This window comes from Ostrea edulis, chromosome 2, assembly GCF_947568905.1.
Source record: "Ostrea edulis chromosome 2, xbOstEdul1.1, whole genome shotgun sequence".
Lineage (NCBI taxonomy): Eukaryota > Metazoa > Mollusca > Bivalvia > Ostreida > Ostreidae > Ostrea > Ostrea edulis.
Genome location: NC_079165.1, coordinates 105,560,338 through 105,704,516, shown reverse-complemented (window position 1 = coordinate 105,704,516; position 144,179 = coordinate 105,560,338). Strand labels below are relative to the sequence as shown.

General features: G+C 34.5%; 3 protein-coding genes across 31 annotated transcripts; 1 reads left to right on the top strand and 2 right to left on the bottom strand.

The window, feature by feature from the left end:
- Positions 1 to 4,171: 4,171 nt before the first annotated feature.
- On the bottom strand, positions 4,172 to 48,778 carry LOC125681099 (adenylate cyclase type 9-like). 2 transcript variants are annotated; one of them, XM_048921024.2, is made up of 7 exons: positions 46,527 to 48,778; positions 29,966 to 30,049; positions 29,098 to 29,240; positions 25,934 to 25,975; positions 25,015 to 25,093; positions 17,097 to 17,222; positions 4,172 to 9,374 (listed from the first exon to the last, which is right to left on the bottom strand). In XM_048921024.2, exons 1-7 carry the CDS (start codon positions 47,998 to 48,000, stop codon positions 7,732 to 7,734), a joined length of 3,591 nt encoding a protein of 1,196 aa, XP_048776981.2. In that variant the 5' UTR covers positions 48,001 to 48,778; the 3' UTR covers positions 4,172 to 7,731. The 2 variants fall into 2 exon arrangements, with proteins under 2 accessions (XP_048776981.2, XP_048776982.2); XM_048921025.2 differs by lacking the exon at positions 17,097 to 17,222.
- A 2,524-nt stretch (positions 48,779 to 51,302) lies between these two features.
- Positions 51,303 to 99,286, bottom strand: LOC125681098 (C-Jun-amino-terminal kinase-interacting protein 3-like). Of its 27 annotated transcripts, none has more exons than XM_048921023.2 (36): positions 98,796 to 99,286; positions 98,378 to 98,498; positions 95,931 to 96,001; positions 95,638 to 95,726; positions 94,648 to 94,752; positions 93,760 to 94,031; positions 92,481 to 92,912; positions 92,324 to 92,350; positions 89,554 to 89,656; positions 89,070 to 89,149; positions 88,695 to 88,730; positions 87,530 to 87,568; positions 87,203 to 87,220; positions 87,011 to 87,068; positions 86,746 to 86,802; positions 84,502 to 84,652; positions 84,045 to 84,244; positions 79,547 to 79,738; positions 78,192 to 78,254; positions 77,648 to 77,686; positions 76,784 to 76,837; positions 74,842 to 75,064; positions 73,513 to 73,671; positions 72,923 to 73,100; positions 72,527 to 72,733; positions 72,236 to 72,295; positions 70,680 to 70,757; positions 70,063 to 70,303; positions 68,918 to 68,998; positions 68,676 to 68,743; positions 67,069 to 67,220; positions 64,615 to 64,786; positions 62,704 to 62,817; positions 57,544 to 57,729; positions 53,709 to 53,852; positions 51,303 to 53,148 (listed from the first exon to the last, which is right to left on the bottom strand). In XM_048921023.2, exons 1-36 carry the CDS (start codon positions 99,096 to 99,098, stop codon positions 53,045 to 53,047), a joined length of 4,677 nt encoding a protein of 1,558 aa, XP_048776980.2. In that variant the 5' UTR covers positions 99,099 to 99,286; the 3' UTR covers positions 51,303 to 53,044. The 27 variants fall into 27 exon arrangements, 25 of the variants coding, with proteins under 25 accessions (XP_048776980.2, XP_056011884.1, XP_056011892.1 ...); XM_056155909.1 differs by having other exon boundaries at positions 89,554 to 89,626; XM_056155917.1 differs by lacking the exon at positions 70,680 to 70,757.
- LOC125681100 (uncharacterized) lies at positions 99,279 to 130,616 on the top strand. 2 transcript variants are annotated; one of them, XM_048921026.2, is made up of 19 exons: positions 99,279 to 99,464; positions 104,529 to 104,629; positions 106,048 to 106,117; positions 106,571 to 106,701; positions 106,988 to 107,076; positions 107,411 to 107,510; positions 107,749 to 107,792; positions 112,422 to 112,499; positions 118,253 to 118,449; positions 118,583 to 118,647; positions 118,820 to 118,926; positions 119,230 to 119,335; positions 119,433 to 119,532; positions 119,932 to 119,971; positions 124,547 to 124,598; positions 125,988 to 126,183; positions 126,381 to 126,507; positions 128,754 to 128,844; positions 129,066 to 130,616. In XM_048921026.2, the coding sequence occupies exons 1-19, from the start codon at positions 99,299 to 99,301 to the stop codon at positions 129,153 to 129,155; spliced, it is 1,950 nt and encodes a 649-aa protein (XP_048776983.2). In that variant the 5' UTR covers positions 99,279 to 99,298; the 3' UTR covers positions 129,156 to 130,616. The 2 variants fall into 2 exon arrangements, with proteins under 2 accessions (XP_048776983.2, XP_048776985.2); XM_048921028.2 differs by lacking the exon at positions 129,066 to 130,616 and having other exon boundaries at positions 99,299 to 99,464; positions 127,034 to 128,844.
- Positions 130,617 to 144,179: the final 13,563 nt, after the last annotated feature.

Genomic DNA, 144,179 nt, shown 5'->3' with positions numbered 1-144,179 from the left:
ATAGGTTGTATTTGCAAACTAGATCGTTATTTGCGAAATGTTGATTTTAAACGCGACTGTTGGAACCCCTGCACCATCAACTTGTTTATCAGTAGCCTGTTTCGATTAAAAACTGACCATACGCAGAACAAGCGCTTGCGTATCGAATCAGTTTGGAGATGTAAACACTGTATGCAGGTGATAATGGAATATTGCTACATAAAAATGGTAAGTTGACGATGGAGAAGTTGAAATCATCCCGTTTGTCATAAAGTTTAGTTGTTAGTTTGCCTTTAATATCTACTTTCAATAAAATATCAAAGTATAAAGCAGAAGTGGACGACTCTGTGGTGTCTTTTATTTCGGGTTCACTGGGATACATTGAATCGACATATGTTGTTAATAGATAATACATCGTCGATATATCTACATGACGAATTAAAGGCCACAGCAAGAGATTTTTTCTTCGTATACACACATTTCAATGATAAACTAAAAACGCAACTTTATGATAAATGGGATAACGTCAGCTTCTCCATTGTCAACTTCCCACATTTATGTCCCAATAAACCACTATCACCTGCATATGGTGTTTATGTCGCTCAACTGATCCAATACGTGAGAACATGTTCTACATAAGATCAATTTTTAAACCGAAACGGGCTACTGACGAATAAATTGATGTTTCAGAGATTTCAACATTCTCGTTTAAAGTCAGCATATGTTCGTTATAATGATCATATTTGTAAAGACAACCTGTCATTAAGTAGAACACTGTCTGACATGTTTCATACCCATTGTTCGCCGTTCTTTAGATACTATTGTGGACTATAGAATACTCTGTTTACCTGATCAAGATAGGGGTCTCCCGGCGGATATGACTGGTCAACATGGGATGTTTCTAGGGGCTCATGTTTGCCCTACTCTCAAATTTGTATTCTTTTAAAGAATTTGTGAGATTGATCACTGTTCATTATATTCACCTTTTTCACTCTTCTTTTAAAGTAAAGGGCAGTTCTTGCAGTATTGCCTCTGTTGTCTCACTTTGTATTAAAAGCATTTGCAAGAGGAAGAATTATGAAATTATATGCAATTTAAAGTGCCAAGAAAAACATACAATGTCTCCTTCTACAGTGCTGCAAATCCCTGGATGCTGGTCTTAAGGGATTCCAAGGATTTTCTAGCAGCTGGTTTCATATCCTGATGGTGGATGGAAAGATTGCCTCCTCGTAGACTGTGATGTTGCAGAATGTGATCCTGTATTGTGTCCTCTCATGGCTGCTCTTACATGTATTTGGCAACATCAAGGAGGCAGTTCGACGGCAATTAGGGAGTTAATAACATGGTATATCACAGTGGCCTTGGCCCCGATTCATTATTGGCTGGTAGAAAATGGTGATGGTTCAGTACGGAAGGCAGTCACCATCAAATAGTCTGGCCCTGGAGTAGACTGGTGGCTAGATCAGGAAGAGAGTAGTGGACTAATGACCATTCCTTGGGGGTGAGGACTATTTCTTGGAGCACTCGAAATGTGACAGGTGTGGTTGATGAAACATGGGCCTCTACCAGTACTTGTGTTTGCCCAGACAGGAAACACCAGATTCAGTTGAGCAGGCAGTCTAGTACACTATAATGATGAAGTTTGGTGAACATATGGAACTGTGAAATGCTTGTTGATGCACATAGCTAGGTCCTGGAGTATTGACTGTTATAATTTCAGATCACTTCTTCCTAAACCTGGTTGTCAGTTAGGATGTTGTGCTGCTGAATGAAATCATAAGATGGCTGTGGATGAAGTGCTCTACCACTTTACAACAAAGGTAAAGGACACTGGTTGATAAATTGAATTATAGCTTTCTTTTGTCATTCGTCTTGAATATCGGTGAGACATGGTAGACTTCAGTCCTTTGGTGTTTGACTTGGTCGATGGATGCCTGGAAGATCCTTGCGAGTGCTGTTATACCGAAACAAACCATCTCTTTCAGGAAGTTGATGGAGATCTCGTACAGACCAGCTGCCTTGTTGGGGTTGGGGCCTGAGAAGCATTTCAGTACACTCTGATGTCTGATGCCGTTGACATGCTGCTGGTGCCTATATCTAGGATATCTGATGTATCCTCTGAGGTGTATACTGACAACTTGACAAGAACCGTTGCTTCAGTAGAGAGGCTTTGGCTTGAGGGTCTCCATGTAAGTTTCCGTCAGATCAGAGAGAAGCGATCCCAGAACTGTTACATTTCTTATTCATGATGAAGGAGAAGTGTTTCTTGCTGTTGGAGTCTTCCAGCACCATGTCTGCCACGAAAGAGTTGTAGGCTCTTTAACACTTCTGCTGGGTTGATTTCTACAAATCCCCAAATCTCTGTCCTTGTCACTGCCTAATGCATTTTACTTACCGACGACTATTTGCTTCTGTCTTGAACGCCACTTGTTCCCCCTGTTCAAGCATGGCTAATTAAACCTGCTGGAAATCCACTTGCTTCCTGATGTTGTTGAGGCAGATGACCTTAAAGGTGGTCCTTTGGTTGTTTATGGGTGTGTCATGTACTGAGCTGTCAAGGAGTTGTGTCTGGTCATGTTCAAGATTATTTGCCACCCTCATCATATCAGTTTCCTTCCATATCTAAATTCTTTGCTGCTAATCTTTTATAAATTGGCTTGCATTAGTTACCTTCCTTTTCCTGAAAATCAATCATAGTCATGAAAGGTGAAGATAATGAACAGAGATCAATCTCACATCTCCAACATGGAATACAAAATAAAGAGTTGGGCAAACATGCACCCCTGGACATATCAGAGGTGGGACCAGGTGCCTAGGAGGAGTAAGCATCCCCTGTCGACCGGTCGGTACACATCCATCGTGTATGGGAGCGCCAAATTAACATAAACTCAAATCATTGAAGATATCGCGCAACAATTTAATTAAAGATCTCTTCAAATAATTAATGATATCTTCAATTCTGAATTATTGCGCGCATTAAATGAATTGATGATAGCATTAATTCTTCTGCTGAATTGATGCACGCTTTAATTGAATTAATGATCTCTTCAAATGAATTAATGATATCAACAATTGAATTGATGCGCGCTACAATTCAATTGAAGAGAGCAATAATTGATATAATGTGTGCATTAATTGAATTATTGCTCTCTTCAATTGAATTAATGATATCTTTAATTCATTTGAAGAGAGCAATAATTCTTTTAGAGAGAGCAACTAAATAATTAAAGATATCTTCAATTCAACATATCCACAATTGAATTAATGATCTCTTTAATTGAATTGTTGCTCTCTTTAAAAGAATTGATGCGCGCATTAATTCCTTATACAAAAGCATTGTAAATAATTAAAGATATCTTCAATTGAATTAAAGAGATCATCAAATTATTTATACCGAGCTTTAAATCAATTATTGTAAGAAATATTTCTACAAAATTAATGCTCTCATCAATTGAATTGAAGAGAGCAATAATTGAATTAATGCGCACATCAAATCTATCATTGCTCTCATTAATTCAATTGATGCTCTCATCAATTGAATTGAAGAGAGCAATAATTGAATTAATGCGCGCATTAAATCAATTATTGCTCTCATTAATTCAATTGATGCGTGCATTAATTCAATTGATGAGAGCAATAATTGAATTGAAGCGCGCATTAATTCATTTGATGAGAGCAATAATTGATTTAATGCGTGCATTAATTCAATTAAAGAGAGCAATAATTGAATTGATGATATCTTCAAATAATTGAAGATATCTTCAATTATTTGAGTTTATGTTAATTTGGCGCTCCATAATCGTGAGCCCTATGTCTTGATCCAGTATACGGAGTAATCTGTAATCAAAATCAGTGTGCCATATCACACATTGTGAATCAGCTCATTGGATGAATAGGGCGTGTTCTGGTTTCCTCCCTAGTAAACATATATATCTTTTTCAAAAAAAATCTGGGTTGTGTGTCTTCAAGAGTAAAGACGAATTAAGGAGGAAGGAATGTAGTAGATAGGGCTATAAAACAGGTGTGGCCCATCAAAAACCGAATTCCCTATGGACTCTTTGCACTAAAGTTTGGCTGAAAATGAATGGGTGGTTTTTTATTGAAGGAGTCAAACAGATTACAAACTGACTTCATCCAAAAAGCTCACTTGGGCTTCAAGATTAGATGAGTCAACAATAAAACAAAATTCTTGTACATTTTAAAAATTTATTCTAAAGCCTATCAGAAGCATAACAATATAAAATCTACATTGTGTGATGTCACTTCAAACATGTGCTGTTATGAGACTACAGATTAAAATCTCAACCCTTCATAAAATTGTTCCTTTTTCTGCTGGAATATATCAAGTAATGCTGTTTTGTACAAAATTTGTAGAGTGAAAATTGTCTAATCTGGACATATTTGGTGCAAGGAAAAATTTTCAAATTAGACTAAATCCAGTATATTCAATGTAATTCAAATTTTGGTGCCAAAATATGTGTGATTTAAATAAGATTTTGGAAAGCAGAGTTTCCAGATTGGACAATTTTAATGAAGTTATATCAAATCTCCACTCAGCTTACATTTGCTGTTTCAGGTTACACATTTCTCCCCAAAGTTACCAGGAAATAAAATTAAGTACACATGTATATATACATTTCAGTTGTTTTACACTTTGTAGTTAAATCCTTGGCATATACACATCTATTATGTTGAAAATAACTTAAAAATTATCTAATAGCCAGCAGTAAAATTCAGGATACATTTAAATCTTACTACCGAGTACTGCGATATCACAAACACTGTTTATATTAAACCAGTTCGATCTCCTCCAAAGCATTCTCTAACACAATACTAGTAAATAAATTAAACATGAATTTCTTTATTAACAGAGATATTTTGTCCAACAAAAGTAACACTTGACAACAGCTAAAGTCCAATCTCTCCATTCTCATCCCTATATCTCTCCTATAGATTGGATCTGTAATAAAACTGGTTCCCGGTAATATCTACACAGTGTGACTAGAATGGTATCAGCATGTATTACAAACTTACAGAGGATAAACCTAGTCTGTATACCGTTTGGTTGCCATCGGCCATGTGACTAATACAATTTACAACAGAAAGGAACAACACCAATAAACTTGAAATAACACAGTTCTGTCATATGACGAAGTAGCTTTACTTTTTTAGTTGGTGTTTGAAATAATTTCACAGGAACTTTGTACTTTTTTAGTTGGTGTTTGAAATAATTTCACAGGAACTTTGTACTTTTTTAGTTGGTGTTTGAAATAATTTCACAGGAATTTTGACTGGATAAGTTCTTATTTATCTCCTAGCAATTTTGTTCATTTCTTACATAAAAACCAAAATAAACAATATAAGTATCCTACATTGTATAATGTGCTTAAACATCCTTCATCAGAATTAGTCCAAGCACATATTAAACCCTGGTATACTGTAGATGAAATGTTACAGAATTTTATAACAAAACCCTAGTATATTGTTGATGAAATGTTACAGAATTCTATAACACCAGCACACAGCACCTATCACTGTATTTTCAGCTCTATATCTATCTTATATATCAATTTAATGTACAGTGTACTACCACACTATGGATCTTCATTTATCAATCTCTACTGCCATGTTTTTATCAGCAAATACAGTCATTGCCATGTTTCATATCAGCAAATATAGCCTCTCAATGACTTCTCCATCAATCAAAAATTGTTTTGTGTAACACTTATATGCCCTCGAGTTTGATGACGTTCAAATGTGGATAATTTGACCTTCATGAATGATCCTAATTTGTCATATAGCTCTCAGTTTCTTCTACATATCATTGTTCAAATGCTATGACCAAAGGTTAAAGGTACAGTGCTGAGACAGAAATAAGAACCACAAACACCCCCCCCCCCCAAGTTTGGGGGGAGGGGAGCATAAAATTGTAAATTTATGTTAAAACAAAGCAGTAACAAGTAGAGCTGATTCCAATACTGAATAATTCTTATATCTAGTTTTCTAATTTAGAAAACTACACTGTATGACAGCAACAGCAGATGTGAATTATTTCTAAATTCTAGAATATAAAATGAAACGTGAATTATTTCTAAATTCCAGAATATAAAATGAAACTAAGTCAATTGAGGACACTTTCAAAAAATATAAATATTATTAGACATTGAGATATTTACAAGCAAAATCCATAAATCAAAATAGTGGTCCCATGTAACCTGTTCAAACTAGTGACATAGGATATATTTTCCTCACAGCAAACCAAGAATTAGGATATGTTGATGTTGAAGCTCAGGCAAGACAGTTCTATGGCAACAGATGAAAGATGAATAAAACAGACAATTAATTATCTTACTACAGGAATTCTACGAGAGCAATATTCCACAATGGGAAGATTTCAGTTCAAAGCATGTTTAAGAATTAGTTGAAAGTATTATGCACTTGCACTAAATGCTATTTTTTTTTTTTAATCTTTTATAATGTTAATGAGATTCATCCCATGTGATGGAAAATGTACACTGCCCATCTGATTTTAACAAAAATAAACACAGAATTTTAATATATGTACTTTCCCACTGATTTTAACTAACAAAAAAGCAGTTTTAAAAATGTGTGCTTCCCCACTGATTTTAATAAAAATAAGCACAACATTTCTAAACTGTGCACTTCCCCACTGATTTTATCAAAAATCAGCTCAAAATTAAAAAAAAAAAAAAATATTCAGCAGACAATTTCAAATAAAACGTACTACAATATATAAAGTGGTTTTGGTATGTTGATAAGGCTCTTGGGTTTAGTGGTCAGAATCTGACATAAATATATCTGAATAAATGGTTTTTCTAGTGTTATATCGTATAGTGAATGCAAGTATTTTCCTCCAGAAAAAATATATATGGAATATGTACTATAATGGTTTTGAAGGCTGGACTACATATTTCAGTTTTGAAACAGTTAGTTTGGTTTATGAAATCTTCTAATAGGTTTAAAATACAACATAATACAATACACATTAATAAAATAGCAAATCTTTATAGAATAAAAACACATGGCTCCTAAATTGATTAAGTGGTCATTAGTTCACATGGCAATACAACCCAGCAAAAAAAAACAAACTTTAATCAGACCAGATAAAGCAGAAAAAATTTCACTAGAACATCAGATTACAACAGCATAACATATTTTGAAAATACCCCAAACCCCCAGCTACAACAAGTAGCCAAGAACAGACTTCTTCAATTTCTGTACCATATTCCTAAAAATGATTCTCATACATAGAAGTCAAATGTGGGGAAAAGATTAATCTTTAAAATGATTTATATCAAAATTTTTGAAAACGATATTCAACATCATGTCTTCCAATTCTTAAATGCATCAATATTGATCTGTCTCAGTAAAATTCACTTTACTTGAGAAGGTCGGATAAAGTTTCAATCTATTAAGTAAACATAATATGGTAAGGGTTGCCACAACTTCATAACAATTTGTTCATGGAGATCAACCAGCTATCTACCCGTAGAAAATTCTGCCAAATGTTGAAATGACAGATTCTGGAAATTCTTTCAATATCAAAAGCTTTTATCATAAATATTTATCAATATATTAAAAATGAAACGCTTTCATTTGAGTTCAGTGGTACCTCTTGCACTGATTGCTAAAACCTGCATATATACACAATTCTCATCAAAATAAAGAGAAACTACATCGTCCAACAGAATTATTGAAACTCTGTAGTAAACACCAATGCCTTTGTAATGCCTATTCCCAATGGGCATCATCTTTCTTGCCTTTCAAAAGGTAAGTCTTCATATCTCCCTTTCCTTTGACTTGAATGGTTCCTCTATATTCAAACTCAAACATCTCCTCTAGAAGCTGGAGGGAGGCCTCTGGGACCTGGATTCTGTCCTTCACCCCTGTGGAGTACATACGGCTGGAGATGTTAACCGTGTCTCCCCAGATATCGTACAACAGTTTGGTTGTTCCTATGACACCAGCTGTGACTTCACCATGATTGTACCCTATGTTGAGAATGAAGTCAAAGTTAAACAAACTCTCATTGAATCTTTTCACTACCTCCTGCATCTCTATGGAGAACTCCAAGAGAGCAAAGAGATGGGCGTGAGGGTGCTTGTTTTCCATCCTAGATTGTGTGTTGAGGCCTGAGGCTGCCATGAAGGTGCTAGTGATAGTCTTTATTTTTTCCACATCCTTGAATCTATATTGATTGAGCAAGTCTTCATAGTCACTTACTAGTTCATTTAAAACTCTCAGATATTCCCTCCCACCTTCATAAGACTCATCATAGAACTCATTAAAATTCACAATGGCAGCAAAAATTACGCCAACGTCTTTGTGGTTCTTGGAGTACTGACAGTTCTCTCCTTTTAGCTGTTCAGAGACATGCTTTGGGATGATGTTGTGTAAGAGCCAATCAGCTTGCTCTTTGTTCAGTTGCATTTGCTGTTTATTGGCTGAAGCCTGTGTGTCTCCATGGTAAGACAACCTGTAGCTGATTTCAAATTCTCTGTTCAGAAAGAAAACCAGAATCAGCAAAATAATGATGTCTAAAATGATCTCAAACTGTAGAGGATGGCTTCCAGAAAACAGTGGGGGCACCTGCGTGGCACCTGCAGCCAAGGTGGTAACCATAGTGGTGATACTAATATCTGTTGTGTTGGAGTAACCAAAACTACCATTAATTATTGGATTCATTTCTGGTGTGCTTTCGAAAATGCAGAGCTGAACGTACAACAAGACGAGTATAACAATCCCTGCAAGTGAAGCCACAATGGACTTGACCCAAGAACTAATCATAGTAAAGTTACAATAGTGCAGAATAGCCATTACTATGCAGTAGCAGAAGAAATGATCTTGTGAAAATCTGTTGACTGCAATCTCACAGGACAGGTTTGAATAGATAGCCACCACTGGGATACTGGTGACCACTGCTCCGGTCAGGTTCCTGAAGAACCATCCCGACATCAGATGTGTACAGCTGTGACAGACATCTCCCTTTTTCTCCTGGTATTTGACATCAGTGAATGCTTGGACCAAACACAGCACCTCCAATATAAAGGAAATCAAGAAGACTAGAATCCAGGGGATCTGTCTCTCGAAGATCAGAAAGCAGCATAACGAGGTGATGAAAAAGACGATGAAGGAGACGATGATCTCCAGCAGAGCCTGGTATCGGGGGGAGGACACTGTGTGCTGGTTCTGGGTGTCCTCAAGGTAGTGGTCACGGTAATCTGTCTCCATCCCAGGGATGCTGAAGGCCAGAGTGAGGACATTGATGGGAGGCTTGTAGAAAAACTCCTGGTTGGTGCTGTCCTCATTAATCAGCTTAATGATCTGTTTGTCATTCATATATTTTCCATGTTCACTGTCTCTGGTCTCCTCTTCTATAAATAAAGAAAAAAAAAACCATGAAATGAAATAATAACAAACAGAATAAATACTTGTAATTATCTTGACTGACCGTTCACGTTCACAGCGTACAGATATATTCAAGTGCTGTGTGTGCTAATTTTCAATATACAGGGAAACCAGTCTTTCTAAGGTCACTGATGTATGTTTGTTTTTATAATACTTAAACACATCTCAAACTGATGTAAATACAGTAGGCGCATAGGCCACATTGCTCACCTGAGTCACCTTGGCCCATATCTAAAGATTTTCCTCATATATTCACCAGTAAAAATTTGATCCCTATTGTGGCTCCAACCTACCCCTGGGGGTCAAGGTTTTTACAAACTTAATCTCCACTATGTCAGGAAGCTTTCATGTAAATTTTAGCTCTTCTGGCCCAGTGGTTCTTGAGAATAAGATTTTCAAATGACCCCATCCTATTTTTGCTCAGGTGAGCTAAAAATGTTGAAACCGAAGTGTGGTGGAAATGTAGGTTGTGCAAAATTACTTTGTCCACTACTTGCCTAAAATTTTCTGTGAATCTCAAGTATTAATAAATTTGGCACACAACAGATTGATTGTATATTGTTTGAAAGTTCCTCTCGAGAATTTTTCACTCATGTGGAAACGTCACCATTGCTGGTGAAGGGCTGCAAAATTTTGGCCTTTGTTCAGCACTTACAGCATTTGAGCAGGGAGGGATCTTTATCGTGCCACACCTGCTGTGACACGGGGCCTCGGTCTGAAGGACTGCCCCATTTAGTCACCTCTTACAACAAGAAAGGGGTACTGAGGACCTATTCTAACCCGGATACATCAGAAATTTACTAACAATCCTAATGATAATCCTAAATCCTTTCTTTTATCTTAAAATCAATTCCACAATTTCTTTGATCTACAGTAGGATACTATATGGAAAATGTAACACAAGTTCTTTTTTTTAATCAAAATTGTGGATGATCATTCCAATGTGTTATTTACCTTTACCTTGTACCTTAAGGAGAAGGCTTATATAATAAAGGCACTGCCTGGGGCCTAATCCTTATTATGTTATACTTAATAAAATACTGTTTAAATAAAATGTGTTGACATTTTTTGTTTGTTTTAGTAATTTAAAGGGCAAATGTGATGGTTCTAAATAATATACAATCATATCAATCTTGTTTCTACAAAACCAAATCACCAGGTCTGTTTAGGAGTTAGCATATTTTGATAGTTCCTGGTTGTGCTAAGTAAAAATGGAAAGTCATTTTGTATATATTACAGAAGGTTGTATATATAAACATAATTGTACACATGGACATTGCAAAGATGGGAGAAAAATCATTGGACCAATCAGAAATCGAATCTTGAACCTTTGCAATACCAGTTGGGTGATCTGACCACTGAGCTAATCAGGTCAATTACAAAGCATACTAATCTCACTACAATATAAACCAGGTCAATTTAAACCTATTTTGGAAATCATACAAGAACTCTTCATATTGAGGAGATAGATTATATAGATTGTTAGTTTTACAAAATAAGGCAGAAACATTGCATGTGACATTAAAAAGGGGGCCAGGATCCTAAATAACTATAAGCCAGGAAAAATAAGTCTGTATGTTTTGAGTTAAAAATTAGCACTTGGTAAAGCCTGTACATTCCAAAACCATTAAAAATGTTTAGATGTTTTCCGCCACACTCAACAATTTTTCAGTTATCTGGTGGCACCCAGTTTTTATTGGTGGAAGAGAGAACCCAGATACAATGTACCTGGGAAGAGACCACCGACCTTCCAAAAGTAAACTGGGAAACTTTCTCACTTACCGGCGCGAGCGGGATTCGAACCCGTGCTGACCAGAGGTGAGAGGCCGTGTGAATTTGAGTGCGATGCTCTAACCACTCGGCCACAGAGGCAAAATGTTATAATTTTTCTACAATACCGATAAGTGAATAAATGAATAAAAATAGCAATAATTCATCTATTTATCTGTCTTAATGATACAAGTTTTACCTGCTTATCATGCCAACAAAATATGACATATTTTTTATTCCTAAAAAATGGGAATAATGGAAACTATACTCTAGTACTCTTTGTGGATGAGCTACATTTGGGCACACACACAGGCACTTGCCGTTTTAAATATCTATAATAAAAAAAATTGTCTTCCTGTAAACACATAATATTCATGTGAATATTATGTTTACATTAAGACAATTTTTTTATTATAGATATTTAAAACGTCGAGTGCCTGTGGCCACACTCTACATGAATGTCTAAATGTGTGGACTCTAAGCTAATATATGAGATGTATGTCCCATACATATTACTACAGGTAAACAAAGGTACTGCTAACAAACCTTATTGATTTTTGTCATAAATCAAATAAATGCACCATATGTGTGTGTATTTTCTTCAGTTATGAATCATGTGGGTCATACAGTCACACCACTCTCTCGTACTTACATTTGTAACATTGAACACTAAAGTAGGGTCTGGTGTCATTATATAACAAGAGGCCCATGGGCCTTAATGGTCACCTGAGTATCATAGCCCACACAGGGAGTCTCATATTTGCATACAAGCTTCAATATGAAATCTTTTGTGCACATGCTTATGATTTTTCAAAATGCATACAATTCCTATTCAATTACAAAAGAAGGAAAAATGGAAGTTTGAAGCATATAAATCATTTTAACATTACCTAATTTTTAAAAAATACATTTTTATTATGTGGCCATACTGGCTTGGCCCTACCTTAGAGCCTAAATCCCTGACCCAGGAGCCACGAATTTCACAATTTAGGTAGAGAGATTCATGGACATCATAATCATGCATTTAGATTTTCTCAAATATATATGGGAGTAGAGAAAATTTTCTAAGATTTAATACATTTTCAATATATGCATGGTCATATTGGCCCCACCCTAAGGCCTGAACCCTTGACTCAGGGGCCTTGAATTTCGAAATTTTGATAGAGGGCTTCGTGGACATCATAACCATGCATGCATTTAGTTTTTCTCCCATGTGTGGGAGTAGAAAAGAGGATTTTTTAAAGTATGGCTGTTTTTAGCATATTTGGCCCCACCCATAAGGCCCCAGGGGTGGTAAAGTAATAAATTTCACAATTTTATATTTTCCTCTTATCCTAGAGATACTTCAAATAAAAAGTTATAACAATACGCCAGTTTCGAGATTAGAGCTCTCCTGTGTAGGAGGTGTATTTAGTGGAACTTTGAATACTTAGGTGGGACAGAGTGGTACCACAGTCAATGAGAAAGACGATAAAATGTATAAGAAATGACTTCTTTTTAAATACTTGATGTAAGAAATATAAAATACTGTCAAAAGAAATGTTTTACTAAAGTAGAAACATAAATACAATGCAATATTTCCAAGCAATGTCCTGGATATGATAGGTAGGAGCAACAAAATAACGTGATATAATAAGAATCCTAAGTATTTAATTACTTCTTGAATACTTATCATTTACTTAGTTTGTGTATCAGTCGAAAATGGGTGATAAAACTGCATATGATAAACTTACTGAGCAGATTAACTAATTCAGTGATGAATATCTGTCCCACTCCCGCGTGTAAACAAGTTGTTTTGCACCTTACTAAGTACGAGAGTTCATCAAAGGGAAATAACTCGGACGCATCTCGAAACCAGCGTATTGGCCTTGTACTAGTTTTCAAAAAGAAGTTAAAAATGTAAAATCAATGGCAATAGGTCACCTGAGTGACTCAGGTGACCTAAAAACTTCCAAAAAAATCTATGTAGTAGAAGAATGCCAAAAATAAACATCAAATGTGCAAATATCTAAAATTATCAGAGGAAATTCAGACTACCATATATCTTATTGAATTTACTAGTGTTTATTAATTCTATTATGCAAATGTACAGAAATAGGAATTGTGCTGCAAATTAAGACAAAATTTGCAATAAATCACAGGTATATATGATTTTATGTACACTCTTCATGGAATTTCTAGGTTCTTTCATTTCAAAAGTGTGACCTTGACACACAAAAACAAAAAAATCACAACACCCACATTTCTGTGAGTCAAAGGAATACATTCTATCTAGTTGTTGCAGACAAAATATAACATCTCAAAGCATCCAATAAATACTAGAAGAATCAATCTTTATTATAACTATGTTCTGCTATTTATAGACACCTTTGCTTCTTTGGTCAGACACCTATATAAATGCCAGTTTTATTGGTTTTTAATGATGCAAATATGGAGCTGCTTTTAATAAAGGAAAACCATGCATTAGATATGACGAATTTTTATTTCATGGAAATCGAGAATCAAATAATGTCAAGTTCTACGGGAATCAAATAATGTCAAGTTTTACTGCTGCATAAAAAGAACTATTACAACCTGCATCAAGGATTAATTGTCCAATTCAATGGTACTGGAAAGGAGAAATAAACATACTCATGGTCATTGTTACTGTAATATGCAAATTCTGAGATGTATACGAGTTATTTTTCACTAGAGAAGTCCCTTACTTCATAATGTACAAAGAGAATTAATTTCTTAACAAGCAGGATGAGACAAATGCCAATCACTATATGTCTAAATGTGTACAATAAATTTCTCATACACAGTTTAAAGAAAATTATTGAAAGAAAGGTAGCTCACACACCCCATGCTCCAACATTGCTTTACAGTGCCTCATATAATGAATGGTAATGCTATGCATTACTGTAAGAACAGGACAGACGGGCTCGAAATTCTAAGTTCTAAACTCCCAGAAAAATTATTGAATCACAATTTCCTGGGAATATGCACATCTACATAGTGTGTCCTTATTAACTACAAAGTTTCACAAAATTCTGTTGCGCGGTCTCAGAAGAGTTGCGCTGACAGGAACAGGACAGATGGGCTTGAAATTCTAAGTTCAAGAGGGGCATAACTCCCAGAAAAACAAGCATTCTGAGAGTATTGCATGGCAATACATAGTCCCCTACCAGTTGCAAAAATTACTGTACCACAACAATATTCAAAGTTCATTATGTAGGTTATGGTAAAAGCGAAAATTGGGGAACCAGGATAAGAATGGTTGGAAATCAACTACTATTCGAGTAGAGACTAGACCAGAGAAAAGACAAAATTTATAATTAGGTTTAGGTCTTTAACCAAGTCAATAAACTGTGACATGCAGGTGATCATGAATAATTTAGCTATATTGTTGTATTACTATACTAGAAGTTTTAATGAGTGTAGTATTCTTATCTACAGAGATAAGAAACTTGGATGTAAACTAACAATTCATGCTATTTTTCTAAGTCCAAGGGCCATAACTTAATGGAAAATCAACGAAACAAGATGAAATTCGAACTTGATATGTAACTTGTTATGACAAAGCAATGTACCAAATATCAAATGAATATCTGCCAGCACAACCAAAAAAAGTCTGAAAAACTGATTATTCATGCTATTTTTCTAAGTCCAAGGGCCATAACTAAGTAAAAAATCAACAGACCGAGACGAAATTCGAACTTGATCTATAACATGTTATGGCAAAGCAACATACCAAATATAAAATGAATATCTGCAAGAACAGAGAAAAAAAAGTGCAGAAAACTGGACGGACAGTAAAACGGACGGATCACAAACCTAAAAGTCCCCTTCGACTTCATCAGTAGGGGTCTACACTTATTGAATCAAATGACACTGCACAAATTGATGATTGGTGCATCAAGGTCAATTGACTGTCTTGATGGACCTTTTTGTGAACCTTCATGACTATAGAGTATATGTTAAAAGACAGGAACTTTGAACTTCACAAGGTAAAAATATACAAAAAATGTCTAATGCCTGAAAACACACAGAGGTCATTCTAGTTACAACCAACTAACCAGGAATGTTTCTATTGTAAGGTAAAAGCCTGATTCAGTCTCATCTAAAGCACACTGTAGAAGACACATCAGTCAAAGAACAGACAGAAAGACAGACAAGGTGACATCAGTATAAGACCCTAACAAAACCCTGTGATCATTCCCTGCAAGAGTCATTGACCTATATCATCAAACATGTGAAAATCAGTTGTTCTTCAGCAAACGAAGCACTGAAACTTTGGTATAGATACTGTTATAAAAGTCAAGTAAATCCAAACAGCATTCTTAAGTTTTAGCAAAAATGAATAAATTAAAAAAAAAAAAGTTGAATTTATGTATTATGTACAGTGAAACTTCTCCAAACCGGCCCCTCAGAAAACCGGTTCTCCCTGAATATCGGCCGATTTTCAAAGTCCCAGTAGAAACCTTAACATTTCCTTACAAAGAAAGTCTCACAAAACCGGCCACCCCTGAAAACCGGACATCGGCCAGTTTTTAAAGTACAATTGTTAACAAACATGTGTAATTTACCCTTATAATACAGGTCACAATTTGAATACTAGAAAATTTTGGCCAGAGTGGTGATTAAGACTGGCCAGGTGTGAAAAATGACTGATCTACTGGCCAGGTGGGAAATTATCAACTGGAGGTGTGAAAAACACAAGTGGACTCTACAAGTTCTATAGTTTACCTGTGCTGTCCAGGGTGTTAATTGGTGCTTGGCTAATCCAAGTGACCCTTTCAAATTTCTGTATGAAATGTTATAAACAGATATGCACATATTGAATGAATACAATCAATACGCCATATTGTTGCACCATGGATATAAGCGGTAGTTAATTAATAACAAACCCATGACTGTTAATGATAATTTTCAATAGATAAATGATTTTTGGGGGGTTTCCATAGACTTAAAATTCCTAAGAAACATCAAAATTAAAATTACTATACTTTTCAAAAATGTCAAAACAAATTTGTTAACGATATAAGCAATGGACGTAAACAGAGTTTTTATAGGTAAGAGGAATTCCAATAATAGGCCTCTGTGTTTTCTTTATGTATCCTGTTATAAATTTTTGGTTAAAATTAGATGATTGCAGCAAGACTATTTCTCATAATAATTACCTGTAGGTACTAGTGGTCTAGTTTGATCTCCACCGATAATTGATCATAGATCCCCATGTCAAAGTGAGCAGTACCTACTCTGTGTATTAATTGCAGTAATCAAATGGCTATGTGTTTGTTTTGTTTATTAAAACAGAAGCCGAAATTCTACATAAATGCTGCTAGTCTACAGATTTCTATACATATATATCAAATGCAGTTTTATTTAAACGGAATGTTTCCATTATTTATGCATGTCAATGTAAAAATGTTTATTCATATTTAATTAGTTTTAGTGCTATAAATTGAAAATAAACATGTTAGTAAATTATTTTGTTTTATTTCCAATAGTGAAATAATAGTCCTTGAACACCATATTATATGGTTTGTGGTATGTCAATGAAATATCTAATACAAATTGAGCTGAAATATCTTTGAATGCTAAATTCTCAGTTTACCGGCCACCCCTCTAAACCGGCCGTTTTTTTGGTCCGACAGCTGGTCGGTTTAGAGAAGTTTCACTGTATTTCTGAAAAATAGGAGTGTGTATGAATGAGTATGTGAGGGGAAAAAAACAACCATGTGAGTAAGAAAATGTATTAAAACCATTGAGTCATATTTTTGATTCCACAATATTGTAAACATTACATGCAATGGAATATGTAAATTTTAAAAAAATTATAGCGCACAAATTCCAAATATAATAACAACAATGCAGGAACTTTAACAAGACATTTACAGATGTAAAAACAATATGTATACATTGCTGCTAGTGACCTTTTTTGTACTTAATGGTGCTGCTTTCTTTCGTTTCATTGGTCAGTTTTGTATCTCCAGTTCTAACTGCAGAGCCATTTTTGATATGCAAACTGGGATCAACGATCACTAAACTTTCGATTTTTCCTGTCCAATGCAATTACAATGTCATTAATTCATACAAACACAGTATTCACTCAATTACCTTTCCTTAATGACACGTATTCGAAACAGTTCTCTTCAAAGAAAATTTTAGAATTTAAAATTTTTTGTGTACTAATGCTGCTAACATGTGTTTACCAGTAGTTATCTAAATTAATATAAAACTGTTTCCTGAATTCATGAATATATGTTTTTAAAAATTCTCAAACTTACGGAAGCAAAAATAAGTAAGGACTAGCAAGACTAGCGTTTCTAGCACTAAATATCATACATGTGTAGTTGGTTAAACAAGAGTTGCCTCCCTTTTGATTTATTGTGCAGTTCGGAAAATAACACATTGCCATATAGGCTGACTAAAAATGCATATATAGATCCGTCACATATACATCCGTCACATATACCTTGACAAGTTAAAATTTTGTTACCTAGCTGGTCAGATTAATGGGTTAATTACTTTTGGTGTGTTATATCACCTTAAGGTAGTACTCTACATCGTCATAATGGCTGACTTCCTATAAAAACATGGATGAAAAAATCGATATCAGCAATATTTGACTTTTCCTTTTCCATTAAAGTACCTAGCCAAGTAGCTCAGTAGGTTAGAATGCCGACTGCTGAACTGTAGGTCACAGGTTCGAGTCCAGCAGGGGTTTTAATTTTTTTTCAGATTACCTTCTACTAAAATTGTATTTTTTGACAAAATGAAGTAAATTTGAAAATTTTCAACTTCAAAATATTGTTGTACATATCCTCCACTTTTCATCCACATCAAATACTTCTGGTGTAGCATACCTCCTTCACTTGTGTTGTTGTATTGGGTAATATTGTTAACAGTATAGAGCTGTAAAATGAGATTCAATCTTAGAGTTCACTACATCTTGTCTAGCAAACAATGCAAGCGGATTGAAGGATCTAAAGTTGAGTAGATTGAAATTAATGAAATTTTGAAATTCAAGACAGTCAAATCATTTTTACAACATTTGTACAAGTTTCCTTTTAATCATCTCATAAAATGTCATAAAATTTACCTATTTCCAAGGCCATGAAAAGCGATTAAATGTGTGAAAAGTGGTTATATCTTTCAGACTACACACAGGTGCTGTGAGTATATTAGGCTTCTCAACGGCTCCCATACACCTTAACTAGCAAAGCAGACTATGTTTCTGATGACAGAAGCTGAGAATATCTCACATTAAATATTCACAGTATATTGGTAAACTTGCATGATTTGTTACCTTATTTAGCCAGGAAGTCATTCAAATCAAAAAAGTTGTCTTCACGAGATTGATGGAAGTTTTGACCCTCAGAATGTTCTCTATAATTGACAAGTCCCCCCCCCCCCCCCCCCCCCGAGTAGAGTCAATCGCAAGAACTACTGTGATCTTGATTTTTTACCCTCATATCAGTACCTTAATCCATCGTTTTAAACAAGCACAAAGTCTGGAGCTTGTTGTATAATCTTACATTAATCATGATCATTTTGTGAGTACAATTTAAGAAATGGGCCATTTCAAAAACTTTAACTTGGTCCTGTCAATGAGAGTCAACACTACTACATCTGGTGAGCTAGCAATACTGCAGATTTTGTTCGGAAAGTGCTAATGGACGGCAGACTTGACTGCCCTAATACCCAAGTTTCAAAATGCATTCAAGTTCATTCTTGACCGACAGATCTTGTACTAAATATACCTCCAACAGAGAAGAACTCGTAACTGATAACCTATTGGTTGAAGGCTTTTTTATCCCTTGTTGGTAGAGATTGACATATTTTTATACAGAGTGAAATATATCACAACAGCTTCCTACACATACAACATCTTTTAATCATATTTTGCAATCCACCAATCTACATTCCATTTTAAAAAAATGCATCAGAAGCACTGACAACTGACAAAGCAAAAACGAGTATCTTCAATGTGTTTATATGACTGTAGATCTCAGAAGTCCAGAAGCCCTTAAAACCAATAGAAAAATATGTACCAGTATCATAATATTGCACATTGTATTTCAAAGGTGCAACATTTTGTGAGAAGAGTTGTTAGAAGACAACAGAGCTCACAGGGCAGGTTCCAATTCATGAGAGGAGTCTACCAGAAAAAAAACCTATCAATGAGGTTCTTCTTAATGGGAATGGAATCATTTATTTATTTTCATATAACAAGGACTCTATGAAGTTGTAATGAGAATCATACAGTCTAAACCAAAGAGAAGCTATTTTAAAAGCTTTAGAATAAACCTACTCCAAAAAGGACAATCGTGTAACTTATTTAGAAATACAAGTTACAAGCAATGTCTGAATGATGAATGGTTATGTGTATCCATAGAAGCACAAGATTAGGCCAGAACAAAAGCTACTGAGGAATAGAGCTGTTGTAAACACTATAGGGATGGAGCTGTTGTAAACACTATAAGGAATGGAACTGTTATAAACACTATAAGGAATGGAGCTGTTGTAAACACTATAGGGAATGGAGCTGTTGTAAACACTATAAGGAATAGAGCTGTTGTAAACACTATAAGGAATAGAGCTGTTATAAACACTATAAGGAATAGAGCTGTTATAAACACTATAAGGAATAGAGCTGTTGTAAACACTATAAGGAATGGAGCTGTTGTAAACACTATAAGGAATGGAACTGTTATAAACACTATAAGGAATGGAGCTGTTGTAAACACTATAGGGAATGGAGCTGTTGTAAACACTATAGGGAATGGAGCTGTTGTAAACACTATAGGGAATGGAGCTGTTGTAAACACTATAAGGAATGGAGATGTTATAAACACTATAGGGAATGGAGCTGTTGTAAACACTATAGGGAATGGAGCTGTTGTAAACACTATAGGGAATGGAGCTGTTGTAAACACTATAAGGAATAGAGCTGTTGTAAACACTATAAGGAATAGAGCTGTTGTAAACACTATAGGGAATAGAGCTGTTATAAACACTATAAAGAATAGAGCTGTTGTAAACACTATAAGGAATAGAGCTGTTGTAAACACTATAAAGAATAGAGCTGTTATAAACACTATAAAGAATAGAGCTGTTGTAAACACTATAAGGAATAGAGCTGTTATAAACACTATAAAGAATAGAGCTGTTATAAACACTATAAAGAATAGAGCTGTTGTAAACACTATAGGGAATAGAGCTGTTATAAACACTATAAGGAATAGAGCTGTTATAAACACTATAAGGAATAGAGCTGTTGTAAACACTATAAGGAATAGAGCTGTTGTAAACACTATAAGGAATAGAGCTGTTATAAACACTATAAGGAATAGAGCTGTTGTAAACACCATAAAGAATGGAGCTGTTGTAAACACTATAAGGAATGGAGCTGTTGTAAACACTATAAAGAATAGAGCTGTTGTAAACACTATAAGGAATAGAGCTGTTATAAACACTATAAGGAATAGAGCTGTTGTAAACACTATAGGGAATGGAGCTGTTGTAAACACTATAAGGAATGGAGCTGTTGTAAACACTATAAGGAATGGAGCTGTTGTAAACACTATAAGGAATAGAGCTGTTGTAAACACTATAGGGAATAGAGCTGTTATAAACACTATAAAGAATAGAGCTGTTGTAAACACTATAGGGAATAGAGCTGTTATAAACACTATAAAGAATAGAGCTGTTGTAAACACTATAAGGAATGGAGCTGTTGTAAACACTATAGGGAATGGAACTGTTGTAAACACTATAAGGAATGGAGCTGTTGTAAACACTATAAAGAATAGAGCTGTTGTAAACACTATAAGGAATAGAGCTGTTATAAACACTATAAGGAATAGAGCTGTTATAAACACTATAAGGAATAGAGCTGTTGTAAACACTATAGGGAATGGAGCTGTTGTAAACACTATAAGGAATGGAGCTGTTGTAAACACTATAAGGAATGGAGCTGTTGTAAACACTATAGGGAATGGAGCTGTTGTAAACACTATAGGGAATGGAGCTGTTGTAAACACTATAAAGAATAGAGCTGTTGTAAACACTATAGGGAATAGAGCTGTTATAAACACTATAAAGAATAGAGCTGTTGTAAACACTATAAGGAATGGAGCTGTTGTAAACACTATAAGGAATGGAGCTGTTGTAAACACTATAGGGAATAGAGCTGTTGTAAACACTATAGGGAATGGAGCTGTTGTAAACACTATAGGGAATGGAGCTGTTGTAAACACTATAAGGAATAGAGCTGTTATAAACACTATAAGGAATAGAGCTGTTATAAACACTATAAAGAATAGAGCTGTTGTAAACACTATAAGGAATGGAGCTGTTGTAAACACTATAGGGAATAGAGCTGTTATAAACACTATAAGGAATAGAGCTGTTATAAACACTATAAGGAATAGAGCTGTTGTAAACACTATAAGGAATAGAGCTGTTGTAAACACTATAAGGAATAGAGCTGTTGTAAACACTATAGGGAATGGAGCTGTTGTAAACACTATAAGGAATGGAGCTGTTGTAAACACTATAAGGAATGGAGCTGTTGTAAACACTATAAGGAATAGAGCTGTTGTAAACACTATAGGGAATAGAGCTGTTATAAACACTATAAAGAATAGAGCTGTTGTAAACACTATAGGGAATAGAGCTGTTATAAACACTATAAAGAATAGAGCTGTTGTAAACACTATAAGGAATGGAGCTGTTGTAAACACTATAGGGAATGGAACTGTTGTAAACACTATAAGGAATGGAGCTGTTGTAAACACTATAAAGAATAGAGCTGTTGTAAACACTATAAGGAATAGAGCTGTTATAAACACTATAAGGAATAGAGCTGTTATAAACACTATAAGGAATAGAGCTGTTGTAAACACTATAGGGAATGGAGCTGTTGTAAACACTATAAGGAATGGAGCTGTTGTAAACACTATAAGGAATGGAGCTGTTGTAAACACTATAGGGAATGGAGCTGTTGTAAACACTATAGGGAATGGAGCTGTTGTAAACACTATAAAGAATAGAGCTGTTGTAAACACTATAGGGAATAGAGCTGTTATAAACACTATAAGGAATAGAGCTGTTGTAAACACCATAAAGAATGGAGCTGTTGTAAACACTATAAGGAATGGAGCTGTTGTAAACACTATAAGGAATGGAGCTGTTGTAAACACTATAGGGAATGGAGCTGTTGTAAACACTATAGGGAATGGAGCTGTTGTAAACACTATAAAGAATAGAGCTGTTGTAAACACTATAGGGAATAGAGCTGTTATAAACACTATAAGGAATAGAGCTGTTGTAAACACTATAAGGAATAGAGCTGTTATAAACACTATAAGGAATAGAGCTGTTGTAAACACCATAAAGAATGGAGCTGTTGTAAACACTATAAGGAATGGAGCTGTTGTAAACACTATAAAGAATAGAGCTGTTGTAAACACTATAAGGAATAGAGCTGTTATAAACACTATAAGGAATAGAGCTGTTGTAAACACTATAGGGAATGGAGCTGTTGTAAACACTATAAGGAATGGAGCTGTTGTAAACACTATAAGGAATGGAGCTGTTGTAAACACTATAAGGAATAGAGCTGTTGTAAACACTATAGGGAATAGAGCTGTTATAAACACTATAAAGAATAGAGCTGTTGTAAACACTATAAGGAATGGAGCTGTTGTAAACACTATAAGGAATGGAGCTGTTGTAAACACTATAAAGAATAGAGCTGTTGTAAACACTATAAGGAATAGAGCTGTTATAAACACTATAAGGAATAGAGCTGTTATAAACACTATAAGGAATAGAGCTGTTGTAAACACTATAGGGAATGGAGCTGTTGTAAACACTATAAGGAATGGAGCTGTTGTAAACACTATAAGGAATGGAGCTGTTGTAAACACTATAGGGAATGGAGCTGTTGTAAACACTATAGGGAATGGAGCTGTTGTAAACACTATAAAGAATAGAGCTGTTGTAAACACTATAAGGAATGGAGCTGTTGTAAACACTATAAAGAATAGAGCTGTTGTAAACACTATAAAGAATAGAGCTGTTGTAAACACTATAAGGAATAGAGCTGTTATAAACACTATAAAGAATAGAGCTGTTGTAAACACTATAGGGAATGGAACTGTTGTAAACACTATAAGGAATGGAGCTGTTGTAAACACTATAAAGAATAGAGCTGTTGTAAACACTATAAGGAATAGAGCTGTTATAAACACTATAAGGAATAGAGCTGTTATAAACACTATAAGGAATAGAGCTGTTGTAAACACTATAGGGAATGGAGCTGTTGTAAACACTATAAGGAATGGAGCTGTTGTAAACACTATAAGGAATGGAGCTGTTGTAAACACTATAGGGAATGGAGCTGTTGTAAACACTATAGGGAATGGAGCTGTTGTAAACACTATAAAGAATAGAGCTGTTGTAAACACTATAGGGAATAGAGCTGTTATAAACACTATAAAGAATAGAGCTGTTGTAAACACTATAAGGAATGGAGCTGTTGTAAACACTATAAGGAATGGAGCTGTTGTAAACACTATAGGGAATAGAGCTGTTGTAAACACTATAGGGAATGGAGCTGTTGTAAACACTATAGGGAATGGAGCTGTTGTAAACACTATAAGGAATAGAGCTGTTATAAACACTATAAGGAATAGAGCTGTTATAAACACTATAAAGAATAGAGCTGTTGTAAACACTATAAGGAATGGAGCTGTTGTAAACACTATAGGGAATAGAGCTGTTGTAAACACTATAGGGAATGGAGCTGTTGTAAACACTATAAAGAATAGAGCTGTTGTAAACACTATAAGGAATAGAGCTGTTATAAACACTATAAGGAATAGAGCTGTTATAAACACTATAAGGAATGGAGCTGTTGTAAACACCATAAAGAATGGAGCTGTTGTAAACACTATAAGGAATAGAGCTGTTGTAAACACTATAAGGAATAGAGCTGTTGTAAACACTATAGGGAATGGAGCTGTTGTAAACACTATAGGGAATGGAGCTGTTGTAAACACCATAACCTGGTCATTGATACAGAAAAAATGGTCAGATGCAGCATCCGAATCAAATATGGTTGTTTGTTTCCATAGATGCAACACCCATGCATGTTTAAATCAAGAAACATTAGTAGATTCCTGAAAACTGAACACTAAAAACAATTTAATCTGCTGTAAAAACTATAACCTGGTTACTATCCAGAAAGTATAGGACGGGTGACATTACTATAAGGCTTCCATAACTTTGATGTAGGGTCCCTTAAAAAATGCCCTCTCACCTTATAAAACTATGACAAAAACACATCACTTGGTTTTTTCCCAAACACACTGTTGCTTTCAGGTAGCATTCCAAGACATGTAATGCATCCTCAAAACCTACAACCAATGTTTTCACATAATCATGAAGACATGAAGCTTAAGTTGCCAAAGGTTGAAATCCTGATTGCTATCACTTTTCATAGTCTTCATCTATTACTGTAATGTAGCCTTATCAATATATTGCTGTCTTGTCTCGGCTTCTTCCACCGGATCAGCAATGTATGCCTACTGTATAATTACATAGTAACAGGTGCATTGTTCCTTACAGTAATAACACTGCTGTTTGTGCTCTATCATTATCTATGATATTTCAGATGTATTAACTTGAAGCACTGTCAGCAGACCGCAGCATTGTAAACTCCCACTGTGAACAATAGCCATATCATATTAACAGAACTAAGCAATGTTTAACTGTTAGCTGAATATATGGGAGTGAAATGATACTGGCAGTGAGAGACAAAGCTAGAAGCTCAAGCGTTACCATTATCCTGCTCCAGAGAAATATCGCTGACACTTCTTCTTCCCAGCAGGTTACGGGTTATACCGTTCACATCAGAAGACTGAAAATGTCAACAACAAAAAATTCAGAAGTTATCTCTCTTTGTATTTCACATTCCAAACCCCCTTCCCCTCCTCCAAATAATCTTAGGATACAATCAATATTGAAGCAGATAGGCTGGCCGCTAGGTCCTAGATTTCTAGCTGTATTAAACAGAATGTTCAATTAACCACTCAGTGGTGCAGGATGTCTGGTATCAATGTCTCTCTAATGATACACTACTGTGACAAGGGATATATTCAGGGTAACAAAAGAAAAGACCTATAAGGGAGACAATTCAGGGTAACAAAAGAAAAGACCTACAGGGGAGAACAATTTTCCGGAAAAAGTCGCACTGTTATACAGTGTATCAAGTTTCTTTAGTAATTTTCTGTCGTCCATATGTATATGAATTTTTCATATGTTCATTTCGAAACTATATTTCATCACAGGCTCCTGAAGTGTGGATAGTGTGTATAGATCTTATGTACATACCCCCCCCCCCCTAATATTTTAGCATTTCCTAGCCTTGTGTATCCACTATAATCCTGAATGCAGCCTTGGATCCAATGATTAGATATCTCCCAAAATTTAATCACTTGTTAGTCATAAGTACTATCTTTATATCTCCCAAAATTTAATCACTTGTTAGTCATAAGTACTATCTTTATATCTCCCAAAATTTAATCACTTGTTAGTCATAAGTACTATCTTTGGTGGGAATTCCATAAAAATAAAAATCGGAGGTACAGCAAAGCTTCTAATAAATCACTGCAGATGCTGATCGTTACCGATTTGTGTAAGTTAGCTAAATACATAACACTGACCCATTTTACAGACTCACCATAGCATGTGGACATACCTTGGATTCAAAGTGGTTGGAAAGTCTGTGCTTTTCTGATGTCTGCAAAGTAAATAATAAAAACATTAGTTATCTTATGTGGAGCTGTGCTTGATGATAACTAATGGTTCCACAGGAAATCTGACACAGTAGTTTTCACTCACAATATAAACACCTTCTATTTAAGCCTTCACATGGGGGTCCTACAGAGTGTGACGACAATAATTTAGATTTTACATAATTCAAATTATTTTCCAAAGCAATGTTAACTTTTAAAAAATGACAATGTCCTTCATAAATACTGAAATTTCAAAAGGAAATCTTTAAGATTTGTGACTAAACAATGAATATATTCACTAGCCATTTTTTTTTTCATTTCTTGTCTTACAATGTCAGAAATCGAGGTAGGTATTTCATTGTCTGTTGTAATTTTTTTTTTTTTTTTTTTACCAAAAACATAATTTGAAGTCTTCATTTTGATTTCAAAAATAGATCAACTTCATGAACAAGAATGATGTTTCTGTTGCTGAAGTATCAATGAAATGTAATGCGAATCTAGTGCACAAAGTCTCTGTATATTTATGCAAAGGAAAATGATACCAAAAAAATGCACTCTTTCGTCATTATTTCAAAAATATTTATGACAAGCATATCTGAGGATTGCCAACAATTTTGTTGTACATGTTGTACACACCCACGATAAAACTAAAGTAAACTTTGTTTAAAAAGATTTTAGATTATTTTCAAGGGTGGGGTGTTGCAACTTAGAGACCCATACCCAAGCCATACATAATAGTCCTTGGTGGAAATTTTGACAAAACCTTAACATGTTTTATGTGACTATGTATTTTAAAAGTCTCAGCTACAAATTTTTGTCAGTTTCAGCAGCTTGCAAAACTCATGAAAAGTTTCTCTAATGAGAAGCACCATACCGACACGATATCCTCACGTTCAACTCCAAAATTTACATATCAGCCTTCATCATAAGATTTCATGAGTTACATTTGAAAGTCTGTCCTGTCTTTGTTGCGAGACAAATTTCCCTGGGCTGGTTGAGATTGCAAGCACGATAAAGATGTACATATATAGAACACATACATGTGATTACACATCAATTCAACAAGTTTGCCTGCAGGGCATGACTACATATAAAATCCAAATTAAATCTGAAATTCGGCAAAATGGTCTCTTGTTCAAACAAAGTGACCAGTTTTTGTAAACAATTGACACAAAATAAAAACCCTGCAATAAATTTCAGTATGGTAGTGTGTACAGATAAATTAAGGAGTACTTGCAAAAAGCAAATCTGAAGATAAAATTACAGACAGTCTTTTTGCAACAGAGAGACAATTAAGGCATTTTGAAGTTTCTATAGTAATTTGTAAGTAATGATTCAAATTTGCCTGGAGAAGGGGGCTGAATTAATGTGATGAACAGATAGATGAACACTTCACAAGATAACAATCAGACTTCCTGTGAACATAAAGACACAGCATGTTCTGGGACTTCTCTACGTGCTTCGTCAACTTTCAATTAATACTCAAACTATCGGTCCTAATTGATCTATCCACCAGGCTATGTTCAACATCAAAGTCCTCCTTTTCCTCACATGCTTCATTCTACCTAAATGACTTCTCACAATTAGAAAGCAATCAAATGCTACACAGCTCAAACCAATTTCCCCACTAGCAGCTATTCTGTCTGTACCAAGTTACAAGTGAGCATAAATTTTTTTATTCTGAACTCGGAATAATTACCATTCTTTGTTTCAGTATCAGACCTAAAATCAAATTTCCAGCAATCCAAGACCATTTCGTCCAAATAATTTGCACATACATCAAACATTGGTTTTGCAAGCCCTGAGTAAAAGCAATCTGCAGAGATATATTTGTTGGAATATTTGGGGCAGACTCATCTCATGAGAGCCCCATCATTGGTTTATTTCCTTATCAGTGAAATTTAATGGAGTCTGTCATGCAAGTTTTTCTCTCTTTTAGGACTACTCAACAATACTTTCATGTGAAACTGATATTATTGAAGTATGGCATATCTCTGAACATGAAATTGTTGTAATTTCCATATGAATAATTCCAGTGTAATCAAAATTAAACTAATGACCAAACAGGTGTAATTTTTGTTTTTGTTTTGTATCAGACGGTCCATATCTATTACAATATGGTATAAAGACATGTTATCATGCATATCTCCGAAAGAAAAGACATTTTTTCCAAGGAAAATTATCATCAATTTTCAATTTTTACATTAATTGCTCTGAATAATTTCTTAATCTGCATGAGATATGGGTAACCACAGGAAGGAACAACACAATGTCTTATAGGAATTTCATTTATGATAAAACCAACAGGACTCCACAACTAGTTTTGCAATCTGTTGTAATGGTAGCCATAAACCACTCTGGTCCTGATTATTGAAACACATTTTTCAAGACAACTTTTCACGAGAAACCCGCATTGTTTAAAGATGAGTAGACAAAATTGATATATATGCAATACACCACCATGTTTTGGTGTGTGTAGTCCCCTCAGGCCTGTTCAACATAGCTGAAGCTGCAGAACTGTAGCTCTCTGGATAATATTTTAGATAGCCAAATTTATTTCCACAGAGCTAAAGTTTTGCAGATGACCTTTCTGCACTTACGAGGTAGATAGTGATAAATGTTATGTTAGGATGATGTCATAACGTGGTTTATTGTAATTAATTCAAATTTAAACAGCAGAGCTGTCAAGATGCTCACTCCTTCATTTTCCAGCTGTTAATATCATACTGATGCTAAAACTTGAACACTCATCCTTCATCTATGTATAGGTATAAATGACACTCAGTTTGAACGAAAAAAGAGCCCACTGTATTTAAGAGCTTCAGAAAGACTCCACACTTCCTTGTATCCATAGACTGCAGTCATCTTTTTTTTTATATGCATCATCATCAATCACTTTTACATACCTAATTTTATCAAGATGGATTTATCAATGTTACAGAATTTTCATTAAGTTTCATAAATTTTCCGAATGATTGTTAATAATGCCTGAAATTATCATAACTAGATTATAACAATGGGAAGAATTAATATTTGGTTAAAACTTTGCAATGCTTAAACTGCGTATTAGCCAAACCCATTACAATTTTTACGCATGTAATTGAATCTTGATTTCAATGTGTTCCACCTCATCCAAGTCGTCTGGATTTCCCTCTGCATGCCCTGTACCACTGTCTGCTCCCGGCTGATTACTAGAAGTTGGATCCACTCCTTCATCGTCCTCTTTGGTTGTCTCATTCTTGTATCCATTGATGAAATAAGTCTTGATTACTACAGAAATTGTGAAATCTTTATCAGTATTTTATTTGGTCAGCTGCAAATGCATCAACTTCTTAATCTATTATAGCATAGCAGTCACCATACTGGAGATTACTGAAAGTCAACAACCATCACATCTTCCTTTATTAGAGGGCTGTTGAAAATCCATTCCCAAGGATATAGATGACATTTATTGAGCATGTGAAGTCTGCCCTTACAGCTTATAGGGCAGCAAGTTGTTCATCTTGCAGATATTTTTCATACACAAATGAAAATGGTTTACAATTAATTCTCTGAAGCTAATGCTGCCAAATACCATTTTCCTTTTAGTCTTTTAGAATTACTAGAAGACATTAGTCTTGGACCATTTTTCCTACAGACAGTGCATAATTAGTTTATTATCATCAGTTGTTTTTTTTTTAAAACAATGTAAGCAAACAAAACAGAATTTAAGACGGGGCAAATGACCCTAAAATGAACCAAACAAAATGGACACAGTGAAAATGATGGCTTTTAACCATCTCCAGTGTCTTATAAACATTACCATATATTGATCTGCAAAATTTTATAATGATTTGGAAGCGACTGCTTTAAAGCAACCAGTTCCTAATGGAATCGCCGATACATTTTTATTATGAAATCCAACTCTCCTTATTTATACTAATGCAGATGAGCCTGGGGTTAATAGTCAATGGCTGACCTTTTTATTTCCCTGGTATCGATTTAAGAGGACCAACCTTTCTGTTCCTCGGTGTGTCTGACTGCATAGGTAGATTTACTGGTATCATACTCCTCTATCAGGACTTTATAGGTCCTGTTGTCTGCAAAGAATCAAAGACAAATATTTATATTAAGTTTTCAAAATACCACTTCCAGGAGATCTATCATTTGTCTTTGTAGAACTGACAGTCCCAAGTTCAACCTGGAATGTTTCGTGTCAAGCAGGTGCATATTAATTACCCATTGAACAGTGATTGCTAGATCTGACATTTTTCCCAGGTGCTAACATAACTCAAGGGTGAAGTGATAAATGACATCATGAAGATAATTATAAGAACATGTCACCATCTTGAATGGCTAACCAGAATATCTTTGGTGTACTTTTGTGTAACATAGATCACATTATGGAAAAAAATACAGTTTAACCTTGATTTCCCAAACTCATACCAGTTAATTGAGAGGCCACTTGTCCTTATCTAAATGCTAACAATGGTACGAACATGGTTGAAGGGAATATAAGCTTTAATACATTGGCAATAAAGCAAAATTCATCTCCAAGATGACTAAACAATCACAAAATAATAATTCTGATATAACGATAAATGTAAGAAAAGAAAGCACTCTGATGGTTCCTGAAGATTGATGCATTTCATTTTGCAACCATAAAACAAAAACATTGATAATATTTCTAATTTTAATAGCAATGTGCATAAATTTCTGCATTGGTGCAGATACACGAGTATAGAAGATGTAGTTTCTTCTGCTGGGTCATAATTCTGTGGATTTATGTTTCCAATATAGCCCACAGGTTTATCACCCTGAAGATTTATCTGTGATGAAAATAATTATTTTCAATTTAATATTTCATCATACTATTTCTATGAAGCAGTATATCACTGCTCAGTATTGCTCAGAGTTCTGCTTGAACTGCATTACCATGGGCAATTTTAAACTTGTATGAACTGCTTTCACTGTTAACTCCAAAATAGCCTCCCTATTCATTATTATAACTACTAAGTCATTGGGATACATGTACAACAATTCATGTTCCGGAGATATCAATATACATGTACATGTGCAATAATTACATGGACCACACATACATTGTATATATATAATTCTTTACTCAATACCCTTACCGACCATTGCAAAACCCATCTTCTAGTTGAAATATGGCTATTCAAATCTAAATTTCATGGTATTCAAATCTACATTTCATGTCAAGTCATATTTTCAAAAAGATTTGAGGGATGGAGGAAGGGAGGAAAACAAAAATAAACATAAACTCATCTATCATCAAAACAGGTCATCAATTATACATGTACATTAAATGTAAAGCTGGGTTGAAATACTCAGGGGAATTTAATTTGTCAGTGAATTCAAATCATCTACCTAATCATCCAACTCTACTTTATATTTCTATATAAGATCTATTTTCAATATGGTACACCCTACACTCCATCAACATTCACTGGAAAGCTGGTCTTTTTTAAAAATGGTAATTTTGCTTAAACTTGCAAGTGACCGTGACCCAAACGCACATTTTCCAAGACTGCTAACATTGCGGAAATCTGTACCACACCAAAAAAAATAAAAGCACATATACACCAATCAAATAGATAATGTCTAGGTACATGTACCTAAACAATCTTGTTACTTGCATGAAAGAATTTCCAAGAGAAAGTAATAACGCATAAAAGACTACATATATATCACTGATGCTACTACGGCATCAACTCAATATCATTCTGTCTACATACACCAGACTGGTTCTAAGCCTAAATCAGTTAATGCAGAACATTACCACCAACACCATAAAATGAGGAGAAAAAACATCCCATGTCAGCAGCAGCAACACCAGAATCTATCAATTTCTTTCTGTAATGTTAAGTCGTAAATATTGGGAGTGTGAGAAGTTTGTTACTATGAATCACGTCCCCATTAGTTCTCTGGGTCCTCACTCCTTAAATTCTGTCACCATCAGATTTTTTTCAAGCATAGAAGCATTGCCTAAAACACATATTTTATTATCTGGTTTGTTTCACCATACTCATTTGAATTTCTTTTGCACAATATGGAAATGCTTTGACTGGATATGTACCATGTGACACTACAATTAAAATGGCTAAAATATGAACTGTCCGTGTCACTAGTCTCCTTCCACAAGATGTTTGGCTACTTCCATAAACTCCAATGAGCAAGTGTCTGGGAAAGATTCAAGATGTTACAGTTGTGTTGTCAGAATGAGGCTTAGCAGAATTCTGGTATTGAATCTGATTGGCTTATTTAATAAGACCACATCTCCAAAATACTTGAATTTACTTTTCAAACTCGAAGAACTAAAGGTCAACTGTTCAACAAGTATAGTTGACAGGAAAGATATTTTGCAGTGCTACCCTAATGGGTAAAGATGTAAAAAGACTGTCCTGTACACCGATTTTTAAAAATTGCTTTCGGAGACCATTTAGTGAAAGTAGGCTACAGAGCTCCATCACAATTCCTTTATTATCGTCGCATCTTCTGCAGTGTTAATCAAAAACAGATTAAGAATAGAAAATCTATAGACAGTTTCATGATTTATAATGCATATGTGCCTCTAATTTTAATATTTTTTGTCATAATTTAAATCAAACCAAACTGGTCATAATTAACTGTTATAGCAAATCTTTACCAAACTCTCATTTGTTGTAGTTTATGGAAACAGGCAAGTGTCTGGTTGAATGAAACTACAATTGCACCTAAATTTTAACACAAAACACTTAAAATGGCAACTTTTCAAATTCCGAACCATGGATAATATAAAATGCAGGAATATTTTTAAAGTCAAGATATTAATTTCAGAATAAAAAAGTGACCTTTTCATAGAATTTTGTGAATATTATGTCAAGAAATCCCGCACTGAATTATTCAGTCCCATACAGAAATATTTTGGTCATTGTTTCTATTATCAAGAAATGAGGTTCTAAGTCAGAATTTGTAACAAAGGTTGAAGGATATATCGCAATTCTTATGCAATCTAAAGCTGTTACAGACAGTTTGGCAATAATCAGCAAAGTAATAGCTTAGGCAGCTAATGCCTCTTTAAGGTATTTAGGAACTTTAGACTTCACTTCAACAATGGAACAACCTAATGGGTTTCAAAATGATAATCCTCTTACGAAACATTGCTCAATAAAGTTTGCATCGATACCTGTGGGGAAAACTAATTCTTCAACAACTAGAAGGATTTCATGAAAAAATTTGCATACTACCCCCCCCCCCCCCTTATATTTTAGACAGGGCAGGTAACTCCTATTATTAACTAAATGGATTTAGATTAACTCACACTGCCAGTATATAGCACATTAAAGCTGTATGATCCAGTGTTCATGTATCATTTTTTAAACATAATTACTTTAGAGCAGATTAATTAGTTTTTAAAATTATTAACTTTCCCTTAAGTACATGCTTGAAAACATTTGCATGTGAAAGAAAACAGAGAGAAGATTTAATAATATTAAATGTAAATATAGTGGGTATGCAAAAATTATACATTGTCTGTTAGGCGTCTATAAATAGCCCCACTCACATCAGAGGAATCCCAACATGATGTATATAACTCAGACGCAACTCTCTAACTTTATAGCTGATAGTGCACAAAACAACGAATTACTAAGAGGCATTTGATATTTTTATTTCTTTTAAACTTATGGCATGGTACTGTTGTAAAAAGACACATAGTTTTTCACAGATAAGACCACCGATAATCTGAAAGCCTGAACTGGACATGTGACTCTCACATGAAATGGCCGAGTGACAGTTGTTTGTAAACACAATTTAAAATCAAATAATTCTGGTTAAGACAAGTGAAATGATGTATGACATGTTGTAGAACCTCATAAATACATATGTGCGATGATTTAACAGCATTTTCACACGGTGGATAAATATGGAAATTCGAACCATACAACTTTAAGGAACCCTGGCAGACTCCTTGCAATGAAAGTGAGTGTTATGTATTATATCTGATTTTGTGGCAAATGATGACATCTCACAATGAGTGAAAAGTTCTCAAAATAATGTAAAACTAATAAGCAAACAAATAAAGGATTGATCTTATTCACCATTTCAAAATTTGTAGAGTTTAGTATAAGTTGAAAGATGGGTGTTCCATTGTATTGGGAATGCACTGTTTCCAAGAGGTATAAAATTAAATGACATAATTAAGACGTAAAAGTGAATCAATTTTCTGGCTTCAAAAATACATTAAATAGCAAACTTGGTTTCTTGATTATTAATTTTTTTATGCCCAATCGATAAGACAAGAAACAGTTCCATGGAAGACAAAGTTATTTGCCATAATGTATCTAGAATCCTCAAGCAAACAGTGGAAAACCTCCAGAGAGGGCAATCAATGCAGAAGAATATTGTTCAAAAATGGCCTCAGACTGAGAAGCATAAAAGTGACACAAGACACAGATGTGCTGACAGTGCTTTTAGAAGTGACAGTTCATGTACAGCTTTGTCCTTCTCTTCAGTCAATGAACAAAAGTAATGTATAACTAGTCTCAACAAAACATCAATATCTATATACAGAATCTGATATCAAATCAAAACGGCCTTTTCTTGCTGTCTTAGTCATAATACATGTACTGCTAATCAGATATGGAACCTAATCCACAACAAAGCTATACAACTAAACAAACTGCATGAAGGGATGGAAAATTGATTCTTTGACATGTTTACACAGACAGTCTTGATATACGTATTAGGATTCAGACTAAACCAGCAACAACATAAAATTTCAAAAAGAATTCCTGTAAAAACACCAAAGGTATCATAGTCTGAGAACGGCAGTTACCATGGTTACATGTAAGTCATAGAAAGGAAGGGCTACCAGTACTCTGGATTTACAGAACTGTACAAAGAACAGTACGGAAAGTAGTTTTTTAATGAAAAAGAATATCATTGTCTTTCATTGAGATATACACCATAATGAAGTAATCTCTTAACAACAACTATCTCAAAATTTAATACAAGCACAAAAAGAAGAAATGAATAAAAAAGAATCCACATGGTTAACATCGATGATGGCCATTGATACATGTAAAAGCATTCACATTCCTCATTACATGATCACATGACTGTGGCATGTGCTCCCTACCAGTGAAACACAGCACCTTCAATAAATGTAAGTATGCCATGATAATATTTTTTTCATATCTTGATGAATACATATTTGTGAAACAGTAATATCTTACTCCAAGTACAGTCAAAGCGCATGGGTTAAGGGAGGGGGGGGGGGGGGGGGGATTGCTGCCCCTTTTGTGGCACATTATAATCTTGTTTTAATTAAAAATATTTCTTGCAAAAAGGAGGCTGCATTCCCATTACTCACTTTGCTGTACAATCAATGACGAATTCGAAAGACGGAGAAAATTTATTGAGAGGAAGGACTTAATATTATAGATTGGTATTGTTGTGAAATTATATTAGGAACATTTATTTCTTGCTCACGTCAATACTGCCCAATTCTGCATGGGCTTAAGAAATTCCGAGAAATATGTAGGTGTTTTATGCTCCAAGCCATATCGGGGTAATTTCTGTAAAAAGTTAATTAATCATTACTAAAATCTGTACAATAGAGCACAAAGGAAAATTTTAAGATGTAACAGACAGAAAAGACAGTGGTTCAATGACTTAAAGAGACATGAAAAATCAATTGTATATCCCATGTTACTTTGATGATTGATAAAAAAAACTCCAACAAGTCTATCTTTTTTATATGTTTAGTATATACAGTATGAATATATACATTGTTTGTGATTTGGTATATAATGGTAACCAAATTCAACGAATGAAGCTCTAGAGAAGTAATTCAAAGAACATCCTTAGATGCAACTTCCAAGCAAATTCGGTTTAGATAAGGCTTATGTATATAACTCTTAGGGAAAATGATTGAACATAAACTCTTCCCAACTTCCTCAGGAGTAGTACATGTAATACAATTTGATTCCCTAATCAGCTCACATGGTAGCGACCTATTGAGCCCATCAAAGGATCTAATTTTGAATAAATCCTTTTATGAATATATGTTTATACAAAACACACAATTACATAATAATAATAATTTTTTCTTTTTTTTAAATATTCTACTTTTTAACAAAGTACATTCAGTTTTTGGGTTGTTTTTTTGCATTCACTAATATCTCCGTTTGATATATATGTATGTGTGGAAGTCTAAAAACAGAAATGGAGTCATCTGTCAAGTTAAGCAGTATCACTTCAAAATTTATGTCTGTTTTATTTCTTTGTAAAACATGTATTAATTTGCATTCCAGGAATGATGGTGCGTAGCGATACTTTAAAAGTTAGACATTGCATTTTTTGAAAATCTATCCGTTGTATGAAGCTATAGGTCGATACCTGGTCAGGTTGCCACAGCATGCAATACTAGGAATCACATTTACTACATTAATTCTCTACCATTTAGATCGTTTCTCTACCATTTAAATCAAACTACAAGGTATTCCATTTCACTTTGGAAACCTCAAAAAATGCTTGCAATCAACATTAATTTCATGTATACAAAAGAGGAAAATCTATAGAATCTGCAGATAATCACCTAAATTGATTATTTTTTAATTCTATTTGCACTTTGATATGAGAAGTCTGTGACCTGGTGAAAATTTAACCAAGGAAAGGAGTATCTAAAAATCTCTTAAATAATCACTTCATGCAGTAACAAAGGAAACATTATAGCATTTTAAAGTTTCCCTGTTTCTAAGTAATATTTCCTTATAAACGCCATTCAGTTCCTAAAAATTTCTACATAAATGGGTACTCATTGCTTTCTTTAATTCATTACATTTCTATGGCCCTAGAATGCGGGTAAAATTCACGGAATGGCTGGATTAGATAGTTCTGTTGTTACAACAGGCGAGTACAAGGACTTAATATATACATGTGTATATATATATATATATATAAATAAAAAAAAAAATATATATATATACATATATATATATAATGATGTGAGGTCGCTAAAATTGAATGTCGCTAATAATCTATTCCATATCGGAGGTACATGTAATAGTTACCTTTCCTGAAATTATAAAGTCCCTAGTAAAATTAGCTCTCACTAAATATACATACCCATTTTTATGAAAAAATCGCAAAATTTGCGTCTCGCTAAAACTTCCATTTAAATGATATGTATATGCAAGTGCCTTTTTTTTGCTCAATGCTTTTTATTTTCTTGTTGAAAAACTACCATGCAATAACCTGTTTGCTATCCATTTCAAAATAAATATGGTGTATTTTACATAAATGGTATTAATGACTATTTTGTGGGAGAAATGCTCTGATTAAACTCTTTGTACTTTGTATCTTCATTTTGCAATTCACAACTTCTTGAAATTTCTACCATAATCCTAATATTTTGGGGCTGACAGTACGCACTTTTCAATGTCTTGAGCAGTACAGCACTAGTGTTAGATAAATAGACGACCTGAGCACTGGATTGCTGCGTCAGAGTTCCAGTGTTCGAATCTCTGCAGAGGTAAATACTGTCTGTTACATTTGGTGCCAATGATGAGACTTTCTTTCTGGTGGGTTACGTGACTGACCCCAGAACTTTGCCCCACAAGCCAATGAGACTTGCTTTCTGGTGGGCGAGTATTTAACCCCAGAACTTCTACCCGCAAGCCAATGAGACTTACTTACTCTCTGGTGGGTGAGTAACTGACCCCAGAACTTCGCCCCACAAGCCAATGAGACTTACTTACTTTCTGGCGGGTGAGTATCTGACTCCAGAACTTCGCCCCACTAGCGTTGGAACTCTAGAGAGTGGGAATGCCTTCTGGTAAACAACAATAAGACTGTGTTTAGAAACATGGCCTTTCTACCTGCTCTGGCTGGGGAATTAACCTTTATGCTTGATCAGTAGAGCATCAGATTGTAACATGCTAGATGTCCCAGTGGATTTGATTCTCAACAGAAGCTTTCTATGTTACACCATTCCTTGTACTCTTTACATAAAATTCCAAATGGTATCTCTCTACATAGCATCCAATATGTTGGAGTCCTGTCATATATCTTCCTCATAAAAACATTCATAAATAATAGTCTTCCTGCTGCATATTGAGTCTCTTTCTCCAATCATATGTATAATAAATGCGGAAAATGTCAAATGTCAGCAAAACGATTTCAACACTTCTGTGCAGAGCTTCAAGTAATAAAGTTCTACATGACAGCAAGTCATCTCCTGTTCTAACTAATTCCTGAAAATTCTAGAGATTAATATCCACAGCATGGGAGTCTGTCACTTGCAGAGAGCTAAAGTTGGAACATCCTGACAGATTAAAAACCATTGTGATATGTGTTCTTTTTAATCTGCAAATCTTAAAAAGAGCTAGGTCTATTTCATTCATAAAATGGCCCAGATAATTTCTGGTTCCAGCAAATTTCCTTTTGCACCTTGAATTTTCAGAACAATTATAGATACATTTATTTTTGCTAAGAGCTTCTTTTGATATGTAGTAACAATGCATATTAGTAGAGCTCTTGATTTTCATGGGGAAATTGTGCTACACTTTGACAAAGTCTTTCAGGGAGTTTTAATATTAGCATGGCCCTCAATTAAAAAATAAAAATAAATGAAGTGTAATAAACATGCATGAATTTTTTTCACAGATTTGTACTTTTCAGTAAGAATATCTTCAAGTTACACTTGTGAATATTTTGAATAACGATTGACTATATACAAACTAATGTGACAATTTTCACTCATGACCTTGAAAATATAGTGTTGGACTTCTCACCATGGGGAGCAAGTTCCTGCAAAGTTTGCTCACCTCCAGTGATACTGTTTTCTTTAAATCTAATGCACATAAGGTACCCCACCCACATACTAACATATTTACACTTTACAGCAGCATTTAATATTCCACTCACTCTCCTTCTTGTGAGGGGATGATAAAAAAAAGCAAGCTCATCTATTATATGTCTTACATGTTTATATTTGTGCTGTAGGGGACACATGCCAGTCATGTGATCATGTAATGAGGAATGTAAATGTTAGAACCTGAGGTCCTTTTACATGTATTTGTGTAAATCATCATTGACACCAAACTCGTGGCCAACTGCCTCCATCATGTGTATATAGAGAGTGCACACGACACATTGGAGGGAATGGCCAGGCATTGGGTACCTGTGTACAACTTTTACAAGTTTTAAACACCAGCAATGGCCAACAAACTTGTCTACTTGCAAAACTTAAGAATAAATGTTAAATTGTAAATTAGTGTTATGTTTAAAGGTGGCAAAAGCCCTGGAAAATATAGCTTGAAAAGAGATTAATATACAATGTAGTACATGTATTACAGTGAATCCCTGGCAGAGGAAAAATTATTTTTGTAATTTTCTACTGATAAATATTTTTAGAGGGAAATTCCAGGGGGGCCAAATCTCTCTATTCCCCTGCAGGATCTGCCCACGAAATGTGATTAGCAACATTTGACCTAAAAAAAAAAAAACCCACTATAGTAGTGAACCTAGTAGCAAGGCAATTCATTGCCAGCCCTCCTATGTTATTTGGTATATAGCATCAAGAAAGCAAGCATTGGCAGAGATAAGACAGCCAACCCCCAGATTTAAACATATAATCATTAAAAAAAATATTCAGCAATTGTTTTATAGTTAATGACATGGTTTCTGTGAGTAAATCTATGTACTAAAAACATCTGATCTGTTACTTCTGAAGAGTAAAGACATGCACATATCTTTTAAATGAAAAAAAAATAATTAATAAAAGAGCAACATAATGCATTCTCCTTAATCAGCTTGTAATTTTTTCATTTTGTAGTATGGAAGTTAAGGAAACATGTTATAAAAATAATGTATACACGCCATACTTCCGTGTAAATGGAGACACACCCAATTTTATTGAGCACATAAGCTAAGGATTGCATCGACCCAGTCTTTATTAATATGCCAGACAACAACCATATCCCTGTGTTCCTCGGATCTGTGGAAAATTGCACCAGTTTTACTCATTAAAAAGGAGGAAGTCTTATTTGCTGAGTAGAAATATCTGCCAATGAACTCAGAGCAAGTCCTAGATACACAACATAAAACCATTGGAAATTAATTACTTCAAAAGGTTTTATTTCATGTTTGGGTGTGTGTGTGTGTGTTTTCAGGTGTGTGAGTGTTTGGGTGTGCAAGTGTTTGGGTGTGTGTGTGTTTGTTTGTATGTGTGTGCATGTGTGAGTCTAGCATGGTGACAAGAAAAAGCACTTAATCTTTTATACAAACGCATTATTATAATCCTTTTTTTAAATCAAGAATGTTTTGTTCATCTTGATGTAAAATGATTCACTTTCACGAACAAGACTGCAAACTGCTTGCTTCCTTTGTGTGTGAGCATCCTCAACACATCATGTAAACTGCTGTAAGAACTCTCGTTATCTCGTAACAAGACAGTACTCCTGAATGCATGTTATTTCATCTGCAGATGAGAGCTACAGTCTCTGAACAGATCTCTTTTAATTAAGTGTACGTTATACGAGTCTTAAAGGACATGATCCCAATGACCCCAAATGACATCACAGACCTCACATGTTCATTTATGGGTAATAACAAAATCATTAGGTTATATATTTCTGTAATAATGAACAAATGATGTACAGCTAGTCCTACTTAGGAGGTAGAGAGTGATTATTGCATTTGCATATATAGTATATATCACATCAGCATGGGAGTAAACATTCTGCAAAGAAAATTCACAGATCTTAACAAGTTGTTCTTCAAATACTGTCCTTAATGTAACTCCATCCATATAATAGCAGACAAGTTTATGTGCCATGTATCCTGAAGGAATTCACGGCAATATTACCCATGCCTGCTCATAAACTAGGGTGAAATCCTATTATCTAGCATCTTCTGACAAAAGGTTAGAATTATTGTCATCCTATAAATACCCCTTCAACATTTATCACTCTACATCTGAATAACATTGATTTCCTCTAGTAAAATATGCTATTCTTTATTCTTAGCCATCAAAGGAACACATCTTAGCTTTTGGGCATTATGTGCTTGCCACTATTCAAACAAACCCTGCAAATTTCATCTTTTGAAATTTATTTCTGGCTAGGTAGATTGACTGCTATTTCTCCAGAACCTTAGAAATAATTTTTTAAAGATTTCCAAAAAGCAAATACTGTGTTTGTTAAGAGCTTTATAGCAATGTTTCATCACCTGAATATTGTTCATTGCCACTGTTTTATACAGCCCAATACAAAATTCCATGAATGAACTGTCAATTAATTCTCCTTAGTAATTTTTGGTGAATTTTTGCAATGGCAAATTTGCAAAGGCACCTAAGGCCTACTTTTATTTACAAATCTTTCCTGAATCAATATTTGAATGAAAGAATGTTGCTATTTAAAGCAAATCAAGTATTCAAGTGCCACTGAAAAGACTTGTCAAAATTCTAATTTAAAATGGATGGAATTTACTTTAACATCAAGAGAGAATTTTCTTTCTCCCATTTGGCTATCAGGGCATATATCAATCACGTGGACCAAAAAAAAAAAAAAAATCAAAACAAATCCTCTGCACAAACAGTTTTTTAAAATTCTGATTAAGGGTTCTGCCTGTAAGAACTAACCCTGCTAAACATATTATGAGTCTTTCAATTTAAATGTATAGGGTAAAGATATTGAATCTGAGTGTCTTGCAGTTTGCACAATTGTTAATACACATTTTATCTGCTCAGTAAAGAAAACAGCTGTTGATGAGGAGGTTTCTCTGTGATCACTAATTCTATGACTACATTCCGCATTCATAAATTCATTAATGAACATAAAATTCCGTACAGAATGAAATTACTTGTATCCTCACAAAATAATAGATCAAGACATATATATATGTTTTTGGCTTGCCTGTTTATCTGTCTGTCCATTACTTAACCTTGGCCAAAACTATATAGTGTAAAGTCCTTTCCAACAATGCCAAGATCAGTGACACCATTTAACACCAGGAAGTCTACATCGCTTTTACCTTTTAATATCATGCATTGAAATTAAACAAAACTTTTTCAGTCATAGGCTCAATATTGCTGTTGACCAGCGAAATTGTGTCTCCTTCTAACTAAACAAATTTTCTTCTGATGATCGCCATACACTTTTGACAATGGCCAGATGATGATGATTGATGCAATGATAAAGGAGATTTAGCCACTTATTTGGTACATCCATCCATCTCGAAAATATCACCATCTATTAATTAAATCCCACACAAAACATTGCAAACTAAAGTCCAAGTAATCAACTAAAATTCATAGATTTTCCAAAATTGCAAAGCCAACTTGTAAACCTAATATCCCTAAAGGTCAATTCATCACCAAAGACACCATTTCAGGCAAACACCAGTTGGTGGCACATGTGTTGAAGTACTTTTTGCTAACTGTCTCATCTAAGGCCAAAAATAAAAATGATTTGTTTGATGTACTCCGACCGACCGGTCAAATTTGCTCCTACCTGATAATAGAAAATTCTCCTTACTTTAAAACTAAATATTAAAAAATTTCATGACATTAAAAAACAAACAAACAAAAACACCTACCTACCGACCCACCTTGAAAAATGTGGGTCGGAGTACATCAAACAATAATATTTTTAATGATGGCCTAATCATAATGGTTCACCTCCTTTCAAAACACCAAATGGGGAAATAAACATCAGTGTTAAATATATTCCTTGTCCTTGCCAAGCCGGGTAGCTTACAAATCTGCCGATCTGACATATCTGTAGATCATGTGTTTGAATCTCATACTAATACTGAATTTTTATTATTTTTTTTCCAGATGAGTATCTTCTTAGACTGGTATTTTTTCACTAATTAAGGCAAAGTTTTCAAGTTTTCAAAATATTACTCTCATCTTTTCATCCATAACAATTTTCTCTGGTGTCAGTGATTTTCCTCCTTAATTATCAGGGTTACTTTTTTAAGAGGAAGTTTGTGCCACATGAAATACACTCATAAGTTGTGGCTTCCAGTGCGTCTCCATTAAACACACATCTCTTGGAGTCTAAAGCCTACACAGTGTTTTCTAAATCAACATTGTTATACTAAGGAATGCCAAATTAACAATGTCTAGATTTCTCTTGTCTTTTGACTCCCCAATAAATTATCTTCAAAGCAGCAATTTCCTAAAAATATTATTTCTGATAGCAAGAAGAGATCACTTGTTAAGCTAACCTGGTTGTGTGCTGACAAATCTTGTTAATAATATGATATTTCATTTTCCTGCAGAGACCTTAAAACAGCTGAAGTCCTTTGTCATGATGAGTGTGACACAATAAAGAACCCTAAATGATAAATGGTCCAATGCACCTAGATCTAAATCTGTAGCACTACATGTAAAACTACTGATGTCTATAAATGAGAACGAAAAAAATTCTCTGAGGAAGGGGAGGGGACACTTAACAATAAATCATTCAATCAATCACTAATAAACGCTTTAATAACCCTAATTAAAATGTGGCCATCCATTTCATGAACTTGGACTTTTACTTAACAAGATTGCTATCATGCAAAACCACATAAGCTCTGTTAAGTATTGTACACTTTTATTGACTGTCTTTATAGCTAATGCAGAAATTTACTTCATTGAGCTCAATCGCCATGATTACCAATATTCATGAGAAATGTGAATTTAGATCCAGTCGGACATGGGGAATTAGACTAAATGAGAATCAATGGTTCAGTGAGTAATGAATATTGATTTTAAATGTTGTCAGGAGTATCCCTTAACCTGAAATTTCTGTTCTTGTCTAGAGAGGCCATATGGAAACAAATACCTATCTTAATCTACTTAATTCCACTGGTCAATGACACAAAGAACACAGAATAAACACATTCTTAATCCCATTGTTTAAAATGGTCCTCCATCTCAGTAAGAATGTTCAATAATCAGTTTGATGCAGCTTAAGACTCATGCATATTGAGGGTAATTTTCATGTATAAGATAATTATGTACAATATGTTTGCTAGACAGCTTGTGTAAGAAATGAAATACATTCTTCACTACAACCTATAGAATTCATTTTCTTTTTACTCAAGTTTGCACATCAATATTTAAAAAAAATCTGGTTTTATGCATACAAGCTGTGACCATCAACGAAAAAGACTTCAGAATAATGTGGGGCCCCTGTCAACATGCTTCTGTATGGAGTCAAGTTCAGAGACAGTTTCACCTTACACATTCATCAAGCTACTAAATTAATCATCTGCCCCTGTCCCAAGTAGCTCACAAGACCAAAACAGTTCCATAGTGTATAGAGAACATTAATCATGATGCAGCAAAGTTATCCACAGTGTTGACAAAAAAATTGTTGCAAGTCTTTATAGAGTGCTAAGGATAGAAATCAGATGGAATCTTATATAAATCTATGATAGAACTTTGGTTCTCTCTCATTTTATCTAATTGCCAATCATATTCATATTATCAAGACTTGCCAGAAACCTGAAAATAGTATCAATTGATTAAACAGTAAAAAATTGATTCCTCCTTCATATCATATGATTTGGGTATTTTTGTGTTTTGTGTGCAATTCTTTAAACATAGTATAAGTAAAGCATTGGTTTTTTTTTGGTCTGGCTTTTTTATGTCAGACATGTGTTTATAGTGTACAGGTGTATATGATCTTTTCTTATTCCAGCCAACTAGAGGTTCAGTAGAAATACTATTATTCTGTTATATCATGTATGTGTTTCCTTAATTCTTATGATATCTAGTTTTGATCTTATTTCATTTTATTTTGTATTCTTAAAATACTGTATATGGAGCATAGGAATGTTCTTGCACTTGTTGCAGTAAACTTTTCTATGCTAAGGACAAGATGGACAAATTGTGGCTAAAATATTCTCACTAATACTGTAGATTCCTTATCTGATGCAGTACTTAATATTGTAAAATAACTCTTACACTTCAAATGATGAGAACATGAATTCACAAGTAGACATATTGATCACGAGTTTTTACATGTATTTCATATTTTAAAAAAGTCAGTGAGTTAAGTTTACTAAATGCTAGTGGTGCTTCTTGGTAAATTACACAAAATAAATTCCTCATGTATTTTTTTTTATAAATCTACAATAAACTATGGTTGAAAGTGAAAATCAACATCAGATGATCGGAAACATACTTCTTTTCTATAAAGTATTTAACAAGTGCTTGATTTGAACCAACAATTCATCGACTGATCTATAATTATAACCAATCAATGAAACATTGATAATGAGTGTATTTGCATGTGTTCTGAATTCTTACCTGATCAGGTGTTAAGTAAATGACCAAAATCAAAAGATAAGAAAGAAAAAAAAATGTGTTTTTTCCCCATTTCACAGTCAATGGAATTTAAGAGTGTCTGGTGCATGCATGTGTTACTGTAACCTGATATACAAACAACTGATATCCACCAAAACACATGCATATATATGAACCTTTACTGTCCAATTACACCGTCTCTAAGAAGCTGAAAAACGGTGCATCCTTTAAAAGCTTTTAACAATTTGTATGATAATGTACCTTGAAGTACTCGTGTGCGAGTGTGAAAGATTGTTTTCTTTTATGACCGAACTTGTCTATAGACACGATAAATCATTTTTCACATTGTGTTCTTAGTAATGTCTTTGAGAAATCAAACACTTTGCTATTATTAACAAGTGCAATATATGGCTGTCCTAGGTGACTCTGTTATTCAAGTTTCGACTCAAGTAATTACATTTTAAAAGCTAATAAGTGGATGGGTATCTTGAAGGTTTTTTTTTTTTTTTTGTAACGGCATGCTTTAATCAGGTTAACCCTGACCTAGGTTTGAATGAAGATATTCAATCCATTTTCTCATTATCTTAGAAAATACCACAGAGGGATGCAGCAGTTAATTATACCCAACTGTTCCCAAGTCATTTCAAAACCCAATTTAGATCAGACTGTCTTTCAAAAGTAATTTCTCTAAACCAGCTTTCAGTATTCATTGGTTTGTCTAATGATATTAGATTACATCAAACATGTTGGACTGGTGCTAAGTGTTAATATTCATTTAATATTTTCACATAACAATGTACATCCATAACAATTTTACTCTCATCATACTCAATATCAGGATGACATTAATTTCGTTTTCAAGCAGGTGCAACATTGCAGTCATGAACCTTTCCATCAGAATTTAATACCAAAAAAAAAAAGCCCTTTCTATCATAATGCAAATATCAAATGACATATCTAAGTTTTGTATAACCCGATATAAATCAATATACATGTACTTTATGCAATGTATATATAGATGTAATTTTATCCATGAGGAGGGACAAAATTCCATTATCTGGAGAAAAGGTGTGCAGTTATAATGTATACTCTATGTACCAGGTACTAGTATTCTAAACTTACGTATCAACTACGTATCGAATATCGCCTCACAGAAAGCCCGACACAGACAATCCCAGTTTGTCTGCTGAATCGCACCTTTTTAAAACTCTGGAATTTAACTGCAATCATGTACATGTATCAATGAAACATTGTAAAATACTCACCCTGAACATCTGGGCCCTCGTCTAAGTCATAATCCTCTCTATTGAGGAAGCTGAGGGAGGCCTCCGAAATATGCACTTTTCCCGGGAGGCCACTAGACTCCATGGTGTTAGCTAGTGTGACATCATTGGACCAGACATCAAACTTGAACCTCTGTCTGCCAACAATACCACAGAGTACAGTACCAGTGTGAACACCTACCCTCATGTTCACCGACTCATTGTTGTCTCTGTCAAACTCTTTAATGGCGGTGATCATACCCAGCCCCATCTCCACACAGCATGTTGCATGGTCCTCTCGTGACTGGGGACATCCAGACACACAGTAGTAACAGTCCCCGAGGGTACTTATCTTCTCGCATCCTGAATTTGTGCACAGAGAATCGAACCTTCCAAACAAGTCATTCAACAAACCTACTAAATGAGCTGCAGTTTTGTTTGAGCTCATTTTAGTAAAGCCTACTATGTCTGCAAATAATATACTAACATTGTCCATGGTGTTCATGTTGAAGGGACGAAATATGATTTCTCCTTTTACATTTTTGGACCTCGAGTTACGTTTTTTGGATCTCGAGTCCTCATCGGGATTTTGCTCTTTATCCTGTCGTGAAGCCATCACTTCTTGTGCAACAGAGGGAGGCATGAGGGAGTGGATCATCTTCTCTTTAATTCTCTTTTCATTTTTCAATTCTCTCTGAGCCATCACAGATTGACCAATTTTCCAGAACGTACTCCTCTGACCCACTTGAGACATCAAGAAGATATGGATACCCATTACATGGACACACAGGTGCAAGAGAGCTTTCCCAATTATGAATATTGGTTGCTGCATGTGCTCATTTCTCACTGCAACTAGTACCTCATATAATATGGAATGTGTGACCCCAAGTCCAATGGACATAAACAGTGGCATTGGTATCACAGTATACATCATAAATAAGACTTCAATGGAGGCAGTGAAAGTCCCGACAGTGGACACTAAAGAGTTACTGTACAAAAACTGGGCTAGGATCCCCCCACATAACAGCACTGACAGAACTATTGAGGTCAGTAGATAAAATCTCTTATAGAATTTGGTAAATGTAAAGCCTAGAATTAATGCTATTAAAAACAGGAGAATGAGACTGCCTATCAAAAAATCTAACCAATGTGCATTCTGCCTTATTCCAAAGAAAACACTCCATGCTAGACAAGACACTAGAATGATGAACAGGATATCACGAAATCTCCGACGAGTCTGAGGGAATGACTTTTCCCACTGTTCTCGTTCTAAAATATGCGAGTCAAATTTCGGATTCCACCAGCTACCTGAAGCTCTCTCAAACAGAATAGGCCACTTGACCCACGTCTGTTTGTCGGACCCATTCATGTCATTTTCTTCCCCTTCTAAATCCAAACATACAGTTTTGGGATCAATTGTGTCCATGGTGGTAAGGTAGAGATTATCTCCTCCCTTTGTATTCCCGTTACTTGCCATTTTTTATCCAGAATTCCAAGAACATGTACAATAAACACTTCCTTTCGAGTGTTCTATGGCAGGTGCCCGCTGCGATCCATTTTTTTTCTTTTCTTTCTTTTTATTTCGTTGCTCGTCAAGAACTGCACAGTCCGTGTTCATTACCTACATCTACAAATCAGAAGAGGCGAGCTTTCACATGTCGGAGGTATATAATCCGCATCATGACTTATTGTCCGACACCTTCCTACAATAATATATTTGCCTATATTTTCCGTGTTGTTGGCTCAGCGGCGCTACGAGTTATGTCGATGAATGAGATCGAGTGTGTGTGTGTTTACCAAGAGTTCGTAAAGGCCGGTATTTGAAAGCCATTAATAATTAATCCAAACTACCTGTGTATACATCGAAACTCGTTAATACCATTCACCAAGACTTGTATAAATAAACGGTTTTTTTTTTCTTCTGCATGGATAGGGTCATGTAGAGTTGTCTCAACATAAGCGGAACAAGGTCACAATGCAATGTGGACGGACTCGATTTTACAATCAATGTGCACGAAGCTGTATCCAGTGTAGGCGCACTCGATTATGACGAACAACAAAGCTTCAATTTACGAAACAACAGATAAAATTCGCCACAAATCACGTATAAATATTCTGTCGCATCGATGAATCACAGTAACCCATTACATTTTTCTTAAAACAAACAGCATAACCAACGAAAACAATCTTGCGAGGTGTACAAATGTTACCTCCCATTGAAATAAATTTTGTTGCTATAAATATATATCCATTCTAATTTTAACCACACGATGTGGATTTTGACCTCTTTGCCCGATATGCCTTTAAGGTCTGTGTGGTATTCGTTCTGACTTTTAGCTCGCCTAGCACATGTTGATTTATGTAAAGACACGAATACAATGAGAGAAAACAAATAAAACGTCCATTTACAGAACTTCACTTTGCCCAAAATTACATTGTTACTGGCTTCTCTGACTGAGTACGAATTTCTGCATTTAGTAGGAATATATTGGGTTGTTTTTGTTGTTGCGGGTGGTGGTGTGTCTGTGTGTGTTTGGGGGGGGGGGGGGGGGGGCTTGATTTATTTTACTGTCATGCATGTCTGTTTACGAGAGGAGGTTGAAATAGTAATGTCTCTACTAAGTTATCTAGGTTATATGCAACATACGTGTGCAGTATAAGGCCTATAGATCTATATAGGCCTAATACAATGTTGTTGTTTTTTTTTAAAATTATTTATTACGTGTACGTCTTTAGTATACAACTTCAGTAAAACTTGGCCCTAGTATTCCCTTAGGCTAGTTGCGATCCCCTGTTTTCGGTAAAAATGCACTCTGAATTAAATTACGTCTAGGCCTAAGCTCTACCTTAATAATACACGATATAAAGTTCAAACCTTCCAAATCCTATCACAAAAATATTCAAAATACAATAATTCTTGATGTTTCACTTCAAAGTAAAATGAATGTGAAGTTTCAAAAATCAGCATGTGACCCGAACTAGGAAAAATCGGTGATATTTCAGGAAATGTGTACGATTTGTTAATAATTTGTTAATAGCTAGTAGGCCTATATTTGTTGATCATCAAATCATTTCAAAACTTAATACAATCGATTCCATTTTATGATAGGAATCAAATCAACTTTAAAAAATCAACATCAATTTAAAAATCAGCATGCACCGTCACATATTTTAGGCGGAAACTATACCGCCGCAGGCAGGGGCGGATCCAGGAATAGCGGGTGGGAGGGCAACCTTATGAGGCAGGGAGTCTGGGGCTTAGCCCTGATGGGGGCCCATGGGGCGAAGCCCCGGATTTTACAGAGCTTGAAATATGTCTCCTATGTAGTCATTTTTACTATTTTCTGTCATTTTTAATAAGGTGAAATTAATAAGATGACGCAAATTTTAAGGGTTTTTGGAAAAAATGCAAGTTCTCCCGATAAAAGTAATTCAATTAATCAAAAGATTCTGTAATTTATTTCTTTGAGAGTGAAAGAAATTCTTGCTTCTTTTACCGTTCAGATCACGATTTACCTTAAATCTGAAAATTTTAGGGGGGTGGGGGGCACTGGCTTGCTGCGCCTCCCTTAAATCAGCCACTGGTAAGGGTTGCTTATCTCTGATAATAAGACTACTTCGCTACTCCATTCGAGAAACGGGTACTAAGTGAATTAAGTTGACGAACAGCTGTTGTCAGTTTCATGGGAAATGGGGGTGGGGGTGTTAGGTAATGCAATATCTTTATAAAAAATTCAGTACTGAAGTCGCTCAAGTCACTTAGGTTCAAGGTCAAGAGATCAATATCCCTTTTTGAAAAGGACCTCGAGACAAAGTATCAAATCTTACTGCTAGTTTTGGCGTTTTTGACTAGGTTGTGTAGGTCTAGTTCTATATTTTTGCTTTTGAAAAGATACCATACTACATGAATTAAACTATCATAATTATATGACAGCCAAATAAATGTTCAGTGATTTTCATTGGCCAATCGTTGCTTTACAAGCAACATATGAATGGTTGAAGAAACTTTTTATAACTCTACAAAAGGAGGAAATGTTTCATGTCAAAAACTACCATTAATTCATTCTTGCCTTTTTCCATTACAATTTTCTTTAACAGTCTTAACCAAACTGTTTCCCAAAATGTTGAAAGTAAATGCAACTTATTGAAGAAAAGTTTTACATGCCTACTTCCACAATTCAGCAATGTGACATAACTAAGAATAGTATTCTTTCTCAATATATCTTTTTAACCATCTGTACTTAGGATGACTTTGAAATGCAGGAGCAATTGCAGAAGCCTCAAGGTCACTTATCACATAGATGGGTTTACTCTATGCTAATCCTAAACCAAGGTCAAGGGTAAAAACATATAAACTGTCAGAGCCAAAACTTTGTAGTGAAGAGACATTAGAAGCACCTACTTAGCACAAACATTAATTGCTTATGATCAGAAGTTTGTCATGACCCTGTTGAAACAAGACCATTCCATCAATGTAACTATCAAAATTATGTGTCATGACCCTGTTCCTAGGTCATTTGACAATGTCACTAGGAAGAAAAGTTGAAGCAGCATGACAATGTCACTTGGAAGAAAAGTTAAAGCAATATACACAAGTACAGGTTCATAATAATCATTTAGTTTACAATAGAACTACATTTGTACTCTTACTTATTGAAAGCTACACTGCCCAAAATAACTTCAGCAGTCTAAGGACATTCTCTAATAGGGTATTTTCTGCAGTCATCACTGTGAAGGGATTGGGAAAATATATGAATAACAATGCAATGAACGCCAACAATGAATTTGCAGCTTTATTCATGTTTATCATAAATTAAGCTTAGTATCTTAAACATGCTCTGACAACATACACACATTAATATTCTTCATTAATGATACAACTTTGTAAAAGAAATGCACATTAAATGTTGTAACTTAATGTGCAATTTATGCTTAACATAATACTCCTTCATGAAACTGCTTATTATCACTAGACTAACTTTTCCCCTGGCCATAAGGACCATAAATATAACAGGTGGATGAGATTCATAAATGCCACCTGGAAAGACAAAAGTCAAGCATAAATGAATCCTTTAGTCAGAACTGGTATCCACTTTCAGCTTGGACAATGCAGATAAATAGCTTGTCCAAGTAAACAACATGAAACATGAAGAGACTGTTCTGATATCTGAACCAGAAACCTTTCAAAAGCTAGTTTAAGCCACTTGACTATTGAGTTTTGTGTTCCATTGCTTAATTAATAAGGAAATATACTTAAAACAAAGTTGGGTTCCATTTGTGTAAAAAAAAAAACTTATCCACAATGACACTGTCAAAAAATTAATACCTGATGAATACACCATTACAGACTTCACTAAACATCTCCATCCGAAGAAAAATATTTCCATTGATTTTAAATCCAATAACTATTGAATTCCTTAACAATTTTTTCTATTCAAATATAGACAGGAAACTTGGAAATATCACACTTAATGAATAAAATAGTATTTAAAAAACACAGAAAAAAAATTACATAACCAACTGTTGCAACTTATTTAAAATGCAAATTTATTCAAAATAATTGATTCAAAATAAATGTATGTATTCAAAATAAACACACGTTTTCAAAACAAATACATGTATTCAAAATTAATGTCTCAGTACCAAAGAAATTTGATATGTTTCCTGCTTTGTTGTTGAATTTTTAATAGGAACAGATGACATCACCACAGTTCTAACAAACAGTGCTTATACTTAACAGCACACTCGGATCTAGTACACTTTAACATGACATAGAATCAACAAAATAAAAACTAAGAGTAATGGTGCTGTCAAGGTGTAAATGTGAACAGAATAATAAATAAAAATGATTTCTTACAAAAGACTGCTACAAGCTGGCCTTCAACTGGATGTGTCATAATCATTAAAACAGTGAGGATTTACATAATCAGACATCAACTTCCTATTTTAAGAAGAAAATTCCTTTCTGGTTACATTTTCTATGGGATTGATTAATAAATAAACACATGTAACATTAAAAATTGCGATAAATAAAATTTGAAAGGTCAACAAGATATATATTGCACATGAATGAGAGATATAAGGATTGAACTAAGTATGAAATAAACAGAAATGCCATATATTCTATTTATTTTTTTCGAAGTCCTCTAACTTTTACATGGGTAAATAATAAGAGTCCAAGAAATATCATATTTCTTAAGATAAATCAATGCTTTTGCTGGTAACAAAACCACTTACAAAACAACAATAACAGTTACTTTTGATGTACTGACACATTCGTACATATTTGCATTCTTCACAAAGCCTGGTCTTTCATACCACCTCAAAGAATCAGGTAGTAATATATTTACATGTATAGCAGCTGTAAGAATATGCACTTAACAGCATTTTCCATTAAGGTCAAGCATATGACCTAAAGCATGATACATTCATTGATAATGTATGCATACATAGAGCATTTGTAATACATTGACATTTGAGGAGTACATTGTCCTTGACCTTGTGGCCTGGATTCTATGAGACTATTTGCTGTGGTTCACTTCCCATACAATGAGGTGGCTCTTGTCTCCTTTGCTAAGTGACAACTTCTTCTCTTCCTCTTCTGGGTTATCATCATCCCCATCACCTAGAACAGAATTACACATTTGAAATATTCTGCAATAGTTCACCAGTGTTCAATTTTCCATCAACCCCTTGTTGTCAAAAAATCATCGTGTCAAGAGGTTTATTGGAGACTTTATACCTTGACATATATAATGGCTGCAAGTCTTCTAATTAAGAACTGTACTTTGCACATGATACAAACATCACCATAGTAGAATGAAAATAATCAACTTGTAGAAATTGTTGTGGAATAACCCTTTGGTTTCAGTTTTTATTTTCCAAAAAAGTCTTGAGACCAAGGGGGTATACTCCAACAAATTCCTCCTACACAGTCATAATTAGAACTAGAGGCTATATCTAAATCAAATACCCAATAGATGTACTGGGTAATTGAATGTAAAGTTTAGATTATGCTGACACATAAATTTCCACTTCGATACACATCTTTAACAGATAGGACACAACATACGGTATACTAAAATAAACACAAGTGCTATATCGGTGTGCAAAAGATAAATTGCTGATTTGAAATGCATCATTAGTGTATGTACTCGTTTACTATCATTGTAATTCAGATCTGACCTATTCTGAAGTCCACATATCCCTCTCCTCCAGACAGAACCAGCTTAGCGTTGCTGACCTCTATGGGGATTGCCTCATGGCGTGATTTGTTGTCACTGGGTTCCTCATGGTCTGTAGCTGCACTCAGACCTTTCCTAGGAGAACCTAACACATGGATATACAATCAAGATCATCAAATATGTCAGAATATCACTATGCGTGGGTAGCCTTACTGGGAGATACATTTTACCTCTTGTTTCAAAACATTTGTTATTTACAACATCTAGATATGCATCTAATTTGACTTGTGCAATATTTACATTTACTGTATCTTTACCCTGTTTACTAACTGTCCCTATCAAATTATACAAGATATTTTAAAAAACAAATTCTTCATACATTCATAATAGCCTTAGTAATAATTTATTATATATAGCATGCAAATCAAATGCCATCACAAAGTAAAGCATTGAAATAGCTAGGAAGTGAAGTACATGTATTGAAACATGACAAAATAATATAATGTCAATAGAAATTGAAATCTCTGGTCTAAATCAAAATATTGTTTGCTTCCCATTAGTATCAATTTATGAAATCTTTTTTTAAAAAAGACTCATATTTTTGTATGATCAAAATAACTCCTTTATGAATTTGTTGCAATCTGCATGCAAATTGTATAATTTCATAAAATGAAATATAAAAATAATTTGGTAATCAATAATAATGCAAGATATCATCAAGAGTATTTGAGTGCTAAGCCTAACTAAAATTTGGTTTGTTTCCCCTCTGACTTGCATGTACATATACTAAATAAGCAAAATATTTTTTGGATCAAAAATGTCAGATAGTGACATACCAAGTCTTTAGTTTGAACATACACTAAAGCACAAGAAAAATACTACGAAGGGAGATACTATAGAAATAAATAAATATGATTTTAAACAATCTATTTTGTTTTGAGTAGGGGTATCTTTTCCATGTTAGATGAATGAAAGTTAAATCTACACCCTAAATTACCAGGTAGACAATAAACTGGAGGCCTGTTTATGTTTAATCATCACTGTTTACATGCCTAATTCAGCTGACATTTACTGATCAAATTCTCCATTATTTCCTGACCTTTAAATACGAATGACATTCTGACTCCCAGACTGATACTGTATACCTAGATCTTATTCAGATCAATGTCTTCAACATGAATTATGATCGGAAATACAGAACATCAATTTTTTTTGTAATTCAGCTCATTTAAAGGGACTGGTTCACGATTTTTGAAAGAAATGTTTATCATTTTTTATGTTAAAAATTAAAAATATAACTCATTTATTGTTGACAACCAAAATTTGGACCGTCTGAATGCAAGGATAAGAGCAGTATCTTAGCTTTGGTTCTGTGTTATGTAAACAAAGACTCGAGTCTTTTTATGTAAACAAACAAACCGGTGAAACATTAATTTTTGTAATTTAAACCATCTTCATTTTGTACAATCACAAATTTTACCTTTTAAATGATACTTTTTACTTGAAATGTGATATATCTAATAAACTTGGATCAATATCCCTTTATTTTGAAAACTTCGTAAACAATAACACACTTCAATCTTTGTTTTCAAAACAAATAATAAACTCTCTATAATGAGCTTCTGTCTTGATGAATAACCTTAATTTTTTTTGTGAAACCTTCTAAACATATTAGACTATAGATTTTGATCATTTAAAGTGAAAAACAAAATTTGAGGGGAAATCGTGAATCAGTCCCTTTAATCCTCAAAATAGTTATCATCTGGTTCCAAAGCTGGACCTTGCAAGGTACATAGAATTACACAGAATGTCTGTTTATGTCATATAGATCACTCTCCCTAAATGTCATCCCTTTTAGTTTTCTTTTTTTATATCCATATAATACATATCTACTGCTCTCAATGCAGTCACAATATTATTTGGATCTTCACTGTTAGTAAGCTTGGTTTTCCATTTTTCTTGCTCTTCATGAGACCAAGAATGGAAACCACAAGACATCTGTGCCTCTATTAAAATTTTTTCCTCTGGTGTGACACTTTTTCCAGGTGGGTCAGGGCATTCATAATGATGTCTCTGATACATCTCGCGAACACCTTCATATTCCCACACCTTAATATCACTTGTCCAATGTTTTATGGGAGAAGACTGCTTTATGATTAAAGATGAAAAGTTAGCATCACTTAAAAAGTCACTTTCATCATCCTGATCTGCACTGTGCAACTTGGTCAACATGGTTGTAATGGAAGATTTTAATTTTTCTTGATCAACGCTATAAACTGGATCAACTTCTGTCTGAGACCAAGCAAGATGAAATGTTTTACCAATATATTTCAATAGTTTCATACAGGTTTTCCCAGTATACTGTTCCTTGGTACCCAGTAGTTTAAGAATAAAGTAAAAACATTCTGAGACAACTAAACATCTATTTCTATGCCATGAGTTATTTTGCACCGGTAGCTTTCCCCGTGTGTTTCCTTGTAGCAAATTGGATCCATTGACAAAATGTGACAGAGACTGTTGTGAAAAACTGGTAGCCAAATCATGTAGAAGTCTTTGAATGCAGGTGGGCAAAGCACACATCTTGCAAGTGTTTATGCAAGTGTTTATATGATGCAAAACAACCATCTTAATCTCATAGGTTGTTGGAATACTACCATCCTGAATATATCCCGAGAATATTGTTTCAGATATAAATTTTAATATCATGTATGCATAACGATGATCTTGTGATGTACTTTTCAGCAATTTAATTTCAGTATCACAGTTTGAAATTCTCCAACATGTATTGTGACCCCATTTACACATTTTAGGTACAAGATAGCATTCATGATTCAACACTGGAGCTTTAACACTGGCACAATCCTCATGTAGTAATCTCTCTGTACTCAATACTTCAAAAGCTGGTAAAAAATCTACCAATACATACAAATAATCTTGATTCCTTTTTATCTTGTAGTTATTGGGGTCTGGTGCTTGTAAGAAATGTGACTTGCTAGTCCATTTCAATACCAGACTGCAGTTGTTATAGTAGGGGGATCCCACATCATCCCCGGTGGCTAACTGCATGAATCCGGATGATCTGTGTTCAGTACACTTGTCACAACCTGGTCCAGGTTTTGAAACAGTTCCATGCACAACATATTTACAACACTCATCTTTCTGAAGAAATTTCATTTTGGCATCAAATTTGAAACAATTACACATGTAATTCACAGACTTCATAACGTCAAAGCTATAAGAAAATGAAATTCTGTCTCCTTGTATACCACTTTCTGGACAGTTAAAACAGTATGGCAATAACTGTTTACTTTTATCGATAACTTTCATATATCCATTGCAACATTTAATCAATGATAATTCGTTGTACAAGGCCTTATTTAGTACAGCTAAAAAGTCAAACTCTATGATAGGTTCTCTGCTGTGACTTGAAAATTTCCAGTTTCTTGTTCCTTCCTCCATACTACCACAAGGTATAATTTTCTCCACTCCGAGAAGGTTATTTACATGCACCAGTGATTCTGACAACCTTTGTAAGAGCATTCCAGTAGAATCCCTGATGTCCTGTAATTCCTCTTTGTTTATATCCAAACAAACATGTTTCTTAACTTCCTCTACAAATGTCTCCATGTCTTAAGGATTGAAAGTATTAGGTAATACTTCCCATTTAACCAATATTTCTATGCATGAGAGGTATTTCTCATTTCCTGTTTTGTACTTTCAATATTAGAAAAATGTGCAGGTCAAATTGTCCCCATAGTATTTCACGCCCTCTTTGTGAATGATCTACAAAATAATTATAAATAAAAAAAATATCATATTTGTTCAAAGGTTCTTACCTGGAACTGACACAAAGAACTTGACAGCATCTCTGTGACCATGGAATGAAAGCTGAGCCTGTGCCATGGAACAATATGGTATGAAAGTTCCAGGTGTGACACTGTCTGTCTCCGTGTCACTATAGACTCTAACAATGCCCCCTGGACGTCCCCCACTGGGTCCACTGGACACAGTCTGCTTGTTACCTGTAATACACAATCCTCATCATCTCCTTTTACAATCCCCTCTTTACAATGAAAGCTCAATAAGGCACTAACAAGTGATGATTTACAATAATATATTTATCGGAAATGAAAAAATTACTGCCATTATCACTTTTATGATATTATATTCACACATTGTACCACTATATAACCTTGGAAAAATCTGTAGTTCACAATCTCCTATGCATTTGGATATTAATCTATACCAGTATCTGATTACCAATGTTACATTACTTGTCCATGTAAAATGTATAGAAAATATCTATAGGGACTTCTAAACTCATACTATGAATATTCTTTCCAATACATGTATCTAAATTTTCATTGAAAATAAGTGTGGTAGCATTAGGTTTATGAATGGTCCTCTTATTTGCTCCAGCTGATGGGTTTAACCCTTCAGTTTGATAGAGCACTGGACTGTTGTGCCACAGATTCCGGCTCTGCAGAGGCCAACCCAACATGTTACATTTAGGGTCCAACATTGCCTCTGCTGAGGATCCAGTCTGAAACTTCTGGCATGACAGTCCAGGGGTTAATACACCAGCGCGAGTTAATAAAAAGAAGAAATATCTCGCACAACCACAAAAGAATGAGTGATTCCGTGCTTCATTTATGAAACAAATAAGATTAAGTGTGTAGATCAATGTGTACTAACACACACAGATATGCAACATTCTGATTTTAAGCATCATTTAGATACAAATGGTTCCTTTATTCTAGCTGAAATATAGATCATAAGTTTCATGATGGATTAGCTTTCTTTGCGTTATCCAAGTCCAAATTCTGACCCTTGTGTAAAATAACCTGAGTTGCACATGGTAAAACACAGAGGACTATTGAATGTTTTAAACTGTTGATGTATCTATCTTACATACAGAAATATTTTTCCTAATATAAACTGTTATATGGGGTCTTAGGGTGATGCCAAGCCTTCCAGAAAATGTGTCTTGTAAATGTGGTGAGCAGGAAGTTCTCAAAACGGAGTTGCAATCAACAGTATAAAAAAAACAACTGATGGGTATATAAAATAATATACCATTCTAAGCAGTGTTGCTGTAGAAAAATGGAGTTTTCCATTGAGAGTGCAGTTAAAGCATGGTTCATTTGTGTCCAAAAGTTGATTATGCATGTAGTGCATTTCATGATAGTGATGTAGAAGCACAGGTGTCAGCTCATGTGGCTGCTCGCTGGTGGAAGGTTATTTTCTTGCTAGTTAAACATGTGTGCAGCATATAGTGGATGGACATAAAATACTGGATTGGAAATCCCCTCTTAATCATTGCACTATCACTTGATCTCTGTTCTTAAAAAAAAACACTGGGCCTTCAATTTCTGTAAAGCATTGGACATCTTCTTTTGCAATGCCTTGGAGTGTGCATAAACCATGAAGGGAAATTTCCAAACAACTTGTTAAGATTTCTTCAGAAGCAATTTCATTGGCTAACAAAAGGTCGCTCAGACTTGACCCTGAATGGGATGTTGTTAAATCCTTGTGTAATGAACTATGAGAGCAAATCAAAGGATCTAATTTCAGTTAGATTGCAATAGTGCTGCATGTCTTTCATGCATGTACAAGCCATTATTATGATTACAGCTCACAGGTTCTACTGACAACTGCCCTTGAAGGGATAGACATTAATATTTTGTCTCACTTGCCCTTTGGGCAAAAAACCCCTCAAACTTTCACTTGTCCAAATGAAAAACTTTGTTGTCCGAAATATTTTTACTCTAATACAGCTTTCAACCAGTAACTTTAATTAACCCCCTTTGTGGAGTCACCAAATGTCAAACGGTGAATAGCATAGTTTTCCTTCTCTACGCTACCAAATGTAAGTGGTTACAACTGTGAATTATAACTAATGATTAAGATTTCAAGTTTATGGCCTGGGTTGGCTAACCCTGGAACATTATCGTAGTAGACTGCAATTGATGGGAAAAAATGTCAAAGTTAAAGATAAGAATATTACAACGGCCAACGTAGGGAAATAGGTATGTTCACCGCACAATACAATAACTTGTGGCAAAGTGTTGATCAGTTGATAGGTGTATTTCATTCAAATGCTCAATGTTCCATTTCAAAAAAGTAAACTTTTCGAAAGTGTAACAATTCAGGTTTTATTGTATAACTCAGTGGAAATGTACATCGATGCTACCAATTCTGTAAATTGTACTGCATGTACGAAAATACAAAGTGCTGGTGATAGCTCTAAATTTCTTACACAAGGTACATACATGTACCATACTGCTGTCAGTGTCAATAAACCCTAAATTAGTATTGTCAAGTCTCCTGAAACTCACATTTTCTTTTTAATCGAGATTCATTTTTATTCTAAGCATTGCCTTTTATTTTGTCATCTTTCTGAGTGTTTTCCAAACTAAAATACGTTGAGAGACGGTTCTGGAAAGCTGCCATATTTCTCACATGACTAAGATAAGTCGTACATTATGTCAGATAGTTTGTTATTCTTACTGTCTAGTATAAGATAGGGTACAATCTACTAGAAAGGGGCCTTCACTAGTAAAAAGAAATTGGTGGTTCTGTACTGAAAACAAAAAATATGGAGTTGAAAAATACGGAGTTGGACTTTTTCTAATATTCAATTAAAATAAATAATTACATTTCCTACTGAAATAGTTACTTGCAAAATCAAGCAAGTGTGTATCGAGTTTCACTTGTCTGAACTGGGTTTTCACTTGACCTGGGCAATCGGACAACCGTAAATGTCAATCTCTGCCTTGAACCAGAAGACAAAAGTTACTACATCATGTCATGATCGAGCAATTCAACTGCAGCACCCAAGAAGAGTACGGTTAACTGCTGATGAGAAAAAGAAACTAGTTGAGATACCGCAACTACATCAATTTGGAATGAAGCCACGCAAAGTTGCATTTCAGCTACTTTTAAACCATTGTCAAAAGAGACATTAAGCTTGAGTAGCCCTAATATGTTTTGTATGCAACATTGGAGACATCTGTTCTATTCAGGGATGGATCACGTTTCACCCTTTAATGCTATGTGGGTTCTTAGAGCTTTACGACATCGAGGAGAATACTATATAAACCAAGTACATTGTTGAATGCAATCAGTTTGAAGGGGGTGGCATCATAGTGCAGGGTTGTATACATGCAATGGATGGAAGATTCCTCTTATGGTGATTGAGGGAAGTTTAACAGTTCAAAACTATGTAGAAACCATTTTACATTATAACTGAAGTATTTCAGCATGTCGACAGATATCATGCCACTTGATGCAGTATCGATTTCTTATGTCATGAAAACATTGTTGCCTTGAACAACCTACAGTTCGAATCTTTCACCAATTGAATATGTTTGAGACCTTTTGGACAAAGTCCACACCGCAATTCTGGAAGAGTGGCATAATATTCCTCTAGACTAAATCAACATATTGATTAACTCCATGCTTCAACTAATCTGTCCTATGACAAATGATGGAGGATATACCCATTATTATAAATGTGGAAAAACCTGTTAACATGTTATAAAGTTCTCAAAAATGTTATCGCAATTCACCTTTGAATTAGAACGCTTTGGCCGATATAGTATTGCGTTGAGTGACGACACAATTGAATCTGTTTGTAATACAATTACGAAATGCAACAGAAACTCTCATTGGTTCATATGTATAAGTCCGCCCAAATTCCCCTATATGGGAGTAGTCGGCATTTGAAAACATGACAGCCAGATGGAAACAAACTTCAAAGGAAGAAAGAGAAAAAGTTGTATTCTTGTGTTGTTGTCTCATAAATTTGATATAAAAAAATTTCTAACATATTTTTCTATTATACTTGTGTCCAAACATACCTTCAAATATCTATTAAAGCCCCATATGACCCCAAAACACAGCTTTTGATGATTTCGATTGTTGACGTAGCCATGTTAGGTAGCCAGTCAATTTGAATTCCGGTTCATTTCCATACTGGCACAATGGCTTCTAAATGTGAACTAATACCCCACAAATATTTTAGCTAAACATTTTAAATATATCATCCCAGTTCCATTAAATGATAAATATTCAAATAGCTAAACTCACAGCAATGCGGCTTTCATTAGTCTGGGCCGGTCTCCATCTCTGCCACACGAGTGTTAAGGACCATAATGGGCTTATGTAGCATTTTCGTTAATCAAGGGCTTATTTTACCTTTACAAAAACTATATCTTTTAATTTCTATTAATTATTCGTGTTGATAATTAATGAAGAGCAAATACATAACTTATAATCAATTTTATGAATAGATATCCCGTACATGTACCAATAGCAACAGAGTTCGAATTGACCGGCTACCTAACATGGCTACGTCAACAAATGAAATCATTTGAAGCTGCAAGTTTTCGGGTCGTGTGTGGCTTTAATGAATATTTGAAGGTATGTTTGGACACAAGTATAGTAGGAAAATATGTTAAGATTTTTTAAATATTGAATTTATGAGACAGCAACACAAAAATACACCGATATCAGGCCTCAACCGTGCGCAGCTTTTGGTGTCCCGTAAATCAAAGGTTTTTATAAGAGCTGGATCTGTAGCTCTGTTCCGTCACAATATTTTTTCAGAGAGCTACAGTTCTCCAGCTAGTAATTTTCTAGTCCGTCCATCTTATCTGAATCACCCGAATCAGCTCGAGAAAGTGGGCAGGCTGTAATCGGCCAATGAATACTCTTGTTGTATTACATCAGACATGTCATTCAAACTGCTCGATCGTCTCATTCAATTATGTTGTCACACAACACAATACTATATCGGATAAAGCGTTCTAATTCAAAGGTGAATTGCGATAAGGACATTTGTTAAGTCTTGAATACCATTATATCATATCCAACAGAGGAAAGTTACATATTTCCATTAAGTTATTGAATTATTTATTGTGTTAATTATGTGTTGCATATTTTTGCATGTTAGTATATTTCAATAAATATCTACTGCAGGATTTTGCACTTACTCTCAGACAGAGGCACAGAGATAATGACCCCATTTCCAGTACCTATCCACAGCCGATTACAGGAGATCAACATGGCTGTGATCCGAACAAAAGAAAATCCCAGTTTTCCAGTCCCTAGAAATAAAATTTTAAAAAATGTATGCATATTATTGAACTTTAACACGATGACAATCTAACCATGAATATTTGTAAATAGCGATATTGACAAAACTAAGGTACAAGACTACTCCTTCAGGTAAGAATCTTGGTTCACATTTTTTCAATGAGCTTGTTCTACCTGTATTTTGGTTGGAAGGGTTTCAAAGTAAAATATACCATTCTATTGGTACTTCAATTTTTCGTTATCATCAAATAACTGTTATCTAATCGACTGATCCTAATATCCTTTGGAAATATTAATATGTAATGTATTTAATCCCAATAAAATCGGTACATAAGCTTTGTTATGATTTGATGTAATAGTATTTTTGGAACGTTTTTGCAGAAAACAATGGATGCTGGGGGGGGGGGGGGGGGGGTGGTTATGTGGTATCAGAATTTTTTAAAAAATAAAATAAAATGAAATAAGATTAAATAAAATACAACAAACATAAAAACATACGTACAGGGTAACATATAATGAAAGTATCACTGCTGAACCTCTAGCAGACTGGAGTAGGCACACATCCAACTACTAGTATCACTGCTGAACCTCTAGCAGACTGGAGTAGGCACACATCCAACTACTAGTATCACTGCTGAACCTCTAGCAGATAACATATAATGAAAGTATCACTGCTGAACCTCTAGCAGATAACATATAATGAAAGTATCACTGCTGAACCTCTAGCAGACTGGAGTAGGCACACATCCAACTACTAGTATCACTGCTGAACCTCTAGCAGACTGGAGTAGGCACACATCCAACTACTAGTATCACTGCTGAACCTCTAGCAGACTGGAGTAGGCACACATCCAACTACTAGTATCACTGCTGAACCTCTAGCAGACTGGAGTAGGCACACATCCAACTACTAGTATCACTGCTGAACCTCTAGCAGACTGGAGTAGACACACATCCAACTACTAGTATCACTGCTGAACCTCTAGCAGACTGGAGTAGGCACACATCCAACTACTAGTATCACTGCTGAACCTCTAGCAGACTGGAGTAGACACACATCCAACTACTAGTATCACTGCTGAACCTCTAGCAGACTGGAGTAGGCACACATCCAACTACTAGTATCACTGCTGAACCTCTAGCAGATAACATATAATGAAAGTATCACTGCTGAACCTCTAGCAGATAACATATAATGAGCTGAACCTCTAGCAGACTGGAGTAGGCACACATCCAACTACTAGTATCACTGCTGAACCTCTAGCAGACTGGAGTAGGCACACATCCAACTACTAGTATCACTGCTGAACCTCTAGCAGACTGGAGTAGGCACACATCCAACTACTAGTATCACTGCTGAACCTCTAGCAGACTGGAGTAGACACACATCCAACTACTAGTATCACTGCTGAACCTCTAGCAGACTGGAGTAGGCACACATCCAACTACTAGTATCACTGCTGAACCTCTAGCAGACTGGAGTAGACACACATCCAACTACTAGTATCACTGCTGAACCTCTAGCAGACTGGAGTAGACACACATCCAACTACTAGTATCACTGCTGAACCTCTAGCAGACTGGAGTAGACACACATCCAACTACTAGTATCACTGCTGAACCTTTAGCAGACTGGAGTAGACACACATCCAACTACTAGTATCACTGCTGAACCTCTAGCAGACTGGAGTAGGCACACATCCAACTACTAGTATCACTGCTGAACCTCTAGCAGACTGGAGTAGGCACACATCCAACTACTATTCATAATTTTTTTATGAATGGAAAGTGTTCTACAAAAAACTCACCTAACATTTTACTGACATATGGCTCAATGTCCACATCCTGCAGATGCTGGTGTGTATAGGCGTGGTAGAGACGAAGTGTACTGTCCAGTCGTATAGAGACCCACACACCATCCCCAACCCAGGACAGCTGTCTTACCTGACTCTCCTTACGGGGATGGGCATCAAAGGTTTTCTGTGAAGAAAATAAAATACAGGACGCTATTTTTGATGACTATTCAGTCAATTATTAGATAAAGCAAGGTGTCTACTTGAAAGAGTCATTTCCATGTTTCACATAATCATACATGCCAACTTTTAAAAATCCCCATGGGGGATTTTGCGCGCGACGACCTTTTTTCAAAGCTCAAAATTCACGACATTTTACCATGAAAATAAATATTTGTCTTTTCAAATAAAATATCAATCTAAGGCCACATAAAATTGAAATTACGGTTCTCAGGCCCGCGCGCATCTGTTTTGAGGTGCCCGCATTGCAAATTTTATTGCATTTTTAATAAAATAAAAAGTAGGTAATGCGGCGACGTATCCGGAAAAAAAAATTCCGCATTCAATTTTTCAAAACTTCCGCATTATTCGGAGCTCCTCCTGTCTCAGTATACGAATAGCTGTATTTAGCAGAGAATACCGAATACCGGAAATCTTCGTTTCTCGTGCGCAATAAAGACTTCCGATGTATAACAATGTGGTTGCAGCATTATTTTGAGAATGTCTATTGTGTCAATAAGTATTCGACAAGGAGCAGTGTTCATTCTACCATGGACAATTATAGAGGGATATTAGGAGGGATGTACCTTCCTAGATCTTTATGAGGGTGTGAAAGCAATGAAGTTCGATTTGGGAAGCTGGACGTTTCCTGAGAAATTAAAAAATGCCGCTGTCTCCGTTAGTGTCGGTAAGAACAAGAACGAATTAGACTCTGCAATCATTACAAATAAAGTATCGTCAACGATACCTGTTTTCGGCCACTTTGTGAGATATACGGTGTGTGAAACCAAGCCCGCCGATGTTTCTGCACATTTCGACAATGATAGTGCCGATGATCATAATAATAATGCCAAAACACTATGCAACTTAACTGTAGTACATATGCTTTATTATTTTGACCACACAAGACAATTTGTTAAGATAGCATGTGTTAAATTTGTTTCATATGTATAGTGACGGTACAATAAAGAATTTGCTTGATGTTATATGTTTTATGTCAAGTTGGCAAATAAAAAAAAGCCTCCCTCATCTGTTTTGGTACGAATAAAAAGAAAAAAAAAAAAGCCTCCCTCCCTCATCTGTTTTTAAGAAAATTGGCCTGAGAACCAGAGAATTAATTTTATGTGGCCTAATCATTGTACATGTATCATATATTAACACAACATCAAGTGTGTTTGACCATTAAAAAAAAAAACCCCAAAAAACTTTAAAATAAATATTTTATTAAAATATTCAGCAAAAAATCCTCTCCAACAATAAGTCACATACATATTATCAAATAATACTTAAAGTTGCATCCTTTTACACCATATAAACATTGGCTGGTCTATATATCAAAATTTAAATTAAAGCACATGCATTTAGGTACGACTACAAAGGCGATTTTGCTTGTCTGTAAACATGGGCTTGCAAAGTCTGGTGGAACAATCTGCATTGCAACCAGAAAAGGAGTGATCTGCCCTGCTATGAAGTTGGCGAACAAAACCTTTGCACCCATGACATCTGAAATAATTACCAGGAAAAAAAAACCACATCAAAATATACGTTTTTACTTGTAAATTAAGGCTACTTGCTAATATAAAATTCAGTACAGACTTGTGCGAATTACGAATCACAAAGTCTATTGAATACTACACTATATAGACTATATAATACATCGCTATAGAGAAATAAATTCGGATAGCCTATATTATTATAGTTGGAAAATATATATATATTTGACGTACCTTATTGCATATTTTGGATGCTGTCAGCGAGAGGCAAAAATCGGGAATGTCCGATTGTTTGGTGCTGACACTATCATAGTTGTCATTCACGTTTGTGTAAAGGATATGTCAATTTGAAATCCGTCTTCCCGATTAATTACTATCAAAACATGCTTCGCACTGTCCAATAAGCACCCCGACACAGGCAGACCAGGTAAATTACACCACCCCGATACCATGCGACACAGGTAAACAGCAATGGCTGACTATTGTCCCGATTTCTGATTGGCCAGTTCAGAAATGACGCGGGATTTCAAATTCCGGTTGGAAATGGGGGTTTGTTATCGTAAAATGGGAGATATTTTTAGAAAATCGGGATTTCGGGGTATTTTTGCAATCCCTATCGGGATATCGGGATTTGACTTTTCAACTGCTTCAAATCGGGAGAATCCCGCACAAATCGGGAAAGTTGGCTTGTATGCATAATATGTATGCCTTTGTATGGATCAAATCTGAATGGCACAACCCCTCCTACATATCATACCTCTATGGTCATGCTCTTTGGTTCAATGACATGGATTTTGTTCCTATATCCACACCACACATGTTTATTTGCTATCACAGTCATGCAGCGGATAGAATGGTGAGGTTTTCCCAGATCCAAAAGGTGATAATTCTGCAAGTCCCACAGACCATCTAAAAGGATGAAAAACAAATGTTTGTAAAACATGGAAGCCCCCCATGGTGCAAAATTGAAAAGGGTTATACACATGCATCATTTAATTGATAGTAGTGCCAACCATTTCAAAATATTGAGCAGACAATATCTTCATATGTTCAAAGTGGATTGACTGTACCACTTAACAATCAATAGGGATCATCCACTCCTTATGCTGTACCAGTGTACCAAGTTTGGTGTCAATCAAGCAAATGATTCTTAAAATATAGGAGACAATATATTACTATGTCCATTTTAACCCTTGACTTTTGACCAGCTGACTTCAAAAGGGGCCATCTACTCCTTAAAGGGAGTGGTTCACAATTTTTGATAGAAATATTTTTCATTTCGATGTTAAACATTAAAAATATAACTCATTTAATGTTGACAGCCAAAATTTTGACCTGAATGCAAGTTTAAAAGCAATATTTAAACCTTAAATCTGTGTTATGTAAACAAAGACTCGAGTCTTTTTATATATACAAACAAACGAAATATTGATTTTATAATATAAAGCATCTTAATTTTGCATAGTCACAAATTTTAACTTTTAGATGACATATTTTACCCCAAAAATGCTTGAAATGTGAAAGATATGATAAACTTAGATCGATATCCAATTCTTTTGAAAATTTTGTAAACAATAACATACCCGCAATCTTTGTTTACAAAACAAATAATAAATCTTTAAAATGAGCTTCTGTGATAATGTATAACCATAATTTTTATGCGAAATCTTTTAAACACATTAAACAGTAGATTTTGATCATTAAAAGTGAAAAAGAAAATTTTGGGGGAAATGTACCATGTTTGATGTTTGTCAAGCAAAGGGTTCTCCAGATATTGAGCAGACAGTATATTCCTATATCCAGTTTGACCATTGACCTTTGACCAGGTGACCTCAAAATCTATAGAAGTCATCTTCTCCTAACAATATACCAGTGTACCAAGTTTGATATCTGTCAAGCAAAGGGTTCTCGAGACATTAAGCGGTCAGTATATTCCTATGTCCAGTTTGACCCTTGACCATGTGACCTCAAAATCAATAGGGGTCATCTACTCCTTAGGATGTACCAATGTACTATGTTTGATGTCTGTCAAGCAAAGGGTTCTCAAGATATTGAGCGGACAGTGTTTTCCTGTATCCAGATAGGATTGACCCATGACCTTTTGACCTGAAAATCAATAGGGGTCCTCTTCTGCTCATAATCAACCAACATATGAAATATCATTACAATTTAAAGGAATGGTTCTCAGGATATTGAGCAGACAACATGTGGTCTACCGACTGACAGACAGGTGCTATGCAATATGCGTCTCTTCTTTGAAGGGGGGCATAACAAATGCATGTGCTTCTTAAACAAAAAACTTTCTAGCAATGCTTAGCACTTATTATAAATATCAATTTCAAATAATAAACAGGAAAACATTACCTGTGTCTCTATGGAAAATGGAAATTGTTCCATCAGCTAAAGCTACTAGTACTCTCCCTTTAACATGGCTGAAAGAAAGAAAAGAACTCCATCATACATTTTGTGAATCGAAACAATTTTGAATTTAGATTTTAGTTTACACATTGTTGTATGTTCCATTTGAGAATTTTTCACTTCAGAATCTGTAGAGACATTACCAGTTTTTGATTGGATGTCTATGTTCTGCATGTGTTATTACTTACACTATGTTGAGAATTGAATCTCGAAGTTTGACAGAGTATAGGCATCTTCTCCATTGTGCTACTGAGGAATGTACATACAAACTGTAAAAACAATAATTATTCAATGAAAAAAAAAATCAATATATGCACCCAGGGGTGCATGAGTCGAGTTGCATGGGATACATTGTAAAGTCAGGAATGATTTGGCATATCTACAATAGTGAATTTTCAGATTTAAACTTTTAGAGTTATCATGCAGATCCAGGTATTTCTAAAATTTTCAATCTTTTTTCAGGACTGTGACCTTGACCTTTTTACTCCAAAATCAATAGGGGGTCTTCCTAACCTGCTATCCAACAATATAACCAAGTTTCATTTGATTCAGTTTTAAACTTTTCGAGTTACTGTTCAGAAACCATATTTGTCTGAAGTTTTCAATCCATTTTCGGTCACTGTGACCTTGACCTTTGACCTTTTTCTCCAAAATCAATAGGGGTCTTCCTTACAAGGTACATAACAATATCTTTAAGTATCATTTGATTCGGATTTAAACTTTCTGAGTTATCATCCGGAAACCAAATTTTTCATTCTATTTTCGGTCACTGTGACCTTGACCTTTGACAATTTTTCTCCAAAATTAATAGGGGCCTTCCTTACCTGCTACCCAACAATATATTTTATTAGATTGTAAACTTTTCGAGTTATCATCTGGAAACCAATTGTTGACTCCCTCCCGCATCACCAAACCAATAGCCGAGTTCAACTTCGTTGCAACTCGGCTAAAAATTACATCCCCAACAAAACAGTAAAGTCTCCAAAATCCATGAAAGTTGGCCACCACAAATGATTCCACAGTACTGTTGCTTTGTTTCCTTGTTTTAAACCACTTTTAAAGAGTTTTTCTACTAATATCTTGTTCCATACCATAGGTGCAGTTATACACATTAAGACTTGTAAAGCTCACCTACATATGCACCATGTGTACCATAACAAGAGACTTTGGTTTTTCCATGTCCCATTTGGGATTGCACCCTATATTCTATCTCTTTTATAACTCTGTCATTGAGGGGTATGAAAATTCCACCCAATGCACCATGTGGGTGTGACTCCAACATTGTTACTCAAGTGTGAGTAGTTATAATGCAACATTTAAAATAGCTGCCCACCTTCCTGTTTGTGATCCAAGCCAAATGGTGGGTAAAACACTGCTCATTTTCTCTGTTTCCTCAAACTGCACATCACTGTCCACTGACATAGGACTGAGGCCATCCCTTATGAGCTCAGAGTGGCGGTGGCGGTCAAGTGAGGCAAGAGATGACCGTGATACAGGTGTGTTGGTTCCCGAGTTAGCTGGAGAACCCCTGGCTTTGAACACGGAAGGCTGAACATCATCATTACCAAAGTGTACTGCAACAGAATGTTTTGAGAATGTCATATAAGTATAATAAACTACATACAAAACTAACCATATCATCTTTCTCAAGTAAATAATCTCTCAAATCTACTTTTATGACTACCGAGTGCAAGTATATAAAAAATCTTATAGAAAGTACTGCATAGTATCCAACTACATGTATTATCATCTTTTGCAAAGCTGGATTTTCAAGTGGGTTATTTCTAATGGCATATATATACTGGGTGAGTCAACTGCAAATTTATAAACATCATATTTTGCAAAGCTAATTGTCAATTGAAAACTTAAAAAGTAAATTTCGTTTAGAGAAAAAAGTAAATTTCGTTTAGAGAAAATCTGCCCAAGTTTACCTAGCACATGAGATCTCACCTTCGTAACTACGTTCTGACATGATACTTTCAGTATCAAATTTATCCTTGTGTTCGACTTCAGTGTCAACTTTTTCCTCTGTAATACAGTACTGTGTTAAGTAAAGCACAGGAAACACCCACACCTTAGAGAGCATTAGAATGGTGACTGAGAGCATATGAAGGTGCAGTTACAAGTATTAAATACATGATGTAAATAGATAGATTTAAATTACATATACCATTTAATATAAATAATGTACACAATTACAAAAGGTTTGCTGTATAAACATGTGTCATCACAATATGAGCAGTTTGTCATTGACAGATAATAGATAATACACCAGGAGATGGCTTACAATACATGTTTAGTCTGCTGCTTTATCCTCATTTTGTAAAGATATAGAGCACTTTCCACAGTCATCTTGCCTACATGGCAGTTTTAATGGATATCAACTTATACTATCAACAGAATTGTCAAAGACATTTTAAATTCATATGGAGCATGGTTTTGATGAGACACTTATTTCTCTTTCTTAAACATGTACCTATATTTTGGGAAGGGGGAGGGGTTGGATTATAAACATCCAAACTAAGTTAGATCTTTTTTATTTCATGTAGAATGTCTTGTGTAGTGTTGAGATAAAAACTTATAGTGCAAATATCAAAATATACTTTTGACTATAACAATTTAAGCATAAAAATAAGTGTATAGTAGTGTAAATATATTTAATCAAGTTGAAATTCAAGTGAACTTCAACTGAAAAAAAAAAAGACACTACAACTGAGACTGAAAGCAATATTTGATACCACTAAACTACAGGGGTTTTCTTGGTTCAACACGGTTCAGATACTATTTTACATCCAAATTTTTAACAAGATGTGTTTGTGAAAAACACAAATGCCCCCGATAATGGCCAATTCCGAAGATGGTCAAGGTCACAAGGGCAAATATCTTGGTACCAGTAGAAAAATCTTGTCAAAAGAAATGCTCATGTACAATATGAAAGCTCTAATATTTACCATTTAGAAGTTATGACCAATGTAAAAAAAAAATTAAAAGTAGGTCAAATGTCAAGGTCAAAAGGTTTAATACCAACGGAAAGGTCTTGTAACAAGAAATACTCATGTGAAATATCAAAGCTCTATCACTTACTGTTCAAAAGTTATTAGCAAGGTTAAAGTTTCAGACAGAATGACAGACAGGACAAAAACAATATGCCCCCCAATCTTCGATCTCGGGGGCATAAAAATCTGACAATATAATAATACAACGAAAATACATGTAGAAAAATTTCAATTAAAAATTGTTTTTAAAAGAAACTGAGTTGTAGGCAATATGACATACTACCTGGTAAAAGGACTATGTTCTTTACATAATAAAATTCTGATTAACTTTGGAGTAAATACTATTTCATATAAGAAATGCTCACAGTGGAATACACAATCCCACATAAATAGATGAATAAATAACAAATTAGTAGCCATCAAACCAGCTGGTTATATAGATAAATAGAACAAGTGTATCAATGTGACCACAGCAACTTTTTTACAAAATCAGACGTTTTTCAACATTACCATTAGTTGTCAATGCTTGGGCTACAGCACTGAGGTTACTCTTATGTTCAGGGGTGACTTCTGAAAAAAGACAAATGCAATGAAAAATATGTGAAGAAATTATTAACAAAATTCATGGAGCTGGATGTAGATCTGAAGAAATTATTAACAAAATTCATGGAGCTGGATGTAGATCTTCTACAGTTACATGCATCTATGTTTACTGGTATTATGAAAATTGTTGAGAACAAATTAATGACCTTATGACAAAATGCAGTAGCAAATATAATTGGTAATACATGCAATACTGACCTTTAGACTTGTAGGACCCAACTGGAGACACTTGAGGTGAAGATGGTTGACTGTTGTTTCCTGTGGCACACTGTACAAATGTTATGCCCCCAATACCACTGTTTTCCACTTGGGAGTTGTCACTGGAAGGAGGGGGAGGCTTATATTGAGGGTAAGACTCCGCCTTCAGAATCTCCTCATCCACTGGGTAGTCCGACTCAAGGGCCCCTAACACACAGAGCACATATTATACACTGTACTATATACATCCTGCAGCTAATTCTGCAGTACCTTCATCTCACATAATATACATTAATTGAGTAGAACCTGCTCCAGAGAAAAAAGACAGTGGAACAGACACTACATTTGTTTCTGTACATGTAACAGTTATCACTGATTATTAGGTAATCATTTTACCTGCTACACTTGCTAAACAGAGTATGGGTGAGGAGGAGACTTTGAAGGTTTCCAAGATGTCTCCCGGACTATTAGCATCAATAACAGACACATGGGTACTGGAACCACTGCTGTGACAAATCCAAACCAAGGAAGACAACTGCTCCTTATCAGCATCCTTCAGACCCTTCTCATGGTCCTGTCATTACAATACTGACAATAAGGATTTTATCAGTTCAGAATAAGAGATTCACTAAAATACTGTCCTCTTAAAATGAATTCCTCCTTTTTAATACGAAAAATCATGAATTTTGCATCTCAATGAAAAATAACCATTCATACAACAGTGCTTACCAATTTTAATAATCAAATCATGTTAAGAAAACCCAGAAAGAAAACTCTTTCAATAACGTTATGAATTGCAAAAATTATTTGAATCTAAGAATCCCAGCACTACAACTCATGTCAAAATCAGATTAATTGCTTTTTCCAGTTATACTGCATCAAACAATCAAAGACAAATCTATTTTGATATACATTGTTGTATATTTGATGTTTTACAAACGCAATTCATAGAATTTTAAAGTTATTTTCTGTCTATTATTTCTGACCTTGAGTTCTTGGTTGAGTCTGTCCACTTCATCCTTGACCTCTTTTCGGGACTCAGATTCAGACTCTGGAAGGCTGGAGTAAAATACACTGGCCCCTACAACAGACCCTCCATCTCGTGTTCTACCACCTGTCAAATTCACACCAGCAGCACACCATATCTGAAAGGGTAAGTTTTATATTGCAACGTTTTGTTCTAATACTGTTTTAAAGAGATAGTAGAGCTCATTTTGATGATTTTTTTCCTCTCATCCCAAATCATCTCAATTTCCTTTGTAATATTGCATACTCGACAAACGTTACATTAGGAGCAAAATTATAGTATATTAAATTTTTGTTCTGGAAGCAAAAATTTAGAGAATGTAATTTGAAGATTATAATCATTTTAAACTTGGAAATAAATGCATAAACTTGTTATTATTTACATGAAATGACTTGTACAAGTCATATGGATTCATGTTAATTCTTTTAAAAGAGTTTGTAAATGGCCTTTATTATAAGTTTAAAAAATGTAACACATACCAATTCACACGAAAATGAAGTGTTCCAAATATAAAACAATTCATCAACCTTTGAACATAAAATAATGGATCAATTTATTTACCTGAATGGCACAAACATTTACTGGGTGTTCTCTAGCCAAACAAACCTGAATGGCACAAATATCTACTGGGTGCTCTCTAGCCATACACACAAAGCTGAATGGCACAATCATTTACTGGGTGCTCTCTAACCATACACACAAACCTGAATGGCACAATCATTTACTGGGTGCTCTCTAACCATACACACAAACCTGAATGGCACAAACATTTACTGGGTGCTCTCTAACCATACACACAAACCTGAATGGCACAAACATTTACTGGGTGCTCTCTCACCATACACACAAACCTGAATGGCACAATCATTTACTGGGTGCTCTCTCACCATACACACAAACATGAATGACACAAACATTTATTGGGTGCTCTCTAACCATACACACAAACATGAATGACACAAACATTTACTGAGTGCTCTCTAACCATACACACAAACCTGAATGACACAATCATTTACTGGGTGCTCTCTAACCATACACACAAACATGAATGACACAATCATTTACTGCGTGCTCTCTAACCATACACACAAACATGAATGACACAAACATTTACTGGGTGCTCTCTAACCATACACACAAACATGAATGGCACAAACATTTACTGAGTGCTCTCTAACCATACACACAAACATGAATGACACAAACATTTACTAGGTGCTCTCTAGCCATACACACAAACATGAATGACACAAACATTTACTGGCTGAGTGTTCTCTAGCCATACCTTCACCCCTGTTTCTTTCTCCAGTATAGGTCTACAGTAGACTGGTACGGGGACAGGCACCTCTCGTTTGGTAGGGGTGTCACGGACCGATGGCTGAAATTTGGCAGGAAGGCTCCAACCATAGGCTTGTAGTCGGCCGTCATCTTTCTTGACATGAGCTCGGACTTGTTTGTACTGCTCCTGTCTCTCCTTGTCACGCTCTTTCTTCGCTTTTTCTGACATCCTTATAATTAGAAAATAAACATTCCTCATCTTTTTTTCTTTTAAACAACTTCTATTTTGAGTAATGCTTGATTGTAATAACAACATGCACATGTTGTAGTGTATGTCATTCAATAAAAAGTTCATTTCTAACAAATATGCATGCTTCATTCAAGTAAAGTATTAATAAACTGAGCAGAACCAAATATTAACACATCATGTTTGTACAACATGTTTTTAGCTGTCAATATATGAGAACAGAAGTAAAAACACTGAAAAATCTTCATTGAAAACAAACAACTACTAACTGTTTCATTTTACTTTAAGTATACATAGTATTTTGTTGATTATGATAAAATAAAGTTTTAAATAAACAGTTGCTTTCTTACAGTTTGTCCAATTGGGGCCATAGTGATGAAATATTAGAATGGCAATTAATCAACATTTCCATATGCATAAAACGTTTCTTTCTAGCTTCTATATACTCAAAATTTTAAAATAATTTCTAAATTCTTTACCATATTCACAATTTTTACTAAACACCATTATCCTTCTTTTATTAAATATCCCAAAATGTAATATTTATACCAATACCAATCAAATGTTATTTTTGAATGTGAACTACAGTAGTAGCATATTAGGCAGTGAACATGTTAGTATCGGGTATGCAGTGAATATATAAGTGGTTGTGACATGTACAATGGTTTTATTCCTCTCCATTACAGCAAAAGATAATGAATAAAAAAGAAGTCTGAAAATTTGAATCAAGATGCTACTGTGGAAATGCATTGTACATATCAATTATTAAACATATTATAGAGCATGAATGTCTGATCCATTTTACATACACACACCATACATTGGTATTTTCCAAAATACAATAAAGCTTGGAGCATAAAATACAGTAAAACCTAATGTATCCACGCACAACAAAGCTCACCAGAGACGCTTCCTTTTTAAAGGAGAATTGAATATCACTCTTACATTAAACAAAGAAGACAAACTATACACAGGTGCTTCTATATGACAATTTAAAAAAAAAATGTCTGTACATGCGTATCCCTACTATCTTAGGACCATTATTTTAGTCCAATCCTGATAGAGGCTTGAAAAATCCTATACTATGGGTACATCATTACGAAGATATTTACATATCAATTTTACAAAATGTTACCCTTGTTGTTCTTGAAAAAAATAAAGCTCTGGATCTTAAATATGGTTTACTTCCAGCCAAATAGGCTATAATTTGAATCAATGTAAAGTAATAAAGCTTTCAGATAGTTTTTTTTTTTTTTTGTAATTTCTTGCACAGTGGTTCTAAAGAAAATATCTATTAGCGTAATTCCATACTATTTTTGATATTTCTAAATTTTCTCCTCTTAGAAGAGAAAGCTATTTTTGTATTTGAACCTTGAACCCATTCTGTACAAGATTTCTCCTGCCAAGCTCAGTTAAAAACTACATATGGAAGAATTAACAGACACATAGCTGAAAGACGACATCTTTTGATCAGGAAAACTGGAGGAAATCCCTGGCTCAGTTCACAAAACAAGAACTGTTACTAATCTGTATCAGACATTCATTGTTTATGACATAGCCCTTGTGCTACTTGTCACTTACCACACCTGCATTTGCTAGCTATCATGTACAAAGGCAATGTCTTCATGATATAAGGAAAGAGTAACTATGAATGCATAATATATAAAAAGTGCTATGTTAGTATGAAGTTTGTGTAACCTACTTGGGCTGAGCAGTTACGACAGGGTCCTCTAGAAGAGATTCTATTTTACTGGCTCTGGTGAAACACAAAACTCAAAAATAAAGACCTGATTGCAGTGAAGGAAATGTTTTTATACAACAAAAGAAAATAAAGCAAGTAAAATGGTGTAACATGGTGAATATTAGTGCAGAAGTCAGCATAGCATTGTCTTTGCTTGACTTATCTTCATCGATAAAAGGCCAATGCCATAGTGAGGCTTCACTCATCAGCCAATCAAAAACGACCCTACAAACCCATGCAAGACATTACTCAACTTTCAATTTCAGCTTATATAACAATTAAACTACATGATACTTTCCTGCAATATCTAACTTTTGGCATCACAATAGTACACTATTTTGAAAAGTAAAACCAAATAACAGCATTTAATAAGCTTGCATTTCTTTGTCATTTGTATATCAACATATTCAACCAATTACATTGTAATGTTATCTTGTTAGGATTTCCTACTTTGAGAATATAATTGTCATGCACTGCAAGGATTCAGACTAGCAGGTATACTTGTACATTGTATGGTGTAAATTGGTGGGAAAGTGTTTTATTCAAGGACTTGATATTCATTCTGACATTAGTGCAAATTCTATTACTTTTTACATATATGTACTTGAAAGATAATGCATTTGATACACTAGAAGTATCTAGATTTAGAAATTCATGCAGCAATGTTTAGCTGACCACGTCTACATGCAGCAGCTTGCATTGTTGAGTATTAAATCAAGTGAGGCAGGAATGAGACAGGAAAGATTTGCTGGAGGAACTTTCAGTGATCATGTAATACCCAAACACCTATGGATGGACTAAGCTAAGTTTGTGCTATACCCCTACCCTGCGTCTGTTGCCTCAACATGAATATAACTGTCATATCTATGTTAAGAAATAAAATTCATCAATGTATGCATGCAAATAAAAACAATCATCAAACATTACATATGGCTTATTCTTCAAATGCCTACATATAACTTATCAATTTCCCTAAACAATATAGTTTCCACCTTTGTATCTTGCATTATAGCTAATTCTGCTAAAATTCCATTTGCAGCATCTAGTTTATGTTGTTGACATAACCTTTTGAAGCTCCAGTACAACTTTTGCCAAGATAATTTTCAATCATGATTATTCTAAAATCTCCCCTAAGAAAGCCCCTCCAATTCTTCTATTTTTAGTATCAATTTTTTAATACAGACTGAAAGAAAATATTTCCATGCCAGTGTAAGAAGTACAGTATGTTACCAGATACATACAATGTTTCAATACACAAATCATTATGTTGATTATTGATTTGCTCATGACATTAAGGATTCCCTGAATTTGGCCTTCACATGCAGTATCATGAAATACACAGAAGCTTAGATCCAACAACCATACATACTGCTGTTTCTTCTCCTGCAAATCTTCCAGTAATTTTTGTACATTTGATGAACTGATTCGGTTCCTTCATTAACAGGGAAAGTGCAAAATTAAAACTTATTCTCCTCAGTAATTTTTACTGTCATACAAAAACTGACAACGTAAAAGCAGACTGTTCTAACATATGAACTAAAGTCACTCAATAATGCATTTCCTACAACTAAATGGGTATTTGAAACCTTTTCTGAGTAACAGTACCAGAAGTTGGGATGTTCAATATTCATAGGTACATGTAAATTTTAAGTGAAAGAGAAAATAACCATGAAATTTTCATGAAACAAAAATGTCTACAATGTGATCGGTTTATCTATATGCCAAGTATAGTTTAATCAAATCGATAAAATGCACTGTTAGATATATGAGATGTTCATGAAGATCTGCACATGGTCCTTGTTAATGCTTATCATGCTTACACTGACAAAGTATATCTGATACAATGTTGCATAAACCTTCCTGTGCACATATCTTATCTTAATATGATCACTATATCACTCCACTATACATAGCCACATCAAATGTTTCAAAACAGGATCATTGTGACCTACTTTTTTGTTAATATACACTTCTTTCTCAAGATCCAATCATGTTTACTACATGTAGTACTGTAAGCATAAAAATTTATGTGTGTGTGTGTGGGGGGGGGGGGGGGGGGGGGGGTATTCACATTAAATATGTGATTACAAGAGTTTTGTGTAATTACCCCATGCACACAAATTGCAGTTATGCAATTCATTAATTATCGGTAACGATACTGACCTCGTGTAATTAAACCCTATGTGCATGGTTTGTAAAGGAAATGCATGTAATTATAAACACACAGAAATATCCATGTTTACCGTAATCATCGATCGTCCTAAGCCTTTTAATCTGCTCTCCAAGCAAGAAATTGTAACAATAGAATTATCATTACCCACTTTTGGGGTTCAACACATTGTTATCAACTGATTTAGAACTTACAATTTGGATCATGACCAGAACAAAATTTCAGTACACCAATTGCTATGCAATTTCAATATATGATAATGTCATGACCTATTTCTGGACAATACCACCCTTAAATGTACTCAAAATTTCCCTATAGATGGAATTACAGAAGAACAAAATGATGGAACAAAGCCACAAAACCAAATAAAAATGCCAAACTGAAAACTACACTATCAAACAGCAAACTCTACAGTATCACAAATCATGCCACAACTAAAAGAAAAATCTGGAACATTCAACTCGACTACAGCTTATTAGAGTGTAAAATGTAGTGGAGTGATTTTATTACACTGTATACATCAATGGTGTAGGTTAGGTAATCACCAAACTTACAGATCGTCTTGTAGGAAGTCGTAGGCTTTGGCCTTGTCCCCAAGCTTGTACATCTCGCGTGACCTCCTGTTGGGGTCCCCCATGGGTTGAACTTGGGTGGTGGGGGCATTATACTTGATGGTGGCCATTGGAACATTGCTGGGCTTCTTGTTCGGCTTGTTGGGTGAACTACTACTGAACAGGTTACCAAAGCTGAAAGACATTCATTTTGAGAATTTTACAAGAGGGTTAGATTCAGACCTATATTTGCTTTTAAAACTTTCCCAGAATTCATATACCAAATAAGCATAGGCAACAATATACCACAATTGTTATTCATGATAATCTATCACAAATAAACAAGTTCCACGATGACAATACATGTATATATAAGTATATGATCAAATATATATACATCTGTAAATGTATCACAATATATCATTGTATTGAACTAACTTTATTTATGTTGTTGACACTTCAATAGAGAACCTATCTCTTAATATGCATTGTATATTGTCACCTATATTTACAGCTGCTGAACATTATATAACAGTTTAAATGTTAACCAATATGATCTATTACATAGGAAATAAAGAATTGAATTAGTGTCAGTTATTATTCACTTGCTCTATGAAGATATACTGTACATCACATGATTTCCCAGATCTTGCCTTACTTTATTGGACTGATCAATGAAATATGATTTTATCAAACCTTCATCATTACACATAAATACAAAATTATCTTTGAAATCTTCATTCTCATAGCAAGGCAACCTAATAATCTTTTAGTATAAGCCTATCTATCACGGTAGCATTCTCTTGCGCTATTTCTACATTATGATGTCAAATTAAACATAGTCATCCTCAGTTTTTTCATAATGCATGACTTGATGAATAAACTCAATCATTCATCCAAACAAACAATATCAAAGCTGATCCTGATAGAATAATCTTTATCTTACAAATAAACAACTACCCTGAAGAGTTACTTGCCAGCAGGTGCTTATTGAACACTAGTACATGTATGGATCCATAATATATATATGTATATATATATATATAGGTGCATTCATTTTGCATAAAACCATGACACTAATGTGCCCCTCTGATCCATAAATGAAAAGAGCAAGACCTCTTCTTTATTTTAGTGTAAAACCGACACAGCTTTACAGATGATTTAATTAACTTTGCAGGGAAATATTCTATAAATCTTAGCCCTTTAAAAGTCTACAACTCCTACATTACATTGTGTAGATTATCAATTTCAGTACCTGCTTTTTAACTTTTACCTTAAACTAAGCGTTTTTTGTAACATAAGGAAAACTCGCATGGGGTTGGTTGTTAAATAAAATTCACAACATTGAAAATTAGGTACCTACATAAAATGTATATTACAGGAAGTGAAATTCAATATTTGTGAATTTTTCCATTATGTCAAGTGCTTGACACAAAACTGCTCAATACATATAACTGTAATACATTGTTTTGCACTTACATTTCAGAACCATTACTGGTAGTGTTCTATAATATTACATCAATGTGCATATTATAAGATTAAACACTGAAGCCTTTTCAAACTATTCCTGATCAATGTTGATGTGTACATTACTGACCCAGCATGATAGGACATTATTCACACAAACACACCTTGTAATTCATGTAACCATAAATTCCGAATTCAAACAGAGGCTGGTAATAGAGCCATCTGTAATATTTATTGTTAACAGAGGCTGGTAATAGAGCCATCTGTAATATCTATTGTTAACAGAGGCTGGTAATAGAGCGATCTGTAATATCTATTGTTTTGGCCAACAGTCTCTGCACTTCATTAATGGATGCAAATTTTCATGTAGCTTGACTTACCTCATTTTGTTAACATCAAATTACAGAAGATTAAACTCCAAATACCAGTATATTTATTTGTGAAATAATTTCTTAAATTCCTTGGCTGTATGGCACAACAGTTTTAGCCAATTAATAATAATAATAAGTTTGTTATTATTTATCATTATTATTTCAGCCAATTTTAATATGTAAAGGGGTTATGAGTTGTACATTTGCTTTCAAGTTTTGATATGTGTAGTTTTGACACATAAAATACTGGCAGTAAAACACTATCTCGGACTGCCCTGATGCTGTGTCAGACCACTGCAGCATGATTGTAGATCCCTCTCTCTCTAGACATCAAAAAGTCTGTTCCAGAGAGCTAGTTCTTCAGCTAACTATTGTACAATACATAAATCAAGCCATATATCTATATAATTATTTAGAATAACCCTTTCTTCATTCATTTCGAAAGCCCTGCTTGAAAGAATTAGCTAATATTGTATTTGAAAATATTCCTCTTTTAAAATACACATTTTGTACAAATTAAATTTCATACCAGTATGTGAAAATTAAGTAGTGCTCTAGATATATATATATACATTATGAAAACAGGAATTCCCCTGTAATAAGCACTTCTAGGCAAATTTCAACAGAAAATGACAAAAATTAACATTATCTGATATTTCCTATGTGAAAAATTATGTTGGATGAAGTTGAATAATAAGTACATATGATAGAATGCTACATATTCCAATCCATCTCAATGTCCTATCAGCCCTCAGGCCTTTGACTTTCACTCTGATATTGGCAATTCATTCTCTAGATAATTAACTTTCCGCATAAAGACGACATTTTAGTTTATGCAAGTTTGTTATGGATTATAATTCTCAAGATAGTTTGGTTACAAAATATATGTCAATATATGTGACAAATTTGTAAATAATCTATATATACTAGACGCTTTTGTGATGAGACACTTCCTATATATACTGTGGAATCATTTCAACTCATGGGATCAAATTTTCGTGGATTGTCGAGATCTTACAATTTCATTGGGATGTAATTTCAAAAATATGGTTTCCGTACAAATTGTGTATTTCATTGTGATTTGAAATTTATGTAATAAGTGGTTCCACGAAAATTGAGTCCCAAGAAATCCAATGATTCTAGAGTGCTCTCTAGATTTTGGTAATTTTGGGACTGACACTCTCGTTATCAGCCTTTAAAGCATTTAGTAGTGATGACTTATTTACTTCAAAACTATTTCAAGTGCATGCAATTACACTGAAACCCCCTGCATCATTTGGAATTGAGTTCCATGCTCCTGGTGCATGCAGTTTGGTAAAGCAAAAACATTTCACAATGGAGGTGGAAACATGTTTATAATAAATATATACTGAAGTCCAGTAATGTTGTATAAATATTTATTATAACAATATGAACACTTTAATTCTCCATCATTCTCCGCCCTTGGAATGGTTCCAATAGCTTAGTCTGTAAACAGAAATGGAACAGTGTTCATGTTTCCACGACCATATCATGCTTTTGTCACTGGTGTCTGCTGTCTCTGTTTCTAATTAGTCTGCCATTTTGATCACAGTTATAGGAATGAGAAAATTACTTTTCTTGAAAACTTTTTTTAATTTATAAAATATACATAAAAAATTAGATCACAACATTTTCTTTTATAAAACCAACAATAAAACATTGAACACATCATAGATAAAATTCTATGAAAAATCAAAAATGAAATCAATGCTTTTTCAGAAATAATAGGGATCAAAATGGCAAAATTAATTCATGCAAAACAGAATTTAGCTGCCTTTGTTGCAACAATATCATGCAAAAACATGCAATGTTGCCTTCTGCAAAATAAAAAGAAAGTTGGTTTACATTTATCAGTACGGATCAAAATTCATTAACTGATCCCAGGTACATGTATACAAATACCATTTATATTGCTTTAACGATTTCATACCATGGCTCAGAGTTTATTTTGATCCCTATTGATTTCTGTAAATTTTTAAACAGTGAAAGGGAAAGCATGAATCTTTCCAACAATGTAAACATGGAAAGAATTACTCTTATGAAATGGGATTCAATTGGGTACTGGTAAAATGATTTTGATCAACTATTTACAGTTTGTTATTTCCATGCTTACAAGTAAACCTCAGTTCTAATAGTAGCACCTCTTGAAGGCTGTAAACTTCAAGTTTTATAACAATTTGAAAGAAACAATTACATACGATAAAATTCAATGGATTTCAAACTTGGATAGTATTAAGTAATAAACAGGAATAAGTCACAAATGTTTATCACAAGTAGAGACCAGCCTGTAGGAGGCCCATATAGAAGACTTCTTGTTTTGTAAGTTAACAGAGAAGAAATGAGGCTTTTAATATTAAAGAGAAATTAAATAATCTGCGTCCTGTGTTTCTCACGACGTCTAGGACTAGCTGAGTTAGAGGGAGGAGGCACTGGAGGTGGTGGTGCTACAAGGTTACTGAAACTAAAAATAAACACCAGTCCAATTAACACACATGCCTGTTAGTATACACCTGTATACATTATACAAACTTAATAGCATAGAGAATTCCCCCTTCCTCAAGGTTAAAAATGGGATTTGTTAAAAGCCTTTAATGTCCAATAAAATAAGAATTGACTGACTAGATATTTCGCTGTGGACTTACAAATTCCATATAGATCCTTTTTTCTGTTTCTGTGGACTGTTAGCAGCATCTGGATGTTCCCGTGAGGCACGGATCATTTCTGTCCACCTGACAGCTTCCTGCAATTCCATCAGCCTCTCCTTGTACTGATTCCTCTCCATCAGCACCCTGGCCATTTCCACTCGTGTAAATCTCTTTCTCTGGGCCATCGGCACATCATCCTAGAGAAAAGGTGTAATAAATATTAGAATCAAGGACTTTGATCTGAATAATATCATTGAAGAATATCATACCTAATTTCCTACATGCAAGTTTGATGATTTGCATTTTTGAAAATTTATGGTCATTAGCACAGTTTGGAAAGATTCTGTTATAAAACTAGCTATGGAATAGACAATATGAATGAAAATGAAAAAAATCAGAAGATTTTACATTTGCAGGACTATGAGAACTAAATTCTACGAGTACTGAATTTCACCTCCTCTACTCCCTCTTTGGCAGAAGTGTTTTTCTTCTCCAGTTCTTCCTTGGTTTTTTTCAGCTCGTCCTCTAAGTCCTTAATCCTCGTATTTAACTTGGTCTTCACTGTCTGAAGGTTATTTATTTCTTCCTTCAGAATTTCCACCTCTCTGAAAAAAGAATGTATAAATATTACAACACAAGAATATAAATTTACACAACCCTTCCAGAAATGGTATTAATAGTGATACTGAAATACATGTATCATACACTACTATGTCTACTGGAACAAAAGTCAAGTTTGATCTGTAACACGTTACATTTCCACTTGAAAAATCAGGTCAAAATTCTAAAAGTCTTTAAGATATAACTCTGCTGAGGAAAGTCAATTCAATGAAAATGCAAGACTTGTTCTGTAACTCTTCACCTCAACTAACCAACAAAAAACAGCCATGACAATATCTGCAAGGGTAGGGAAAGAAAAGAGGTCAAGAATCCACCAAGTTTTGAAAATTATAAATATTCATTGAAAGAAGGTGAATTTGTATTTCTACGTTAATTTCCAATAGTTGTTTTCCCTTTGTTAAATTCTAACGTGCTATGAGAAGTCAATGACGCTTATGTATAGTTTTCATATGTAGGCTAAGGGCTATTCCAGAAATAAATACATGGGGGGGGGGGCACCTTTTGTATATACCAAGCACCCATAAAAAAAAATAAAAAATTACCCCATGACCCATCAAATTAATAAACTCATTTTACAATGACCCATCTAATTAAAAAAAAAAACTAACCAGACCCACCACAAAAATATTTTTAAAAATGAAAACGGTACAAATCTTGCGAGGTTTTCGGGACAAACATTCTAGTCAATGATGCGGTAATGCCTGTGCGACATTGTATCACAGTAGTTCTGAAGAAACGATGTCACATCAACAATCAAAGGCATCTATGGCGGGAATGTTGGAAAGATTGGGAGTCCAAACGATGCTATTATCATGAAATGGGTATGGATATGTTTTTCCACGAATCGTTCGTCTTCTAATTGAGCCCGAGCCCGGAGGCCTCTATATCACCATCACACCGACTGATAAATATAACGCATCGGTACCCTCGTATAAATCAACTCAGGTTTGCCTATTTTTATTAGAAAACGGAATACCTATTGGTTTCAAAATATTCCCAAAATCGATGTACTGTAAACTGTAATAATCTACAGAACAGAGTTCACCGCCATCACGTCCAAAGGGACCCTACTAAACGTGCCTCTAATTTGAAGAGTGCCGTAATGGAAAGTTATGCGCTGCAAAGAGCGACAACTCGAATAGTTCTATGTTACTTTCGATTTCCGATTTCGAAAGCAGCATTTCGAAAGCACGTTTTCAATTTTCCCTCCGACGTTTTGTAACTAACACGACAAGAGCGACAATAAAAATATTCTGAAAACTCAACACCCATGTGGCACAAAATAAAACAATAGAAACTATCCACTACCCATAATAAATATTTTTTTAACAGTCCAACCACGGACCAAATAAAATATGAAAAAATACGACCACCCACACAAAAAAATATCATTTGCCGCCCGACCCCCCCATTTGATCATTTCTGGAACAGCCCTAATGATATATATGTATAATTGTTAACTCCAGAATCTGTACCAACTAACTCTCATCTTCAGAGAGCGGGATTGATACAATGTATATGTTTCCCCCATCTCCCTACTATGTATGTATTTGTACATTATTGTTTAAGATATTTGCACACATACCCACTATGGGTACAAATGTTATCATTACATTCAAATCCTGCAGAAAGACAGAAAATCAGCTATGGAACCACCTGATCAGTGGTGAAACACAATTCTAGTGAGTTTATGACTATACATGAATTATTTATCAAATCCAAAAGAGAAATTCCAGGATTATTTTAGCTCTGCCATATTTTGGCATGAACCTTGAGATAATTACTGTTGGGTTACTGAAAGTACATGAAGAATCAGTTCCTCGGTTGAACCTTTGCTCAGCAGTAGTACAAATATCTATACATGATAACAGAATAAAGTATCACTGCTGAAAATCTAGCAGGTTGGAGTAAGTGTACCCTATGTGGAATGGACAATGAGGACAAATGTTGACTGTAGTCGCTGGGATGTAATAGGGCCAGGGAAATACAACCCTGATGGAAAGACAGAGAGGCAACACTGAAGGCAAGATGTTCGGTCTATTTTACAATTATGGTGGGAGTAACATAAACTACTTACCCTGAAAGCTCATCCACTTTGGCAATTAAATCATCCTTGACAATATTTAATGCATTCCTGAAAAAGAAAGAAGATATCATTCTTCATGTCATAAAGTTGTATACAATCCACAGTTAGGCAACAGAATGTGTTGCAGTTATCAAAGAACAAATGTTTGGATTTTATCATGTATACAATGTACATAACTACATCTTATCATATCAAAATAATAAATTCTTTTACTTTCATAGACAGGATATTTGTTGAGAATACTAAATTTACTTACTTGGTTTCCAGTAATTCTGTGTTTTCTAAGATTAAGTTTTCCAACTCTTTTCCCATGCCTGTTATAATTTAAATTGCAATACAGAATATGACTGTATCATTTCTCACGATTTCTTTTTGACTTAAGGGTCTATCATTATATCAATACATGAATTATATATTGATAATTATTTCCATGTGAAATTATACTCACCAAAGAAATTATCACTAACTGTTGTTTGAAATCATGAAAAATAGAAATAAAATCATTTTAATTAAAAAGAACATTAGAAATGAGTTCAAGTTCTCTACTAACAACAATTCAACATTCATCTTACACAAATTATGCTAATTTGATGTTTAAAACAACAATAACTGATTCTCTACAAAGGTTGAATTAAATTTTTTAGTGAAATACATTAACAGTATCTTTTTTCTACTTTCACATAAAAATACTAGTTTGATGCAATGATTTGAAGACAATATAATATACACTGTAAGTCATAAATTGCTAATAAATGGTATATACTGTATTGCATACCATTAGATTGTCTTTCATTTTCATCCTCATTTTCAGAGTCTAATACAACAAAAATAAATAAGCATGCATTATAAACACAAAATGCACGAACAACAACAACAGAGGTCAAAGATATATATAGAGAATCATGAATTGTTAGTATCTTGCTAGAAGTCTGGTTTTCCTCTACACATTAGATGTGTGCTCATTTAATAACAAGACTTGATTCTCTCTGCCATATCAGTAAATCAGAACAACATGCCATTTAACTTCAAATATATTGAAATTGTGGTTTCATACCGAACTTAGATTTAATTTCTGAGGAAAAAGGAGGTATTGTATGTTACATACAAATCAAATTTTCACTATGCTACAGTTGTGTATTAAAATAAATGCAAATTATAAAGAAATGTCAGAGTACATTTGTTTATTAAATAACAGCGTGAAATTTTCATGCTGTATTACTTGGTTCTGAGTAAGTTTAAAGTGCTATATAGCGCATTTGCCCTGCAAACAATGCTACAGATTATATATATCATCTGATAGGTGAAATGACAATGCAGCTATAGTTAAATTGGTATACAGTATATATATGTACTATATATATTATGCTCATACAAAGAAGTTCGTTTCACAAAGAAATCTACATCATCATTCCTGCATAACAAAGGATTTCAAAGAGATGTAAATTAAAAACATTATTTCGCAACAATGTCCAAGAATTAGACCATAAACAATTTTTCACTTGCCCGACAACTTTGTAGAGCAATTTTACTAGCCCAACATATACTCTGATAGCCAGCATCATTGGGCTAGTGGATTATTGCAAAGATTGCACCTACTTCTAGTATTTATATCAATTGTTAAAAATAGCTAAAACATTAATGCTATATCTTTGTAAAACATTGAATCTTGAAACCTCTAAGACACCACAACAGGATTACATATTTTTCTCATCAATGAAAAATTATTATGGGTAGAAGTTATCTAAAATCTTCAAAGCATGCTATTACATGATATTTGCAATGATATGAGATTTTAGTATCCAGGCAGTCTCGTCCATTGATATACAAAGAAGTAATGCTACATACATATTGAATATGAGTGTCACTACCCAAACAGAAGAAGATATATCACATCTACACTGAAGACACAAAATCAATGATGTGTCATTGCTATACCCTACCTGACGATGCATAATCTCCAGGGTTTACCTCCCGTCCTTTATAGCAGGACAAAAAGTAAACAGCATATCAACCGCACATTTCAATACCTTTCACCACATACTTTATATTAACACATATTTTACATTAACTATGTTAAAAAATCCTCCCTATGCCCATTATAATTTAAAAATTTTGATTAAAACATGTACAGCTATATAAGAGAAATTAAACAGCTCTCTTAGTAAAATGTTTATATTTGCATATAGTTTTATTGGTGTTTATTTTTAGAAAAATATAGTTACATGCATATATTCTTTAAGACATGCTTGTTAACTATCATTTAATGATAAATTTCTATACCATTTTTTTTCCATTGGAATATATATTGAATTTACCTGTAATGCCAAAGTCTACATCCCCAATCAATTCATTGTCCTGGGACTGCAGCTCATCAAATATGGAATCATTATTTCTCCTAATAGAAATAAAAATTACTAATTATTCCATCTCAACTACCTGTAACTAATTTATTGTATAGATTTAATGATCGATATGCAACTGGTTTATTGTACAAATTTAAAGATCAGCATGCAAAAATTTCTATTATTACATGTATTTTAAAACATTTCACTTCATAACTATATCTTGGATTGAGCTGTCCTCACTCCACAAGAGACTACTACCGCACAAGGCAATCAAAACTAGCTATTTTTCAAATATACAGTACTGCATGTTTGAACATCACATTCTTTACAAGTGACTTATGCTTTAGGTCTGCAATTTAACAACACTTGCATAATCAAATTACTGCTTTACAGTCCTACATAATATCCAATCATATGCATGCATTATGTATTGTATGATTGGTCTACAACTTACTTGGGGCCCCTAGATCGGTTGGACTTTACACTAGACATAGATTCTTCAATTTCCTGAAGTTCTGGTGTTGTAGCTATAATTTTAGCCAAAGTGTGATCCAAACCTAGATAATAAACCACAAAATGTTATTCTTACCTTAAAAGAAAACATTTTCAAAAAGTTATGAAAGTGCTCTTGCACAACATAGATAGAGGAGAGCTGGGAGACCTACTTACCATCAGAAAGAAAAGTCCAAGGAAAGCAGTGCAGGAATAAAGAAATATTTGTTAATAAAGTGCACTGTTAGGACAGTCATACAATACACACTAGAAATTGTACACTAGGGGTTTTACATGTAATAATCGTGATCCTGATGTTTAAACCTTCAACTCAAGATATTTTGACAATTATCAACATACAGCAAACATATTCAAATTTTCATTTACTAGTAAATCCTGTAAGCCATGATTTTAAAAACAGCACATTGTAACTATGGTCAACTTGCAGCTAAAAGATATTCCCTTCCAAATTTGAATCATTTAACAAGATATGATGACCTAAGGTGTAAATTTAGGACATATATGAAACACATAACTTACTACTGGACCATTTCACATCTCTTTCACAAGAATTCACATTCGATAGAAAGTAAAAGTATATAATTTCTGATAGTACTTTCAATTGTTCTTCATTTAGAATAAAACTAGATAACAAAATCAACTATGACCTTCCAAATGCTGATAATTAAGACTGATACTTTTCTATATCCTGCTACCTTGACCTATGACCTCAAAATCTTACTCTAGCCATCAGATACTAATGCAGTATGATGACTGTCTTTAAAACTACTCAAAACAGTACATTACTTAAAAGTGTGATGGACAGATTAGGAATGTACCGATATACCAAGATATTGATACATACCAGTATCTAATTGTCCAGCAATATCTGATACAATCCACACAAGATACAGAATCGAAGTTGATAATAAGCAATGAAATTGGGATTGATGTGCATTAAATGTCATTGTCTATGAAATGTGAGACAAAGTCAGTTAGGAAAAGCAAAGTATGCAGAATATTTTGACTAGCAAATGAATAGTAAAATGCTATTTGTAAGCTCTGCTCAAACGTTGTTGCAACATATTGTAAAACAACAAATTTCTTCCTTCATTTATTTCCAGCCTTCACCACAAATTAAGCCTAAGAAACAAAACCAAACTACAATGATATTTTTGCTCATTAGAAAGCTGCAATATTGACAGCAGAGATATATTTATTACTTCCTAAGTCTGAAATAATGTAGTTTCAAATAATGTTAAAAACAATTGAAAAGAGCATTCTATGACTAAATCGCATCTTTAAGTCAAAGTACTATTATGAAAATCAATATTCTTGTTGATTGAAAAGCTGTCAGACATTAACCAATAAAAATTATTTAAGAACATTAAATTTTGACTTTCAGTATGATGGTTGTATACTAGGATATTAAGGGTAAATTCATGGAATAACGAAATGCGGAAATTTTTCAAAAACCTAGATGAGTCAGAGTGACATGAATGTCCCCGCTGGCAGGACTTCTACATCATGTCTGTCAGAGGCAAAACACAACCTTGACCTGCTGAAACTAAACTTATGGTCATGCACTTACATCTACAAGCCAAAACTGTGGATTTCTTGAATTATGTGACCAGAGGCAAATAAAATCTGGATCTGTATTATTCATGATATATCTATATCTCAAATTTCAATTCAAAATGGCCAAGGAAACTGACTTGTTTAAAATTTTCTTTGCTCCAAGGGCCATTACTCTGCCAAAAGTAATCTGACTGCAGGACCCTTATAGTAATTGACCTGCATATGCTCATGATATATCTATATCCAAAATTTCAATTTAAAAAGTCCATGCATGACTGAGATACTGACCAGAAAGTGAATTGTTTAAAACATTTCTAAGTCCAAGGGGCATAATTCTGCCAATTTTTTTTTTAAACTGAACTAAATCTTTGTATTCGCATGACGTATCCATATGTATATCCTGAATTTCAATTCCAGTGTCCCTGCATGACTGAGATAATGAGATAATGAGTGGAAACTAGGAATAGTTCAAATTTTTTAAGTCCAAAGAGCAAAACTCTGACAAAAATTATTCAACCAGAACCAAATGAAAACTTGACCTGAATATTCTAATACTAAATTTCAGTTAAATATGTGCATCTGTAGCAAAGATAATGAACAGAAACTAACTTATGACAGAAGAACGGAAGAGGGTAACACTATATGCCCTAGTCATTTCATGGCTGGGGCATAAAAAGTCACTGAAAATGTTCATTTTGTTGTTAACTTTAATCTTTTTAATGACAAATTCTAATGAGTGAAATAAATTCAATACATATATATCCCTAACAAAAATATCTTTGGAAAAATCTGTCCATACCAGTTTGCCAATACAGAGCCCTAAGCCATGACCAAAATAGTGATCACCATAAGGTCCAACATTTTCCACCCAGGACCCTAATGAATGTTCTGTTATACTTGACTATATTCTATTTGTAAATATTGTATATATTGTACCTCATGTACCATAATATGGTGTGAGTGAAAAGTAAACTAAACTAAACTAAACTAGTTGTGTAAATATATGTTTTTACAATTGTTTTTTATCAATTTTAATTTGTAGAATGATATACTGATACGAATGTACATCGATGTGCAATATCAAGCATGTTCAGGGCAGTTGTATGTGATTAGCAAAATTGGTTTTGCATGGGATGTAAACTTTAACTAATTACCTGATATGTACATACTACGACTGAAATCTAATCATAACAAAAATGTGTTTTAACATCCACTAACACATAATACAAAGAAAAGTTATGAAACAGAACAAACGGTCTTGATAAAGAACAAAGAGAGTATAAAGAAGTGTTGAGTTTCTCCTCCACTTACCCATGATTTTATCTTCCTCAAACTCAGCTTCTTCCTCCTCAATACTTAATCTACTATCATATCTTTCCCTACTAGTGCTGTCATCAGTTTGTGGAGTAGAAGTTTTAAACTCAGAGGTAGGTTGTCTAACTTCTGGAGAACTATCAACAGTCTGAATGTTTACTTTTGCATCTGAATTATCTACAGAAACATGCCCACTTTCATTTTCTAATTGTTTTTCAGTTCTGTCGGTTGACTGAGTGTCTGATTGAGAATTTTGACTAGCTGCACTATCACAAGGACTGTCCTCAGTAGACACTGTATTTTTACTTTCTATATCAGATACTTGAGTATTTTGTTTAATATCACCCTGATTGCCTTTCTCTACCCTCACTTCCTCAGAATCTTTTGGATGTGTTGTGTCGTTATTTTCTTCGGTATTATTTGGAGGTTCTGAATAAAAAATCAACAAACTCAAATCATGCAAATAATACGAACAAAGAAGGAATTAACCAATCATTGCGAAAGATTTAAGGCCTCACAAGACATTTAGCTTAGTATCCTCAAGTCAACTAATTAAATTTTGTCAGAACAAAAAATAAAAGTGCAATTAATTCTTCATCTATAATGCCTTCATATAATGCTATATTTATGGATATTGGTTATTCATAAAAAACAAAAGATTGATGAAAGTCCATTTATATTGGCCAGGTCTGAAATCTTTCGCAAAGACTGTAAAAAAAAAATATAAACTCTGAAAATATGAACACAGCCATTCCACCAAAATTAAGCATAAATAAGCAAGAAGTAAAATCTGTGTGTAGGCAAAGTTTACACAGAAAAATAAGAATATGTGGTGGAATTTCATCCCATTTACAACAGTTTCACAATGACCCCACAAAAGACTTGCCAAAAGAAAAGATACAAAAATTCACTTTCTTCTATTAACTTAGTAGCTATCAATGATTTTTTATAACATTGTGAAATAAACAAATTTACACCACCTGTTCTTTTAAACAAATGCATTCAACAACGTCTTAGTGATGAACAGTAAAACATGGTTATTTCATAGTACTCATCACTTTTTCTATCATTTGTTACCATTAATTTGTCGTAAGAATGTTCTACATAATCATGTTTTACTGTACAAGAATGGAACACAACATATTAAATGAAAAATTCAGAACTATGAAATGTGATAGTAGCCTGTGAATGGAATCACTGAAATGAATGTTTCACAACATATATTTTATGCATTTTCTAAACGATGTCCTTGAATAAAGCACATAAAGTAAATTACTTGTAGCTGTGGCGAATTCTCTGACATTAATACTGTCTGTCACTTGACCCTGGTCACAAGTCTTTGTCTCTTTCTGTTTGCCTTTGGCACTTTGGGGAGACTCCAGTTCTCCTAACTCACTCTGCAGACTAACATTTGAGTCAGCCACACTGCGAGGTGACATCATGTCATCAAAACTACTAAAGCTAGGGGGTGTGCTTCCTGAACGAGCGGTGACATTCTGGCCATATGCAATACTGACAGGGCGCAGACTTGGGAGCTGAAATCCACCTCTGTAAACAAGAAATGTTAAATCTTATCTTAAATATTGGTGTAAATACTGTAAATTGAGAAAAGATAAGGTTCTCTGTTGAAGAGCACTTTGATTTTTGATTAGCTAATTTGTAAACACCTTTTCACTGGTTTTGATGTATATTCTGTAACATGAATGGATTATCAAACTATGCAAAATACACTTGATCAATAAAAAATCATTAGTATTTCTGAATAGAATTGTTAGATAGCTATATTTACTTTTAGAAACTCTGAAACAAGCACATCCAGTAGATTGAATGATATATATTTGGCATAATTAATCAAGATTACAATTTCATTTGAGTGATATAAGCTGTTTCAAATCTTACAAGATTTTATTTGGTAAACTGAGTTTACTCAAACTTAATAAAAATGCATTCAAAATGGTTTCAAAGCCAAAAGATATGGAAGTTTATGAAGACATTGTGTAAATGCGAAAAAGAAATAGTGATTTGTGTTCAAAAAGTTGATTTGACTTGATATCGAGAAACAGAAACTTGTACATGTAAAACAGGAATGATCAAAATAAGACATGTCAGAGTCATGAAGACATTCCAGACAGAGTACAGTCATGCCCTGATTGTCAGGTAGTACCCCAACACTGGCTCAGTCTGGCGATATGTCACACCATCCAAATCACTCTTTTCACTGTCAGTTCTTGGTAGTAAAATCCGAGTTTGGACCCCTACAGTTCTCAGGCTATTTTCCCCCGCAAAAATTAACAGGAGCAATTGTTATGATTTAATCATCCTCATTAATGATGTACAAAAAAAAAAAGCAAAATATATAGCAATTGTTACATATAAGATCCATGTAGATTTTTATTGTTTATCATTTTCCTTGATTAATATAATCTACTTGCACACAAAAAATTACATACATGTTGACATGCATTGGGAATCTGGAATAATTTTTGGCATAATCAAAATTTTACCATATGTCATTTAATTTGATTTCATATAAAAATGATATATTAAAGAAAATTTTCCCTCCAAACAATGAAGAAATTCAAATGAGCAACCAAGGTTCCACTTTTTGTTTTTCCTTTAGTTTACAAGTAAAAAAGGTATGCTATGCTATAAGATAAATACATGTAGATTGTTACAAAAAATATTTACATTCTTATAAACTTTGAGAGATGAATAGAGTGATACAATATTCATAGTTTATGTTGATAAAACATCTACTTTGAGAATATTAGAACTATCTTCTTTCAGTAAGCTTTAAGAATAGAGACACTTGACTTCACCAATGTATTTATGCTAGATATAATTATTATAAATATTCAAATATCACTTTTAACATGTATCCTTCAGGAAGCTTCTTAAGCAACTCCCATAAGTTTTTGAAGAAAAAAAAACTGCATCTCGACGATATTTTAAATCTTCTGATCCAAAGTCTTAAACAAATTCTTCTATGATATCATATAACATTATTTTTCATTTTGTCAATTGTTTAAAATTAAATAAGGCCCTTTATCCTACATAAACATTGATTAATAATCATAAAAATAAATCACATAAAAATATTTCATGGAACAAAAAGATGAAGATCTACCACATCATACTATCTACATGTACTCACTTAGAACGAGGACTGTTAGAGACTTCCATTCTGTCGGTACCCATAACAATCTTGGCTCTTTCCATGTAGTCCATATGTGTTCTAAATAACTAGATAACAATAACTTGTATCATCAAATAGACACTGAACTTCTGTAATAATAAAATCATCCATATCTCATCTCAATTTTTGTCTGAATCTAATGATGAGTAGTCTGATACATGTGTAGTCTTGGGTTGTCTGATTGCTTTTGTAATTGCAATTAAAATTACAATTCTCAACAACAGCTTGCCATAACCAGTGTGATATCTTACCTCTGTATATCGCTCATGTAGCTTGGTGTACTCTTTTTTTAAATCTGTTTCTTTTTCTTCCATCCGAGACACTGTATGGTTAAAGTAATAAAATTACCTCTCTTTGATGCAAAATCACATTATTTTATAGTAGTATTGGATAAAAGTGAAATTACTTCATAGCTAATATGAAAAATAGCAATTATCTGAACAACTGATATATATCTTACATAACAATTTATTTTAGAATGAGTGGTTTGCTTTTATGACCCATGGAAACTGTTTCAAGTAAGAATGACGTTCACCACCACAGCACATAATACACCTGTCAGATGTTTATCTATCATACACAGTGGAATGCATGAGACAAATCATGTCTACCTTGGTACAAATATTTTACTTATTTGTGTTATGGCCTGATTTAATTGTACAAAATAATCCAACTGCAAATGAGTCCTTACGAAGTGAATTTATACTAAGCAATAAGTGAATTTATACTTACCAATAAGTGAATTTATACTAAGCAATAAGTGAATTTATACTATTAACCATAATCAATCTGTTAAGTTGTTCAACTTACAATGGAAATAAAATTTCAAAACGAAATTAGGGCTGTCACGGTTCCAAAAATTTTCGGGTCGGGTCAGTTCTAAAATTTTTACTCCAGGTTCGGGTATTTCGGTTCGGGTCTAATTAACTATTTTAAGAATCTAATACACAGTTAAAATCAAAAACCTTTATTGTATTTTGTCACAATAATTACTCGGGGACGTGGACTGAGGTTTAGACTCGACATCCATGGTACTAGAAACAGCATTGTCACTTCTACTCGTTTCCATCCATGCTTTCAATGTTTTGTCATTGACGATGTTGCTCCTGTGGCGTATTTTCAATGCGTCTGACATATCTTCCATGTACTGTCATTATTTACAGTTTTGTCGACAATGCCATCATTTAACAATTGATCAAAATACAGCCACCTTTGAGGATTTTGGTGACATAATGATTCTATTTTAAAAACCAAACCCAAACCAAAATACAGAAAAATGGAACCGAACCCGACCCGAACAACACGACCCGCGGTTTTCGGTTATTTCGGGTACTCGTTGCAGCTCTAATATTTTCATTTACATGTAATCAGATAATTTCTTTCACGTGGTATGAATTATTTATAAATTTTGAGTTGCAAGAAATGCCCCATAACTAAAGGAATGTCAGACAAACCATTTCATAGCCTTCTTACATTTATTACATTACATTAATTAATTAATCTTTTAATTTGACAAAAATAATTTGGCTCTTACAAAAATGACTTTAGCATGTCCATAGATCATTACTCCCATGAGCCACAAATGAAATCACTATCTGTTGTGTAATGTCTTTGTATTTTATATCTACACATTATGAAAAACTGCATTACTGTTACATAAATAGGGATTACCTCACTTAATTAAAACACATCTTTTTCATTTTTTTTAAATGTTTTAATGACCTGATTTTAAGCTGTAATTCACATTTCTCTACAGATGCACCAACTGACAAAGTTTTTGTTTCTTATACACATAGGACTGAAATAGACATGAGCCCCAGAATAATTATAACATGTATGGCAATCTCATCGTCAAGGTAAATCTAATGCAGGGTGCGACTCAACTTCTACCTAAGATGCATTAACTGACCAAGATTGATGATTCTAGGTAAAATAATTGTCCAGCTATGAGCCGGAGAGTTTTGCCATATTTGACCATGTAATCTTAATTATAGGTCACAGTGACCTAACTGTAAAGTGTGACACACCTTCTACTTGAACAGAATCAGCTGACAAAGTTTGATAATTCTAGGCCTCATCGTATTTAGTAATGAGGCAGACATGATTTTTTTTTTGGAAAAAGCTTTAGATGCTCAGACGGACGGACAGACATGAAAGCCATACCACAATACATACCATCTTAGGTGGGTGTATGAACATCTATAAAACAATAATCCAAACAGTGTAACAACTGAAACATGTTTGACATACACCAGAGTTATTGAAAAGTTTTTTGATGTACATGTCAGACGACATTTGAATCAACAGCACCAAGAATTGTATAAGATCCAACATATTTTCATTTGACCCAAACAACAGTAACTTACACTAACAAGCTTTAATTCCACACACTATTTCAATGTTTATTAAGCATTCAACTTGTTTATATCATATATAATTTACATTAAACAATAACATAAACATTTTTTCCTGTTGAAAACATTTTTATTGCTTGTAACTCTGCATGCACCTCAATCATGTCATTGATGCTAAAATCAAAGCAAAGAAGGTTTGAACTTTTCACAAAATTACTAATTTCATACACTGAACATTGAAATGCGATAAATCAATTCTATCGTATGTCACTATTTCATCCTCAAAATGAACACTTTCCATGAACCCTGAAAGATTTGTATCATCATTTTTTCAATGCTCTTACCATGATCAGATGAATTCTTCACTTTTAATTCCAGCATCCTTACTACTGATTCTAGACTTTCCACTTTATCTTGCATACTCTTCTTCTCCCCTTCAACTGCATCCTCCATCTCCAAGTATTTCTAAGATATCCACAAATAAAGTAATTGCCGATATGCATACATAAACACAAACATTTTATTGCTCACTTTAGAATTTCAAACAAAAATCTAACAGACTGAAACTGTAATTATGACTGTATTTGCAGTATCATGATAATTAAAATTTCAAAATGATCAATATGACTACTGATATTAAAACTAGAAAGGTAAGGTATCACCACCAAATAATAGGGTCATGTTAGAATTCAATATTACGCAAATTTGGTTCTCTTCATATTCATCTAAAATACTTTTTGTAAAACGTTCAGTTCCACTTACTTGTTCTGCACCCTTTCTGAGTTGCTTTTCCCTTTCATACTGCGTAAGAAGCTGCTCATTGTCATCTCTCAGGAGCTCCAACTCCACATCCGCTTCTTGTTTATCTGAGAGAGACTGATCAAGTCCCTCAAGTAGACCAACTATCAATGGCATCAATTCCTTAACCACATCTTCGTCATATTTCTTAATCATTCTCTCAAATTCTTTGTAAATATTTGTGGCTAATGAGGAAACCTTCTCGGACATTACATGTCCTTCCTCGGACGTTCCATACACTGTCTCCGTGATCGCTGCCATTTTCATTAAGTTTTCCTGTTTACATACGAAATGAAAAACTGGAGGAGGATGCACTTACACATCCATTAATAAAGGGAACATTGGATTATCATCTGTCACTGAAGACGATATTGTCATCCATTTTGGCAGAAGTGACGGAACTGGTCATATGATGGACTGCGCAAGTGCGACAAGAACTTCCTGTCAGCAGACGGCTGAAAGTGAAAATGAAGTTGTTTACGCCACCGCTGATAAATTCTTTGAAAATATATAGGTGCAAAACATTGCCTTGTTTGTCATACCTTCATCAAAGAAAGTATTCCAACTTTTTACCTGGTAAAACTGTAAGGATAGGATGTGCCAGTGGTTTTTGGGGTGATACCTCCGTGTCGGGTACGTTATGTTTTTATTGTATACTATAAGGCGTTTCGTTACCAAGCCATTTCGGCACGGCTTTGTGTAGCTAGGCATAGTGACATTCAGTTTGTTAGCTCACTTGCTCAAGTTTTTGCCTGTTTGTGTGTGATAAACTTTTCACATTTTCATCGTCTGAAGAAAATTAATCAACTGTATGGCATATACATATTATATACATATGTTATAGTTAACAGGCATATCATACAATATATATATTCGCATATAAGTTGGGTTTTTTTAGAGTAGAATTTTGATTGATCGATTGTATTTTGCTTAATGTCCCTCTCAAGAATTTTTTACTCATATGGAGATGTCACCAATGCTGGTGAAGGGCTTCAAATTTAGGCCTATGCTCGGTGTTTACAGCCATTGAGCAGTGAGGGTTCTTTAGCATTTCACACCTACTGTGACACGGAACATCCGTATCAAAGGTAATTTCATAGGACCCGTGACATTCACACCTTATGCAGAGTGTTTGGCAATGGAACTGTCACTACCTGTTTTAATGACGCAAGTCTGTTGTGGCCAGGATTCGAACCCTGACCTTCCGCATGCGGGGCGAATGCTCTACCTCTAGACCATTGTGGCAGCTTATGCTGGACTTATATACAAAGAGAAGCACTGGAACGTCACCCTTGATTAGCTAAGATGTTTATGCCCATAGTATGGCTGAAGGATTTTTATTTGACTTGACAGAAAACTTACAACTTTAGACTATATTTTTAATGAATCAATTTTGGTTTAGTCTGTAACAAATCAATAAGAGTGATAGTTTGAATAGCAAAACACAAATTTTAAACCAGGGCAAGTACCTACCCAGGGGTCGAAATTAACTTTTTCTACCACAGGCTAATTTTAGCCTGTGGGTAAAAAATCCACAGGCTAAAATGAAAACCTACAAGCTAAAATAAAAATAAAGAAGCAGTGCTCTTTTTTCATGTTGTTTTTTTTTAATCAATGATTTCCCCATCATTACTGAGCCTAGTGGGTCAAGAGGCATCGTTTGGACAAGACACTGAATTACATAGGTTATATGGTGCAATGTTTAGTTCACTTGATTATCGCACCTCTAATCCACAACCTGTTTACCGCAGGTCTAGATCCAGTCTTCCAATTTTATGCCACATCAGGGTTGTCACTAGTGATTTTTCAAAGCGAATCCCGGACTCATGGTTTTATAAGCAGCACGATCACGAGCCCCATGGACTTTTTTGATAATCGTTTACGCGGTGAGCAGTGCACTCGTTTCATCACTACAACCCAACCTCAATATGACAATAAATTAATTTAGATAGGACATTCTCATGATTCTAATAAAAATGACTACCGGAAGACTTGGTAAAACATAAACTCCGATTTTTAAAAAAAATAAATGAATAACAAAAACATCATACTTCGAATCCAATTTAATCACCCCTATAGTTGAACAGGACTCGTGGCACATGTCTATATTTTTCATCATATGCGATGTCCGACCTCTAAAGCATTTGTTTGACTCCGAGTTTCTTAAAAAATCCCCAAAAAAAAATCCGGATAGAAACAGTTGTTGGAATCGGTCGTTGATATAAGCGTTTGTATGATTCAGAGTGCAAGTTTAAGAAAAGCGAATAGCACATCACCGTATAAAACGGATACGATATGATCATGGTTTGTAAATCACCACTTGCTAAGATTTTCGAGTGTCCACTATATTTACTCGCTATTTTTCAAATGTACTCGCATTTTGCGAGTATTTTTCGCTAATTTCGAGCCCTGCTACCACTGAGATGTTATTATTGCAAATAGATTTTATTCATCATTTATGTTCAATAGAGTCAATAGATGTAGCATGCATTTTGTATGTGTCGAATATTTCACTAAGAACAAGTATGATTCGTAATCAGAGTATGGAAACAGTGTACTAGATGATTCACAACATTAAGATTTGCAGTGTGGATTTTTTTTTTTTTAAATTTACCAGTACCTTCATTTAAAAAGAGGCAAAAGCCATTAAAAAACAGACCGCTATATGGTCACACTCTGTGATATCAATATTTGTTATTTAATATCAAACTACAGTAATTGATCAATCATACACCTATATTTGACCATGTTTTACCAAATGGATAACTTGGACATTGAGTACCTCCTAACATTAAAGATAGCTTTGGCAATGCTAGCAGTGAACATTTCATAATAAAAATTTTCTCTTAGATATCAAGTTTTATATGATAAAATTATAGCTCCTATCACTACACAGAAAAGACAATAAAAACTAGCGATCCTAAGTATTTTAAAAGTTGATGAACAATCTGATAAAAATTTCAGTCCAACTTCTGAGAGAGTCGATATCAAATTCTTAAATAAAATTTTTGAAAGACAGTCACTGACTTGTACACTAGCTGACTTGTATGCAAGGCTGCAAGCATATATGGTAGTTACTATACCCCCACCACAAAATTTTGTCAAATTCTGGTTACATCCCCCTCAAAGATAATTTCTTATACATTATTCCATACCATCCACTTTTAGCAAATGATTCACCAGCGTTCAGATTGGTAATGGTTGGGAACTATGTGAAGGAGATAAAATATCATAGTCTCCTTCCAAGAGGAGTTAATGAAGAAATGATATATTTATAAATGAAAATTGGTTGAGTAATGAAAACTATAAAGAAGATTTTTTTTTTTATTTTTTTTTATTGTTTGATTTTTTATTTGACTTTTACATTATATACATATATGTAATTTAATCTACACAATAATATCATCAATATTCGTATGCAAAAGACATTTCATAAATATAAAGAAGGAGAAAGAGAGAAAGAAAGAAAGAAAACATATAAAACAAAGGGGGCATGGAACACAATCTTAGGTTTAAAAAAAACAACAACAACAAAAACAACTTTTTAATACAATCATGATTTATCATAAATATTTTGCCAGTATCTCTCAAACTCCCTATACCTGCAGTTTTTAAAGAAGATTTTGATTTAATGGTAAAAACTTTCATTTTCTTCTTGGGGATTTTAAACTGAATTGATTTGCAAGCATGCTCATTTTGATACAAGTTTCAGCAATTTTTTTCCTTATATAACTGGTACCGATAAACGGTACCATTCCTAATGCCAAAAACCGTTGATTTTTCCCAATTTTGAGACTAAAATTTCCCAATTCACTTGTCGAAAAATAGACCACCAACATTGTAATTTACTTTAGGGTGTCTGGGTAGCGCAGAGGTAGCGCTCTCGCTTCTCACCGCTGCGGCCCGAGTTCAATCCCCGTGATCGGCAGTGGTTGTATGTGAGAGGGTATGGCGGTCGCCCGCTCGGAAACGTGGGTTTCCTCCGGGTACTCCAGTTTCCTCCCACATAAATGACCCCCTAGCGCAAACATCCATGCATCAAAACAATCTGATTAAAACCAGATCCTGAGATCCGCTCACTTAGATTGTGCATCAAAAAGGACCCCATTGGAAATAAGCTTTCGAGCTTTCATGGGTTATCCTTGGTATTTATGTATGTATGTTTGTAAGTATTATATACCGAATAAACATATTTTTTTTTTTTTTTTTTTTTTTTTTTTACGAGTTAACTAAAATGTTCACTTCCAGTATTAAATCGAAAGTACAGATCCAGTATTGTAGAGCTATGACAATTCTAAAACGAGCCTACGATGATTCCTTATGTCTCACAACAGCAAATATTACTGTATAAAAAGTTTGTAAAGTGATGAATACTTCTTGTTTTGTTTTTTCTTTTCTTTTGGTTGAAATCATTTCCCAATTTGTTAAATTTTGATGCTATTTTTCCCAATTGAATGGGTACCAGTACCAATGGGTAGAAAAAAATCGCTGAGTTTTCCAAACCTGAAATTACCAGCTTGAGGTCTGTAATGGTACATGTATATGCTGTATAAAAACTAGCTGAGAGAAAGATGCAAAGTTCTGCTCAGGTGAGCAATGTGGCCCATGGGCCTTTTATCAAAAGTGACCACATGACCTTGTCAATGTGGTAATATTAAAATTGCTCTCATTGTGAGTGATGTTAGATAATAAAAACTAAGAAGGGTGCAATTTCAATTAAATTGTAAAACCTGTCAAGTTACATGTATAATCTTTCATGACACTGTTTAATGTATTGTTGAATTTGTTATGTAGCTGCTCTGTGAATAACATCAGGATATCCATATCCCAATTTTTTCCCTGAGTGAGCTACAGTTCTATACCTATTTATTGTCTTTGTTTAAGGACAGTGGATAATCAAAAACATATGCTTTCATAGAAATTCATGAAATAATTCATACAGGCTTTTATATTGCTAAAATGTCATGATTTTATTCTATTGATATACTGAAATCTATTTTCCATGGATTCCTATTCTTGTATTATCCCCAAGGTGGATCTTCATATTTTGGAATTCGATGCAATAACATAATGAATTTGAATCCCACCAAAAACTTCCATTTAGTTTTTTATGAAATTGATCAGTTTTTTGTATTTATGATATTTTCACTTTGTGGAAAAAACCTATTATGTCGAATATTCTTTCTCCAGATTTTTCGTGTAACCACAGATCTTGCCTCCATGGCCAAGTGGTTAGAGCATCGCGCTCAAAATCACATGGCCTCTCACCTCTGGTCGGCACGGGTTTGAATCCCAGTTTCCCAGTTTACTGCAGAATGTCGGTGGTCTCTTCCCAGGTACATTGTATCTGGGTTCTCTCTTCCACCAATAAAAACTGGGCACCACCAGATAACTGAAAAATTGTTGAGTGTGGTGGAAAACAGCAAACAATCAATCAATCTATATATGGTAATGTATATGAACATTAAAAAGTTAGAGTGAAATTTGTAATTAATGGCAACTTGCTGGTTTGAATTTTTTAGTTTAGAAATCTAACCAGCAAGTTGCCATACAATACAAATATATCACTGTGACATTTTAATGTTCATACAATTTACCATATTTATAAAACAATCTGTACATGATTGGTGAGAATGTATGTAATACATTTAAATGTATGTGAGAATAAAGTCATTATTATGTTGACTTCTGTTTTAGCTCCGAAGCTGATCTATGGAGGGCAGATTGACTATCTTGTCTTTGATTACCTGGCAGAGGTTACGATGTCTTTGCTTATCGGAGCAAGGCACAAGAACAGTGTAAGATGTTAATGTTGTCTAAGACTGATTTACATGAAATTCTCAGATTTGACACAAACTGATTTTACGTAATGGATTATAGGTCCACTGAAATAGAATTTCAGGAGTTCCTCTTTCAATATTTGTTAAATTACCACCATCACCCCTCTACTGGGCCAGGAAAGTGGAAATTTTCAATGAAATCGTCCTGACATAGTGCAGATTCAAGTTTGTTAAAATATCAGACCTGATTTTCTTCCTCTTTAAAGCAGAATTCCGCTCTTTTAATTTTATGCAATCCATTTATAAATTTGTATTCTTTTTTCTAGCTCACCTGAGCCGAAGGCTCGAGTGAGCTTTTCTGATCACATTTTGTCCGTCGTCTGTCTGTAAACTTTTTACATTTTCGACTTCTTCTTCAGAACCACTGGGCCAATTTCAACCAAACTTGGCCAAAAGCATCCTTGGGTGAAGGGCTTTCAAATTTGTTCAAATGAAGGGCCATGTCCCTTTCAAAGGGGAGATAATCACAAAAATGCAAAAATAGGGTGGGGTCATTTAAAAATCTTCTAAAGAACCACTGGGCCAGAAAAGCTGAAATTTATAGGAAAGCTTCCTGACGTAGTTCAGATTCAAGTTTGTTCAAATCATATCCCCCGGGGGTTGGATGGGGCCACAATAGGGGATCAAAGTTTTGCTTACAAATACGTAGGAAAAATCTTTAAATATCTTCTTCTCAAGAACCACTGAGCCAGAAAAGCTGAGAGTTACATGAAAGCTTCCTGACATAGTGCAGATTCAAGTTTGTTAAAATTATGGCCCCGGGGGTAAGATGAGGCGACAATAGGGGATCAATTTTTACATACAAATATATTGGGGAAATCATTAAAAATCTTCTGAAAAATCACTGGGCCAGAGAAGTTTACATTCACATGAAAGGTCCTGACATAGTCCAGATTCAATTTTGAAAAAATGGCCCCCGGGTGTAGGTTGGGGTCACAATAGGGATCAAAGTTTTAAATGCGAATACATAGGAAAAATCTTTAAATATGAGCCAAGGTGACTCAGGTGAGCAATGTGGCCCAATGGCCTCTTGTTTCACATGCTTCTTGGGTATTTTACATGAAAGTAATATGATATGTCAAAGTATGCAAGCATCCCAGTATAACGTACATTTAGATTTGTTCACACTAAGACTCCCAGGTTCAGGAGTTTTATGTAAGAATATTATATTTGAATGAAAAACTGCTTTTAAAATTTTCTTCTCAAGAACCACATGGAGACAATATGTCAAACTTAGACCACAGGAGGGGTTTAATTAAAGTTTTACATAAGAATTTGTAGGTAAAAACGGCAGGGTAAAATATTACAATATGTCAATTTAAGACGCAAACTTTCTCTTGGTGTCTTGCTACTATTTTTCTTTTCTAATTCTACAGGAAATGGGATATGCACCAGACTTTATTACAGTGGCAATGGCTCCATTCATTAAAGACATTAAGGGAAAAGGTATGCTTAGAATAAACAGAAATTGACACTGTTAGTGCGTAGTATATTCATATTTTACCATATTGCAATGCAATTTTTGTCGATGAATAGGTGATGCATTGTGTCCTGCATCAGCGAAAGTGTCAAACTGAGTCCATGGACAGGTCTAAGGAGGCTACCAAATATGTTCTGTCTTTTATGACCTTGACCTTTTATATTTGGACGAAATAAGTTAAAGTGGCTCATTGCAACTTAAAAGAATTTTTCAAATGATTCAATTATGAAATAATATGTAATAAGTACATCAATAAAAAACCCAGAAAATATGCAATTTGGAATCATGAAGGGGATGTATCATTTCAGCCTTTATATATTCTAAAAATACAAGTTTTCAGAGATAAATCAAATGTGAAATTACTACTTTGAAGTGATAATTTCAGTGTCAGTATACAAACTATACATTATTATCAACAGGAATAAAGGTAGTTAGCAATGCAGGGGGAGTTAATCCACATGGTTGTGCTGCTGCCTTAAGAAAAGTCTGTGAGAGTGCAGGAATCCCATTAAACATCGCCGTCATCACAGGGGATGATCTCATGCCTAAGGTACTAGACTAGTACTAGTACATATATATCAGTGTAAGATTAAGAATGTGGTGCTTTGTGTCAGAGTGCTTCCTAATGAAAGGTTGGTACTCAATTTCTGTAACTGGAAAATTTAACAAAGATTAGACATGTATATAGTTATTTAACCAACAAAGTTGCCGAGTCATTAAATCCGACATCTATGTATATATACCTGGGTATGAGTGAGTTTGTGTGTTAATGTTGTGGATAGTGGTATAGAGTATTGCAGTCTACTATTGTTTACATGAAACTGTGATTATTTAAGCTGAAGACACTGCAAGATGATGGTATAGTAGATATGCAGTCGGGGAAGCTTTTCCCGAAACCAGTGGTCAGCATGAATGCATACATTGGGTTTGTGAATTTATTTTGTTAGAATACTTTTTTGGTACTTTAGCGACAGAGATAGATAAGATGTAGATAGATTTAGTTGGCATATAATGTCAATATATAATACTATTTTTACAAGCAATTATAACATAAAACAAACTTTTATATAAATAGCACCATAAATGAAATAATGATACTGAGTGAAATGGAATTCCATTGGATCGGGCAAATTATAAATACTTTTAAACTCCAGGATAATCCATAAAAGCTCTACAGCTTATTTCCAATGGTGAGAGAGAGAGAGTTATTGAACACTGTTTAATTGTACATTTGAACTGTTAATTGCACATTTGTACAGGGCCGGTCCCATTGCCAGAGCCCTGGACCTTGGTGCTGATGTTGTTATCACTGGTCGCTGTGTGGACAGTGCTGTAGTCTTAGGACCTCTTGTTCACAGTGTAGGTTCATAGACTAAATTCAAATATTTGTGCTTTTGTGATATAGACATAAAAGCATAAAAAACAATTTGATATTGGGAACATGAAGACTATATCAGCAAATTCATAGGTATTTTATTGTGGTATATTGTAAAGACAGGGCTTATTGCTGTTAAGATTTTAATTATGAAAGGGAAAAGATTGAAATTTGATATTTTATATTAACACACATCTCTTTAATATTTATTTTAATATTCAGTTTGATTGGAAGTGGACAGATTTCAATAATCTTGCTGCTGGAAGGTAAATACTGCTGTAAGATGATATATTCTGGTACAAATTTTTGTTTAGTACAAATGTATCTACAGAACTAAATAGATTTAAGACAGTATTTTCTACAAAAATTTTAAAGCAAATTACAATTCTTCATTTATAGAAGGAAAAAGTTTGGGTTTTTTTAATTACATTTTTTTCATCATTAAATCAGATACATATAGATCTATAACAAAGAATGATTTTCATTGCTATATCCACTTATACCTATAAGAAGGAAAAAGTTTGTTTTGTTTTTTTTATTTACATTTTTTTTTCATCATTAAATCAGATACATATAGATCTATAACAAAGAATGATTTTCATTGCTATTTCCACTTATACCTATAAGAAGGAAAAAGTTTGATCCACCCTTATTAAATACATGTGTACTGTGTGATTGTTCTTCGTGCATGTCTGTAGATCTCAGATTGTCCATCCTTAATCCTGCTCACACTCATTGATTTGTTCATGCTAGTGACAAAATCAAAGTTAGGGAATAGTTAAAGTTGTACAAAAAGATCCCTGTTGTTTTTAATTTAAGCTCTGTACACAGTTAAAGTTGTACAAAAAGATCCCTGTTGTTTTTAATGTAAGCTCTGTACACAGTTAAAGTTGTACAAAAAGATCCCTGTTGTTTTTAATGTAAGCTCTGTACACACTAGGGCTTGCCTTTTAAAGGGGCTAATGCAAGATTTTTCTCCCAAATTTTGTTTTTCACTTTTAATGATCAAAATCTGCTGTCTAATGTGTTCAAATGGTTTTACAATAAGAATTAAGGTTAAACATTATGATAGAAGCTCATTATAGAGAGTTTATTATTTGTTGTATAAGCAACTATTGGAGTTTGTTTTTGTTTATGAAATGTTTAAAATATAAGTTTATCGTATATACCACATTTCAAATATTCTTTAGGTAAATGTGCCATTTAAAAGGTGAATTGAGACTGCAAAATCAGAATGCTTTAATTACGAAATTATAATTTCTTTGGTTGTTTGTAAACATAAAAATAGCTCAGAGTTAAGGCTAAAGTATTGCTCTTATCCTTGCATTCAGAAGGTCCAAATTTTGGTTGCCAACATTAAATGAGTTATATTTTTAATGCTTAACATAAAAAATGGGTTGAAAATTCAAAAATAGTGAACCAGTTCCTTTAAGTCTTGAAAAATTTAGTGTTTGTATGGTTGTCAAGCTCACCAAAGTTTGGCTGATAAAGAAAAGTTCCACAAATATTCAAAACAAAGTATGCAGTGTCAATATGAAACAGGAAATAAATATTACATTGACAAGAAATTTTACACATATCAAATTAAATGCTTTTGCACTAGAAACGCTATAATAGTGTGCTAAATTTTCTTGCTTTACAACAGAACAATAAGATGTTATGGCAATAGATAATCAGAGTCACTTAATAGGGGTTGATAAAAATTGTTATTCAAAATTGTAGGTTACCCTGGCTTACCAATATTTATGCCCCCGAGATCGAAGATCGTGGGGCATATTGTTTTTGTCCTGTCTGTCATTCTGTAATTCTGTCATTCTGTAATTCTGTCATTCTGTCTGAAACTTTAACCTTGCTAATAACTTTTGAACAGTAAGTGATAGAGCTTTGATATTTCACATGAGTATTCCTTGTGACAAGACCGTTCCCTGGGTACCAACATTTTTGACACCTTGACCTTGGAGTGTGACCTACTTTTTGAAAACTTTAACCTTACTAATAACTTTTGAACAATAAGTGATAGAGCTTTGATATTTCACATGAGTATTCCTTGTGACATGACCTTTCCGTGGGTACCAACGTTTTTGACCCCTTGACTTTGGAGTTTGACTTACTTTTTGAAAACTTTAACCTTGCTAATAACTTTTGAACAATAAGTGATAGAGCTTTGATATTTCACATGAGTATTCTTTGTGACAAGAGCTTTCCGTGGGTACCAACATTTTTGACCCCGTGACCTTGACCTTGGAGTTTGACCTACTTTTTGAAAACTTTAACCTTGCTAATAACTTTTGAACAATATGTGATAGAGCTTTGATATTTTACATGAGTATTCCTTGTGACAATACCTTTTCGTGGGTATTGAACCTTTTGACCTTGACATTTGACCTACTTTTAATTATTTTTTTACATTGGTCATAACTTCTAAATGGTAAATATTGGAGCTCTAATATTGTACATGAGCATTTCTTTTGACAAGATCTTTCTACTGGTACCAAGATATTTGCCCTTGTGACCTTGGCCATCTTCGGAATCGGCCATTATCGGGGGCATTTGTGTTTCACAAACACATCTTGTTTGATATTAGAATTATTTTCTCAAGACACCACATATTTACAAAAACAGCACAGATGCTTTCATTTCATTGTTGAAAAGACATTGTTGTATAATAGTTAAAATGAAACATAAGCAGTGTAAATCAGAACAAAATTTTGGCAACATTGATATAGTTTCAGTCCATCCAGATGAAAGATGGGTGAAAATGTGCTGGTATTTACCCAGCATTGTGTAATTGTCATATACTGGTATTCTCATATGACAAGAAAATATAAGCATAAAGCATACTGATCCTTTGAGTGTTGCATGACAATTTAATCCTGCCTTGGAACAGCTGAGATAGAGATAAAAATGTTAAAGACAGAGTGTAGATTGCTGTTACAATGAATGTACATTTTTTCAGGAATGTCAATGATTAACAAAAAGATTATTAGGTAATCATAAAATTGGTAAATGTACAAATGATATATTAATTTTGTCATATGTTAGTATTTTGTTTATACTTTGCATGTTTTCAAGTTCAAAATGATCATTGTGCCTGCTGTTTTTCAAGATCAGAGGTCAAGGGCCAAGGTCAAACTTATATGGTTAATTTTAAACAAACAAGATAGAAACAAAACTATGAAGTCTAGAATAATCAATTCTAATACACATATTGAACCATTATAGATGTGCGTCTCTCTGGATGTCTTTCATCTATCAGCACCTTGTGGATCAGATAAAAACTGTTCTTATAAGGTTAGGATCATCAAACTTGATACACACATTCCCAATTATTAGAGGAAGGAGGCTGTTTTTTCAAAATCAAAGGTCAAACTTTATTTGGAAATTTTATAGGCGCAAATGAAGATTAAAAACAGTATTGATAGGGCTATGATACACATATTCAATCATCACAGATTGGTTGTATAATGATATGATGCAGTGTTTCTGTTGTCTGTCTGTTCATCCATCTGCACCTTGTGGGAAGGATAAAATGAGTAATGATAAGGCTTGGATACACATGTTTCCCATGGTGAAAGGAAGATGCCCATTATTTCTCAAGGTCAAAGTCACATGAAGGAAAAACGATACTGCTGAGGCAAGGGTCGTCAAATTTGGTGTCCATGTTCCCCATGATGTTGGTGTCAAGTATATTGAAAAAGTATTAATGTTACTTCTCAAGTTATACTTTATGAGAGTGAAATCCTTTCTCAATTTGGTATTTAACAAAGTATCTTAAAAAACATTTTATTATACTCTCTGATATTAGAAAAAGTATCAACAGACATAGCATGGTTTAAATTTGAAATGATCATTGTGCATGTATTCAATCTTTGTGGATGGGGAGAAAGATTAGTCACTGTTAAAATTGAAGTTCACAGTACATGTTGATGTAAAGGATGTGATTGATTGGACATTATGCTTTCTGATACATTATTTTCTTTTTTTATTTGATGTGTGTATTACGTATTGTGATATACATGTGAAGTGTCTCCTTTTAGATTTTATTGTGGTTTCTTGCAACATTTATTTGAAATGATTTATAGTTATGTACAGTACATGTAGAAAGATGCAAATTCTCTTCAAAATTGTTCTCAATCTAATTTAAATCAGATCCTAGGATACGCTCACAATCGCTATAATAGGATCTGACATACCGGTAACCCCATTGGGGGTCATGTCCATGTGACCTTTTGCTTGGAATATTCATGAGAACTATTAGCCAGTCAGATTGCGCCATACAGACAATGATGGCTATTCAGGCGGTCCCCCGCAATTCGTAAACAAGTTGCAGTAATTGCTTTTCCCACGAAGTTTATTGCACACTATAAAATTGTATATTCTCACATAAGGAATTTTAAACTTTCGCAATAATGCCTAGTTTATTTTGTCCATACAAACAACAAAACGTACGAGATAAAATACACCCAAATCAAATTAATTGTGAATTGCGATTTATGTATGAATAGGGATGGGTACGATTTGAATAGTTTTCAAAATAGTTTACTTAATTAACGTTAGGAATATAACGCCAGTTGACGTAAACAGTGCATTGTGACGTCACATCTAACTGTGATGTGTTTTCTTCCAAACCAAACAATCGCAGCCGTTTTCCTTGAATTGTAAACACCAACGGTTTCAAAGCCAACACGCTGATTGGCTGATATAAAGTTCATCTGAACATGACCCCCTAATCGGGTTATGTCAGATCTACTTACGCAGAGTATACGGTACGGATCTAAGAAGTCTGATTTTAATTAGATTGAATTGTTCTCTGTCATGTGTTTACCTGTTTATATTACATGTTTGTATGTGATGATAATGATTTTTGAAATGAAGCTATGTACTCTTGTGCTTAGTTTAGCAGGTCATTTGGTGGAGTGTGGTGCTCAGGTAACTGGAGGAATATTTACAGACTGGGATAAAGTACCTGATTGGTGAGTTCTGTAGGTCACCTCATCTATAGACACAAACACCTCACCTTATCTATAGACACAAACACCTCACCTCATCTATAGACACAAACACCTCACCTCATCTATAGACACAAACAGCTCATCTCATCTATAGACACAAACACCTCACCTCATCTATAGACACAAACACCTCGCCTCATCTATAGACATAAACACCTCGCCTCATCTATAGACACAAACACCTCGCCTCATCTATAGACACAAACACCTCGCCTCGTCTATAGACACAAACACCTCACCTCGTCTATAGACACAAACACCTCACCTCATCTATAGACACAAACACCTCGCCTCATCTATAGACACAAACACCTCGCCTCATCTATAGACATAAACACCTCGCCTCATCTATAGACACAAACACCTCGCCTCATCTATAGACACAAACACCTCGCCTCGTCTATAGACACAAACACCTCACCTCGTCTATAGACACAAACACCTCACCTCATCTATAGACACAAACACCTCGCCTCATCTATAGACACAAACACCTCGCCTCATCTATAGACACAAACACCTCATTTCATCTATAGACACAAACACCTCACCTCATCTATAGACACAAACACCTCACCTCATCTATAGACACAAACACCTCATCTCATCTATAGACGCAAACACCTCACCTCATCTATAGACACAAACACCTCACCTCATCTATAGACACAAACACCTTGCCTCATCTATAGACACAAACACCTCACCTCATCTATAGACACAAACACTTCACCTCATCTATAGACACAAACACCTCACCTTATCTATAGACACAAAGGTTCTTATGTACCTCATCTCATCTGTAGACACAACACCACCTCATCTATAGACACAAACACCTCACCTCATCTATAGACACAAACACATCGCCTCATCTTTAGACACAAAGGTTATTATGTACCTCATCTCATCTGTAGACACAACACCACCTCATTTATAGACACAAACACCTCGCGTCATCTATAGACACAAACACCTCACCTCATTTATAGACACAAACACCTCGCCTCATCTATAGACACAAACACCTCGCCTCATCTATAGACACAAAGGTTCTTACAAAGGTTCTTATGTACCTCATTTCATCTGTAGACACAACACCACCTCATTTATAGACACAAACACCTCACCTCATCTGTAGACACAAACACCTCACCTCATCTATAGACACAAACACCTCACATCATCTATAGACACAAACACCTCACCTCATCTATAGACACAAACACCTCACCTCATCTATAGACACAAATACCTCGCCTCATCTATAGACACAAAGGTTCTTATGTACCTCATCTCATCTGTAGACACAACACCACCTCATCTATAGACGCAAACACCTCACCTCATCTATAGACACAAACACCTCGCCTCATCTATAGACACAAACACCTCGCCTCATCTATAGACACAAACACTTCGCCTCATCTATAGACACAAACACCTCGCCTCATCTATAGACACAAAGATAGGTTCTTATGTAGCTCATCTTATCTATAGACACTGAGGTTCATAAGATCATAATGGCAGCTCCTTCCATATCATGTGAACATATTCTGATTCCTTAATGCTTCTCGAGTCCTAATTAGATAGTTTTCACTTAGTTAATTTAGCCAAAGATAACAAATCCTTCATTGATTCCATAGTATTTTTATTTGTCTCCTACTCCACCTATAGGATTTTATACATAGACCTGTTGTATAGTGTTTATATGTGTTTATCCATCAGCACCTTGTGGGAAGGATTAAAAACTACTAATAGGGCTTGGATGATTAAACCTGTTCCCTATGGTAAGAGGAAGATCCCAATTATATCTCAAAGTCAAAGTCACACTCTCATGGATAAGCACCAAGGAAAATGATACTGCTAAGGCTAGGATCATCAAACTTGGTATACATATTCCCTATGTTGTTGATGCCAAGTATATTTTGAAAAGTAATAATATTACTAGAGTGAAATTTTTCTCTTCAATTTGATATTTAACAAAGCCATTTTAAAACTCAACATTTTATTGATACTCTGATATTGGAGAAAGTGCTAATAGAACACTCTCAGAGCCATTTTCAGCTCACCAGAGCTGAAGGCTCAGGTGAGCTTTTTCTGATCAAAACTTTCCATTGTCCATCGTTGTTGTCGTCATAAACTTTTTACATTTTTGACTTCTTCTCTAGAAGGGGCCTTCGTGGCTGAGTGGTTAGAGCATCACACTCAAAATCACACGGCCTCTGTCGACGCGGGTTCGAATCCCGCTCACGCCGGTAAGTGAGAAAGTTTCCCAGTTTACTTTCGGAAGGTTGGTGGTCTCTTCCCAGGTACATTGTATCTGGGTTCTCTCTTCCACCAATAAAAACTGGGCGCCACCAGATAACTGAAAAATTGTTGAGTGTGGCGGAAAACATCAATCAGTCAATCAATCTTCTCCAGAACCACTGGGCCAATTTCAACCAAACTTGCACAAAGGATCCTTGGGTGAAGAGGATTCAAGTTTGTTCAAACAAAGGGCCATTGCCCCTTCAAAGGGAAGATAATCACAAAAATGAAAAAATAGGTTGGGGTCATTTAAAAATCTTCTCAAGAACCACTAGGCCAGAAAAGTTGAAATTTACATGAAAGCTTCCTGACATCGTGGAGATTCAAATTTGTTAAAATCACGAGCCCCAGGGGTATGTTGGGGCCACAATAGAGGATCAAAGTTATATATGTGAATTTATAAAGAAATTTTTTAAAAATCTTCTTCTCTAGAGCCACTGGGTCAGAAGAGTGGAGATTTACCTGAAAACTTCCTGATATAGATTGTTTTCGAATTTGTTCAGACCATGGCCCCCAAGGGTAGGTTGGTGCCATAATAGGGGATCAAAGTTTTACATGCAGATGTTTAGGGAAATCTTCTCCAGAACCACTTTGCCAATTTCAATCAAACTTGGAACAAATTATTCTTGGATGAGGGGGATTCAAGTTTGTTGAATTGAAGGGTCATGTCCCCTTCAAAGGGGAGATAATCACAAAAATGCAAAAATAGGGTGGGGTCATTTGAAAATCTTCTCAAGAACCACTTGGTCTAAAAAGCTTGAATTTGTGTGAAAGCTTCCTGACATAGTGGAGATTCAAGTTTGTAAAAAAAAAAAAAATCATGACCCATTGAGGTAGGGTGGGGCCACAACAGGTGATCAAAATTTTACATGTGAATGTATAGGGAATTAAACTTGGCACAAAGCATCCTTAGATGTTTGTTAATATGAAAGGCCATACCCGTCTACAGGGGCATATGATAATTAATGAATTTGTAGTCAAGTCTAATAATAATTAAGTTTGATAATTAATAAATTTTTAGCCTTTGCAAAAAAATGTTTGAACCAAACTGCTTGCTTATTGCTAGGAACTGCTGTTCAGGTGAGCAATGTGGCCCATGTGCCTTTTGTTTAACTAATGGGTGGTTTATTTGAATCTTTTCTTTGATTGCTGCTGTGTTTCTGAATACATTGGATAGGTGCATTTTACAGTATGAACATTGCTCTTGTTTTGTTTGTCACTAAAATGACTACATACTTAGGGAACAAACTTAATACAAGCATGTGAATGTCCTGTGGAAGTGTTGTCCTGTACAATATATTATTACTCCAGTAACTTGATCCGAAGAGTCGGATCATGTCGAGTTGACAGGAGCGGATCATCAGATCACACGAGACGCGAAGCAAGTTACTGTAGTAATGATAAATTTATTATATACTGCCTTGTGCATTTTAAATCCACATTTATAAGATAATAAATGTAATCCAAATTATCAAAAACACAAACATACCATGAAATAATGTTTTGTGTACGCAGTTTCGTTAGTGACGTGGTCAATATTTTCCACAAATAACGTTGCATTGATGCATTGTGACATAATCAGTTTCAGAGGATATTGATACGGAATCAGAAAACCACAGTGTGGTGATCCGGAAAACCTGATCACACGCTGTGAAATCTACAGTATCAAAGAATGACACATTGATGGGTATATATTAAAAGAAAGTAAATTAAATTGCACAGCGTTACTTGTTATTTCAATATCTGTATTAATAGTGTGTGGTAGATGAAATTTATAAAAAGCATAAATTTGCTTGCTATTTTCAATTTTAACTGGAAGAGAGTTGTCTCTAAATTCCAAATTCATTCTAAAAGACGTAATCTTATTAATAGGCTCATCCTAAGTTCAGCATCCTATCAGTTTAATTAGTAAATTGTATTCTTCTATTGTGTCATTAAGTATGTAAGCTCAAACACATTTAGTATGTGCTCTTCGCTATGCCTTGGAACAGGGTAACTTTGAGTAGCTTCCATTGAATTGACTCAATTATTCAATTATTTCATGAGATTATCTTCTGGAAATTCAGCAGTATTTATCACACTTCTCTGAATGATTAGAATTTATCCTACCACCTTCTACCATTATTATTTTTGCAATAAATTATGAATCATTAATTGAAGATTGCAGCCAATGATAGTTACTTTGTCTGCCTTTTACAATGTTATTGAATTATCTTTCAGCCACTTGTGAGAATTGAAAACACCAATTGTACTTTACATTAATTTATTAAGCAATGACATCATAAAAACATAATACACAGTGTTGGATGATACTGGCCGCAAAATTTAGTAGGAGTCAAGGGAGACAACTAGGATACCATAAACCAACGGGCAAACTAGTGGCCTCGCTTAGATGCGAGTGCCATGGAACCCCATGCCTGACACGCATGGTGGCTAGGCCCACAAGCTGCACAGCTTTTTCACCCTGTCTCTGGCTTGCTACCTGGTTTAGAACTTTAACACCAACCAGCCTGTAGCCTCTCCTCCTTTTATAGAGGTAGAGGGGGTCTGAGCACTGAAATGCTGCAGACCCCAAGCAGTTTCCAGTTATTCCAAACATTTGCTCAATGGCATTTAACTTCCATGTTAATATACACAGCCATAAGACATCCCTCATACTTTGATGCAGATGGGCAGAGACAACAGGTTAAGCTTGTACACTTATTAGCCTTAATGTTTCCCCGACTCCTCCCCCTTAAAATTGCGACAGATATAGTAAAAAGAAAAATTATCAAGATATTTATTCAATAGTCCTCGTCGACTGATTTGCTGTTTAGCAAAGGTGCAACTATCGTCACATGCGCAGTCCTGTGAAAGTACAAAAACAGGCTCAGCTTAGCTGAATCCACGCCATGCAATTTACCTGAAAATATAACATACTTGGCACAGATTACGTGACCAAAGTAAAACAAATTGATGGTTTACTTAACTATTTCAAAATATGGGAAGGGTGGGTGGGTAATGTGCTGTTATTGCTTCCACTTGAGTGGGATGTAAAGAGGAAGAGGAAGTTGCAATACTAGTTAACTCCTCCTGATGCTGACTTTCTTAAAATAAGTTAGCTTGTACCAAGTTAAGTCCTATTGTATAATGCTATTCACTCAATTAAATGAGATTATCTCATATCCATGTCAATAATCTTTATTATTTTAGAAAATAAAATCATTAAAACTTCATACTGTTTTCATTTCAAGCCTGTACCAGGCGGATTCACTTACTTGGGTTGGTTTTTTTCATTAAATATCACACAACACGAAGTCAGTTCTAAATTACGGGTATAGAGAAAGCTCAGCCCTACTACAGGTGTATTGACTTTATAGAACAGATGAAGGAGGGTATTGTATTCCAATTACTTTCCTTGACAGGGATAATATAGGGTTTCCTATTGTGGAATGTGCCTCTGATGGAACCTTTGTTGTTACCAAACCTGCGGGGACTGGGGGTCTTGTGACGAGGGGAACTGTCAGTGAGCAGCTCGTGTACGAGATTGGTGACCCAGAACATTACATGTTACCTGACGTCTGCTGTGATTTCTCCCAAGTACAGCTGGAGGAGGTCGATAGTAAGACGTTATATCATTGGTTACACATTAAAATTATTTGCTTTAGGAGGGTTTACTTTGTTTTTTCAAACTTTTTTTTGAAAAAGATTTTATATAGAATGCATAGTAAGCTGTATATTTTGTATTTCCACAGCGTCTGATGGCGCGGCTGTGTATGTGTCAGGAGCCAAAGGTCACCCTCCTACTGGAGAATTCAAGGTAAAAAAGAAATAGGGGGATGACACACTACGCAGGGCATTGAGTTGTACAAGGTGATTGTACATGTACCATGCATTTTGAATAATATGTCATGATGTTGTAGACATTCATTTAAAGTGGGCAATTTGACCTTTAAGCTGACTGCTTTCTCTTTGTGTGAATTTTTCTCCAGGTATGTACGATATATCCTGATGGTTTTCGAGCCACCGCAGTAGCTTGTGTTGGTGGTGTCAATGCTAAGGCTAAAGCAGAGAAAACAGCTCAGGAAATTCTTAAAAGGCAAGTCCTTCTATAGCATTAAAATAGTGCATGTAAATGAATGTAAATTTCATTGTTATTCATTATTATTAGGTTTTCAACCACCTGCTTATAAAATAAAGGATGATCATCTTCTTTCTGTGCATTTGTCAGGCTTCATATTGTACAATGTACATATGTCACAAGTTCCTAGCCATGTTGACTTGTAATACATTCATTAGTAGATACTATACATGAGTTTCACTATACACATTCAAACATATTTTATGAAACTAAGGCAGGCAATTTGAAGTTGAGTGACCTCTGACCTTCATGTTTTCCTAGATGTAGAAGAATCTTCTCTCAACTTAATGTTGATGATTTCAAAAACGTAAACTTGGAAGTCATCGGCTCAGAACATATCTATGGACCAAAGAGTCGAGTTCCTCAGGTGTGTTACAGATTTAGATATTATAATTGATTGTAAATAGTGTAGAACTATTACCTGTGAGGAATATTATATATATATTTCTTTATTGATATGATAGGGTGTGAGGGATGCCCTGCTGTGGTTAGCAGTTCATCATAAAGACAAAAAAGCTTTAGAGTTCTTTGCAAAAGAAATAGCCCCTGCTGGCACAGGGATGGGTAGGTAATTCTCACACTCTGATTTCCTCTGTATAACACCTGTACAGGAATGGGTAGATAATTCTCACACTCTGTTATAAGATTCCTGTTGTATAACACTTGTACAGGGATGAGTAGGTAATTCTCACACTCTGTTATAAGACCCCTGCTGTATAACACCTGTACAGGGATGGGTAGGTAATTCTCACACTCTTGTTATAAGATTTCTGCTGTATAACACCTGTACAGGGATGGATAGGTAATTCCCACACTCTGTTATAAGACCCCTGCTGTATAACACCTGTACAGGGATGGGTAGGTAATTCTCACACTCTGTTATAAGACCCCTGCTGTATAACACCTGTACTGGTACTGAATATAGATGTATAAAAAAGGTTAGCAATGTTTTACCTGTTACAGCTCCTGGATTAACAAATATTATTGGTGGACGTCCAAGAGTGTGAGTACTTTATTATTATTATTTTTATTTTATTAATTTATAAAGTGCAAAATTGCATATAGTTTCTATGCGCTGTACAATGTTTGTGCTAATAATCAGTGATGATATACCAATAAAAGTTCTGCAAGAGCTATAAAGAAAAAGATAAAACAAAAGATACAATTGGCATACAGGTATTCATATGCTATATCAAAATTCAATTTGCAAGAGCTTGCACATGGAATCCTTGATATTGCACTGAATTTTACATTCACAGGCCATATTCACACTTGAACAAGAGTGTTTTAGGTTCTTGTGGAATGCTCCATGTGCTTCAAGCTCACGAAGTTCCAATGGCAGTTTATTCCACAATTGTGCACCTAGTCTTTTTATGGCTCCTGCACTGTATTTGTTTGATGATTTCTTCACTACCAGTTTCCATTGGTCAGATGATGATCTCAAGGTCCTATGTGGCTGATAAACGGGACATAGCTGAAGCTCTCTCATGTATGCTGGTGCTGAGAAAGAGTGTAGTGACTTATGTATGGTTGTCAGCACTTTAAACACAACATGTTGCTTTACAGGCAGCCAGTGTAGTTGTTGAAGTACCGACAAAATATGTTGTCTGTAGCATGTTCTTGTGTGACAACATGCATCGTTGTTCTTGGCCACTTGTAGTCAGTGCGTGTGGGGCAATCGGTCATGCCAAGAAAGGAGGGCATTGAGATAGTCAAGGTGGGATATGACTGTTGCATTGATGACCTTCGCACACACTTCCTGGGTGAGATGGTGTTTCACCTTGGAGATTCTCCTGATGTTGAAGTACATCTTCCTTACCACGGAGCTGACTTGTATTTCCATTGATAAGGTGGCGTCCAGGGCAGCACCGAGGTTTTTAGGTGTCAATATTGCCTCACCAATCTTCAGACGGATATCCTTCACAAGGCACTAGTTGTGGGCACAAGCAACCACCATTATCTCACCATTTATTTAAGTTTGTTCACAGTCATCCAGGTTCGGACACTCGCTATGCATTCCTCCATAATGTTGACTTGATAGATCTGCATGGCAGTATTTTTTACACTCAAACGACTGTAAAGTTGAGTGGCATCTGCGAACCCATGACGGTTTATGGCATATTGGAATGTAAATGTGTATTGGAATGTAAATGTAAAAAAATAAAATTATGCAACTCACTTCAATGTTAATAGTTTACTCAAGGGGATGTATGGATATGAGATTTTTAAATCAATGTTACAAGTCTTTACACACACACCCCCCACTTACACCCCACCCACTCCCAGAAAATGAAATGGGGAGGTATATTGGTCTCACTTTGTCTGTCTGTCTGTGCAAACTCATTTTATCCAATGATTTTCCAATATTTGTGGAAAATTTATTATTTATGGAAAATATAAACTTTTTTTCAATATCAAAAGTTTACCAATTTTTTATACGCTCGTCTTTAGACGGGACATATTATGGTACAGCGATGTCTGTACGTCCGTCCGTTCGGGGTTTTCTCTTTATAATTTCATTTCCCTTTCATATATCATGCTGAAATTTGCTATGTAGCTTCTTTGTGGGTCACTCTAAATCATACTGCAATTTTGATCGATTTTGACCTTTTTTCCAGGAGTTTTGCCCCTTTATTTGGAAATAATTATTCTATGGAGGGTACATAATTTGTTTGCCCTACTCATCCCACAGTTTTCAAGTGAGAGCCTTCTTATTAGCTCACCTGAACCGAAGGTTCAAGTGAGCTATTCTGATCACATTTTGTCCGGCGTCCATCTGTCTGTCCGTCCGTCTGTCTGTCCGTCTGTCTGTAAACTTTTCACATTTTCGACTTCTTCTCGAGAACCACTGGGCCAATTTCAACCTAACTTGGCCAAAAGCATCCTTGGGTGAAGGGCTTTCAAGTTTGTTCAAATGAAGGGCCATGTCCCTTTCAAAGAGGAGATAATCACAAAAATGCAAAAATAGGTTGCGGTCATTTAAAAATCTTCTTCTCAAGAACCACTGGGCCAGAAGAGCTGAAATTTACCTGAAAGCTTCCTGACATATTGCAGATTCAAGTTTGTTCAAATCATGGCCCCCGGTGGTAGGATGGGGCCACAAGGGGGGATCAAAGTTTTCCATACAAATATATAGGGAAAATCTTTAAAAATCTTCTTCTCAAGAACCACTGAGCCAGAAAAGCTGATTTTTACATGAAAACTTTCTGACATAGTGCAGATTCAAGTTTGTTCAAATCATGGCCCCCGGGGATAAGATGGGGCCCCAAGGGGGGATCAAAGTTTTACACACAAATATATAGGGAAAAACTTTAAAAATCTTCTTCTCAAGAACCATTAAGGCAGAAAAACTGAGATTTACATGAAAGCTTCCTGACATAATGCAGATTCAAGTTTGCAAAAATCATGGCCCCCGGTGGTAGGATGGGGCCACAATAGGGGATCAAAGTTTTACATACAAATATATAGGAAAAATCTTTAAAAAATCTTCTTCTCAAGAACCACTGAGCCAGAAAAGCTGATTTTTACATGAAAACTTTCTGACATAGTGCAGATTCAAGTTTGTTCAAATCATGGCCCCCGGGGGTAAGATGGGGCCACAAGGGGGGATCAAAGTTTTACATACAAATATATAGGGAAAAACTTTAAAAATCTTCTTCTCAAGAACCACTAAGCCAGAAAAGCTGAGATTTACATGAAAGCTTCCTGACATAATGCAGATTCAAGTTTGTTCAAATCATGGGCTCCGGGGATTGGATGGGGCCACAATAGGGGATCAAAGTTTTACATACAAATATATAGGAAAAATCTTCTTCTCAAGAACCACTGAGCCAGAAAAGCTGATTTTTACATGAAAACTTTTTGACATAGTGCAGATTCAAGTTTGTTCAAATCATGGCTCCTGGGGGTAGGATGAGGCCACAAGGGGGATCAAAGTTTTACATACAAATATATAGTTAAAATCTTTTTCTCAATAACCACTGAGTCAGAAAAGCTGATATTTACAAGAAAACTTTCTGACATAGTGAAGATTCAAGTTTGTTCAAATCATGGCCCCCGGGGGGTAGGATGGGGCCACAAGTGGGGGGGGGGTCAAAGTTTCACATACAAATATAGGAAAAAGCTTTAAAAATCTTCTTCTCAAGAACCATTGGGCCAAAGAAGTTGACATTTACATGAAAGCTTTCTGACATAGTGTAGATTCAAGTTTGCAAAGGGTAGTTTGGGCCATAATAGGGACTAAGGTTTTACATGCAAATATATATGGAAAGTCTTCAGATATGGGCCAAAGTGACTCAGGTGAGCGATGTGGCCCATGGGCCTCTTGTTTTGTGGAGTGTTTGTATGGGTATTGAAGATGTGCATGTGGGATGGATTTAGATTTTCTACAATTTTTGAGAAAATTACAGGTTGTTTAACTTAGTCTATTTGGAAATTAATATTCTATGGAGGGTACATAATTTGTCTTCCCTACTCCTCCCACAGTTTTCAAGTGAGGACCTTCTTATTTTGTGGAGTGTTTGTATGGGTATTGAAGATGTGCATGTGGGATGGATTTTGATTTTCTACAATTTTTGAGAAAATTACAGGTTGTTGAACTTGTGTATTTGGAAATTAATATTCTATGGAGGGTACGTAATTTGTCTGCCCAACTCCTCCCACAGTTTTCAAGTGAGGACCTTCTTATTTTATGGAGTGTTTGTATGGGTACTGTAGATGTGCATGTGGGATGGATTTTGATTTTCTACAATTTTTGAGAAAATTACTGGTACAGGTAAAATTACAGGTTGTTGAACTTTTGGTCTATTTGGAAATTAATATTCTATGGAGGGTACATAATTTGTCTGGGTATTGAAGATGTGCATCTGGGGAAGGATTTTGATTTTCTTCCATTTTTGAAAAAATTACAGGTTGTTGAACTTGGTCCATTTTGAGGAAATCTCGATTTTTAAGCTAAGACCCTTTGTTCATATGAAAATTTGTCACAGCCTCATGATGGCTGATACTACCTGAAGCAAAGTTATACAAATTATAGCACAAGAAAAACACCCTTTGTACGCATTTCATGGGCGTATTATGTACTGTTTGCAGTACTCTTGTTTTATCTTATTTTATTAACTGGATAATTGTTAATTGATTGATGTTTTCCACCACACTCAACAATTTTTCAGTTATCTGGTGGCACCCAGTTTTTATTGGTGGAAGAGAGAACCCAGATACAATGTACTTGGGAAGAGACTACTGACCCTCCGCAAGTAAACTGGAAAACTTTCTCACTTACCGGCACGAGTGGGATTCTGGTCGGCGCGGGTTCGGAAAAAAATTTGCGAAAAACTATGACATCACCCGAGGATCGATCTAGCCTTACCCCATTAATAACTTTGTTATGTATCGGTTTCACCCTGTCTGTCTCATCCATTCATCTGTTATTAGGACAATTTACTGGTTTCACCTAGTCTATCTTTGTGTTACCCCAATAAGAACCAGTCACATAGAGGGTATTACTCCCATTAGGACAGGTTTGATTTAGTATTTATTCTAAGTTCAATATCATATGAGTATTCTTATATTTGTTTAGCAATCCAGTGCTGAAGCTGTTTTCCTTTCTCTATCCACGGAACAATGTACAGGTAGGAGTTTTTACTGTAATATGTATGCATTTGTACAATAGCTCCTTCATTTGTGCTCCAAAACATATTTATCCCCCCCCTTCAAAGATTGATTGAATATTGTTTAACATCCCTCTCGAGAATATTTCAAAGAAGAGGGGCATATTGCTTTGCACCTGTTGGTTGGTAGACATGTGTTGTCCGCTCAATACCTTGAACCATTCAATTGATCATAATATTTCATATGTGGGTTGGTAATGAGTAGAAGAAGACCCCTATTTATTTTCAGCTCAAGGGTCAATTTACTTTGGACATAGGAATACACTGTCCACTCAATATCTTGAAAACCCTTTGCTTGACAGACATCAAACTTTGTACCCTGTTACATCATAAGAAGTAAATGACCCTTATTGATTTTGAGGTCATATAGTGAAAGGTCATGGGTCAAACTGGACATTGGAATATACTGACTGCTCAATATTTTAAGAGCTCTTTGCTTGACAGTCATCAAACTTGGAACACTGGTACACTCTATAGAGTAAATGACTCCTATTGATTTTGAGGTCATAGGTGAACCCTATTAATTTTGAGTTTTTAGCTCACCTGAACTGAAGGTTCAAGTGAGCTTTTCTGATCACATTTTGTCCGTCGTCCGTCTGTCTGTCTGTAAACTTTTCACATTTTCTACTTCTTCTCGAGAACCACTGGGCCAATTTCAACCAAACTTGGCCAAAAGCATCCTTGGGTGAAGGGCTTTCAAGTTTGTTCATATGAAGGGCCTTGTCCCTTTCAAAGGGGAGATAATCACAAAAATGCAAAAATAGGGTGCGGTCATTTAAAAATCTTCTTCTCAAGAACCACTGGGCCAGAAGAGCTGAAATTTACCTGAAAGCTTCCTGACATAGTGCAGATTCAAGTTTGTTCAAATCATGGCCCCCGGGGGTTGGATGGGGCCACAATAGGGGATCAAAGTTTTACATACAAATATATAGGAAAAATCTTCTTCTCAAGAACCACTGAGCCAGAAAAGCTGATTTTTACATGAAAACTTTCTGACATAGTGCAGATTCAAGTTTGTTCAAATCATGGCCCCCGGGGGTAGGATGGGGCCACAAGTGGGGGGGGGGTCAAAGTTTTACATACAAATATAGGGAAAATATTTAAAAATCTTCTCAAAAACCATTGGGCCAAAAAAGTTGACATTTACATGAAAACTTTCTGACGTAGTGTAGATCCAAGTTTGCAAAAATCGTGGCCTCCAGGGGTAGTTGGGGCCATAATAGGGACTAAAGTTTTACATGCAAATATATATGGAAAGTCTTCAGATATGGGCCAATGTGACTCAGGTGAGCGATGTGGCCCATGGGCCTCTTGTTTGATCACATGAATGATTGAGTTATTAATATATAGATTGACATTCATCTGAATGGAGAGCACGTTGAGCAGTATCAGTTCCCTGACATCCCTATGGCTGAGTACATGACACAAAATGTCACGCCCCCATCTAAAACTGTGGAGGAATCACTACCAAAGGGAGAATACTCATTCAGATTAGAGGAACTGGCCTACACAAGGAGTGGGGACAAGGGAAATAGTGCTAATATTGGTAAATTGGAAAGATTCCCATATTGATTTAAAATCCATTCTCAAAACCTCTTCTTTTTTTTTTAAATGCTCAAATAAGATTTGAAAACTTATGGTGGTTTGTTTATTCATTGATTGATATATGTTCTTACTACTTTCTAAAATCAAGTCCTTGGTACATATAATTTCTTTTTTTTAATTTTCTGTAATGGTTTGTAGGTGTGGTTGCCAGACATCCTGACATTGTGCCTTATCTCAGACAAGCCTTAACTCCAGAGGCTGTCGAAAGCTACTTTTCTCATCTCTTTGAGAATGAACACTTACCTACTCACCAGAAAGTACAAAGGTATTTTGTATATATATGAATCAAAAATATTTTTTATTATCCCTCTAAAGCTTGATTTTGACTTTGTATACCTACATACTTTATATATGTTGCCAATGTCAGACAACCTTCAGAATATCAATGTGTCACATTTGTATCTCTATAATATGCTCATGAGAAATGAGTGGGAAAATAATATTGGTTTACAATTTATTAGTCTCATAAGCACTTGCACAATAACATTTTAATAGTAATAGTATAGCACAATTTATGCACATAAAATTCTCCTAACTGTTCAGATTAAATTAATAAAACTCAGTAGAATTAAATCCAAATTAAAAACGAGCAAGTGTTGCACAAAAAATATACAATGTATCCCACTTTTGATTCACGCAAAGTTCTCACAGCATTCAGAATCTAATTTTAAATTCCAACAAGACACAACAGTCGCTGTCAAATATCAAACAAGTTCTGCAAACACAGATCACTCTAACTTGCCCTTGAGAAACTACACTGGGCAGCAACTTGTGCCTGATGATACTTATAGGGTTGCATCCTCTCGTTCTGGAAGTTTGCCGTGGTTGTCACGAAGTCAGGGGGATCGCAGTTGGTATCCAGGGCGTGCGTGATTTCCCAGGCATGAACCTTCACCTGTAGCCAGCTGCGGACGTAGTATTGTTTGTAGAAGTACTTCACGGTTTGGACCACGGTCTTGCATCCCATGTAGTGAAGAGCTTGTCCTTTTCGGCCTAGCTGGAGAGACCTTTCGATCTGACGTTGATGTCTCTGAATCAACTTATCTGAAAAGCAAAAACAGAAATTGCATTAATCACATTTAAGTATCCTGTGTCTTACATTAGAATGTTCTGAAAGTACATTACACATCATCATGTATATTGTTCATAGGGATTGATTGAACTAAACACAGATACAAGACATCTAACAATTTTACATTATATTGTTGTCTGATAGAGATTTACCCCCCAATAAAATCCCTGCTAGTTTGGATCTCTTTGTAAATTCAGTATTGCATTGTATCAGTATAACTTGCAGATCATATATCCTTTATTTATGAAACCCCTATTACAGCATACTAAGCAATTAATTTAATACAGTTCTGGAGCAATTTCTTTATCTATATTCACTATTGATTGGGGGAGGGGGTTGAGTTCTAATCTTAAATAACAAATAATAGATATATACCTTATTCTTAAATCCCAATTACCCCTCAAGATATGGCTACAATTTAGCAACTGTAATAATTATTTTTGTTCCTCAGTTGTAAAATATTTTTTAAGACAAATGTACAAATGATGTTCAAGTACAAGTAATCCTCTGAATATTTTTTGATAAAATGATATACATGTCGAGTTACACTGTATTTAATATTAGAAAATGATAGGAATTGGGGTTGGGTGTAAAGAATCCCATGTTTCTTATATAAGGTTAATTATACCGTGTATCATTTAACACAATAGCATGTTCAATAAAAGCTTACCTAACAGAGCAATCTCTTGCCTGGCTCTTTCATGGTATCTAAGTTGTCTCAGGAGACTGAGGGCAATATTAATAACTTCCATTTTGGTTCCAGAGGAGAGATCAGGACAATATCAATGTGTGAAGCAAAGTTCAGTTTTGATGCAACTTTAAAAAACACCCCTCTTATATAGGTACTGTGTTTATTTGGAGTTACTCATGGACTCTCATCAAACGAACTCTTGAGGCCAAAATTGGGTAATTAGCCTACTGAGATCAAAGGAGGACTCCTCTGTATAAACACAGTTCTAAAGTCCACAGCTTGATTGTTTAATTACAGACCTAAATGAGTGCATTAATGTAACTTGTTTGTTACCCTGGAATTTAATGATGGTCAATTTCATACAATTATGTTTGTGCAATTTCAACACATTAAAGAATTTAATGTGGAGATATACTTAGTTATTTTTATAAGTGTTAAAAATATAGCTTCTGTGTGTTTTTTTTATATAATTGAATTTAATACTTTAGTTATTTTTATAAGTGTTAAAAATATAGCTTCTGGTTTGTTTTTTTATACAATTGAATTTAGAGTTTTCACTGTATGTTATTTTGTCATCCATGTGCAATTTCAACACATTAAAGGATCCAACGAAGAGATAAACTGTTTCAAAAAGTGTTAAAAATATAGTTGCTGTGTTTTTTTTACATAATTCGATTCAGAGTTGTATTTAGAATTATTTTGTTGTAGAAAAATGAAATCAACATATTAAAAAAAATTGGAATTGTAGGTATGATGTTCCTGGTGTGTGGGGAATAAATTTTGTTCTGCAGGATGTTTTAGGAGGAGGGGGGATAGCCTCTCTAAGGAGTGACCCTCAGGTAAAGGGAAAATCTAGTATACATGTTAAAAAACTTTCATCTGTAGATTGTAATTAAGCCACAAGAATTCTTTATTTTCATTCTGATTTTATATACTGTAAACAATTGAAATTTTGTGAAACAATCTGACATGAAATTATATTGGGATTTTATAAATTTTGATATCCCGTTCAAGTTCAAACAGAAAACCAAATAGAGTACTGTATATGACTTTCTTGTAGGGGAAAGCCATGGGACAGATGCTTTTGGACTTTGAAATACAAAATGTGCCAAACTTGGTGGAAAAAATTGAAGAGAAATACAGAAGATAGTGTATGATTGTGAAATGATGGGGAACAAACATTATATTTACATTTTTTAAAAATACAAAACAATGTAGTGTGATTGTGAAATGATGGTTACATTTAAGAAAAATACAAAAGATTGTGTGTGGTGTGATTGTGATTTGTATTCAAATGATGGGAAACAAACAGTATATTTATATTGAAATGATATCTAGATGAACTGTGATATGTAATGTGTGTTGAGATATGTATGAGGAATTAATGATATGTATGATGAATTAATGATATGTACGAATGGTATCATTGACCATTGAATCGTTATCATTGTACATTTATATAGTGCTTTATCTAAGTAAGATAATTACCCTAAAGTGCTTTTCATGAAAAATAAACTTAAACAAAGAACAATAAATACATAGAAAAGGGCATAAAATTATACTAAAACTAAGGTTAACATAGTAACTATGAAGAGGCAAAAACTACATAAGTTTGGGTTTTTCGGGGGGGGGGGGGGGTTTTGTAAATATAAATGAGGGTTGATGAAATTTTAATCATAGACAGCCTACAATTAAAATACAGTGTGTGTATTTCAGGCACAGAGTACCTTGCAAGCCATGTCAGTGGTGTCTTGAATGCTTCCAGTTATGTTTCATTGTATATCATTCACTTCTACAGACATTTAAACTACAAGAAATTGTGTGCAAAAATCATTTAGTTGAAAAACATTTCATTTTTTTTAATTTTTTTTTGGTGAAGTGTTGCAAAGTATGTTGCTGTTCAATGCAACATGGCCCAGGCCTCCAAAAAATAATCTTTACATTCTCGGGCCAAAAACTTGAACATTTAATGAAGCAGGCATTTTTTTCCAGCTGTAGCAGTTGTCACCTTTTCTTTCTTTCAACATAAACATTTTATATAGGAATACCAACTGAATATTACTTTTTGTATGCTTTAAATCACTCACTATAAAAGTAAACAATGTTCAATGATTGTTCATTATTCATTAAGATAATGATTTTTATCAAAAATTGAATTTCATGAAAAGGTAAAGAGAAAATTAGGTGCCTGAGAAAGTAATAAAGATAGGGGGATGGGATGGGCATCAGATATGTATACATGTATTTAGGTTTTGTATAAGATAATTGATGCATTACTATCCAATGATACCCCATGTATTCAAGAAAATCAGTGTGAGTCTTAAAATTTGTGTGTATTTATGATGAATGTCTATTTCAAAATTACATTTTATTCAAACAACAATGCTGAATATGAAGGTGGGTTTTTTTTGGGGGGGGGGGGGGTGTGAGATTCCATAAGATAGAGTTATTTCTTTTTGGACTAGAAGAAAACAATATGATTGAGATGAACATAGTGTCTGTCTTTAACAACTCGGGATATATTTGGATAAGACGTTTCCATGATTGTACCTCTTCTCTCATCTTTATCTGTAAAAGGGACTCATTTCAATAAAGAATGACTAAAATAAAGTTGTGTCAATATTTATTTATAGGGTACAAGATGTCTCATTCACTCATTCAAGAATAGTTCCAAAGTGAAAAAAATCTTCAAACAAATTATTTTAAGAAGTCACTAACAAGTCACTGATTTCAAGATGATTTGTAAGTGATAGAAATTCCCATCAGCAAATGCGCTAACAAATCACTTTCAACAAATTGTGAACAAATCACTATGCCCAAGTAAAAAATGTTCATATCAAATCACTTTCAAATTGCTTACAAATCGCAACCAAATCACTTATTAGTAATTTGTTCCAGTGATTTGTAAGCAATTCCTTAATCAAATACTAACAAATTTTTCTAGCAGAACTGTAAGGGTGGTTTGTTTACAATTTGTTAGATAGGACAATTTGTAAATTATTCGTTTTCAATTTCTTAGTGATTTGTTGAACTCTGCAAACTTGCAGAGTGACTTGAAAGTAATTTGTCAACCAGAAGTGTGGTTGAGGCATGAATTTCAGAGAATATACACTAATACTATGTGTAGGTTTCTGGACATATTTCAAGTGATGCTATGTGAATCTCTCAGTGGCTGTAAGTGAGTATTTACCCAAAGTAATGTTAAGAAGGTTAATGTGAAATTAACAACAATTAGTATTATCTAATCATATACAGTCTCATTTGAGCATCAGTGTAGCATGTGTTGTGTAGGTTTATTTACGAAAAGATGCCGAATATTTCTTAGAAATATTAAGATCTATATCTACAAATGCCAAGAAGTATTCAGGCTGTATGCATTTCCAACTATATAGATATATGTATGTATGCTAGTTATAGAATAAAATCTGCCATTTTTCACAGTTCTAGGAAGACCTCTCAAATTTAAAGAAAAAAGATTTGATAGTGATTTATTACAAAGATTTGTTCACAATTTGAAAGGAGTGATTTTCTTATGATTTGGTGTACAGAATTGAAAGGAGTGATTTGCTTATGATTTGAGGTACAGAATTGAAAGGAGTGATTTGCTTATGATTTGGTGTACAGAAAGTGATTTTTTATTAGGAGTGATTTGTTGAACAAGAAATATATGCCAGTAATTACTTTGATGATGGAAACTCATTAGTGCCAGCACATATTCCTGTTAACAGTTTCCGATACCAATGGAGACATCTGAATCATAAAAATTGTATTTGCAGTGCAATACAATTTCCATGTGTATAACAAATAAAAAGAGATGTGCAATTGCGAGAAGATGGAATTGGAATTACATATAAAACTCAATACCAAATGTAGTTAAACCTAAACTTCTATTGAATTACAAAGTTTGATTAAACAAGAGGCCCTATGCACATTCACAAGAGTCACCTTAATGAAGAAACATGATACCATCAATATCACAGAGTTTGGGCCCAAAATGAGCTTGGCCCCTGTGCATTATATAGTAGCCCTGGGGTCAGAACCTCTACCCCGGGGGATCATGAAATTTATGACTTAAAAACAGGCTTGGGACAAGACGCAAGGGAATAGTAATGTTTCCAAGCAGGTTGTGGACATCATGTACCATTTGAGGTCAACTTCATTCTAAAATGATATGACAAGTAGGAAGAGAAAGATCGTTGTTGATTTCTACAACAAGCAGCCATGGGTCAGTATCATAATAACTGAATACTAAACGTTATGAATGTACCACGATAAGCACCATTCCAGTTTTCTGTCTAATTCATACATCAGAGATAAAAAGTGGGGCGGGATACCATATTGGATAGGAAGGTCATAGATAAAACTGTCTTTTCTGCACATCAGTTGTTCTTGAGATATGTTTTAAGGATGAATACCCAACTTCCTTTTGAAACAATAAATATCGGTATTATAATTCATGTCCTCTTTAAAAATTAATGCCTAGCTGGTTAGCTTAGTGTTTTAATGAACGAGGCTATCAGTCTGTAGATAGCAAGTCCAAGTCTGCCAGTGATTGTGGGTTGTTTTTTCATTTCTTGTTTTATTATATACTTTCAATTTCATCTCTTCTTTTTTCTTTAAAAGTTTGCGGGCAAATATCACACGATATATGCCCGGAAACATTCCGGCCCGCAAACATTACGTCACAATCAAATTTCTACGGCGTTATTTTTCAAATTTTTCGTGTTTTTCATCTTTTACTCAGTTAAACTGATAAAGTTATTGTTAAAAATAAAATTATTGTTAGTTTCTAAATGAAATTGAAAGTATATAATAAAAAGGTTATAGACTTTGTATGGGAAATATGACGACCTCGTTTTTTGTCGCGGACGCGCCAAAAAACTCGGTCGTCATATTTTTCCAAACAAAGTCTATAACCTATAAATATTGTACATCTACTTTTTATCTGTTACAGTTTTGTCTCATGTTAGTCTTCCATCATTAACACACCCTATATTTGATCTCTCCTTAACATTTCACCATTATTCAACTCTCCTTGAAAGTTAATGCCAGATCGTAAAATGACGGATAAAATTTAATAAGGAAAGCTCACCTGAATCTTCAGTTTGGTTGAAGCTGAGCTAATGTCAACTGAATTAGGCAAGTGATACTGCACAGACTAATTCAATCTTTCACTCATCAAATTCTATGCTAGAGCATTTGAAGACTTCGTTTTCACTCATAAAGCCACCATGATCTCAGTTTACAAGTAAACAAGATGTGTTTGTGAAACACAAATGCCCCCGATAATGGCCGATTCTGAAGATGGCCAAGGTCACAAGGACAAATATATTGGTACCAGTAGAAAGATCTTGTCACAAGAAATGCTCATGTACAATATGAAAGCTCTAATATTTACCACTTAAAAGTTATGACTAATGTCAATTTGTTTAAAAGTAGGTCAGATGTCAAGGTCAAAAGGTTTAGAACCAACGGAAAGGTCTTGTAACAAGAAATACTCATGTGAAATATCAAAGCTCTATCACTTACTGTTCAAACGTTATTAGCAAGGTTAAAGTTTCAGACAGAATGACAGACAGAAAAAAAACCAATACCCCCCCCCCCTTCACAAAAAAGACATTCTAATAACATTCCATCTCCATTTATGTGTTTGTTTAAACATTGTAAAAATATTAATCAGTGACATATAGGTCCTTTGGGCCGGGTGTAAAAAATTACGTTTATTGTCAAATTAATTGTATAACTGTATCATTACACATGTCACTATAATAAACAATTTATTTACTTACTTACTTACAAAATGTCATTTTTATATATATTCCTCTATAAGATATCTCATATAATTTGCACTTTATAAGATATATTATAAAATATATAAGATATCTTATAAACTACATAATTTAAGATATCTCATAAACGTTGTAAGATATCTAAGATATGTCATAAAGTTTATGAAATATGATCAAGTATCTTACAAAGATAGAATATATCTTATGAATTTAATTTTTTATAAGATATCTTATAAAAAGATATTTAAGAAATCTTTGTTTTATAAGATATCTCAAGCTTTACAAGATATCTTACATCATATATTTTATAAGATAATCTCATCAATGAATTTCTATGAAATATCTCATAAACTATGTGAGGTATCTTATAATGCACACAAAATACCTAGTATGTTTTATAAGATGTTTTATAAAGGTAAATTCATATAATATTTCATGAAATTTATAAGATATCTCATTCGATTTACAGTTTATAAGATATATCTTAAAACATATAAGATATCTTATTAACTTTATAAGATATCTCATAAACTTTGTAAAAAAATATCTTATAAAATATTTGAGCTATCTTATCAATTTTTCTTTTATTAAATATTTCATAAAAAGTAATAGAATATCTTACATAAGTTATAAAATGTCTTATAAAGGTTTTACAGTAAGATATCTCATATATAAAATATCTTATAATGTTTATAAGATATCTTGTAAAGTTTATATGATATCTTATATCAAAAACGTTGATAAGATATCTAATAAAGATTTTTTAATATCTTGTAAAGTTTATGAGATATCTTATATACTATGAGATACTTCATATATTTAATGATACGAGGGCTGTACCATTAATACATGCATCTAAATACTTAGTTGCAACAATGTAGTCCTATCCGATTTTTTAAAATTAGTCCCCCCCCCTAAATCGGAGAGGGCTACATTATTGCAACTACTAAATACTGGGCCCGGGACACTTCTTGCACTAGTTTGATACTTATGAGGGCTGTTCGATATGTAATGTGTATTGTACCACAGCGCGATAACGCTTTACACGATTTCGTGGATGATGATACTCTTGAATAGCTCAATTCAATACCTTTCCAACGGTATAAACACGAACCTTCAGCTCCACATAGTTTTAATCATATAGTCATTTCAATAGAGCCAGTCGTTGACTACTGTTGTAAAAATGGTTGGGAAACGGGTTGAGAATATTGAAGAAATTAGAGCTTATATATGAAAGTTCGCACAAAACTCGGTCATTCAGTAATGCAGATTTTTACTGAATTAGGGGAGGTTTGATAAGGTGTCTTATGAGACAGTTCGTAGGTGGAGAAAGAAATTTCTGACTGGCACAGAATCTGTCAAAGATGCAGCAAAATCTGGCCGACCTGTGACTGTAACAGGCAAGGCAAATGTCTCAAAATAATTGATTCAAGTGATGGCAGATACAAGATTCGTGATGTTGCCAAAGCTGTTGGCATATCGCTATCGCGGGTGCATTTCATTTTGAAGCGTATTTTGAAAGTACGAAAGATTTCTGCCAGATGGCAGAGGCGGATTTAAGGGGGGGGGACACACACCCCCCCCCCTCCCCCCCTACAATTTTCAAATTTATGGTAAATCGTGGTATCTTGTTTAGAAAAATGTACTAAACGATAAAAGAAGCAACATTTTCTTCCACTTTCGGAGAATCAAATGACAAAATCTTTTGATTTCTTGAATTACTTTATTGGGAGAACTTAATTTTTTTTCCAAAAACCCTTAAAATTTGCGTCATTTAACTAATTTCACCTTATTAATAATGATAAAAAAAAAATAGTACAAATGTTAAATAAGAGACATGCCTGGTATTTCAAACCCTATAAAATATGTAAAATCCAGGAGCTTCCGGGGTATTCGCCTCCTGGCTCCCCCCCCCCCCCCAGGGCTTTGCCCTGGATCTACTGCCTAATAAAGTGGCGCCCCCCTTAACCGCAATTCCTGGATCCGTCCCTAGATGGACACTGCATGTATTGACAGATGACCAAAAACGGGTACGAGTACAAACCGCTAAGCTCAAAATGTTTCCCAAATTCAATCAAAGACGATTTTCAAACATTGTTACTGGTAATGAAACATGGGTTCACTACATGTATTTCGAACCAGTAAGAAAAACTGGAAACAAAACATGGCTAACTAAACACGGTAGAAGGTCTGTAGTTGCCAAAAGAACTATAAGCACAAAGAAGGCTCTTTGTTGCAAATTCTCGTGTGATGGTATAGCCGTACAATTTCCGGTGCCGAAGGATAAAGGTGTTACAGGTCGGTATTACCTTGTGGCCCCATCCTACCCCCGGGGGCCATGATTTGAACAAACTTGAATCTGCACTATGTCAGAAAATTTTCATGTAAAAATCAGCTTTTCTGGCTCAGTGGTTCTTGAGAAGAAGATTTTTCCTATATATTTGTATGTAAAACTTTGATCCCCTATTGTGGCCCCATCCAACCCCCGGAGCATATGATTTGATCAAACTTGAATCTGCATTATGTCAGGAAGCTTTCAGGTTCAGGTGAGCTCAAAATTACAAATGCCTAAAATCGTAATATTTTTTGTTAAAAGATAATAAACACGGTATTTTACAACGTAACGAGTATAACAACAGCCTAAGACTTACTAGTTTCTAACAAGTATTTAGCTATTTTTATTAAAATCAAGAAAGTCTCATCTCTTTGAGAATGAACACTTACCTACTCACCAGAAAGTACAAAGGTATTTTGTATATATATGAATCAAAAATAATTTTTAATTATCCCTCTAAAGCTGGACTTTGACTTTGTATACCTACATACTTTATATATGTTGCCAATGTCAGACAACCTTCAGAATATCAATCTATCACATCTGTATCTCTATTTTATGCTCATGAGAAATGAGTGGGAAAATAATATTGGTTTACAATTTATTAGTCTCATAAGCACTTGCACAATAACATTGTTATAGTAATAGTATAGCACAATTTATGCACATAAAATTCTCCTAACTGTTCAGATTAGATTGAAAAAACTCAGTACGTCAGAATTAAAGTGTTACACAATTTAAGCACAAAAAATATTCAACGTATCCCATTTTTGATGATGTTCAGTGGATTTACGCAAAGTTCTCACAGCATTCAGAGTCCAGTTTTAAATCCCGAGAAGACACGACAATTGCTGTCAAATATCAAATAAGTACTGCAAACACAGATCACTCTAACTGGCCCTTGAGAAACTACACTGGGCAGCAACTTGTGCCTGATGATACTTATAGGGTTGTATCCTCTCGTTCTGGAAGTTTGCCGTGGTTGTCACGAAGTTAGGGGGATCGCAGTTGGTATCCAGGGCGTACATGATTTCCCAGGCATGAACCTTCACCTGTAGCCAGCTGCGGACGTAGTATTGTTTGTAGAAGTACTTCACGGTTTGGACCACGGTCTTGCATCCCATGTAGTGAAGAGCTTGTCCTTTTCGGCCTAGCTGGAGAGACCTTTCAATCTGACGTTGATGTCTCTGAATCAACTTATCTGAAAAGCAAAAACAGAAATTGCATTAATCACATTTAAGTATCCTGTGTCTTGCATTAGAATGTTCTGAAAGTACATTACACATATCATGTATATTGTTCATAGGGGTTAAACACTAAACATCGGTACAAGACATCTAACAATGCATTGTATCAGTATAACTTGCAGATATTATCCGTTATTTATGAAACCCTATTAAAGCATACTAAGCAATTAATTTAATACAGTTCTGTAGCAATTTCTATATTCACAATTGATTGGGGGAGGGGGTTGAGTTGTAATCTTAAAATAACAAATAATAGATATACATGTATACCATATTCTCAAATTCCCAATTATCCCTCAAATTAAGATATGGCTACAATTAAGCAACGGTAATAATTATTTTTGTTCTTCAGTTGTAAAATATTTCATATTATAAGATTTTTGAGACAAATGTACAGATGATGTTCAAGTACAAGTAATCCTCGGAATATTTTTTGATAAAATGATATACATGTCGAGTTGCACTGTATTTAATATTAGAAAATGATAGGAATTGGGGTTGGGTGTAAAGAATCCCATGTTTCCTATATAAGGTTAATTATACCTTGTATCATTTAGCATGTTCAATAAAAGCATACCTAACAGAACAATCTCTTGCCTGGCTCTTTCATGGTATCTAAGTTGTTTCAGCAGACTGAGGGCAATATTAATAACTTCCATTTTGGTTCCAGAGGAGAGATCAGGACAATATCAATGTGTGAAGCAAGGTTCAGTTTTGATGCAACTTTAAAAAACACCCCTCTTATATAGGTACTGTGTTTATTTGGAGTTACTCATGGACTCTCATCAAACGAACTCTTGAGGCCAAAATTGGATGATTAGCCTACTGAGATCAAAGGAGGACTCCTCTGTATAAACACAGTTCTATAGTCCACAGCTTGATTGTTTAATTACAGACCTAAATGAGTGCATAAATGTAACTTGTTTGTTAGGTACCCGAAATTTAATGATGGTCAATTTCATACTATTATGTTTGAGCAATTTTAACACACTAAAGAAAACACATTAAATTCTTTAATGTGGAGATGTACTTAGTTATTTTTATAAGTGTTAAAAATATAGCTTCTGTGTTGTTTTTTTATATAATTGAATTTAATACTTTAGTTATTTTTATAAGTGTTAAAAATATAGCTTCTGGGTTGTTGGTTTTTTTTATTATATATTTATTTGCATTATATATTATTATATCAATGTTTAAAGTGGCATATAGGCCCGACGGGCCGGGTGTTTATTGATTTGTGTATTGTGATAAAATTGGATGTATGAATATATGTACACATGCCACTATAATAAATAAAATTACTTTACTACTTACTATATACAATTGAATTTAGTGTTTTGACTGTATGTTATTTTGTCATCCATGTGCAATTTCAACACATTAAAGGATCCAACGAAGAGATAAACTGTTTCAAAAAGTGTTAAAAATATAGTTGCTGTGGTGTTTTTTTTTTACATAATTCGATTCAGAGTTTTTATTGTATTTAGAATTATTTTGTTGTAGAAAAATGAAATCAACATTTTAAAAAATTGGAATTGTAGGTATGATGTTCCTGGTGTGTGGGGAATAAATTTTGTTCTGCAGGATGTTTTAGGAGGAAGGGGATAACCTCTCTAAGGAGTGACCCTCAGGTAAAGGGAAAATCTAGTATACATGTTAAAAAACTTTCATCTGTAGATTGTAATTAAGCCACAAGAATTCTTTATTTTTATTCTGATTTTATATACTGTAGACAATTGAAATTTTGTGAAACTATCTGACATGAAATTATATTGGGATTTTATATATTTTGATATCCCGTTCAAGTTCAAACAGAAAACCAAATAGAGTACTGTATATGACTTTCTTGTAGGGGAAAGCCATGGGACAGATGCTTTTGAAATAAGAGAAATACAGAAGATAGTGTATGATTGTGAAATGATGGGGAACAAACATATTTACATTTTTTTTTTAAAATACAAAACAATGTGGTGTGATTGTGAAATGATGGTTACATTTAAGAAAAATACAAAAGATTGTGTGTGGTGTGATTGTGATTTGTATTCAAATGATGGGAAACAAACAGTATATTTATATTGAAATGATATCTAGATGAACTGTGATATGTAATGTGTGTTGAGATATGTATGATGAATTAATGATATGTATGATGAATTAATGATATGTACGAATGGTATCATTGACCATTGAATCGTTATCATTGTACATTTATATAGTGCTTTATCTAAGTAAGATAATTACCCTAAAGTGCTTTTCATGAAAAATAAACTTAAACAAAGAACAATAAATACATAGAAAAGGGCATAAAATTATACTAAAACTAAGGTTAACATAGTAACTATGAAAAGGCAAAAACTACATAGTTTGGGTTTGTTTTTCGGGTTTTTCTTCTTTCTTTCTTTTGGTAAATATATATGAAGGTTGATGAAATTTTAATCATAGACAGCCTACAATTAAAATACAGTGTGTGTATTTCAGGCACAGAGTACCTTGCAAGCCATGTCAGTGGTGTCTTGAATGCTTCCAGTTATGTTTCATTGTATATCATTCACTTCTACAGACATTTAATCTACAAGAAATTGTGTGCGAAAATCATTTAGTTAAAAAAAAACATTTCATTTTTTTTTTGGTGAAGTGTTGCAAAGTATGTTGCTTTTCAATGCAACATGGCCCAGGCCTCCAAAAAATAATGTTTACATTCTCGGGCCAAAAACTTGAACATTTAATGAAGCAGGCATTTTTTTCCAGCTGTAGCAGTTGTCACCTTTTCTTTCTTTCAACATAAACATTTTATATAGGAATACCAACTGAATATTACTTTTTGTATGCTTTAAATCACTCACTATAAAAGTAAACAATGTTCAATGATTGTTCATTATTCATTAAGATAATGATTTTTACCAAAACTTGAATTTCATGAAAAAGTAAAGAGAAAATTAGGTGCCTGAGAAATTATTAAAGATAGGGGGATGGGGTGGGCATCAGATATGTATACATGTATTTAGGTTTTGTATAAGATAATTGATGCATTATTATCCAATGATTCCCCATGTATTCAAGAAAATCAGTGTGAGTCTTAAAATTTGTGTGTATTTATGATGAATGTCTATTTCAAAATTACATTTTATTCAAACAACAATGCTGAACATGAAGGTGGGTTTTGTTGTTGTTTGTTTGGGGTCTTTGGGGGGGGGGGGTGTGTGTGAGATTCCGTAAGATAAGAGTTATTTCTTTTTGGACTAGAAGAAAACAATATGATTGAGATGAACATAGTGTCTGTCCTTAACAACTCGGGATATATTTGGCATTAATGTACTTGGATAAGACGTTTCAATGATTGTACCTCTTCTCTCATCTTTATCTGTAAAAGGGACTCATTTCAATAAAGAATGACTAAAATAAAGCTGTGTCAATATTTATTTATCGGGTACAAGATGTCTCATTCAAGAATAGTTCCCAAGTGAAAAAAATCATTGTAAATCAATAATGTATAATTATAGTATTTTTCTAATAAGTAAGTAAGTAATTTTATTTATTATAGTGGCATGTGTACATATATTCATACATCCAATTTTATCACAATATACAAATCAATAAACACCCAGCCCGTCGGGCCTATATGCCACTTTAAACGTTGATATAATAATATATAATGCAAATAATTGCGCATAATAACATTTTCTATAATTATATATACATACATGTGTATACATGTATAATAAGTATATAATGTATAAATTGCTCAGTTGTTGATTTTCCAAATATAATAGATTGACTAAGAGAAAAGGAGGAGTACAAGTATTTTGCTAATTGTCTTGGGTAGTTTGTTATTAACATTCGAAGAACCTCTACATCTGACATTGACATTTGATCAAATCCCGTCTTTTTAAACAAAGTTGTTCTGAGTTTAGAATACAATGGACAATAGAGTAAAAAATGAATTTCGTCTTCCACACAATTTAATTAACACAATGAGCATATTCTTTCAACAGCAGGTTCCCCATAATATCTTCCCGTCTCTATTCTTAAAGGTAAAATACCACATCTAAACTGCGACATAATTGACCTAAAGTATTTTGGCATATCCAATGTTACATAATTTTCTCGACCAAAGGTTGATCTTATAGACACATAAGTTCGTAATTTAGGTACTTTAAATACTTCATTTTTCCAGATATTTGAGTAATAGTAATGCATATTTGTTTGAAGAACATTCATTGTAATTCTTCCGGTGTCTTAGCTATTAAGGCTATATCGTCTGCATATAATAAAACGGAGAGCTTTTCATCTGCGATATTTACACCCACATCCAAAGAGTTTATTTCATGAACAAGGTCATTTGCAAAAAATCGAGAATAGAGTTGGAGATAAGTTATCCCCCTGTTTAACACCAGTTTTACAGCTAAACCAGTTTGTAAGTTTTCCATTTACTCGAACGCGTGACTCTGAACTTTGGTAAATATTCTTGATCGAGTTATACATTTTACCATTTATATCATTCAACAGAAGTTTATACAGCATCATGTCTCTATCTACAAAATCAAAACACTTCTTTAGATCAATAAATGCAACATGCAGATTTTTATTATTCTGAATTAGACTGTTCAAAGTACATACGTGATCTTCACAGGATCTCCCTCTTCTAAAACCATTTTGTTCATCTGCCAAAATATCATTATTCTCCAAGTAAGTAACAAGCCTTTTATTAATAAATGCACTATAAAGCTTACTGATACAAAGATAGGAGACTGATACCACGGTAATTCATTGGCAGGCGTTTGTCCGAGGAGGAATCCTTAAGAATAGGACATATGATAGCTTTCCTCCAGATGGAAGGGATGATACTTGAATCAAATATAAGTTGAAAGAGATTACGTAATGTTTTAATTATCATTGGGAATTTTAGAACACTATATGGAATTTCATCATACCCACTAGCAGATTTAGATTTAGAGTGCAGTACAATATCAGAAATTTCTTCCAGCGATATATCATAATTTAATTCTTCATTGCAGATGAATGATTGAAGTTTCGGTCCATCCACAGACATTAATGTGACCTAGTTTTATAGTGTCTATGGGCCGGGGAGGTTGCTATTGATGATCCTGATCGCGGTTGTTGCTGTCCGCGGAGAAATTGCTGTGTTGACGGTCAGAATCTTTCTTTACTATCCGTCCATTCGAAGTGATACGGAATTGTTCTCCATTCAGTATTTGAGTTAGTAGTGTTTTCGCGTTAAGTTCTATGAGCCTCTCGGTGTGAGAGTTAGAGGACCGATTTGTACAGAGTGTACGCTTGACTGCCCTTCAAGTCGCGTTTCTTCCGTAGTATTTCTACTTTCTCCTCGACAGTTGCGAAACTGATTTTCACTAACCCTGGTTTCCCCTGAATCCGACTCCTGAGCCTAGCAGCCGCGACTACACTAATCGAATCACTCAGACAGTCAACAAGATCCTGTGCAACTTGTAGAATGTCCTCATCGTATATTACTAGCTATTATGGTTACCTCCGAATCCTTGACGGTGCTCGAATGGTGAACAGCTGATCCAGGTTGAGTTGCGTAACTGTGTCCTACTTTCTCTACCTCTTTCACTCGATGAATAAGAGACTCAACCGACCGTGACAAACTGTCGATCTGGCTTTGCTGTTTACCAAGTTCAAGGTCAAAATCTGACCGCATTGCTTTGAATTTACTATCGATACTAGCCATGAACTCATTCTTGAATTTATCAAACTTACTATCGAAAGATGAACGTAGTTCTTTCTGACCCTTCTGGAGCTGACTCACAGCGTCCGCTATTACAGTCATCTGGTCAATGATTTTGGTTCCAACGTCATCACTGTCACCACTGTCCCCTTCCGCCATTTTCAACATTTTGGATGATGGTTTGGGAGTTTGCCCGTCTGACGACCGTCTACGTATCTGTTTGTCTCTGTTCTCTGTCATTCTTAATCACTCACAAGTGACCTTTTATGCACACACCTCTATCGTGAAACCATTTTCTCTTCAGTTCATCATGAGCTGAAAAAACTTCCAACTTGCCATTTAATAAGATGTGCATCTCATAATGTGATTACATGGAGTGCCTAATTAACATGAACTCAAATAATTGAAGATATCTTCAAATATTTGAAGATATCATCAATTCAATTATTGCTCTCTTTAATTGAATTAATGTGTGCATTAAATCAATTATTGCTCTCATCAAATGAATTAATGCACGCTTCAATTCAGTTACTGCTCTCATCAATTGAATTAAAGGTGCATCAATTGAATTAATGAGAGCAATAATTGATTTAATGTGTGCATTAATTTAATTATTGCTCTCTTCAATTCAATTGATGAGAGCATCAATTTCATAGAAATATTGCTTGCAATAATTAATTTAGAGCTCGGTATAAATAATTCGATGATCTTTGTAATTCAATTGAATATTATGTATAATTATTTACAATGCTTTTCTATAAGGAATTAATGCACACATCAATTCTTTTAAAGAGCTAGAGCAACAATTCAATTGAAGAGATCGTCAATTCAATTGTGGATATGTAGAATTGAAGATATCTTTAATTATATACATGTAGTTGCTCTCTCTAAAAGAATTATTGCTCTCTTCAAATGAATTAAAGATATCATTAATTCAAATGAAGAGAGCAATAATTTGAACTAATGTGCGCATTAAATCTATTATTGCTTTCATCAAATGAATTAATGCGTGCATCAATTCAATTATTGCTCTCATTAATTGGATTTAATGTGCGCATTATATCAATTATTGCTCTCTTCAATTGAAATGTAGTGC

Bases quoted from the DNA above. Each gene is read 5' to 3' on its own strand.
- LOC125681100 (XM_048921026.2), top strand. From the start codon at position 99,299: ATGAAGTTGTTTACGCCACCGCTGATAAATTCTTTGAAAATATATAGG. The intron at 112,500-118,252 runs GTGAGTTCTGTA...TTTCCTTGACAG, and splicing joins TGGGATAAAGTACCTGATTG to GGATAATATAGGGTTTCCTA. The intron at 126,184-126,380 runs GTAAATTGGAAA...AATGGTTTGTAG, and splicing joins GGGAAATAGTGCTAATATTG to GTGTGGTTGCCAGACATCCT.
- LOC125681099 (XM_048921024.2), bottom strand. From the start codon at position 48,000: ATGGCAAGTAACGGGAATACAAAGGGAGGAGATAATCTCTACCTTACC. The intron at 25,094-25,933 runs GTATGTCCACAT...TGACATTTTCAG, and splicing joins CCAACCACTTTGAATCCAAG to TCTTCTGATGTGAACGGTAT. The intron at 9,375-17,096 runs GTCACTAGCAGC...CTTTATTTATAG, and splicing joins CACCATTAAGTACAAAAAAG to AAGAGGAGACCAGAGACAGT.
- LOC125681098 (XM_048921023.2), bottom strand. From the start codon at position 99,098: ATGAAAATGGCAGCGATCACGGAGACAGTGTATGGAACGTCCGAGGAA. The intron at 75,065-76,783 runs GTAGGTTACACA...TCTAATTATAAG, and splicing joins GTCGTAACTGCTCAGCCCAA to GATGTCAGAAAAAGCGAAGA. The intron at 53,853-57,543 runs GTAAGAACCTTT...TCCATGTGTTAG, and splicing joins GTTCTTTGTGTCAGTTCCAG to GTTCTCCTAGGAAAGGTCTG.